General features: G+C 42.2%; 5 protein-coding genes across 8 annotated transcripts in view; 1 reads left to right on the forward strand and 4 right to left on the reverse strand.

The window, feature by feature from the left end:
* Positions 1–11,560: 11,560 nt before the first annotated feature.
* plpp2b (phospholipid phosphatase 2b) lies at positions 11,561–34,592 on the reverse strand. The gene is made up of 6 exons (XM_084065775.1): positions 34,031–34,592; positions 18,182–18,333; positions 17,481–17,743; positions 17,229–17,286; positions 15,691–15,867; positions 11,561–14,476 (listed from the first exon to the last, which is right to left on the reverse strand). Exons 1-6 carry the CDS (start codon positions 34,089–34,091, stop codon positions 14,318–14,320), a joined length of 870 nt encoding a protein of 289 aa, XP_083921901.1. The 5' UTR covers positions 34,092–34,592; the 3' UTR covers positions 11,561–14,317.
* Positions 34,593–42,047: 7,455 nt separating this feature from the next.
* On the reverse strand, positions 42,048–58,091 carry LOC311051526 (interleukin-31 receptor subunit alpha-like; the record flags this gene model as incomplete). The annotated part of the gene is made up of 10 exons (XM_084066103.1): positions 57,837–58,091; positions 57,237–57,354; positions 52,261–52,439; positions 51,593–51,753; positions 50,064–50,253; positions 48,532–48,614; positions 48,133–48,358; positions 45,751–45,894; positions 44,724–44,861; positions 42,048–42,052 (listed from the first exon to the last, which is right to left on the reverse strand). The coding sequence occupies exons 1-10, from the start codon at positions 57,898–57,900 to the stop codon at positions 42,048–42,050; spliced, it is 1,308 nt and encodes a 435-aa protein (XP_083922229.1). The 5' UTR covers positions 57,901–58,091.
* Positions 58,092–61,546: 3,455 nt separating this feature from the next.
* On the reverse strand, positions 61,547–73,342 carry mier2 (mesoderm induction early response 1, family member 2). 2 transcript variants are annotated; one of them, XM_084067206.1, is made up of 13 exons: positions 73,282–73,342; positions 70,800–70,997; positions 69,924–70,049; positions 68,272–68,383; positions 66,806–66,894; positions 66,146–66,215; positions 65,309–65,460; positions 64,218–64,299; positions 63,913–64,007; positions 63,603–63,736; positions 62,980–63,119; positions 62,436–62,529; positions 61,547–61,687 (listed from the first exon to the last, which is right to left on the reverse strand). In XM_084067206.1, the coding sequence occupies exons 2-12, from the start codon at positions 70,824–70,826 to the stop codon at positions 62,474–62,476; spliced, it is 1,083 nt and encodes a 360-aa protein (XP_083923332.1). In that variant the 5' UTR covers positions 70,827–70,997; positions 73,282–73,342; the 3' UTR covers positions 61,547–61,687; positions 62,436–62,473. The 2 variants fall into 2 exon arrangements, with proteins under 2 accessions (XP_083923332.1, XP_083923333.1); XM_084067207.1 differs by having other exon boundaries at positions 61,553–61,687; positions 62,432–62,529.
* Positions 73,343–103,396: 30,054 nt separating this feature from the next.
* Positions 103,397–106,736, forward strand: s1pr3a (sphingosine-1-phosphate receptor 3a). Its single transcript, XM_084066718.1, has 2 exons — positions 103,397–103,706; positions 104,463–106,736. The coding sequence occupies exon 2, from the start codon at positions 104,602–104,604 to the stop codon at positions 105,802–105,804; it is 1,203 nt and encodes a 400-aa protein (XP_083922844.1). The 5' UTR covers positions 103,397–103,706; positions 104,463–104,601; the 3' UTR covers positions 105,805–106,736.
* A 10,607-nt stretch (positions 106,737–117,343) lies between these two features.
* Positions 117,344–144,179, reverse strand: part of shdb (Src homology 2 domain containing transforming protein D, b) — a 31,049-nt gene continuing 4,213 nt past the window's right edge. The window contains exons 4-8 of one of the 3 annotated variants that reach the window (XM_084067625.1): positions 135,185–135,418; positions 124,812–124,889; positions 123,081–123,249; positions 121,546–121,665; positions 117,344–118,421 (exon numbers count right to left, since the gene is read on the reverse strand). In XM_084067625.1, the coding sequence (XP_083923751.1) occupies positions 118,235–118,421; positions 121,546–121,665; positions 123,081–123,249; positions 124,812–124,889; positions 135,185–135,418 (788 nt within the window). In that variant the 3' untranslated portion in view covers positions 117,344–118,234. Of the gene's footprint in view, positions 118,422–121,545; positions 121,666–123,076; positions 123,250–124,811; positions 124,890–135,184; positions 135,419–144,179 lie in introns of all 3 variants that reach the window. The other 2 variants (XR_014601526.1, XM_084067626.1) reach the window with 2 other exon arrangements.

The raw sequence follows: 144,179 nt of genomic DNA on the forward strand, positions 1-144,179 counted from the left end.
AAGTGAATATTTTCCATGAACTTTCATTTTTTCACATGGTGGAGCAATTATTTCTGAACATATGATTTAATCCGTTTTATTTTTTTTCATGAACATTACTACTGGACGGCCATGAGGGGATTTGCTCAAAGGGATTTTCTAAAATAATTATAATATTTCTATGATTACAGTAGCCAAAATAGAATTAAGCCAGGGCTTGCACCTTCACTGGAACTCTCTGTGCCTATCCTATGCCTGTGGATAAAATGTCAGACACAGAATTTAGACCATATTTTATGGAGATTTTAAATATCCAGCCCATTTAGTCTCACAACTTATGTAAAGACTAAGGTCTTCATGCGATGCGAGAGTTCCATCTCCAACTCGGTACTCCTAAATCGCTGCCCTCCACACCCTCTTGTCCAGCATCAGGCACTGTGTCTATGTAGGGCCTACATAGACATTGTAAGCGGTGCGCTTCTTTCCCTTCCTAGCTATACCTTGGGTTGGCTCCCACAGTGTCTGTTTGCTTGCCACCAGTTCCGGGTGCCAAGCCAGCCTCATCCTTCTCTCTCTGACCTTGTCTGTGACCCACCTGAGGCCCCCGTAGAGGTCCACGTTTCTGATCGGTCCACCCATGTGACACCAAGTGCCATTCGTAGCTGTGTAGACACCATCCAGCACCTTTTTCTGTACTGCTGTGAGTGTACATGTCCCCGAGACGGCCCCATACCACAGTACTGACTCCACTGTAGCTACGAACAGCCGCCTCTTAGAGGTCATCTCCCATGTCAGATTTTCACATTGTCCTCATCCCGTGCAGGGCATTCCAGGCAAGTTCTCTCCGGACCTTCAGATCCTGTTCCGTGGAAGCAGTCCAGGGCCAGGCACCGAGATATTTGTGCCAAGGTCTTCAAATAGGCCTACGGTTTTCAAAACTGGGACATTCTTCAATCCAGAATCAACAACAATGTGTTCCCATTGAACCTGCCTGTATTAATATTATCTTGCCGGAGATTGGAGAAGCTGAGGTTAATGCTCCAAACGTTTGCTTGTAATGGCCTTCAAACATTTGTCTATTTCTTACAAAAAAACAACATACAGTAACATTCTATCATAGAATGTTACTGTATGTTGTTTTTATCATCATAGGATGGAATCCCATGTTGAGGGGCCTCCATAGACCGCAACTTCAAAAGTGCTTTTACCTCTGCACATATTGGCCAGCCACAAACGTGAACAGTTGCACTGTCTGTCATATGTACTGTATTTCCCATCACAGCTTCCTTGTGACCTGATGGCTGCACCCACAAATGACACAGCCCTGGGTAGGCAACCCGGCCTGGCAGAGATCTGAGCTCACTATTCAACTTGAAAAAAACAACAACTATTAAACATATCAGACAGTCTATATATATATATATTTCCCATAATGAAAATGCATGCATTTAATTCAGTCTGACCAGAAGATAAAACATATCCATACTGGCAATAAAAATGAAGGGGGGAATAACAAAAGCATACGCAATTATTAGGCATGGACCCCCACTATCCCCTCTGCAAATCAAGCCCTGAATTTAATAAATAATCAGAGGAGAGAGAGGGAGAGGGAGAGGGATAGAGAGAGAGAGAGAGAGAGAGAGAGAGAGAGAGAGAGAGAGAGAGAGAGAGAGAGAGAGAGAGAGAGAGAGAGAGAGAGAAAACAAGACCGAGAGAGAGAGAGAGAGAGAGAGAGAGAGAGACTGACCTGTGGGTCTCTTCAATTTATAACTCATATTCCATTTGATCTGCCATGGTTTCTACACTGTAAAAACCTCAGTGTTAATTTATGATGGGCCCATTTGGTTCCATTAGGATTTTACTATATGCTCTACTGCTCTGCTCTGCTCCACTTCATCTCTCCAAGTATCCTAATCTGACGTTTTGGAGAAGACCCATTTCCTGTACAGAATCGGAATCATCTTTATTGTCATTTTTGTGTGCAAGCTCCATCGTTGGGGGGGAATCAAAAAAGAGTTAATTATTTTTGCTAAATAGTTACTGTATAGATTTTAAATCATTGAATCGTATTGTATCACCATGAATGAACCAATATCGTCCATGTATCGTATCGTCAACCATGTATCGTGATGTGTATCGTATCACTGTTAAAATGTATCGTTACACCCCTAATAACAACATAGCATATCCATCTAAACATTATGTAGGCCTACATGAGGTTTAGACATAAGGTACTGTACATGAGCATAGCAGCTGGTATATACTGTTCAATCATGACATAGACATTACCTGTATCTTTGAAACATAAGCCACAATGTGTGCTCCGTAGAGTTCTGTTTTATCACGGCCATTTTTCTGTAGGCCTACTATTATTCATCGTGATTTTTAATAAGGAACACCAGCCATGTGGTTTCTCTTAGCCTTAACCCCCTCCATTATCTGCTCACTGTATCTACGTTGAGGTCTCCTCTGTTACCTTGCCTTCAGTCTCCCTCTGGATGCACCGCTAAGAGGATCTTCTTGCCAACCTTCTCCTTTCTTCTCTGGAAGCTTGGATTTGGGTGAAATGAATTGCACTCCTCTCTCTGCTCCTTCTTGGCCAGCAGCATGCAATGCTCACATTTTCCCCTTTTCATTCATTTTTCCCTCTCTCTCTCCCCAGATTTCTGGCACACGAAGGGACCTTGTATTTTCCAGGGGAGCCCAGCTGGCTGTACAGCAGACCCAGGCCTCCCTTTTCCCCCTGTGGTCCTTCTCCCGCACTGCTGCAGTTACCGAACAGGGAAATATACACACAGAAGCACAAAAGTGGAATAGAATAGAGATGTCACCCCCCCCCCCCCCCCCCCAATTCATTTGAAAGAGAAGAAAAAAAGAATACTCATTTGAAAAAATAGAACTGTTAAGATCCCTGAAGTGCTAAAAGTCAATCTTTTGTCAATGGTAGATCTAATCCATCCACAAATCTAACTTTTATGTGAATTATATGCACTAGTTCTATAAAGGTGAGGTTGGTTGTGTTCAGTGAATAAAGCAGCATGCATGCACACACACACACACACACACACACACACACACACACACACACACACACACACACACACACACACACACACACACACACACACACACACACACACACACACACACACACACACACACATACACATTACAGATGTAATTTTGTACAATTGCTATTCATGTGCACAACACAAACATTTAATAAGTGCAATAATGTGTCACCATCATGATCAGAGCCTCACTCTAGCCTGTCATGATGACGTTGCTATGGATACTGTATATGCAGGGGCTTTGCATGACATGATTAGAATGACATACAACGCCTTCACAGTCCATTGGGATTGAGAGACTGTAAGCAATCCTAAGTGATTTAGTAGCTCGTCAGCCCACATACATTTGGCTCCAGAGAAACACTGTTAATGTGTCATTTATGAAAACATGTTGATCTTTAGGGAATTTCTATCACTACATTAAGCTAATATTGAGCAAGTGCTGAGTTAGTGGATTTAAATGATGGGTGCTGAACCAGCTGATGTTTTCAATCCACACATGCATGTTGTAATAGGCCTGCATGTTGTCTGCAACTCCATAAGATAATACATAACTTTCCCCCAGTCTAAATATAGCTACTTAAAGATAACATGGCAGTGTTATAAAATGTCCTGGCATAAATACTCTTACTCAGCTTAACTTGGCAGAAACACATATCAACCCTTGGTGATGAGATGGGTGGTCTCTCTCTCTGATGGGGATGGCGGTCTCTACAGAATGTCAAACTGTGTATGTTTGTGTAATTCTATCTCACATAAACACAGGGCATACAGACAAAACTAGACTTTTCCTCTTCATCATTGTAGCGCACTAATAACGGTGGCGTGCAGCCATCCACATAGCTTTTGAATCCATGTTACATTTTCAGGGCTAGAATGACATACTTTCACCCTGAAACAAGGCCACAGACTGTTTCCCAACAGAAGCCCTGTCAGCCCGGTCCCCTTGTGGCACACCTCAGGTACTGAAGGTTTGTTTACTTCTCCATGTAGCCATTATTCAACAGCTGGGACAAACTCTACCCTCGACCGTAAATCTATAAAGACTGGGATGACTTATGAGGTCGCAGGGAGCGACACGGTGCCAAAAGCGGTATGTGTGTGTGTAAATATATAAATATATAAATCCATCATCAGGGTCAGTGGTGGTGCTGGGGATGGCTGGTAGCCAGACACCAGGGGTGCTTCTCTCTCTCTCTCTCTCTCTCTCTCTCTCTCTCTCTCTCTCTCTCTCTCTCTCTCTCTCTCTCTCTCTCTCTCTCTCTCTCTCTCCCCCTTTCCCTCCCTCCCTCTCCCCCCCCCCTCCTCTCTCTCCAGGCTGCCTGGAAGAAGTGCAGCATTGTCCAGTCAGACCCCGACAGCCAGGCCTCTGAATACACTGCTACTGTCCAAGGTAACAGTCACATGCCCAGATAGCAGTCAGAGACAGCATGGATACCTCCTCATAATACTGTTTAGGGACCATCTCCAATAAAGCCATCAGGCTCTTAGGCGCCACAGCACGTTGTTACTAATGAGGAAGACTTCTAGAGGAAACCAACGAAAAACATCAACAAAATATCACAGAGGATAGAAACACAAAAAAGCCCTAAGGCTTATTTCCATTGTGGTCCTCTAAAAACACAGAGCTAGACTGTAGTATGGAGATGAGACTATGGAGGCTACACTGTAGATCACACAGTTTTATGCTGTGTTGATCCCAGCTAACAGTGTCCTCTACACTATAGTGTCCTCTACACCAGTGGTTCTCACAGTGGGCTCAAAGGACCCCCCCAGGGGTCCTTGAGGAGGTTCCAGGGGGTCCACAGCAAAATGAGGAACGGTTTAACAACTTAAGCCCTATTTCATACTTTCCAAAATGTTATTATTATTTATTTCCTTTTCGCCTATAATGACATGCCCAAAATATGGACACCAGGTTTAAAGTGGTGAATTTCACCACTTTAACTACCAGTTAGAAGTTAATTCAAATAGAGCAGTGGTTTTCAACCTTTTTCATATCAAGGTCCAACATTTATCCGGCATTCGAGCCACGTACGGACCACCATTTGATGAGATTTAGCCTCTCAGAACCAAAACTTGGAAGATTTTGTCAAAATAACAATTCTTCTACATTCTCTAATTGTGTACACTTCTTGTAAATTAAGTAATGCCAGGTGTTTAACAATAATTTAACTTTTGAGAGATGTTATAGAACCACTGCATTGGAGACTGGAGGTAAAGCAGCTCTCGTCATACACTTCACTGTAGCCAACAATTTCTTATACGCTATAACATATATTTTCTATTGAATTTGTGACTTCCTCCTCATCTCCCCCACTAAATGACTCTTTGCAAACAGCCCTGGAGACGTCATTGTAGAGCTGATTTGGTGGTTTTGAAGTGCGTTCTGTTAAAATGGGTGTTGTTGTGAAAACCTTACTGTACCGAAGAGACAGGATGTTGTTCCACAAGTATACATTCTCTGGTCCAATTGCAAAGTAAACAGTTGAAATGGCTGCTGTAACTATGGAAAATTTGGAGGCAGTCCATATAATGTCTATTTTGAAGGATGACACTCCCTCACAATAAACATGTATAATTGTATCTATAACTGCCTGGGTGGACACCTCCCACTGAGGTTTGGACATTTGGAGCCATCAGTTTTACAGTTTGACAGGCGAAGCTAAGGCAACCATCTTGACATTTTGTGGTCAAGATGGTTAAGTGAAATTTGTCAAACTGCTTGCAAAGGGTGACGTAAATGTTTTATACCAAATATACCGTACCTACATAATATCTCAAACACATCACACTCAATGCAACAGACCATCGGATTTGAGTCTTGCCGTTCTAAATGTGAAATATGAAATTCATGCAATTATTCCCAGTTAAAGAGTGCGGTACTCATTGTGTTAAGAATCTGCGTTAATGAGGGATGTTTCTCACTGCAGAAAGAGTAGTGTTGTCCATGTAGGCAGTCAGCAGGGAGACAAGAAGCCGTCTATAATAAGAGGAGAAAAACAACAGTGACTGGCGGCTCATTTTCTGCAGGCATTTTAATTGCTAGAATACATTGCCAAGCTAAAAATGTCTGCATTGGCCTTCAGCATGGGAGAGTACAAAATGACTCACTGTCTATGACACCTAGTACAGTCCTGACATTTATCATGAATCAAAAACATAATCTGCTTTTCGGCAGAAAATCAAGACTATATTGACATTTATGTTTAATGTTAAATGCCTTTAAGGCTTATACTCCTGATAACTGATACTCCTCTTCAGACAAACTTGGGAAATGGCAAGGGTATAAGCACGATCCATGAGCCAAAGACAGTTGTGATTAATGAAATGTGTTGTGTGGAGGGTCTCAAATTAAAAATAGAAACTCTTAGGGTACCTGGATACCCCAATTTCAACAAAGAAGAAACAAAAGAAGGTTTGCGGACATCTGCAAGTCTTGTGACTGTACAAAGTCTCGTCAATATACTGCTTCCTGTGCCTTTGGTTTATTGATCAAAATACTTCCTACTGTATGACCACAACTGGCAAGATACTCAGGCTCCAGTGTTGTTAGCGTGTGTTCACAGTAGCCTATATGTGTATGCGTGCGATTGAGTGGGTATGTAAGAAGGCCTATGTGGGTATGGGTGTAGCTCTCACGACTTTCTCTGAAGCAGTTTTCCTCTTTAAGCGGAGGAATCAGCGACGTAAGCCAAGATCCGGCCCTAAGGAAGCCGCAAAATAACAAGTTACACCAAGGCGAAGAGAAACAATGCGGGTCAGCCATCTATCTGACATTCATTCTCCTCCAGTGTTTTCGGTTCAGGCATTCCAGCCTGGGACCGCACAAACCATCACCTACTGGGGGGGACCGACCAAACTGGGTCATCCTGAACGGTCCCAGTGAACTGAATCTGTCTCTCACAGCATGAAAACACAGGCAAATGATTCTATTCTGTCTTGCTTTACTGCTTCCACTGCTGAGGTTTTCTGAAACCGCTCATTTCATTTCAGGGGCCACTTTTCACCAGGCTCGAGGTCATTCACAGAATTCCAACCTCTGTTCCAGAACCATTCATGATTTCTGATGGTTTCTAAGGAATGATGTATTTGCTGTTAGTGTAGTCGAGTGGTTAGCGTACTTGTCATCAGACTTACAAGATTTCACATTCTCAAGTTTATTTGAGAAATGCAATAGCCACACACCCTGTGTAAACTACAAAAGTCTGGAAGAGAACTTTATGAAGTACAAAAGAAAAGTATAAGTAAAAAAAACAAAACATTGCTCATCAGTCTAAAGTAAACCATTTTAAAACTGATACTGTATAACTATGAAATGTAATGTACAATCTAAATCATGTATATGTGATGCAAGCCTTAGTTGAGCAAATGGTGCAAAAATAACAGGGCATAGTGGCTACGGCAGTCACAATGAAATAAAGGAAGAAAGGAAGCGTAAACAGACTGGGCTCATGCTAACATAACGTGCCTGTTCACTTTGATTTGGCTCATAGTGCTCTAACAATGTTTTCCAGTGTGCCAGGTCATTTGCTTTACATATCGTTGCTGTCAGGTGGATCCCTTGTACGTCCATATTTAAACTTGTTATGTTTTTCTTTCAGAAATTAACTATTTTCACCATTTTAAAAAGGAACGGTTTGGGACAAACAAGGTTTCCACCCGACAGCAATGTGAAAGAAGTGTTATGGGACCTTGATGCGTGATGGTAAATTCACAATCCCAAGGTCACTCTATATATCCCACTGATGTCTTGCTAACCAAGTGGCAAGATGACATTTGGAATCAATGATTTTATCCATAGCTCATTATTCCCCAGCAGATGGCAGATATGCTCTGGATACACTGTAAAATCCTGGGTTTTAATTTAACTTATGAGTGTCACTGAACAAATGGGTCTCTCAGGATTTTACAGTGTATGAGATAAGAGTCCAGTCAAGCAGCATCTTTCCATTCTTTTCATAACCATAGGCAGGTATGTGCTCTGATAGGCTCAGAAATTATAGTTACTATAGGGACCACCTCTCATTTTCCACATTTGCAACAGATATTTAAAAGTAATGTATAGGATCATTTATGTCTCTTGCTAAATTAAAAAACATAGATGAAACTTTGTTTCTAGTGTACTCATTTACTGTCACTTTGGAGGAGTTTTAGTTCCTTTAAAAAAAAAACATTGAATAACATAATGTGTCCAATTTGGGTTGTTTTGACAATACAGATTGTAATAATAAAGAAAACGAGTTTAGCACATGTGCAGGACTCTTGCAAAAAATGACTAATATTGGTTTAAATGAAAGGTGACGTAGGTTTTCAATAGAGCTGCCAATGCCACGCCTACATGTCCCTACGGGTACAGTGTTTATTTCGATATAAATACATGTGTTTATTCTGGGGGAGAGGTCCATTCTCCGGGCTGTGCTGAGATGGCAGGGGGGGAGCCTTGCCTAACCTCTCCTAAATCCTTGCCACTTGGTTTTAATTAGCCCTGTTGAAACTATGGATAAGTGGAGGGTTTGGGAAGAATTTTTCAAGCAGAAAAGAGATGCATAATGAACGAGCAACTCCACAGTTTGTCTTCAGCGTTATAAATCATGGGGCATTATGAAGTGTAAATGCGCTCAGACGCATACCATGTACTTGCGACATCATTATTGTGAACCGGACACAGGGCCTTTGTTACATGTTGTATTTTCCTGTAGTCTGTGACTGTACACTAACAAGTAGCAGTAGGACATCCAGGTTTAAAATAGTGTAAATTATAACTCTAAAGCAGGGGTTTTCAACTGATTGCGAACCAGGGACCACCACCCTGATAAGAATCAATCAGGGGACCACTGTTGTGTTGGGTGGAGATCTGGGCTATGATTAGTGTTTTTGAAAACACTTGCTATGCATCCCATGTTTATAATGCATTATAATCAGCGTATTATAATATGATTATAGTTATAAGACCTAAAATATGCATTACCCTTTATAAGACTTTCTCAACCAATTGTCCATGTACACATGATCTTAAATAATGACTGAAATATTATTCTAGTGACCTATGAGTGAGCAGACACATGGTATTACATGGGCACATGGGTACACTTCCCCTTCTTGAGATTCTAACTCCCTTTTCTGTGGAAGTTCTTCACCCCCTGCTTCCCAGTAACTGCTGTCAACTACATTGACAACTTATTGTCATCTTATTGTTATTGTCATCTTAGGTCACCAGGTCATTGAGTGAACTGTTTCTCAACTAATGGTCTCATGTCATTTTCTGGCTCGAACCTTGCATGCCCTGTACATATTCTTCAGGTATGCCGGCATGAAAATACTACTGTCACAGAGATGCTTGGTTACAAAACGTAAAATACATTTTGCTTTGGGAATTCTGCCTGACAACTCATCCAGAACTTCACAAGGGACTGTGGTTCATAAATGTGCCTCTTGACTGAATATGAGGACATGGCAATGAGCTGATCCTATTTTATAGTTACGCTTGAAGTACTTATGGAATAAGCATGAGCCTCCTCAAAGGACCACTGATAATGATGATAATGTCTTTAATTCCTCTGTCCTCAAATACAAAGTTAGTCTGTACAAATCACATGTGAATCCAAAGTTACATTCAACTACAGCAGTCACTTGAGATGCATGCATGTCACTTTTGAGATGTATGCTGAAGTTTATGTAATAACTTGTAGCTATTACATAAAAACATCTTAAATGCATGTCTGAATATCGATGCAATAACTAGGCTACTCTCTCTTTATTTTTAAAGTTGGTTATCATGTGCATCTACTCAGACTCCACAAAATACTGTATAGTCTACAGCCCGTTGGGAGACAAGTTACTTTATGCAGTAGATATACTGTATTTACTGTAGCTTTGAAACATTAATGGACAGAAAGAACAATCATTACATTTGTTACCCATGATCTAAAACGTATTAATTTGACCTTTCACCACTTAATCCCAATGAATTTAGTTCATTTAGTATCATTGCTCACTTCACTGTTTCCACGTCGCCACATAATTTATTACACTCACCACATTTCGGACAAAACGGAAGGTGAATCACTTTCGTACCGTTTACCGTGCACACCACCGACACCGAACGGCGACGGCTTGAGCCGAACAGAGCCGAAACAACACGAGCGGCCGCCATTGAACTCTGCCCATCTCCTCCACAACAACACACACGCAGCTCTGGCTTCGCTTCAACCCCCCCCTTCTTACGTACCTCCTTTGTTCCACCCAGGCCGTTACTTTTACTTCACTCATGTCTCCATCACAATATGTCCGTCCTTCACGTGCCATGCACACCCTAGTCTCGCGTAGCCAGACCCCACAGAAAATGAAAAACAGCGACCTCTGCTTTTCTGATATTCTGTGGAGTCTGGCAGGAGTATAATGTTAGACTAGAGCGCAGGGAAACACCGGTTTCATGTCTGCCTATAGCGCATCACTTCCGGTTGGTGCGACCATGTTTTCATTCCCACTAACAATATTTCTACACGGAACACTAACACCACTTCTCCCAGAGAACATGGATGGTTTTGGTTATAAGCCCACTTGTTTCTATGATGAAAGAGTAATTTAAAATGTGAATATCTTTCCGTGGTTTTGTCCGCTCCGAGGACGCTATTGTTAAATTAGTTTCGGCTAGTTTCGAGGGGGGAGGGTGGATCATGGTGGATGGACACGTGAATCCCGCCCACTACATTTGATTGGGTAAAGCGCGGCCCACTTCCTGATCTGAAGGCACGCCCACTTTTAGCCAATGCGCACTGGTTAGGACGAACCGCTCCGACAGATTCCACCGCAGGTCGGAATCTGTTCTTGAGAGATTATGCACACCCCAAACACACAAACACACGGCGACGGCCACAGTACAGCACCATAGCACGCTGGCAAATCTGGTAAACAAACCAGCCGAGGTTCATGACACCAAAGGACTCGACAGTGATGTCATCATTATGCAACCCGGAAGTACAAATACCAAGGATACGTCAGTGATGTCAGTCGGGTTGCCACGTTCTGCCAGGTTTTCAAAAACAAGCGACAGAAACAAGCAAACCGTGCATGAAAAAAAAAAACAGCCGAAGGGGTCCGCCATGTTCCAGGGGGGTCCCCGGGGGTCCCAACACTCACAGGGGGTCCGCGGACCACCAAGTTAAAAATAAATATTAACATTTTTCCCCAAAATGTTTTATTTATTTTTTTCCTTTCGGACAGTTTTACTCCGGCGATTTCGGTACCCCAATATACACGCGCCCACGCTGGGCCCCGTGCGCAGCTGGGGTTGAGGGGGGCGTAGCCCCCCGAAACTCTAGTTATTTCAAATGGATTTTATGTTGTTATATGTTTATTTTATAGAAAACATTCTGTGCTGCTGTCTTGGCGACGACTGCCTTGTAAAAATAGATTTAGTATTGAGTGGTCAATGGGAATACTCCTGGTAAAATAAGAGTGGAATAAAATAAAATAAAACAAAAACTACAAAACTCCAATAAAATATGTACTGTAGATAGGTTCTTTATTTAAAATTCTCTGTTTTACAGACAGACAATCTACAGCTGAGTCAATGTACAAAAGTAAACACATGATTTATATTTGACACATACATAGAAGAATGGCCAGCAAAGACCAAAGGCACCGAAACACCAAGAGGAAAATGTAAAAAGATACAGAGCCACGTCACCCAGAGAAAGCCCAGCAGAGTCTAGTTACAACAAGGAGAAGCTGGAGCAAAATCAAAGACCATGACGTTTTTACATCACCATCCACTGTTGTGCTGTGTATCCTGGGCCGCTGGATGGATGGTGGTTGTAGTAATACACAGGTGAGAGGATAGGGGGGCTTGCACAACACTTTACTGAAATGCATTCCAGGTGGTTCTCATTCTCTGGAATTCAAAGCCAAAAGTCTTAACAAAATGGAGATGTCCCACGGGACCATGTCTCACCACAGGGGCCCCTCTCCAGTCTCCACCTCTATGGTCCCATGGCTTTCCACAGTCCCAGGTCATCTCTGGGGCCCTCACAATCACTACCAGGTGAGAATCCCTCTCACTCTTTCTTCCTCCATCTTGTTGGGGTTTTCCCTTTTTTAATCGGGTCTGTCTGAAATGTCATCAGTCCACTGTGGGCTGTACAACAACTGTACAGGAGCCCTTATTCACAAATTAACCCCATCCATGCACATGGAACAGTTGAATCTTTGAAGTGGGAAAGGAGCAGTGTTACCAGCTTGCAGCACAGAGTTTGGTGTTTGGTACCGAGCCTTTTATCATTACAACAGTCCTTAAAAAGCCCTGCCAAGGCATCTGGTTCATGTTTAGACCTGGAATTGGATCCTTTTGTGTGGCAACTCCAAAAAGGCACTAATCTGAGAAGGCACCGGTTTAGTAATGGGCCAGAGTGCTCTGTACATGTGAAATGAAAACATACCCTACATGTAGAGTAAAAACATACATGCATATATATGTACATATATAGACTTAATTGAACATGAAACACGTCTCATGGTATTAGCAGACAGATATGGTATTAGTGGCTCGTAGTGGCAAGCAGGCGGTGATTGCACAAAACCTAAACAGCGCTGGCATGGAGAATCTTTTTCCATTCTTCCACAAGTAAATAAAGCACTTCTTGTATTTCAAATAAATTAACGCCATTATCAAAATGGCCCTCTCAATGTAACAAAAAACTCAAAATAAAGCAAAAAAGATTGAAAGAAAAGGTAAGAATTAAAATCAAAATTTCCATGTGTTTTAAATGGCAGTGATTTTTTAACACTCTAGTAGTGGTATGTCACTGTTAAAAATCTAAGACAAGCTATCCACGTCAATGTATGATACCACTCTGCAGTCCATTTCACACAGGAGAAAAACGAATCAATCAATTATTCCGATTACTTTTGGAAAATAAGTAACCACAGTGGCCACAGACTAATGACTATACCGTTCTAAATATTCAGAGCGAATCCGTTCCTGTCTGGAGATATATTGGCACTGTTGGGCAGTAGAGGTCAGACCTGATGATCTGGTGGTGTGAACATGTTTACGACTCAATACCTTCATCGTCCGATAGCAGACTAGTCAGAGCTGCTCCCATTAGTGGTCACATTTAGAGACTAATGTGGACAGATCTCGAGGGACACCTGTAGAATGAGGTGAGCAATGACACAATGACTGGAATTATCAGTTGACAAAACATATGTCATAAACATTATGTCAAAATGATGACTAGTAGCATACACTGAGATTAAAATGATGTGATTTGCCTTGTCGGTCTGATACAAAAACTATGTAAGCCCGATATACACCTGAACAAACAAGTTAGCTAGCAGCTCAGCAAGTTGTCTGAAATGTCTACAAATGAGATATACTGTCAATACCATGACCATATGATTATTGGTGGCTATTGCTGGTACTAATTCAGTCTTCACTATTGGCTGCGTGGCTCAATGTTATTGGCTGTCTTTTTACAACTTATGACAGATCTGTGTGATTTGCAGCTCTGTGATCCTTTCATCAACTCAGAACTCAAGTAGAAACTTGAAGGTCATCTAGTATTGGAGGGATGTCCAATACTGAGTCTTCTAGCATGATGTGGCCACTGGCCAGGTTAAGGTGCGCTAAAATGGGATCAACCGAGGCATTATACCTTCAACAATATTGAACCCTCTTATCGTCCTTCTGTCCTTATTATAGTGCCTTCATCACTGCCAGCTAAGTTGATTCTGTACACAAAGGCCATTAAAAACGGAAACTCACGTAATAAGGATATACACTTCAGCATCAGCAATGATGCTTCAAAATCAATATACTCCTCTCTCCTTTGGGAGGAGAGGAGGTCATCATCTTTGAGAGGGAGCTCAGGCACCCGGGAATAGGGCGCAGTCCCCTCAGTCAATCCAGTGGTTTGAGGGGTAGGTGCAGTGTAAGTGGTTGACACATCTGGAGCTGCGGGCTTGGAGGCTGTAAGCTGTCGACTGGGGCCATTAGGTTGACCCCCGGGTCAAACAGCTACATATTGTACGCTGCAGAATGAAGAATCCATATTGAGACACTAGAACAGGGTCGTCTCACGGAAGATTGTAAGTCTGCATGCTGTGGAATACAGATGGCAGACTGGGGTCACAGGTCGACCCTCTCATATAGAGCTACATACTCTAGGAGTAACAAAATCAAGATTGAAGCCCTCTGGTTGGGCCCTCGTACATATGGTTGGGTAAGCAGCTTGCAGCCCAAGGACCCCAGCGTTAAGCCCTGTTCACACAGGCCCCGTGTTGTGATGGTGGTAGTTGTAATGGTTGTTTTGTTCTGCGTCCGCGATCTGCAGGCTGGGTTTCCTCTCCGGCTCGTCGCTCTCAGTCTCTGGGCTGGTGCAGCGAGGCGGACGTTTCTTAAAGAAGTCCGACACAAAGTGAACCTATGGAGAGATATGAAGGTTGGTGTTGTTCAGTTGGAGAATAATCTTTTCCCAGGGAGAAGTGCAAGGGATGTAAAGCATGCAAGGGGCTGGCGTGGAAAGTGTGATTGCACATGTCTGGAAGGACCTGTTCATTGCACAGCTGCTCCATGCACGCATACATGTGCACACTCACACAGGCACACATACATAGATATATCCGAGTGGAACACACAGGGAGACGCAAGGCCCCTCCAGCCCCGAGAAACCATAAAATATTGTGCCCAGGAGGGTCTCAAATTGCGCACAGCAGTCTGAATGCCCAGTCTCACTTTCCAATATGAATCTCACACACACACACACACACACACACACACACACACACACACACACACACACACACACACACACACACACACACACACACACACACACACACACACACACACACACACACACACACACACACACACACCTCGAGGAATTTCACAAGTAATTTCTGACAGCACTTCAATCAAAAAAGGGAAGTGGTCAAACAATAAAACACCCAGCTGCATGACGTGCTCCAGTGGGCCAAACAGCTGTTGCCTAGAGACCTGCCTGGTGTAGGAGGCTCCTAGTGAGCAGCAAATTACTTTGGTCTAAAATGTGGGTGTCTCAAATCTTTAGTTTTAACTTGGGGGCACACCGCACTTCTATAAAGAATGTTTTTCATAAAGTCATTAAACAGAGACAACTAAGACTCAAAGTTGTGGTCTGAAATTTGAATAAAATGTAACAAGATTGAAGCTAGCTCTGCAACGCACATCTCCGTTATGAATCAAACATGGACATAGAAAGCCTTCTTAGCAGGGATCATAAATGTGTCCGATGTACATGGACAGATGTGTCCGTGGCAAGACTTAGCCTTGTCCATGGCAAATGTTTGTAAGACCCAATTACTGACTGTCAGTCCCTGGGATTTCTTCAGAATATGTATGATTTACTATGATATTAAGGCACATTAGGAGTCCCCTAGGACAGTGGTTCTCTAACTTTTTATTTTCAACAACCCTCATAACTCTGAGAGTGCTCAAATGGAACCAAATGGACCCGTAATGTCCACCACAAGCTAGCATGGCGACGATCCCTGCTTCTTAGTTCTATGGTTTCTGTTGGCGAACTGAAAGCTCCATAACCATTGGACGAACATATACCGTAGGACTTCCCAGCTTCAAAGAGACAGCAGAACTCACGTTGAGGACAGCGATGAGTGCTCCCTGCAGCAGGCCCACCAGCACATCACTCCAGTGGTGCTTGTAATCAGAGACTCGGGTGTAACCCACGTACACCGCAAAGGCCACCAGGAAGAACTGGATTGTGGGTCGGAGGAGCCTTGCCCATTTGGCCACCAACCTTGCCTGGACGTACAGCTGGAGAGAGAGGGAGAGTAAGATGGATGGATGGTAGTGGTTTGTAGGGAGAGAGGGGGATGAAGGGCAAGAGAGACAGACCAGGGAAGGGAACGAGAGAGAGAGAGAGAGGGGAAGTCAAGGGCATAGCGAGAAAGAGCATGTTTATTTAAGCATTCCTTTCTGTTTTTCACAAAGTTGTTAACACATGTCCTAAGTGGTTCTTCTGGCCTTTGAAAATGTCCTCTGACCAAACAAGGTAACATAATTCGGAGAAGAGAAGCTATTATAACTGGCATGAGCAGCTATTTGCATTGGCATTTGCAGTCAAAATGTTGTCTGCTGACGAAGTGGTGAGGTAATGCAGCTTTAAAAATGTGCACTTTCAATATTTTCTAGGTAAACTATATAGCATACATTATCAGGCAGGCTCCGTTTGGGCTTCAGTCCAAAGTAACCCCAGCGATAAAAGAAGAGGCAACAACTTGCATGCACTGCCACTACGTCTAAGTAAAAAAGAAAAACAGTTGACTTACTGTAGGTACGTTTTAAAATTGCGCCTAACTGGGAAAATGTGTTGAATATAATTTCAAACACCCCCTACTATGAACTGAAACTCCTTTTTAAAAAGGAGGAAGAAGAGAAGTATGAAACTGGCAAAGGCACACAGATTCCTGGGGTTCCACAAGCTGGTTGTCAGAGGCGTGGTGGATGTTGGCACTACAGCAGAGCCCCCCTGCCATCCAGCCACTCAAACTCAGCTCTGAACACTGCAGGACGCTTGTACAGTAATACAGTAGACAGTACATAAGCTGGACATCTGTAAGCTTAGCTCCGTTTACTTCGAGCCAATAACCGAAACACAAACTACGTACAGCGCAGTATTTTACAGGCTTTTACATATTCTAGCTAGTAGTGACATTTCAGTCTCTTATTTCAACTGCTATTGCCAAACAAAGTTTAGAGGATGACAAATTGCCTTGCTTGGCCCCTTTGAAGCGCACCGTCTAGCAGCAGCGCCTGGCCCTTCATACAGCAGCTTCATACCCACGGCCAAGGGTAGTGAACTGGACAGACAAAGGGGGTCAGAGAACAGTCCTGGGGCTGCCTTCATCATCTCTGAGAAATTGCAGCATTTCCCTCCAGCTCATTTGTCTAAGTGTCTACATTCTTCCAACTGAACTCTTGCCTTGTCCTTATATGTCCACACAGGCACTGTGACTCTATGAAATCCCCCTCAACACAACACAACACAATCAGTCCTTTAATACTGATCTAAAAACAGAAACATGACATCAGATGATTCCGTCTGGGCTCTCATGAGACTGATTCATGATCGTGACATGTGTTCACACGGGATAGAAGGCTTTTGTTCTACTTACCGCTAGAAAGAGCATGCAGTACATTCCAAACGAAGAGTGACCGGAATAGAAGGATAACCTAGAGAACAACAATAATAAAAACATGAGTTACCCCACCTTTGTTACCTCATGTTAACGTGAGTTCAAATACTGCACCAGCATGACATTGTTAACATTAAGTCAAATTAAGGTGTTCCTTCACCCTCCCCCCTCCTTTAACATTCAAATACACAGTAAAAAAAGAACATTAATTAATTTCTTCACGTCTCCTACCTGGACTCTGTGACGTCTCGAGGCCTGCCAGTGCAATTAAGCTCAAGCACATAGCCCTTGCAGACCTTGGGGGCGCAAACGGCCATGAAATTGGGCCTCGGGCGGCCAATGGTAAACTTGGCGAGGTCAGTTAGCGACTGGCTGACGGCTGCCCCAAACAGGAAGGTGCCCAATACCTTGTAGAGAGCAGCTACATACTGGTTAAAGTCAGAGTTGGAGTAGATTCTCTTGCTGTAGACCAAATAGGCCTCTCCAGAGGAGACCTGAGGGAATAAAAGAGAGAAAGGAGAAGACAGAGATGATATTATTCAGACTTTCATTATTGCAGTTTGAGAAGATTAAATATCCTCAAGCTAAAACTCAAAGAGAGAGGGGAAACTTTAATATCCTGTGTGTCACTGGACTATTCCCTCCTAAGTAAGTTACTTTTTTTTGTTTTACTTTCAGTTATATAAAACTCTGTGACAGTAAACAAAGACCAGTCCACTACATTTTAGATGTTGATTTTAGAAAATAGGTTACAAGCGTGCTAACTTATTCACTCAATGGAAATAAGTCTCAGGACTTTCTTGTGTAATCCTCGAACTGCTGTAACCATGTGGTTTTGCTTTTCAAATAAATCAAATCAAATAAAAAAAAATCTATGACAAAGTAGCAGTAAGGATGAATATTTCTCCCAGGAGAGGAGAAATAGGACTTACAATGATGACAGTGCAGGAGATGGTGACAGCAGCCAGCAGGCCATGGGTGATGGTGTCTGATTTTAGGGGGTACATAATGCTCTCGTCATCACAGTACACCCCTCTCTGGTACGGCCTGTATATAATGTTCATGATGATGAAGGGCAGCGCCGCTACAGTGAGAATAAAAGCAAAACAAGTACAGCCTTGTTAGATGGGCTTAGATGATCCAAATGATTAGAGGGAAAAAATAGATTTAAAAATGTAAAGAATGGGTTCTGGAGGATCTTGTCCAGTCGATATGACAATACATTGATGCTTGATTGAGATGAACGATTAGTGTTTAACAAAAGTATGATTATAAGGATTTGGCTAATTCAGGAAAATGGAGTTGGACTGAAAAAACATTATTTTGCGAACGGAATGGAATCAATAAATAACAGGTCTGTTTTCTTTTCCCCTCTGCGTTTCAGACATGACATCAGTTCCTAATCTGGGAAGTCAAAATGTTTCTCCAAGGTTTGCTAAATTATCTTTCCTCTGCCTGCCCCTGAACACCTTTTATTTTGAAATGCACAATGATGAACAGCCTGGAGGACCTAAACAAGCAGGGCAAACACTTGCCTGGCAGGGGTTTGCAAAAACAAATGTTGAAATAGTATTTTTACACATGCAAGCTGGCAGTGGCACATGCACAAATCACTCTCACACACACACTATAACTCTTTAGGGATTTGGGGTATGGTTGTGTGCACACAAACAAGCACAAATATAGCTGCCCAACACTCCTGGACGAATAGAGAAATGTCCTTGAGTTATCCTGAGGCATTCATCCCAAAAACCCATACACACACACGCACACGCACACACACACACACACACACACACACACACACACACACACACACACACACACACACACACACACACACACACACACACACACACACACACATGTGAAGGAAGACCACAGATCAGCCATGAGGAAGACATTAAAGGAGCTACACCATGAATTTAAAAAATAATAATAATATTTGATATCATATTGTTTATGTCCCTCAAACGTTTTTCAAAAGGTTTGAGCCTAAATCAAGCCTCAGATATACTCATTCCAACTAACTTCTCTCTGGCTTATAAAGCACTTTCACCTGCAATACCACATTGTCCTGTTTGGCACGGGGCGCTACTGAGCCAGTTTGTATGCATGTCATGTCCTGGTTCTGTGTGGAAAAAGTAAAAAAAAAAAATAAGAAAAAATTTAAAAAAAAATAAAAATGGGGGAAAAAAGTTTTTTTTTTTTTGATTTTTTTTTTTTTGGTTAGAACTGAAAAACGGGAGGAATTGTTCCCAGACGTGACGTAGGGTGGGGGAACAAATCTGACGGACTGTTTTCAGACCAATTTACATGAAAACCACAGATAGCCTATGAAAGCCTGCATGCTCGAAGTCGGGTATTTGTTGGAACAGAAGAGAGGTGGGGGAGACCAAAAACACACAAAAATGAAGAAAAAGTTAAAATTCATGGTGTAGACCCTTTAAATGTTCTATGCTACAGTTCCTGTTGATTAAGCTAAACTAATGAACACATCTCTCTGCAGACGTTACCCTGCATCTGCTGTTTAAACATCTGCTGTTTAAACAGACAGAAAGTGTGAGAAAGACCTAATTTGCTGCTAAGGGTTGGGGTGTGCTTTACCAACAACCTGGGGCAAAGTTTCATGTAGAACCAGGAGTGGAGCAGGGACTCGGGGCATCTTCACCGTATATGTGAAGTGAATTCCTCTCCCTGAAAACTACATTGACTACACCACATGGCAGGCAGACAGCCAGCCTTGGGGCCAGTATGAAAATGCCATGTGGCCGCATACTAAATGCAAGAAAAACAGTCGTGAAAAAAATACTGCGCACACTTGAAAAGTGCAGTCTCCCAAAGTATTACGTTTCTGTGTAAATCAGTGGCACGAACCCCTCCCATTCTTCCAACAAATGTCTGCAGCTGACATAATCCAAGGCGGACTTCCAGGGAGACGTATTGATGAGAGGCCAGGAGTCCACTTCCATATACTGAGACTAAATAAAAATATACATGCAGATGTTGGGGTCGGGATTCAGTTGAGGTGAACATTCTCCAAGTCTAGAGCACCACCAGGGTTCTCACCCTTCTAAAATCCTGTGGCTTCCCCTGTATGAATGAAGTGGCTCTATAGATGAAATCAACAAAAGATCTTAAATTTCACCTGGATTCACCTGGCTGAACCGATCATGAATAGAAATGCCTTGCACAATTTGTGAGGTATAAGTTTTGCAACAAACCACTGGCTAGTTGAACCAGATCATCACTAATGGACATTACAACTCTAATTTTCCAGACTGGGGATACATCGTTTTTTTTTTAAAGGGAATGGGACAGTGATAGGACATCGTTTAACTTTCTCATACTAAATGCACTTCTTAGTCATCATAATATATGCACAACATGCATATAATATGTTGCATATTTGCTGTTGTCTGGCACAGTATGTTGACAAGGTGACATCAGATGAAGACTGACATTGTTTAGTGGCATACCAACTGCGCACATGTTCCCTCACAGACACCAGACAAAGAGCTGTATTGACTCATTGGAGCTGTCCAAGGACAGGAAAGAAGATGCTTTGTTTTAGGAAGAGAATAAACAATGGTCTTCAACAGGATAAGACACATATCATTGTACAGCGATTTCCAAGTAACCTAACCTTGGAGGAGTTGGACAACAGAAGAGACAAACAAGGAAGAGGAAAAACTAAAATAGAGTTGCTGGGTTCATTCAAGATAAGATGAGCCGCAACTCAACCTCAACTCAACATTGAATTTTGAGTTTTTATTTTGTATACATTTATATATTTTTTTAATTAAACAATATTTTTATAAAATGGATAGTCCCAATCCTTGATTGGCTGGTTTTCGTTTAGTAGACGTGATAAAACAAAGACACTATAATCTACTCCTTAGATCAGCTTAAATCAATCACAGGTGCGTTATTTAGTTTCTACAGTGATCCAGGGTATGTGTAGCTGAACGAGGGAAGGGGAGCGCTTGCTTTCTTTACAAGCCCCGGCCATGCAGGACGGCGAGTGACTGAGGGGCTTCGGGCGGGGCTTGTAAGGAAAACAAGCGCTCCCTATCCCTCGCAAACCATCTTTGCTGGATTCTCGGCTGCTGAACATTGATTGCAGAGGAGCAATCCAAATATTTGATTGTTCTTCATCCTATTTCATTAATTTGAATATGATGGAAAAGTATGTCCAACATGAGAAAGTAACAGGGTGATGTCCAATAAACATCACCCTGCTGAAGGCCCTGTGCCAAACAGCCAACGTTTTCAGTTCAGTTTGAGTTTAAGGAAGATTAAAATCAGGACAAGCAATTTGTCATCTCCCACAATCACAAAATTGAACACTATTTTGTACCATTTTATACCAATGTCAACTACATTAAAAAAAAGATTTCTCTCTACTTAAACAAGTTAATAGTTTATTAACTTGTTTAAGTTAATCTGAGGATGACCATGAGTGATGATAGAAACACATTTCATGCTTACGTCTGGAATTCTTTGTGTTATTTTATATATATATTTTTTTACCAACGAGAGGGTTTAGCCGCTACGGAATGTTTGTCTTGAGAATTCTAGTTGAATGATGATGCAGTTTGTCTTATGACACTGTTTTACCTTTTCTATCAATAGCCTACGTCGGAAATGAGTGTTTCCTGGCCATTGACGTTGATGCTTTCAGGTAACCTTGCCACACCTTAGCTTTTGCTGAATTGACGCCACTGGCCCAGTTCCTAAAGATGTCTGTCAGCTGGAGATTACAGGACAGTAAAATACAGTATATAAACCACTTTTTCCATCCCTAAAAAAAAGTCTGTGAATGAATAGATGCAACACAAATGTGTTGTCAGTAAAGGGAAGAAGATATGTTCTTGGATAATGTATTGTGTTCTACTTCTGTATTTGTATGTTTGTACATGTATTTGTATATCGTCTCTTGTAATGTTTCTGTGTCTGTTACTTGCCTAAGGACAACGGATGTCATTTAGAATTTTTGCTAAACATTGGCATGTTTACATCTTAAATGTTTATACTGATGTTCATGAACGTGCTCTATCCCTATCATACAAAAACAAATACATCCACATATGAACTAAAACATATCTGACATATACAGTATATTTGTCTTGTGCATTTAAAGGCCAGTTGATTATAGTTGCTATGTCCCTGTTGGCGCGAGGATCTGCAGACAGCGGACGCGACAACGTGGTTGTGATTATACTATAATTTGTGTCGCAGACACGCACATATTCAAGAGCAAGAGCAACACAGGCTGTACTCAATACGATATTATGCTGCTATGCGGATGCGGTTATGTGGACAAGTATAATTTGGTGGACAAGTATAATTTGGCCTTGACCCATCCTGCCTATTAGGAGCAGTGGGCAGCTACTGAACAGTACCTGGGGGGAGCAGTTAGGGGTTCAGTGTCTTGCGCAAGGACACTTCGTTGTGTCGGGAGAGGCCAGACCCTTCCGATTCCCTGGCAAACATGTACATTTACCTCCTAAGCCCCTGCTGCCTCATTAAGGAGAGTTGGAAAATGAAAATGTCTTAAAAAACTAATTGTTGAGACATTATGGGACCAATATACAACCGTATATTGGACCGTAAGACAAACGATAATTAATACTAACTCTGCAGCCTGTACATCATAGAAATAACTTCATAATCCACTTAATTTGGAGACATTTTAAGACATTTGTTAGCCAAAAATTCTGATTTCTTTGATGATGAAAGTGTGGCTGAATCGCAGAGGTGGGAATTATGAAAGACTGTTAGTTATCTCTGTGTGAACACCAGAAGCTGGGCGCCACCTGTTACATCGAAGGCAGGCAGTTTCCCACTGGCTGCCAGTGCCACCAAACACAGAAGCCTGCTAGAACATTGTTTACACAGCTACCTACTGGCCTTGACAGGCGGTGTTAAACTGGAAGAACAAAGCCTCCTATTCCAACCATTTCCCTTGGTGGCACCATGAGTGCCACCAAATCCTGTCCATGATGGGCCTTACGACAATACAGGGGTTCTCCAGCTCAGCTAACATCCTGTCCGTGGGGACTCCAGGGACTGTAAGGAGACAGCGGGACAGAGGTGGCTTGAGGTAGATCGCTGCATCCTGCCTCCAGCTGGAAAGGACACAGTCAAGAAACAACCATGTTCCTGTCCCATCCCCTGTAGCTGGACTTGAATAAAACAGCGACATCGGATATGCAAGGGTTTCTATTCTGGATTTATTGTGATTGCCGCTACTCCAGCATAAACTCAGATGTTCCATTACTGATAATGTCAGCTTAAGGATCCCCGTCAGTCCTTTCTTTGTTTCTAAAAATGTCTGACCACAGTGAAACAAACAATATTATCTCAGTGAAAAACAATATAGTAAAAGGGACAGATAAGACTACAATAATGAACTATTGAACTTTCAGTGAACGTGTTTATCCAGACCAGAGACTGTGCCATTGCCAAGTCTCTTCAAAAATTATTTCAATATGGAACGTGATTGAAATTTACACAAGCTGTCAAACACCCTGAAACATTATTTGAAAGCATAACATTATCAGGGAGTTTACATTGCTGGACATTTAAAATGAAAACAAACGGTGTCCTTGAAGGGCTACTGTGTTGATTGCCGTCATTACCGAGAGGGACATGGTGACATAAAGTGTATTACGTCACAAGCCTTACATGGAACGGAATGTTCACATTTAGTAAAATGTTGACAAAGCAAGCGAATGCATTGGAAATGCAGGCAAAACGTTTTGGTTTCAGCCCCTATAGTAGCTCAATGTATATCCGGTTTGTTTAGCAAATGCATATAACTACATAGGAATATATATAAATACAGCAATTATTTTCAGTTTCAGAGTTGGTCTGGTCAAAATCAAGGAAATGTTTATTTGCTTAATATGGCAAGTGTTGAAAGTCACTATAAAATGGCAGGAGTGTAATTAATTCCACATAGGAGTCACAGAGTAACTCCCAATATTTTATGAAGCATTTAACACTTGCCAGGGCTGGACCATTAATCACAGTGGACTGGTAGAAAACCGTAGGGCTTCAAAGAAGAGGGTTAGCACCTACCTACAGAGAAACTCAGCAGTGTTCATTTAACTACAAGATCGTGCAAACTGAGGTAAATCAACAGTGAAGATTATAATGAGTGATAAAAATGTGAATTTCTTTCAATAAAATCGCATAACTTAAACATTGGGGATACAGGAAAACAGTTTTTGTATATCCTTCATATACATTTATTTTTGACATTTCAGAAGTTAATTACATGACTGACTGCATTCATTACATTCATCCAGATTAAAAACGTACTACACCAATATTCCCCATACCAATTATACCTATTAGATTAGATTAGACCAAATGAGAATGTTATGCTTGGAGAGCTATGCCACAGTTCATCCTTCTATACATTTTCTAAATCTCTGTGTGAGAAACCTGTCTTTTGCGCATCTCAAGAACCGCCCAACCGATCGACTACAAACTTGTGTGTGCATATCGCCGAGGACCAGAGGAAGTGCGGTGCCCGGTGTGTCAAGTCAATTGGATCGGCGGTTGTCCAGATCTGACCGTATATACAGATTCCGTCTACCCATATGGGCATATACTTATGACATCAGGGATCCCTATACATGGGCATAAAAGGGTGCCCATACCGGGTAGGGCATGAATTCCCAACCCGCATCGTTCCCGACCTGCATCGTACTGGAGTAGGCTGGGTGGTGCACATTAGTTTACTAAAAATCACGGCACCTGGCCTCAAATAACCCCTTTCCTAGCTTGTAAAAGCTGTGCACATCCATAATGAAGCATTGACTCAACAAACACATGAGATGACCATGTCAAAACAAATCAAACAAGTTTGGATCAAAATAATATTGGTTCTCAGTTGAAGTTGCCCAAAAAGTCTGGGCTGCTGTCGTAGGCAGAATGAATAGTACGCCCTGAAGTGTGTTTGTGTGTGTGTCACGAACATTACCACTGCAAAAGAATATCTGAGAGACTAACCAGCATCTCTCTCTTGAAAAACAGACTGACTGACAGACAGACAGACACAAACACATGCACGTACTCCTTGCGGACAGAAATAGAACCATGGAGAGACAAAATAGGTCTTGAGGATACCGCGAGACAATCCCACAGCCCAAATTGAACCGGTTCCAAAACTGCCTCTGCTTAAAGACAGAGCCAAGTTCTTTGCCTTGAACTCCGAAAACCCCATGTCCTTGTGTATAGCTCTCTTGTGGAGAAAAAGCAAAGTATTACACAGGAAGGGAGGGCAGAGGGGGGGGGGGGGGTGTTGCCTGGCGGTTCTGGGCCCACCCGTCTTCCAGACACCTGCCTCTACAGCAGAAGGAAACACTGCCCCGTTTGGAATGCAGCCAGGAAGCAAATCTCCGACCGCCAGTCACAGATCTCCTGCCTGAGCCCCTAATGGGAGACCTGTTTGAAGTTGCAGGATGCAGATCTCATATTTCCTGTCTCAGATTAAAGAAGGCCGCATTTCAGAGGCTTTTTTCCCCCATTTTGGAACATTTAATGCCTCTTACTGTATGTGAGCTGCCCGCAAATTCACATCCATTCACTATGGCACCTGGGTGTCTACCTTCAGCTGAACGAGCATTAGAGTAGAGGTCAGTAGAGACAGAGAGGTAGGTAAATGATCATTACGTCAAAAGGGTGTCAGAATACTGAACAGAGTCAGTGCCAGTCAGAAGAGGACCATACGTGGTACATATCTATCAATTAATCTATACAACGCCTGCCAAAAATCTGTCTTCTGCAGGGATTGGGGAAAGAATGAGCTTCATCTCCTGTACAAAGTCATTCATTCCTCTTTCTCTGGCACTTCCCCTTCTGTCAAATCCTCCCACGCACGTCTTTGGCTGTTGTAAATATAGAGGCCTCAATTGAGACACTGCTTTATTTAGCAGCCAGGCAGATGCAGATTGCAGGTGCAGGTGCAATTACTGAATGATTTGGACCAAAGTCTCACTATCGGGCTGAGCCTCAAGCTTGTCTCGTCCTCTTTTCCTACAGCATGTCTCAGCTTTCCTTGTCTTGTTTTTGCTCATCTGGGTGGCTGGACTTCTTTAAATGGTCTCACAGTTACTTAGCTTAGTTCCAATGCCATAACCTAAAGCCACCCATGAAACCACCAAGACAGTTGACTACAATTCACAATTTTAAGAAATCATGCACCCTGGGATGATTTCATCATGCATATTCTTGGAGGTCGTCTGGTCTTGCAACGGGTATGCATGTGTATGTATTTGTGGTGCAAGATGTAGGTGAGAAGTGACCGACTAACTGTAATAGAGCGTGAGAGAGGAGCATATTCTCATGAATTGCTTGCTCTAGACAGCGAAAAATAATATTCTTGATATGTCTTGGCATCATTCTTTATTGAAGCTTCTCACCACCTCCTTACCCTTGCATTGTATCTCAGTGTGGATGAGGCAGGACTACAATCGCCCTCTATCTTTCTGACTGTACCTTAGGTCATTGGTTTTCAAAGTGGGGTCCCCAGCTAAATGTGTTAATATAGTGTCACAATCATTTTAACCACTTTAACCATGTGTTATACTTTAGCTATTCAAAAATAGCAGATACACAAGCTCATAGCGCGTCACTAAGCGATCTAAGCTCATGCCACGCTATGAGCTTAGATCTGCTATTTTTGAAGACTCTTGAAAATGTGTGCAAATCTTTGAATATTCATTTAAAAAAAGTTTATTTTAAACACAAATCTTTGCTTCTGGGTGTCCCTGGCACAAAACATTTTCAGATGGGGGTCCGCGGCCAAATACAGACCAAACTGGGGGTCCTTGACTCGAAAAAGTTTGAGAACCACTGCCTTAGGGTAATCCTTATGTCTCTCTAATGTTGGCATTGCGGCAGGAAGCCTGCAGTGCCCCAGCGACGTTATTACTGACATTAACAGATTGCATCAAGTGTTGTAAACACACAACTAAACCCTCTCATTCCTTCTCTGTCTCACCCCTGGACAAGCCGGACTGACTAATGTGGAAGGTATGTGCTGAGCCTACAACCTCAGTCAGCAGCGTTGGTCTCTGGAATTCTAATTCACATGAGGAACGCCCAACCTCCCCAGTCACACCAAATCCTGCCCTTGCTGCCTATTCTTGATGTTTAATCCCGCTGGCTCGCTCCCGCCGTCGTGTACGCATGCTGAGCACCAAGCAGGGTAGAAGTAAAGAGGGCGTGTGGGAGGGATGGAGGGTGGGCAGCTAAATCTGGTTGGGCAATCAAACAGTCTGGTTTTGGGGAGATCAAAGAAACGGGCCACACAGGTTTAGGGCCTAAAGGAAACACGTATATAGCAGGAGCAAAAAATAACCTGCTTGTATATGCAACAAATTACATTGGTTGGTTTCAAGGTTCTCTAAAACCCATTAAGATTTGGTAATTATAATAGCCTTAATACACGCGCACTGTAGTACTTGAAAGAGGGAAAAATATCCTCCGATACAGACAAACATGTTGGCCTTCACGTGTGCTCGTTGAAAGGGCTCCAGTTTCCATGACAGAGCTCTCTTGGGGAAAACAATTCCCATCAGTGTCATCAATGCATTTCTCTGAGAACCCAGCACAATCCGTCTTCCCAACACAGACACATGAGAGCTCTAACTCCCTGGAGACACTGAAGCATGTATTACTCGAATCTGTGGGCCAGATAAGGTCAAGGAAGTAACATGGTGATATTTTGATTAAGCCAAAATGCAACAAGATGAAAAAATTATATGCTGAAAGAGTGTGGGAGGGTATTGACCTCCATAGTCACACTAAAATCTATAAATTAGTAATGTGCCAAAAATGAAATACTGATTTATTTGTGGCAGTCATGAGTGAAAACCATGGAATTAGTCATAATACATTGCCAACAACAAAATCATGTGCAATATTTTATAATTTGGAGAACAGCTGCTGGGTCCTAGTGTTCTGCGAGTTCCCAGTGCTTGATGGGTAGCATGTTGTACAAAGTTACCCCCACAATCAGTGGTTGTAGAAGTACTCACATTTCAGTAAAAGTATCAATACGGCTATGTAGAAATACTCTGTTACAAGTAAAAGTATTTGTATCAAAATGTACTTAAAGTACCAAAAGTAGGAAGTACTCATTATGCAGAATGTCCCATTTCACAAGTTTTCAAATGTATAAAATGTATGGCTCACAATGCGTCACATCGCAACGCATTGTGATCTTGTAGATCGGCTATTTTCAAATGGCCAAAATGTATATAGGGCTGAAGTGGTTAATGTCTTGTAATAATAATCAAAATCTACAAAGTAACTAGTAACATACATTTTCAAATAATTGTAGTGGAGTGGTAAAAGTGCAATATTTGCCTCTGAGATGTAGTGGAGTAGAACAGAAAATAGAAAAAAAGTACTGAGAATTGGAAATACTCCAGTAAAGTTAAAACACCTGAAAATTGTCCTAAGTAAATGTACTTAATTACTTTACACCACTGCCCACAAGCAAGTGCGAGACGCGTACCCGCTTTTGCCACCAGGCTTGGGCAGACGGCTGTGTTGATGAAGGACAACGGACACACGCTTATGAGAAACTAGGAATACAACTTGGCGAAAACAGTTGCGTGCATTAGCGCTTATGAGGATAAAGGAATTCCCAGTCTAAATGTCTAGTTTGCTAATTCACAACTAATACTCAGGCATGCAAACAGCCCCGAGGTGAAAAGGTGACAACATGTTGTTTTCTTTCGGGTCAGGTGTCACACAATTGCCCTATTTGGGTTCAAAAAGGTGACTGTAGCTGAAAAGTGACACTTTTGCATGTCTGAATACTAAAAAAAAAAAATGTATATAAACTTTCACGACAGCCTAAGTACAAATATCATTTATGAAAGGGCTACTACAGTGAAGTCGGATTTCTTTATAATAATTTATTAGGCTACTTATGACTGAATCGGGTTTTTTTGTACTCTAGTGTTTTGTTGTATGTGGGGATTATCTTGCGCATGTATCTGTTATTGGTACCATTTGAGTGGGCAAAACCTTACCTATACTAAATTGTTTTTACTATAAACAACATAAACATTATAGGTCATTACAAGTACATTTATATATGATAGCCTGTCCATAGGAGTAGCTTTTTATATTTTGGGGCCATTTTGTTTTTTTCCTATATACGCAGATTTTAATTTTTTCCAAAAAGAACACAGACAGCCAATAGCATATTAAAAGTTATGTCATCTTGAACGACGCAGTGACTAGGGGCGTCGCCAAATTGAAGTTACTACGATCTGGTAGGAAAGCAGGGGTCCCGCAAGGAACAAACACTAGGTTATCAGTGATATCCCATGAAAAGTGACCAGGGGTTTGTACCCCCAAAAAAGCCCTGAGATCTGCCATTTTCAAAAGATATTTTCATACATTTTAGACAAAACTAACTTGTGAAACGAGACATTCTGCATAATGAGTACTTTTACTTCTGGTACTTTAAGTATATTTTGATGCCAACACTTTTGCACTTTTACTCAAGTAAATCTTTTTTTACCGGACTTTTACTTTTAACAGAGTGTTTCTACATTGCAGTATACTTAATTAAGAAATCTGAGTACTGTTTCCACCACTGCTGACTTCAGAATGAGTCACCTTCACTATCAGCTGTCGTCATCATCATGCACAAATGATTCCTGCACACGTGAGGTGTGGAAAATATCATACTTCTCTTTATGTTACACCTGTGCGTGTGTGCGTGTGTGCGCGCGCGTGTGTGTGTGTGTGTGTGTGCATAAAATTATGAAGTGCTTTTAACAAAACAGGTTTGTTACAAAGTAATTCACAGAGCAACAACTGACAACAACAACTGCGGTATCACACTGAGCCCATATCTGGGGGCTCGGGGCTATTTAGTCACATAATATTTTCTCCTGTGTATTCTCATAATCTGAACCACGCTCGTTACTTTTCACATCACCTGGGTTAGGTGACATGACAGTGACACTCAATACAGCAAGTCCTACTCCTTTGGCTTCCCTGTAGCCTACCTACTACTATACCTTCAAATATGCTGTAGACACAGGGAGAGGTTAACCTCAGTCCTTCCCATGTGCACTCGGCCAACACCCTCCATCTATTTGTGCTGAGTGTAGGCTTACATAGACAGAGAATGAGAAAGAGGAAGGGAGGGATACATGAAAGAAAGAAAGAAAGAAAGAAAGAAAAAAGAACGAAAAAAGAAAGAAAGATATTTTTTAAGAACCACAAACTCAAGTCTAAAACCTAGATCTGAGGAGCTTGAGAAAGACGGAGTATCCCCGATGATGTATTCCACAGGTTTCCCAGCTCCCAACAAGTAGGGTCATTAGAAATTCAAGATCTAGACCTTATGTTAAAGAAATTAGTGAACTACGCCCTGTCTAGGTCAACTGCTCTGTATTATATTTCTTAATTAAGTACACTGCAACACAGTGAGCGTCAGGGTATAAAAGAAAACATATAAGCCACAAGCCGTGTCAAGGTGTTCTGAATAATAATCAGGTGCTTGAGTTGTAGACTATACAATACAGCAAGGGTCAGCAATCCTAACTCCAAAACAAACCACACTTTAATATAGGCTGTCAGACTAATACATTAATGCTAAGTTATTATTATGGCTGAAGCAACCTCACATCAATCATTGACAAGAAAACCATTGGGTTCACTTGATTTTATTATTTGGGAGGCTGGAGTGGGGATTCAACTAGAAAGGGAGAGGAGAGTCAGTGGGTGGGATCGGGACGGCAAGATTGGACTGACCGCCCGGTGCCCGTACATACAATCTAACTAACTACTGGCCCCAAAACCCCAGACTTGTGACAGTAACATGGTTAAGCTTAAACCCATTCAATCCAGGAACACATCTTTTTAGATTTCTTTGGCTATTCAAAAATAGCAGATATACAAAAATATTTTGATGGGGGTCTGTGGCCAAATACATATCTAAAAAAGTTTTCTAAATCCTAACAGAATGTTGCTATATCAGTGGTGCTCCAACTTTTCCATGTCAAGGACCCACAAAATTATATGTATTTGGCCACGGACCCCCCATCTCAAAATACGTTGTTAGAGGAACCCCAGAAGCACAGATCGGAGTTAAAAATGTCCACGATTTAAAAAAAAATAGCAGATCTACAAGCTCATAGCGTGGCACTCAGTGTCACGCTATGAGCTTGTATATCTGCTATTTTTGAGTAGCCAAAGAAATCTTAAAATGACACAGATGCGTTCCCAATCTTAATGGATTAAGCTTAATATATTGTAAACTTCTATGAGTCGACAGAGTGTGTGGTAGTAGTAGTCTGCCCATGGACGCATGCAGTGCTCAACTGCCTGAATCCCCACAGATTTATGTAGCCATGGAGCAGATCCCAACAGGTGGCCTCTCTTCTCTCTCTCAACAGCCACCATCTCACCACGACAACACAAATACAAACATGACAGATGAACCTGCTGCTAAAGGCCATTATGCAATAAGTGTCTCTGGTATCACTCGCCGAAAGTGTAAATGATTTTCAAATTTTCACTTTGAAATGTGTTCATTTCAGCAAGCGACGTCATCATGTAATTAAGCATGAATTACACCAGTGGTTTTTAACCAGTGGTCCGGGGACCACCAGTGGTCCTAGTTGAGGGGGTTCCAGGGGGTCCCCAGACAAATTAATAGTTAGTAACCAAATTTAACCTTGTGTGTCTGTAACTCTGAGAGTGTACAAATGGAACCGGTTCCATTTGTACACTCTCAGAGTTAACATGCACACTGATTATGATGATACTGCTGTGTAGATTGGGACCCCCAAGGAATCAAAATGGTTGAGTCCCTGGCATATCTTTTCAAACAGGGGGTCCCTGGGCTAAAATGTGTCAATTTGGGGGTCCTTCACGCAAAAAAGGTTGAAAACCACTGAATTACACTATACTTTCAAAGCAAGCCCGGCTAGCCCGCACACAGACCCTGTTATACATGCATATCGCTATTTGCTTACTTACTACCCATTTACTGTACTTTGTGTAAAAAAAAATATTTATAGAATATATCAAATATGGAGACCAAGTAAAAGGCACAAAAGCCAGAGTTTTTTTTTTTTTTTTTTTTTTTTTACATCTTGAACAGCAAGCTCACAGCCACCATGTCAGACAAATTGACAAACATCTCTGAAGATGCTGCAGATTGAATTCTGGATGATGGAGGGAGAAAAAAAAACACAGTATCCAAGGTTTTCTCTTTATGTGGCACCTTATGATTGTGTTGGTTGCGATATATTGTAATAGAAATGTATTGCGTGAGTCAAACAGGAGAGGATTTGATCCTGACAATATTAACTCGGGTATGAATTATTCATTAACAAAATGACTTCCATGTGCCTATATAATCTAAAATAACCTAAGCAGTGATTACACATTCTAATTTCTAATACGGCCTACAGTACAGGAGGGTGTTCCTGATCCGTTACAGCCCAATAGAATAATGTATTAATTTACGATGAAATAAGTTAAAATAAAAATAAGGGTCTGCAAAGCAAAGAGACCTTAAACATGTCTATAGTGCCAGTAGAACATTCTTTGTGGGATTCTTGGCAGACAAAAATATTGAAGAATAAAGGGGACACAGACATGCATATCAAATTTCCATAAACAAACATTCAGCTTCCTGAAACTCTGTAAAATGCTGCAAAGTCATTCAGCACTGCAGAAAAGGGCGTATGATAGCAGGGTTTCAAATGGTTCGAAACCCTGCTTTGCATACATGTACAACACAATAAATGGACGACAGACTGCAGCTTCAAAGTATGACACTACAAACCACACAAGTAGATATGCAATTATATAAATGTGCTTTAAAATAAACAGTTTAGGGGCCATCACAATTAATGTCAGGTAAGAAAAAAATGTTGGAAAAAAAGTAATTTACAATGTTTATGGTATTTAATGATGCCGCTCAACACCCCTGGCCTCTTAAAAGGAGACAGATGGAGTTGCTGCAGTCTACAGTAACACTAGCACCTCAAAGGAAATAAAAACACAATCATAATTGGTGTAGTGTCACAAAAAAGTAATCCTGCCATGAGCTGATAAACTTCACAATGCGGTTTGACCAGGGTAAAGTAAAAACATCATGTCTTTAAGGGACTGGTAAAGCATGGGATGCACTGTTGTGATATCCTACCTAGGTAACCTATTCCTAGCCTCTATTACCAGTGGTGTAAAAAGTAACTAAGTACATGTACGTAAGAACAATTTTGAGGTATTTGTACTTTTTCCAGTACTTTTACTTCTACTCCACTACATTTCAGAGGCAAATAATATACTTTTACTCCACTACAATTATTTGACAACTTTAGTTACTAGTTACTTTGTAGATTTTGATTATCTTTACAAAGCATACAGTAACCACTTCAGCATTTGAAAATAGCTGATTTACAAGCTCACAATGCGTGGCATGAGCTTGTAGATCTGCTATTTTCAAAAGATTTTCATACATTTTATACACTTGAAAACTTGTGAAATGGGACATTCTGCATAATGAATACTTTCTACTTTTGGTACTTTAAGTACATTTTGATGCCAATACTTTTGTACTTTTACTCAAGTAAATATTGAATTCCGGGGGACTTTTACTTGTAACAAAGTACTTCTACATTGCAGTATTGATACTTTTACTCAAGTAAAAAACATGCGAGTACTTCCTCCAACCACTGCCTGAGCCTGTACAGAGTGTCCACATCAAGTCAACTCACCGACCACCACGCACAGCACGTCCATCAACACGTACAGCTTCTTCTTCCTCAGGTCTTTCATGTTTGTTCCCGATCAGTCTCTTCACGCCACGAAGGTTAAAAAAAGAAAAAGTCTAGCTAATAAATACAACTATTTATTTGATATGAATGATAGTCTACTTGCATGAAGTCCATTTGCGCTCTGCTGCTCGCCTTGTTGGAGTAAACAACTGCAGAGCAGACTAGTACTATGCAAATAAACAAAGCAACCTGTAATAATGACGACTCCTTCCGGTATCTTCCCTCTCCTACCTGTCTGTCCTCTTCCTCTACCTGTCTGTCCAGGCAGGGAGTGACAAGCATAGGTGTGTGCGTTTATTTTTTTTAAAGAGGAATAACACTCTTTTAAAGTCGACTCATGACCAGGGGAAGAGGCATTATTGGGCTCTTATGTATATATAGCGCCTCTTCAACGGCAGCGATCCTTCGGTTTCACACAGCGCTGAGTGCCTGAGAAACCAATAAGTCTTTACTCTACACTGCTCTGTACTGACACTCTGCACACACACAGCAGAGAGCAGAATGATCCCTCCTCCTCCCGACTGACTTCCTAGCCTGGCTCCCCTCTGTCTGTCTGTCTATATTGCTTCATTTGCACTCCGTCGTACTGTGTGTGTATGTGTGTGTGTGTGTGTGTGTGTGTGTGTGTGTGTGTGTGTGTGTGTGTGTGTGTGTGTGTGTGTGTGTGTGTGTGTGTGTGTGTGTGCGCGCGCGCGCGTGCGTGCGTGCGTGCATACATACGTGCGTGTGTGTCGCTTGATTGATTGAATACTTTATTAACAGTTTGACAAAAAAAATCTGTAGTTCTCAAACTTTTTCGTAATTCAAAAACACTTTCAAGATTTTTCAAAATGTACAAGCTTGTATATCTGCTATTTTTGAATAGCCAATGCTAAAATAAAAATGACACAGATGCTTTCCCAGTCTTAATGGGTTGCAAATGTACATGCTGTATTGATAGTTATTTCAAACAAGGATTACAATTTGTGTGTGTGTGTGTGTGTGTGTGTGTGTGTGTGTGTGTGTGTGTGTGTGTGTGTGTGTGTGTGTGTGTGTGTGTGTGTGTGTGTGTGTGTGTGTGTGTGTGTGTGTGTGCCGCTTGATTGATTGGATACTTAATACACAGTTTGTAAAAAAAAAAAAGCACAGAAAGTGCAGTTCTATACAAAAGGATGCTAATAAAGGATAAACCCAAGAAAGCACTATGGCTTGTTTCTGTGTATTCAATTCATCAAAACATTTAATGACAAACAATATTATACTATGGAATGATATAATCAATCATTAAATCAATCAAAACAGTTGTGGTGGGGGTGGGGGGTTATTTCTGGTGATAAGCTTGATTCTTCTTTACAGGGGCCAGTTCCAAATTGCAGCCACCTGTAAGTGCTCTTTTAGGGCGGTTTTGAAGGAGAGAACTATAAGGATTCACACTTTTTTTTATCACTGTTGGTAGGGCATTCCACATCTTGGTAGCATAGCAGTAGGACGAATTTAACCCCTTGTTTGAGCCAAATCTGGGTTGAGCGTGATTTGTGGAGCTCCCTCTGGTGTTGTGTTTGTGGACGCCATTGACGTTTTTGAAGTAGTTTGACAGGTATGTGGGTGTCTTTGTGGTGTGGTGTATCTTGCAGACCAGGCCCATTGCAAGTTGCTGTACTCTGTCCTCTACTCTGAGTCATCCCACCCTAGCAAAGTGAGCAGGGGTAAGATGAACCCCTCCCTCACCGAAAATAGCCGATCTACAAGCTCAAAGTGCGTTCCATGATCAGCAGAACTTACGGATCTCCATCTATGAGAGAAGTATCAGATTTCTAACTGTGAAGCCTGATTTTTAATCAGACTTTATCTTATCTGACCCTGCTTGGACCTTGTACACGCAACGATGATAAATAAAAGGACAAATCCATTTATAATTTAGGCCACTTTGTACTGCACCATTAGCTATATTAAAATGATAAAATATACGTTTTGAAATACAATTATTAAATAAAGTTATATTTGTGAAACGAGATAAAGTCATATAGCCTAAACAAGTAAAACAAAACAAGCAAAATAAACTTACAATTCTGAATTTCTGGCACTAAATAAGCTTTAAGCTATCTGCAGTGAGTCTGGCTACAAATTAAGGAATGACATTTAATTTTGTTTGCTTGGTTAACCGCCTGGACTTGTTCCTGTCATAAATACTGTGACTGTCATAGATATCCTCACTCTGGGCACTTCTTCTCTCCATGATTAAAGTCATAAAGGCTGAGCAGTTTATAACCTCTCTTGAAAACTGCTCTCCAATTTAGCCCTTGTCGAGACAGGATAAACCTAATTTATTCTTCATCCTCACATAGGATTCATTCAGTCCCAAAATGGGACCCCATTCTGACTGACAATCTGAGCCTTACTGATAGTCTGGGGCTCGACTAATAAAACTAAACAGGCTCTAAATGTACCATTACTGACATTAATCTGAACTCTGCAGTAGAGTGAGTGCACAAAGAGGTGGCACCACGCTGATCACCATGGGCCCAACTGTAGATACATTAAAACTACAGGGAGGACAAAACTTCTAGCCTTGCACAAGCAAAAAGACTTTTACAAGTCCTGCTGGGACTGTAGAATTAGCATGACTTAACACCAGCATGACTCCAAGCCAAAAGTGCATTGCCTCAGGCTGCCAGGATCCGGCTGTTTCAGCATCAGCATGATATAGATTATTTGGCTATCCCTTAACTCAATGTTATGTCTCTTAAGTGTGATTTGTCATTCTGCACAGATTTTGCCTACAAACATTGAAGAAAAAAAGTTACCTGATTGGATTATAGTTATACAAAAGGTCACAGCACGAATAAGGACACAGCAGGGAAGTGTAATCAACACAAACAACAGCTGCCCGAATACCTGGGCTATGCATATAGCACAGAAAATATAGCTACCTTATTATTAGCTAGTCTTATTATCTTAATATAATAGTTCATCAGTTGAGGACATTTCACTCCTGACACAGAATACATTTAAAAGTGAGAACTCATTGCCCCCTTCTGGTTGTTTATAGCAATAAAAAGCTTATTTCAGACTGGAATGATTTTTCTTCTCTCTCACTCTGTGTGTGTGTGTGTGTGTGTGTGTGTGTGTGTGTGTGTGTGTGTGTGTGTGTGTGTGTGTGTGTGTGTGTGTGTGTGTGTGTGTGTGTGTGTGTGTGTGTGTGTGTGTGTGTGTGTGTGTGTGTGTGTGTGTGTGTGTGCTATATAAGCAGGTAATCATAATACATTCTAAATGAAAATTGAAATCTGGTATGGTAATTGGGGGCCTGCATTGTTTTATTTCAACATCTTGTTATACTGGTGTTATAATAAATATATTATTGATCCTTCAGCAAATGAAATATCACACATGTATGCGGATGAAGCAGTACAGTTTCCATTGTGGCTAGTGAAGAATGTACAGCGCGCGTCTCCCTTGGGTTTTTTGTAAATTCAGATTTACTGACTTACAGATGTACCAAATAATATAATGAAGTTATTTACTTGAAACTTCTGCATTGGGAATGTTGGTGGTTTTGCCATCTGGAGAGAGCATTTACAGATTGTCGTCATTTCTACTGCAGGAACATCCAACATGCTGATTATGAGTAAAGCAGGGTGACTGGAAGTTAAGGCTACATACACAGATATACTGTAGATGATAGATCATAATTCTTGGGCAGAATATAAGGGGTGAAATATAACCTAATATGATCTATGATGGTTGGAGAATAGGATGATGTCGATAGAAAAGTTGCGCATGACCTGGGCATGCCAACAAACTATACTATAAAAACATATTTTTTGCCAAATTGTCAAATAATAAAAGAAAGAGGCAGAAATTGTTTGCAGATGTACAACACCTCTCAACGCGAGGTGTTGTGAGCTTGTAGATCGGCTATTTTCACAATATTTATCTATGGAACCGAGTCAAACTAAATGTAATCAGGGACGTGCACAGGTGGTGCTAGAGCACCTGCCCTTTGCCCTCTTGACCAGAAGTGCCCTTTCAGTTTACAGCAGGGGTCTTCAACAGGGGGTCTGGGACCCCAGGGGGTCCTCAGAGTTACTACAGGGGGTCCGCCAAATCTTTATGTGATATGATTTTTCTTTTTACCATAACCACTCGAAACCTAGCATCCCTTTTCTGAGGAGAACTTTAAGCCCACAACACCTCGCGCTGCGAGGCGTTGTGGGCTTGTAGATCGGCTATTTTTGGCAAGGTGCCCTTTTTTTTTCTTGAGCACCTGCCCCTCAAAATGTCTGTGCACGCCACTGAATGTAATGCCTCAACTCAAATATGATTATTTTGGGGGGTTGCGGCCTGAAAAAGTTGAGAACCACTGCTCTATGGCATGCCATATTTGGGCTATTTTATGTGGGTGTTGCATTTTAGGGGATGGGGGCTGGGTTTTGGCATGGACTTGGCGTGGTGTTTGGGGGTATTGCCTGGATTTTGGGCTAGCCATGACCTTGCCCAGATCCTAACACACAGCTATAGACAATTTCAGCCCAGTCTGACCTGGGGACGTGTGGGCTGTTTTAAAGGGGCATCCATAGTGTTTCAGTGGGGCATGCATAGGTTTTGACCTGCTTTTCACCTCACACCGCTAAGCAAAGTTTCAGTCCAGTCCGATCTGGGCTGTGGGCATGCTGTTTTAGAGGGGTGTGCATGATGTTTTAGGGGGGGCATGGCATTTATGCAGGCATGGTTTTGACCTGCCCATGAACTTCCCCTCATTTGCAAGTCACTATGCAAATTTTCAGTCCAATAGGAAGGGTGTGCATAAAAGATTAAAAAAAGACAGACATGCACAAAGACAACTTCAACTTTATTATAGATAAAGACTGCCTGCCATATTTCAAAATGTATGCATGGTATTTAGTCTGAAAATGCTAAAGCGTTCATAAACTTTCCAGCACCTCCAGCATAATAAAATACTGCACCCCACTACCCCGCCCAATGAGCTTACAACATTTCCATTAAAAACGTTTAATTTTGTATTTATGATCAATATCTTTATTGAACTTTCTGGTATACAAACAAATACAAAACAGACCAAGCAGTTTCAAAGGGGAAGGCTATGTTGTGCATTAAACAAACATAGCGGGATATCACATCCCCATCAAAGACAGCATCATCATACACACAGTTGAACCAACAAATCAAATAGTGACATAAAAAGGAAAGAAGAAAGGGGATGCCTACAAGATCATACAGATGAACAAGAGAGGGGGAATCACCCCCATCAGAGACAGCTTCCAAGTCTCATTCCAATACAATACAACAGTGGTTCTCATTTTCATGTCAAGGACCCCCAGATTGATATGTATTTGGTCGCATACGCCCATCTGAAAATATGTTGCACCCAGGGACCCTGGGAGAATATTTGTCAACATTCTTCAAACAAAGTGATCTGTTCACAACAGCCATGTGTTTTTGTGCGTTATAATTGACGAAAAAATAAATAGGGCATAAGTGTTTAAACTACTCGTCATTTTGCTGGTAACATCTACACTTTACTGGTGGGGTCCGGGGACCCCCAGGGGTCAGGACCACACTCTGAGAACCACTGCAATACAGCATCATTAATACCTAAAACACTTATATTGTAGTCCATGCAGCCCCATAGTAAACCAGTTACTTGTTAGCACGCCTATGATTTCCTAGCTGATCCAACAACCCCTTCAACACAATAGCTGCCAGTTTAGTACCAATATAGTCTAAGAATAGAGACCTAATCTTACAGAATACCTTAATCATACACTTATACCTGCATGTCATGGTTTTTCCAATATTTATCTATATATTTACAGGATTTACATATTTATATATTTACATGAATAAAGATCAGCATTACACTTCATACACATTTCAGACTTGTGATGCAATTTATGTACAAATCTGTATAATTTACGGTGTATTAAATTAATTTCCTTTGTCCTATTACAAATTGAAAAGTGGGAGAACAGTTGCTCCTCTAGTACTTCCATTTTTCTTATATCCCACGTTTATAATCATATTGTCAACAATAAAACAAAACATTTCAGCTTTCTTTTGTTCAGATGTAAACATGAATACTCTTAAAGATCCTAACCTGATTAACTTGACAGTATTCAAGCCAGTCAAGTCAAGCCACACAATGGTGCATACATCACATAATTATGTGTAGCCTACTGATCGATGTCTTCTACTTTAAAGCGAAAAAAATGAAATTGTGCCTCTGTTCAGAAAAAAAAACATGTCTAGAATCGAGGAACATTTTGAATGTATGTCCAACTGCCATGTACTGTATTTTCATCTCTTTCACAATAGTAAAAAAAAATATGCATGTGTTCAGTAATGGAACAACTGTGTAGTTTATGTTCAGATTATGAATTTGTCCTGCTACTGAAATGTGTGCTATCTATCAAGAAATCAGTGAACAAGCATTAACAATGGGCACCATTCAATGAAGAATTCACATATGACATTATTTTAGCCACGGACAGCTCATTACAGTATTTGTGAACATGACCAACTTCCTGCCAAAGCTAGAAAGCAATTAATATTGCAGTCAGTGATGCTGTAAAGCTGCATAACCTGGAGCCGCTCCATGGACAATGAATGGGACAGTCGTTGGATTCATATAATGTTTGTATAAGCATTACATTATGAACAATATGAGCTTTATTTCAAGCAGTGTTATGAATTCTGAACCAGGAACTGTGTCTTGATGCACAGAAAATCTCACTGTAAACTATGGAAACTGTCACAGCTTCCCTTTCCTTCCATCTATTCCAATTCCTTCTCTCTCTCTCTCTCTCTCTCGCTCTCTCTCTCTCTCTCTCTCTCTCTCTCTCTCTCTCTCTCTCTCTCTCTCTCTCTGGAGCTGTATATTGGTATGACATCATGGATTACTCACTGAGCAAGTCAAACACTGGCCTCTTGTACCTGGTTATATACAGGACAGTAGTGAAGGTTCACAAATACAAAATGAGCTGCCCTCGGGCAAAGGACTTTTCAAGTCATGTGGATTTACGAGCTCACATTTAGTTTCATTTTCATTTCTCAATAAACTCACAGAACCCAGAAGACTACTTGGTTAGATTCTAGCCCAAGGTAAATACCTGCTTTATGTTATTCTAACCATTAGAATAACATAATAATCAGGTACACTATTTACCATTGAGTGAGGACTACTGGTCACATAAACAAATGTTCGATGCGTTTCGCAGGGAGAGGAAAACGCTATACTCCTTAGCTCCTTAGTTCCCCACCCACTGAACAGGCACCCGGCGCCAGTGCAGCGACAGAGTTCTCCCACCCCAAACGGCTTCCTGCGAACATAGCCCGACACACTGCTGGGGATTTAAACCCTTCAGGCCCTATTTTCCGTTGGTATAGTGCCAATTACCCCTTGGCACTACCCGCTACCCGTGAATTACGCACACGGCAGCTGGCACTGTCCCTAATAAACGGTATCTTACGGCCGCACTACCCGCTATACATTATGCCGACTCCGTTATTTGCGCCTGGAGGTGTACCCGTTGGCCACACAAGTTTGGGAAAGCGCATAGCATATTCTAAAACTACCCACTATGCCAAATTCGTTTGGTAGAGCACGCGCCTGCAATGGACATGTCGGGAGTCGGGCTGGGCGCAGCAATGTGTGAGTGATAATTCTATGTATTCCAAGGCAACGTCGCTCTTCCATGGGCATTGAGGGAGAGAGCGTAAGATTGCACTGGGGGTAATGGCTTGCGCAGTTTTCTCTTAAAGGCAATGGCTTCCCCAAATAGTGGGTTTAGCCACTTTGGCCAAAGATAGAGCCCCTAGTCTCTGCAGTGGTGGGTCTGTAGGTAGTTTTAACAATCTCCATATTCCAGTCTTCTGAAATTGTGTTCTTTAATGTTGTTAGACATCCAGGTAGACAAGCTGCCTAATGCAGGGTCAGGGACAGTCGGCCAGATATTTTGTTTTATCCTGAGGACAGAGACACATTTTAGTTAATGGTTTTGCTTCACCAATGGTTTTGCTCTTTCTAGAGACATCTCTACTGTTCTTTAGGTACCCTAACAACTGTAAGCCATTTTAAACTTTGTTCTAACGTCTATCATACGTAATAACAGACTTCTAGTGTTGTTAGCATTCCTTGCGGCAAACAAAATATGCGGTTGCCTCCAACTAGATTTTCTGTTTTTTCTAAATATAAAGGCTTTTAATCATAGCAAAAAGTTCACAAAGCACACACATTCAAAATCCTGGACATAAGAACACATTTAATATCTGCACACTGGGTCATGCTCCCAATGTGTATTTAATTAGTTACCACCATGATTTTGGTGGAAACTAATTAAATACAGTTTGGGAGCATGATCCATTGTGCCGAGTGCAGACCCTATATTTCTACCAGTATTTACAGTCTGGTTTCAGCCCTTTGGTCTTGAACCCCTAAATATTTACATGGACAGTTAACAAAAAATATAAAGGTAAAGAAGATACTGTATGGCTGATATGGGAAAATGAATAATATTTGCAGTTGCTAAATTGTGTACACTGAGGGTAGTAGCATATACATTCAATATTGCACTTGTATCCGTCTGGTCCTAATCCTCCTGCAAAACCTGCCCTGCAGAGCAGGAGGCCAGATAAGATAGGAGGACATTAGCAGTTCAAACTGGCCTGGTCAAGTTCACACAGCCTGGACTCCTTTTCTCGATCAGTATACCATGTCACCCCATGTTATGAATTTTAGGACAATGGCATTAGAAAGAAATAGAGCTATATCAGGTAGAAGGTATGGAATACCTTCCACCCAAAAATAAGATTTTGCACAATATGACCATTTCCAACCACAGGAATGTAGGTTCTTCACCACCATTCATGTATCTCATGCATCTCATTCTCATTGTGTGTGGTATAACTTCCTCATATTAAATTGGAGTATTGCAGCGGTATGGATGGAACCATACTGTATGCCACACTGCTCAAATGACATACACTAGCTAAAAAAGAGGGAATCTTGAATGCTTATTTTGTAAGTGATAAACTCTATTGGCCATGGCACAATATAGCTTGTGCTGTGACTTTGCACTGTTCTATTGACCATAAACCCCACCCCTGAGTATGAAGTAAGAACAAAATGTCCACCGTGTGAATATGGTTTATTGTCCTTGTATCATGTGTGATATGAAACTGTGCATTATCAGTAGGGACTATGGTACAGCATGTAAAACACATAATCCTCAAGTCCTCCAGTCAACCTGCACAATGGCCAACAGCTTCCAGGTGTAAATTAGTGTTTAACTGTATTGATGAGAAGCAGGGCACTGCTGACGAATAATTTGAATGCCCAACAAACATTACTTGGTTGAACAGCAACAAATACAATAAAATACAATGTCTACAGCTCTGTACTGATATTACAGATCATGCTTGGTGTTATAGGGATGCAGACTCTCAAAATGCTGTAAATGACATTCTCTTACCTCTGTCTGAAACAAATTATGGTCAAGAGGCCCAACAGCGTGGGCACAACAGGGATGACACAAAATATGATGGTTCCGTCTGAATAATCATCTTCTGTCAAACAAACACACACACACACACACACAGACACACACACACACACGCACGCACGCACGCACGCACGCACGCACGCACGCACGCACGCACGCACGCACGCACGCACGCACGCACGCACGCACGCACGCACGCACGCACGCACGCACGCACGCACACACACACACACACACACACACACACACACACACACACACACACACACACACACACACACACACACACACACACACACACACACACATTGTAACCTTGTTTGAAATAAAAAGCTAACAATACAGCATGTATATTTGCAACCCATTAAGACCGGGAAAGCATCTGTGTCATTTAATTTAGCATTGGCTATTCAAAAATAGCAGATATACAAGCTCACAGCGCGTCACACGAGCTTGTGCTATTTTTTTATATTTTTGAAAAATTGTGAAAGTGTTTGAAAAATCTTGAATCATTTTGAATTACGAAAACGTTTGAGAACTACTAATCTCTCAAGAACAGATTCTGCTCTGCGTTTGAATCTGTGGGGGGGTTCGTCATATCGCGTACGCACTGGCCTACAAGTGGGCGTGCCTTCAGATCAGGAAGCAGGCCGCGCTTTACCCAATCAAATGTAGTGGCCGGGATTTACGTGTCCGCCGATCCGTCCCCACTCGAAACAAACCGAAACTCATTTAACAATAGCGTCCTCGGAGCAGACAAAACCACGGAAAGATATTCACATTTTAACTTGCTCTTTCATCAAGTGGGCGTATAACCAAAACGATCCATGTTCTCTGGGAGAAGTGGTGTTAGTGTTCTGTGTAGAAATATTGTTAGTGGGAAAGAAAACATAGTCGCACCACCGGAAGTGAAAGGCTGAAGGCAGACCAAAACCCCGGTTTCCTTGTGCACGGGTGCTACCTCGACTTCCTCCCAGACCCAACTGAGATAGTAAAAACAGCAGAGGGCGCTGTTTTTCCTTTTCATTTGGCGATGGGTTCCCAGATTGGAGAACTACTGATTTAGAAGGTATTTATAGAATCGGTCTCAGGTCTTAATGGGTTACGTTCAGATATATCGCTATGTTGCTACTTACCAACAGTGACCAAGAGTGACGGCCCGGCGTGTCCCTCTCCTGCCACGGTGTGAGCCGTCACATAGATCTTATGGACTCCAGACAGACCAGTCACACCACAGTGCAGCTTAATGGGTGGCACCGGAGTCCGCACCTCATCTGCACCCAACAGCAACACACATTATGGAGTTTTGAAACCTTCTAGGTTTCCTGCACACTTCAAGTGATGAACACAGCAGAACATTATGTCCACCTAATGTACCCATAGTTTTGAAATCCAGTGTGTGGAGAGATATGAGACATTCGTTACAGATTCTAGCTGAACTGGACTTAAATGTTCGGATGAAATAAATAGGGCTTATGTTTAAGCACATGAACCCTAGTATCCCTATCCTAGGAAAACATTCTGCAAAAATAGCATATTTATTAGCTTGTAGATTGACTACTTTCAGCGAAGAGATTTGGTGGAGGGGGAAAAAAAGGGGACCAAGTATAGAGCCTTGGGGGACACCGGTCAATTAAGTATATTATATAGTTTAAGTGGTTATAAGACTGTAAAGTTGTAAGCATGTTTTGTGAAATTGTATGGAATCTTTCATGAAAATGCCCTTCCACCTGCTTTGATGTCACTTCAATGTCACACAACACAGTATACACACCACTACCCTATTACTGTTATCTAGCCGCATTAATCTAATCAGAACATTTATTTTTCTTTCATCTGTTTTTAAAGCCAAATTGCAAAAGATAGCTGATACCAAAAGATGAACATGGGTAAAGAAACTTGAATGACCAATTGACCATACATTTGTCTGGTAAAAGAACAGTAAACATCATTCTAGATTCTGAAGAGGATTAACTTTGCACTCAGGTGGGGTACATACAAATACAGTTTCAACTACATATCAACCTCCCACACCAACTAAGGAAATAAAAGAAAGCAAATTCTTTGTAATAATCAATATGATAACAGTCACTTAGCACCACAGACACACGCACATGCATACGTGTGCTCCAGCGTGTTTTTGTTATGTTAGTCTATACTTACGTGTTGTGTTGTCCTCCTCCACACAGTAGACACTGTATTGGGTGATGAAGCCATGTTGCTCTTTTAGAGGTACAGGCTCCCACTCAAGGACAACTGCACTACTGCTCTGCTCCTTTACCCTCACCTTCGGGCCAGTAGAGGGCACTGGAGGGCCAGAAAGGGGGGAAAGGAGGAAGAGGGAAGGTGAGACAGAACAATAACCATGACAAAATAATGTAGCGTAAGTGAGATAGAAATAATATCGTTTCAGTATAAGCTCCTTAAGAATAACTGTTGATAGACTGTGTATATTCTTTCATATTGTCATTGTTGATAGAATTGTATTCATTCATATATTCATTGTTGATGTAGATGTCTTTTTACTATTAGGCCTACGTGTGCCTCTCTTGTGTTTCAACCTTGTTGTTTTAAAACATATATATTTTAGACATTTTAATATAATTTCTAATAGTTTTTTATTGTTTTATATATATTTTAAATATATGTCCTTTTATGTTTCTTTTACATTAATGTCTTATGCTTCATGTTTTGTGTAAAACAGTTTGAATTGCCTTGTTGTTGAATTGCACTACAAATAAACTTTGCCTGCCTTGCCTAGCTTGCAGTGGTGGAAAAAGTACTCAAAATCTTTACTTAAGTAAACGTACCAATACTGCAATATAAAAATACTCTGTTACAAGTAAAAGTCCAGAATTAAACATTTACTTGAGTAAAAGTACAAAAGTATTGGCATCAAAATGTACTTAAAGTACCAAAAGTAAAAGTACTAAATATTTGAAAATAGCCGATCTACAAGCTCACAACGCGTCGCGATGCGACGCGTTGTGAGCTTGTAGATCGGCTATTTTCAAATAGCCTGTGTATAAAATAGGGCTAAAGTGGTTAATGTATGTCTCATTATATCATAGTTTATATCTGAAAAGTAACTAGTAACTAAAGTTTTCAAGTGAATGTAGTGGAGTAAAAGTACAATATTTGCCTCTGAGATGTAGTGGAGTAGAAGTAAAAGTATTGGAAATTGGAAATACTCAAGTAAAGTACAAATACCTCAAAATTGTACTTAAGTACAGTACTTAAGTAAATGTACTTAGTTACTTTCCACCACTGCTAGCTTGTGTAGCATAAACATTTTATTATTTATAATTTCTGCACACTAAACCTTGAAGGACATTTTGGGGCCTATTGATCATAATTAGAAAAGTTACCTCCTTGTTTGGTGTATGCTTGTATAGTTCTGGCCTCACCACTTTCATTGCCAAATTCTGGCATTACATTCACATTATAGCACACTTCTGGCAGCACATCTGGAATGACAGTGAAAAGCATTTTATTTGTCAAGTGACATTCTAATAATTCCACTGTTGTTCTTATAGCCTACAGCCTCCAATCAGCAACATTTACAGTTCTCTCCCCACAAAAACATAGTCAAAACCCAGACACTAACATTTCTGACGCCAAGATGTTAAGCAGCCATTACATGCTCGACTGGAGTTAGGCCTTAGATAAACTTTGTCTGAACTTTTACGTCGAAAGGAGTACTATATTTTGTAAATGTTATAGGATCCAGTACAGAAAGTTTAGAAGAAGCCTTGCTGTTTTTATGTAATTAAACAAGGATCAGTGTATCAGTGTGGAGCCACAGATAAGAGGAAAGGGAAACTGATCTTTGTTGTTTCTGGCTGAGGCAATATTGAAAATGTTTCTCTCTATGAATATGAATAATTCATTTAGCCTATACATTATGGAAATGAATTGACATATGCCCCTTTAAGAAGTCACTTGTCATGGTTAATAAGCCCCTGGTGTCATCTGATAAAAAAATAGAAATAAGAAAAAGAGTAAACCGTATGCTTGCCATTAATGTTGATGCTCCTGGCCTCAGTGCTGAGTCTCTCCCATTGTATATTATTATCATCTGTTTCCAATGCTGACATCCACTCCACTAGGAAGCCGGTATTTGAGGGATATCGGTGTGCCGACCATCTAACTTCGAGGCAGGTGTCATTCAACGCTGTCACACTGACCTTTTGCACATTTCCCAACACTGAAAGAGAAAATAAAGGTAATACTATACAAATGACACACATAGCTGGTAAAACTATATTTTGACCTACTTTACTGAAACTGTACTTGGTGTCTTTAGACACTGTCCGATTTAAATCTGAATATGGAGTGAAAGAATACTGTCAGCCGAGCTAAGATGCAGCAACACTCTAACCCTGTGATTTTGGTTAGATGATCATCACTTAATTGCTAAATTAATTGTAAATAGAAAATATAAATAACATTAATACAAAATAAAATAAATGAAATATAAATAAGCTGTGATATTATGTTACATAGCGATTCAAAACTTCATCAGTGAGACCTCGCTGGGCAAACCTGTATCAGTGGGAGCTGGGAGCGTGAACCAGGCTGGGGGGGAGGAGCCAATTGAATTGGTCATGGTCAGGGAGCAGGAAGAGCGTTTCATAGGCAGAGTCAGATGACAGAAAGTTTCTGTCACATTCAGGCACTTTCCAGCATTCAATACATTGTTGGATCCCTCAGAGAAGCAAGACACATTAAACCACAGGCTTGTACAAGCTGCCTGACTCTTGAGGGGAGGCTAGATGGGAAATAACATCATTGAGGAAATTAACACAGAGATTAGACTTTGGTCACTTGGTATGATCAAAGAACTAGAATAAGAACTTAATAAAGGTAGCACACCCGCAAATGAGGCAAAATTGTTGTGTTTTGTCTAGTCAGCCAAGCAACATTTTCCAATATTTTTCTCACCTTCCACAGTAGAGTCACTTGTCTCTGGTGAGTGGCGTCTGTGGGTTGTATTGTTCGCCAGAGTTGTGGGGCAGTGGTGGGGGCTGGAGTCATATGAAATGATACACAAATACACTTTTCTTTTATTAATAGTCTCTCAAAAACAACATAACAACAAACATACAAGTCGCAGAAACACATCATTCAATATTCATACTCTTGATCCAATATGGAATCCAAACAGTTGTTTCGCTATAAGGTGGAAACCGTTGAGAATGTTAATACTTTTGCTAAGTGTATGACAGGGTGGATGATTCATGACCACAAGAAAGCATCCATAGTCCACGGTGATAGGCATAGCTACACTACAACAACTACAGGATTAATCAAGGAAATAATTGAGTGGAATGAAATCAGTTGCTAGTGAAAATCCAAAAAGCATTATTAATGTTTTTGGTCTACTTTTATTTATTTATATTTGTCTACTTGTGAAATATTTTAACATGGAAGTGACCGAAGTGAGATCTTACAATAGTCTGTAAATTTTGAGGACACTATTCAAGTCTGATGAACATTGTGTCCCACTAGTGACAGCATGTTCCTACAGTACAGTATGTCCCTCTCTGAATGCCACAAGGATCACTTTTATCTGCAAAACAGGAACTGATCTGTTCCAGGCCTTAATTTTCCTATGACCAGTGAGTCAGACAGTTAACTAATATCCTCTCTCTCTCTCTCTCTCTCTCTCTCTCTCTCTCTCTCTCTCTCTCTCTCTCTCTCTCTCTCTCTCTCTCTCTCTGCTGAAAGAAAAACAAAACGTTACTGCAACCTTTAACACCAATTAATTGGAATGAAGGTTGTTTAATGTCATGTTCTGTTATATATTTTGGAGAAGAAATCCAAAAGTAACTGAACAAACAACATTTGATAATGATTTTGAGAATTACAGCGAATTAAAGATGACTATTTTTAAATTATGTTTATTTTATTGTATTTATGACCTGTTTTTCTACGTGTTGATATCATGCAGATAATCTAAATAGACTAATTGATGGTTAGAATTTGGTCCAGCTGACCATGACAGGTTCAAGGGATCGTGACAAAGTGATATCACACAGCCAGCTCAGAGGAGTACTCAGAATCTCCCCACCTTCAGTGGAAGAATGTGCATAGGATGGTTTAGTGGCAAGTTCTGCAGATACTGTAGTAACAATTTTATAGTCAAAGTCATGCACCAAGAGGAAGTAACTGTAGAAAAAACACATCCTTTAAACACAACAGTCTGCACATAGCATTGCAATTCTTTTAGCCGAATGTGAACAATTATATCAGCATTGCAACAATATATACACACGCACGCGCACCGGCATGCAGACACACACACACACACACACACACACACACACACACACACACACACACACACACACACACACACACACACACACACACACACACACACACACACACACACACACACACACACACACACACACACACACACACACACACACACACACACACACACACACACACACAGTACCAGCACTCACCTGCAATCCCTGTGCAGCCCAACAGCTGGTGGCTCCAGTCGCTCCAGATACTGCTTTTGCAGCGCTGGCGCAGTCTGACTGTGTACTGAGTGAATGGACTGAGAGAACACAGAGCTTCGAGACGGAGAGGCTGAGTAACACTCACGGAACACTTCTGAGGCGGTTGACCAGACACTGTCTGGACCTCAGGCTAGGAGAAATAGAGTGAGGGCACACCGTCAAATCCTTACAGGTCAATCTTTACACTCCCAGAGAGTTAAATTAACACCCAGGTTTTTACAGCGTAAGTATCGAATGGGAAGGGATGGATGACCTTGCATGTAAAAATTTAGTTTTTACATTTAATTTCAACATTAGTGTTGTTAAGGGCCCTTATGGTACCATGTTGGATGCCTTTATATCAGGGGACCCACTCGCACATCTCTTAGAATTTTGGTGAGTGCCAGCATCAAGTGCCAGCATCAATAACAAAAACTAAATGAGAACACGAGATGCTGAATCTTAAGGGGTAATTGCCATCAGAATTCCTAATATTATTAGAGCCAGAATTGGGGATGTATGTTAGATATTCACTGAAGCATTAATACATATTGTAAACAATAGCAAAAGCTTGAATGGGAAATAAAGGGAAAGGCCTAAATCAGGTCACCTAGATCATTACAGTAGGACTGATACATCTGGGGTGGGGACATCTGAATTCAATGAATGGGACGCAGTCTCGCAGAACCAAGACTTTAGGGCAGTCCTTCACATTGGGACTGTATCAGGATTGTTTTTTAAGGTTTGTCAGACGCAGTTCTTGCCGATTTTCTAGCGGAGCCCATTCATTGAATTTAGATGTCACCAGACATATCAGTAGGTATAGATCTCTGATTGTCTGGCTATGTCTTCCAACTAGATTAAGATGTGGTAAAAGTTGACCTTTTGGCCTGAGGGTGGTGCTAGACGATAAGGCCATATGGTCAATCAAATAGTGTTCATCCTCCGGGGAGCATGGATACACTGAGCAAATCTCATGGCAATGTGTCCATTAGATAGATATACCTTGCATGCAAGTGGATATTTCGGCTTAAAGATTGCACTTAAGGCCATGGGGTTACCAGTCAGCAGTTTTCGAAATACCTTGTTTGGGACCAAGTGTTGGTTATGGATCAACAGACTGACTGACATTTTCATTCTTACAGCCTGAGCCCAGCGGGGCTAAAACTTGTATCAGTTATAAGAAAAAGTGAAGTCTGCTTAGATCATTTCAAATATAGCCTACAATATACTGCATATGTATACAACATTCTTACTTTTATGTGCATAGTGGAGTATACTCAAGTTAACTATCAGTTTACCATGGCCTTGGATTATATTGGTGGGACAATAGCATAGTTTAGTATACTCACAGTCACAACAACCTGGGCACAGATCCTCCACCTCCTCAACTATGCCTACATGCCTGTTCCAGCCAGGGTGAACACTATAACATATTTGTGGAGTGCATGATTTGTGAAAATACTATGAGTGTTAGTATGTTTCCACACCTGATCAGCTGTGCTATATTGTAGCTCATAGTTCAAAGAGCCAGAACAGATCATGTCATTGGATAAAGCAAAATGTTCAGGCTTGTGCCACTTCAACTCCAGACAACCGGGTTTGTCTTTAATTGGTCTCAGATCAGTCAGGACTGGCATACGCAGCTTCACTGTTGAAAGATGGGGAAGAAAGGTGAATATACTGTATGGATGACTATAAACAATAAGATTGTTTGTGAATGTCAGATATGAATAAATTACTAAGCTGCTGGAAATCAAAAAAGGGTTATCTGATATTAAGTGAACTGTAATGTAACTGTATCAGTATTTGTACCTGTTCAAATTAGATTCTATGTAATGAATTATAAATATGCATTTTTTGATTGTTCCCCCAAAATGTTGAAAAGGTACACTCATTATATATAGTCACCAGTTGACCCTTTTGTCAGAAACTGTGCATTAAGGGTATCTGTAAGTTGCTATAAGGATAGACACTAGCGCCAGCAAACAGTGAGTATTGCCCAAACTGGTACTCCAGTTCTGACTGGAGGCATTGGAATGTATCCAGTCAGGATATCAGAAGGCACTTTTACACTTTGGATAAATACGTGTCTACCGAATGGCATGTGAAATAAAACCCTTCATTCATTATTAAATCTGTGTTTTTAATGCCGTACCAGCATCCATTGCGTTGACAGAGAGGGTGAGTGGACTGGTTGTTCCTCCAGAGCTGTAGGCCACTACTGTGAAGGTGTACAGGCGGTAAGGACTTTGCATCTCCCCGGAGCAGTGTGTCTGAGCCACCTTTGTACAATTGAAGCCGCGATGGCAGGCAGGATTGGTGGAGAGCCCATACCTGAAACATTCAAATGGGTACATAAAGTAAGCAATGCTAAGCATGCATGTGTAACCACCTGGATGGGAACACAAACATCACTCAGTCAAAGACAAGGCAAGTGTATGTAATACAAATTTGTATAGCAGAAAGAACCAGGTGTAAGCTGAAATGTTTAAATAAAAGCAGTGGAGAACATAGACGAACATGGACTTAAAAGTAGTCAGAGTTGGTGCAAGCTTCAGATCATTATGTGTGACATGGGGCGGCAGTGGCTCAGGGGTAGAGTGGCCGCGGTTCCCAGTGCGATCCCGGGCTCCCCCAGAGTTAGTGTCGAAGTGTCCTTGAGCAAGACGCTGAACCCCTAATTGCTCCCGATGAGCAGGTTGGTGCCTTGAATAGTTTCCTCTGCCATCGGTGTATGAATGTGTGTGTGAATGGGTGAATGTAATGCACAATCTATGTAAAGCGCTTTGTATAAAAGTGCTATATAAATGCACCATTTACCATTTATAATAACTTAACACTGCCTCACAAGGGGATACACCACTGAGCCTATAAAGCCCTATTCACACTCGACGTAAGACCCTTAAGTAAGCATAAGGAACGGAGGGGGAGACCAAAAAGGGTAGGGGGGGTGGGGGGTTGTCCGTCGATTATGTCATCCGTCAGTTGGAGCTCTGAGCTCAACCTGACGTACGTTCTCTGCTTCCCTCTGGAGGATGAATAGCCTCTTGGCCCTAATCACACATAAGAAACCTGTCAAACTATGAATGCACTGAATGCACTGACGTAAAGAACGTACCAGTTCCTCACCCCCAACGTACGCCAATCCCCATCTCCATCTAGTATGTACGCCACTTTAGGGGAATTTCCCTTGGCTGGGAGAGATATTTGGCTTTTGGTCTTCAGGCAGAAGCTCTGAGCCAATATTGACTTCCCCGTACCAGGAAACCTGATCCCAGAAAATCACCAAATGGAACCACCTGGACTAAAATAAATATCTGCCTCTCAAGGGTAAGATTTGTTGATACAGTACATGGTGACAATTTGTTGAATTTAGAATATGTTCGATGACCACTTGAAAATATAGTCTATCATGCCTATTCAATAGCAGTTACACAGAATTGGGTTATGTTTGTTTTTTTCTTTTCTTTTCTTTCTTTATCATTGTTATTATTTTGTTTTAGTTTTCTACCTTATGTAGATACTGTATGTACTGTATGTGTATGCAAATTTCTTTCCTCTGTTTGTTTGCACTGTATGTGTATTTGCCCCCCAAAAATGGAAAAACCTAATAAAGATAACTGTAAAAAAGAAACATTAGGCGTCTGGACGTCTGTCACACAGGGCCACTCAATTCAATTCAATTCAAATTTATCGGCATGAGAAAACATACGTTTACATTGCGAAAGCTAGCGTCAAAATATAATAAAAACTGCTGAAAATGTGGAAAGTATATACAGTTGGAGGTGGTACAGTATTGTGTTAAACAGAGCTGTCACACTGCGTCGTTATATACATGTTATATATACAGGGTATAATGCTTTTTGAGAAAAATAGCAGCAATCCTTTGCGGTCACTTTGGGACAAATAGCAGCATTTCCTTAGGGTGGTTGTATTCCACTGGCTAACCTTCTTCTATCGCAACAGTTCACAAATCTTGCTGCTGTGTTCGCACATTATAGTGTTTCTCCCAGTAGGTATGGGAGTTTTTTGTCGTTTGTCATGTTTTCAAACTCACCTTGGGTGTATGGTAATCTGTGGAAAGTATGTGTCTGATGTCTTGCAAAGGTGCTATAGCAGGTGGTTAGAAAGTCTAGCTCTGTTTCCACCACACACACACACACACACACAACCACACACACACACAACCACCCACCCACCCACCCACCCACCCACACACACACACACACACACACACACACACACACACACACACACACACACACACACACACACACACACACACACACACACACACACACACACACACACACACACACACACACACACACACACACACACACCCACACACACACACACACACACACACACACACACACACACACACACACAGACACACACCTGTTTTTATACTCTTCACTCTGATCTCACTGATGTGTGAGTGATCAGATTACTGTTTATGTGCTTTTCTGTGCACAGATGGCCCAAGAATCAGCAGAGTGGATAACGAGTTAATAGAGTTAATAGTTAATAAACATGTGGAATATACTGTAAGGCTAGAAAGACTTAAACTCAAGTAAGAAAAATGATATCATGATATCACATTACTTACAAGAGCAGAATTTAGAATACACTAAACATGCACGTGAGTCTTGTCAGGTGCGATTTATGATATTAGACAGACAGCGCACATGTGATTTCTGAGAAATCATAACATCTGCTACCCCCTCCCACTTTCTCAGAAGTGAAGAAAACATCAGAAACATGTATTAAATACAATAATGATTTAAATCTTGTTGCTTTGAGTCAAACTGAAATAGCTGAGTTAAGGATAAAGGTTTTAAACCACACACTTTTCAACTCTAACTGAGGGTTTCAGACTAGACTGACCCCCCCCATGATTTCTTGTATAGCATAGTATGTCTTTATAAGTCTTGATGAATTGAATACATAGGACCACAATGGAAACAAGCCCTGAGGGCCTTTTGTGTTATCTTTTTAGCATTATTGTATAACTGTACTTTAAAGTGTTCAATCAATCAATCAATCAATCAATCAATCATTCAATCAATCAATCAATCAGCAAATGTTGACTTATTCAATGTCTCAGATATGCCTACTTTATAGGACAAAGTATTTATATATATTTTAACCCATTGAGACCTGGAACTGTCTCATTTTTAGATTTGAGCTAAAAAGCATTATTTCACACTTTGGGCTATTCAAAAATAGCAGATCTACAAGCTCGTAGCGCGGCACTCTCTGCTATTTTTGAAAATTCCTGAAAATGTGTGCAAATCTTTGAATATATATATTTTTAAAGCGAACATTTTTAACTCAAATTTTTGCTTCTGGGGGGTCCCTGGAACAAAATATTTTGATGGGGGTCCGCGGCCAAATACATATAATTTTGGGGGTCCTTGACATGAACAAGATTGAGCACCACTGATATAGAAACATACGTTTTTCAGAAAACTGTTGAGATTTATGAGACATGTAGATTCGGCTTCAGGTCTCAATGGGTTAAAAACATTTTCAGTATATTCAGTTCAGTTCGGTATCGGAATATATATTATGTGTGTGTGTGTGTGTGTGTGTGTGTGTGTGTGTGTGTGTGTGTGTGTGTGTGTGTGTGTGTGTGTGTGTGTGTGTGTGTGTGTGTGTGTGTGTGTGTGTGTGTGTGTGTGTGTGCGTGTGTGTGTGTGTGTGCGTACATGTGTTCTGAGGCTGTAAGAGGAGGAAGGGACATGGGGCGGAGGTGTGAACACACAATCTCCGCTTGTCCTCACTTCTGAGAAAGAGGGGAGGGGGGGTGGAGGATGTTAGACATCTCATCCAGTATATCACGTGTGGACTGTCTAATAACATAAATCACACCTGTTAATGAGACACATGCACAATGCACATGCATGTAGCGTGTAGTGCATTATAATAACTAGTGACAGGGTTTCCCTTTCCCTTTGATTGTAGGAGGCTTTCATTGGTTTGTGTACTTCTAAAGCTGCGTACACACCAACAAAAACTAAACATAAAAAAGCAGAAGTACAGTAGGAGTAGCTTTTTTAACCCATTAAGACCTGGAACTGTGTCATTTTTTGATTTGAGCTAAAAAGCATAATTTTACACTTTGGGCTATTCAAAAATAGCAGATATACAAGCTCATAGCGCGGCACCGAGTGCCGCGCTACGAGCTTGTAGATCTGCTATTTTTGAAAAATCCTGAAAATGTGTGTAAATCTTTGAATATATATATTTTTAAAGCGAACATTTTCAACTCAAATCTTTGCTTCCCTTGGTCCCTGGAACAAGATATTTTGATGGGGGTCCGCGGCCAAATACATATAATTTTGGGAGTCCTTGACATGAAAAAGGTTGAGCACCACTGATATAGAAACATACGTTTTTCAGAAAACTGTTGAGATTTAGGAGACATGTAGAATCGGCTTCAGGTCTCAATTGGTTAAATCAATAATTGGGCATGTCCAAGGTACCTGTCACTCAAGTCTCAGCTGGTGTGCCAGGCCGTTTGAACAGGAGTGCATTCTGAAATCTAAAATGTAAAATAGCAGCTGTAGATGCTGTAGAATAAGTCTACAAAGAACTATAGGAATAACTAACTAATAACTAATAACTATATACGAACTATAAGAACTAAGAAGGCTACAAATCATCTCGCAAACAAGTCAAGAAAGAAATCGTACTAATTTCTACAACAACAAATAACAGCACAGTTAAGGAAGGCAACGAAAGAGTCAAATGCACTACTGTAACTAACTTACATATTGATGAAGAATGCTCTTCAGTGCTCTTTATTATATGCAGATATCATATTGTATTGTGCGCAGCAGGTTTTAGTCCAAAATGAGAGCAGCAGTATAGAGATCAAAGACGATTTAATGCTTCATCACTGACTGTGTCACTGTCCCCCCCAAAAAAGTGCTACTTGGGATGTCATTTTGAGACAAACCATTTAACAAGGGAGGGACCACACTGTCGCTTGAAATGTCATTTTCTTAACATTATATTCAATAAGCTCAAAGTCTGACACACCAATGGGGCAAAATATTGGATTGTTTTTACAACATTATTTACTACATGGACCAAGAATATGGCAGGATTGATAATGCTTACATGCTTTCAAAAGTGTAGACAGTGTCAGGGGGAGAGTCTTTCCCGGGTGTCCAGTGACACGTCACGTTGGCATAAGCGATGAAGATACAGTTAAGTTGACTTGGACTCAGGAGCAACTCTGTAAAGGCCAGAGAGGAAAGAGAGAAAAAGGAAAAGTGATGTTACTGACACCAACAACATGGAAACAGCAGAATCACTATTAATATTGCAGCTGTTTGTTTGTTATGGTCGCCTTGGACCATAGTATAATCCATAACTTAAGCATGCATGTTCCATACTACAGCAGTAAATCAGTTATAGGCATTGAAAGGGTTTTTGATTACACTTAATGAGAAATCCGGTCTTCCTCTGATTCCTAATACATTTTTACCAAGGTGGAATATGTAGCATACAATACATTATTTTTATCAGTCCAACATACTAAAGAGTGAGTGCATTTTCATGACAGATTAAATAGCATATTTTCACATCCCCCAACAGATATAAAAGACTTTATTATCCAAACAAAGAGTGCTGCTGCAAATGCACTCAAAACAAAGACACAAGACATATGTTTGCTTGAGCATTTGCAAGTCACAGCAACAAAAGCATAGCCTTCACCTGTGGTAGCGGTCGAGCAGCAGACAATGTAGAGAGCCACTTGGATTAAAGAGTCTCTGCCCATTCTGAAGCTCCAGACTTTCAGGTGCAGGAAGGAAGAGGCCCAGGCTTTGGGGGACAGCTGGATGTGTAGAGACAACAACAATCAATGTGGCTCTGCGAGAGCGAAGAAGATCTTAAAAGTTACCCAGTAAACTATTGTTGAATAGCTCAGCCCGCATCGAACTGACCACCAACACAGTGCTATCAGAACACCCTGAGTTGCAGTACTGTTGTACCGCTGCAGTGATCTATTTGAACAGAGAGGGAGGAGTTAAATGTCAAGTCTCATTTCCTGATATAAATCATTAGAGCCTACCCATGTTGTTGTTATGTCACATCCAGCCAACCAGTATTGCCAGATCAACATTGCTTTTCTCTCAGTTAAACTGTATAATGATTCATAGAATACCAAATTCCTTGTGCAATGTTTTAAAACTCAGTGTTCTGTAAGCATAGCAAGGCAAGTTTAATTGCGTAGCACATTTCAACAAGGCAATTCAATGTGCTTTACATAAAACATTAAGCAAAGGAAACACATAATTAAAGGACACAAATCTCTGATTTAGAAAAGGGATACAGGGCATTTCTATTTTAAGTAAGTAGCTTTGGGAACCAACAGCTCCCAAGCCATGTGGCCCATAGGTCAGGAGCCTCACTTATCTTAGCATGAGGCAGTTTTATGCACAAGTAAACCCTCCAGGATGCTAGGATGTCGCCGGGACTTACCCCCAATCCAACTGTGATTCATATCAGTGCCTTTCACATCCTGCTGTATTACTTTTTCCTAAATGGGTCACATTGCATCTTTTGACATTATCAATAAAACGTTACCATTATAAACTTTCCTAACATAACTTTTACAATTTAATGTGGAATAACCATCATGAAAACTAAAGAGGTGAATATTAAAAGGGCTCTACTTACCGTGGTATTAAAGTTTAATCCTAGCAGAAATTCAACCACCACCGGTACCCACAAAGTACACTACAAACCACCTCATTAGACCAGCTACCAGTGGTTATAGTAAGTATATGGCTGTTTAAGCGTTTGCCAATAAGAGCAAATACCTTTCAATATTTCAATATTATTTTTTTCATTTCAATAAGTCTCTTTTTTATTTATTTTTTACAAAATATAACAATTATAAACCAACATAACAGAAGCAGTACAATATAGAAATTGCAAAATAAAAAAAGGCATTGTTCCCTCTCCTGCCCTGATGGTCATATCTGGAACCCCATAACGGTAAAACAAAAACACTGATCTGAATGTGGCTCTGGTCTAGGCAGGTCTGACATATTTACAGAAAACAAAACAAAAAAGTAAATAAATACAGAGATAGATGGACGTAAGCTGAGGAGGCTGGATTCAAATTTGCCCTCCCATATAACTTTTCCTTTCCCCTTAAAGCTACAATCCATACGTTTTAGGTACATTGTATCCCTTGCCCTACAGAGAGAGGTAGGCTAATTGCAATGATGTCCAAACTACAATAAGGATGGCGAGCATCTTGTCCAGTGCGCCATCAGTTTCAAAGAACTTTGACATTGCCAACGGTCCTCAACAGGGTCTAATTGTCTCAATGGAAGAGTAGGGAGACCACATACAACCACCGCAGATGTGTTAGTTATGTGTTAACACACACTGTTCATCAAAATAAATCCTTGATCGTAGCTTTAAAGAAAAACACTTTGCTTTTTTGATATATTTAAAACTGCCCTGTTTGAACATATACAGTAGTGTACGTGCATACAGTATATATTCTAACAGATTTGGACCATGTAATATTTGTATTTCTAAGAAAGTGTAAACCTGGGGCACAACCTTGGTCTACAACTCTATAACACTTGGACGGTGCTCCATTCCAAAGAGACAGTGCCTTCTTGTGAATCCTTCAACTGGAAGGCAATGTTCACTCCTTGTACCGGTAGTTTTGTTCATTTCCAAATTGTGCTACTTATCAAGACTTGGTTTTACAAAAGCAAATCAGCAGTATTGTTATTTTTCATCCAATACATTTGCAATACAACTGAAAACTGGAATGTTTTTGGAAACTTCGGCCACAAGAACATGCTTGTGGTGGGTGGTGAACAAGGGTATATTCTATGGCTTGATAGAGGCATCTTGCTTAGACTTCTCCATGAACCTGTGAAGGTGTGGATCACTACATCTCATTGCCTCAGAAATAAAATGTGCCTTTTCCTTAGGCAAATAAGCTATGGCATAATGCAATAAGTCTTGAATAACTAAAAACAAAGAGAAAGCACTTCTGTCTACTGTGCAAGTAAAGCAGGAGATTTATAGAACATATTGACCATATGGCCGTCATTTTGCTCCTACTAATAGAGTATTACGTACAATAAGAGCAAAATGGCTGCAATGTGAATATGATCAATGGATCTTACAAAATGTTTAACATGGTAATTGAGAAGGGACACAACACTACACTTTCTGACATGCCCCCCGAACCCCACACACATAATTAAAACCACAACCGCAAAGAGAAAATAAAAAAAGAAACGTTGTGCTCTAAAAGTACTGCCTCATGTTGCCCCGTCATTGAATTCATCTTTCAGATAAACTTTGTATACAAAACATCTTTAGTTTCAGTTTTCACTTGGATTCAAAGTATTTGAATCAGAATTTTCCAGAGTTTAGGTGGCAATACAGACGTAGTTTCAGACATACACAGGGACTTTTAGGAACAGACAGAGGAGATTCCCATAGATATTCAGTGGACAAACCCAGCTTGTGCTGATATGGCATGGGGTTTTGTGCAGATCACCAGCAGAAGCACCGCCAAGCTACAGTCTGATTTAAACTTTTACAAGTGGTAGTCTCAACAGGTGAAACGTTAAACAGAGCTAGTAGGTAACAGTGTCCTGGTGGCTGACGACCCCTAAAACAATTCAACTGCAGCCTTCCTTTTTGATGCTGATTAATCAACAAATGAGGCAACAGTGAATGAACACTGGCTGATGTTTCTCATGTCCTAGAAAATAAACAGAATTCCGGCGGCTGGTTTCTCAAGATGTTATTTTGGTGACTGCAAGGTGCTTCCAGATTCCAGTCTACTTTTAAAATGTCCAGTCGTGACTCTATGCCCATAGGGTCCATTAACTGCTTGTTTCCCGATCATCAGCACAAATATTTAACATTCCGGCATGTACAGGACGGCATGTATTCATCATTCTAGAGAGGATAATGTGCTTCTGATGTTAGAAGTTTCTTTCTTTCTACATTGTTTATACAGTACACACCCGCATAAAGACCAGGTCCAATCAAGATCTCTACAGACAAAACGGCAAACTGTGCAGCTCCATTTTAAATGGAATACAATTCCTCCCCCTGGTGTCCTCTTCACTGTGTGAGAGAGCGGGGGCGCTGGATGGGAGAGGAGCACAGAATGGCACCGTAGGCTCCAAAGTCTGAGGGCAGGATAGCGGATGAGGGAGGGGAGGCGGAGGGCAGGGAGAAGTCCATCTGCAACCCATGGGGGAGGAGGCCATTCCCGCTCCCCGCAGTACCACAGTCGGGACCCTCTGGGATGAAAGGCCCATATAACTGGAGCTGGTAGAAGCCAGAACCCAAGATGTGATGGTCCTCGGTGGGGGATGGAAGGCTACGGCAGGGCTGCAGGGAGCTGCAAGGAGAGGGCTGGGCCTGCAGCTGAGAGTTTGAGAGGGGACAACTGCCTGGCCCAGGCTCCTGGGGGTCGTCCACAGGCGAGAGAAGTGAGAAGGGGCACCTGAACAGCTGCTGTGGACACCCACCAGCATACAGCTCTGACATCTCCATCCCCTGCCCACCTGGACGGGTGGAAAAAAGTAAAAGAAAAATAAGAATAATGTAATTAATCTCTCCTCACTTTTTGCACACTTTGCATGTTAAAATTCAGATTTTTGAAGATGAAGAAATCTGCACAATGTTTTAAATGCAGCCTAACAGGGAATTTATTAGATAACGTTTCAACCTTTGTATATTATTGTTGATATGTCCTGACGGCACCAATGCCATTAAGATAAATTGTACGCTTCTGCTTGGCCAGTAAAGAGAAATAGTTTTTTTTTTTTTAAAGAACAACTCTTCTAACATTTTGAATTCAGTCCTAACAGATGGTGCCAAACACACCATAATTATTATTCCTATAGCAATTAACTGTATATCCACTGAAAGAAGGGGGAATAATTAATGATTTGATTAGTTCAAATGCCCTGCACAAACAAAATTGCTCAGATGCAGCTGAAACTCATCTGGAGACAAATCCCATCTCATGTCAAACGTTTAAAACAAAGTCTTGTCTATAATGATTTGTAAATACTGCTTCCCATGAATAAGCCAGATGAAAAATAATCAACAACACTCACTCATTACACATGGTTTGGGTGTTTCTTTTGTCTTCCCCTTAAATACATGATTTGTTAACCAGTCTTGTAGATATAGATTTATGGATTTCTTTGGAAGAGGAAAGTTAGTGAGTTTTGCTCTGAATCACATCATTACCCCTCCGCCCCCCACTCTCTTTCTCACTCTCATTCTCTCTGTCTGTTTACCTACAGGACATGCCTGCTTTCTGAGGCCTGTGCGGACCAAGTTCATGGCTTTAAGAGAAAGCGTGGTGTTCGTCTCCGCCGGGGACGGCCCTCCTCCTCTGGAGCGCCATGTCAATGTATACATACATGTGCATGTACACACACCCACACAGACACACACACACACACACACACACACACACACACACACACACACACACACACACACACACACACACACACACACACACACACACACACACACACACACACACACACACACACACACACACACACACACACACACACACACACACACACACACAAAGAAAACAGACAAACAAAAAATGATAGGCAAAGCAAATACAAACAGGTGGGGAGAAATCACATTCAAAATGCTTCAAATCATGATACAATGAGACCAAAATAAAAGTCAAACATAACAAGCACAACACCAACAAACAAAATAATGGAAATAATGTGGTCTGATATGAACTGTGAATGGTCTGAATAGAGGGCATAAGAAGAATCATATTTTAAAATGTTGTCCTTCAGGTGTGATCTGTTACCTTGTTTGTCAAGTTCCAAGCCAGGTGGTGGAAGGGAGGAAGACTCCAGCTGTGCTGCACCCAAGGTGCCCTGAGAAGAGTCCTGGGAGTTGCCGCCTCCAATCAGCTCCCCCACCTCTCCATCCTGATCTCCATCCTCCCTGCAAAACACAACATCATCATCAGCATAAAGCAGTTGTAAGCCACCAGAGTTGTGTTGCTGGCTGCAGCACATCAGATAAAACGTGAAGAGCACACCCTTTAGTGTCTTTAAGATCACCCGAGGGCCTTTTTGGTCAATTGCGGCGCGAATAACATCCATTCATATGGTCTTAAGGTCATTACAGATGGGAAGCGGCCGACGCGCCTATGCAATTCATTTTCAATGAGAGGCGGGCGATTATTTGGGGCGCGCGGAGAAGTTGAGGGGCGGTGAGGCGGAGCGGTCCCGTGAAAAGCGGGCGGCAAGAGCTGGATTGTGGTCAGCTTTTGTTTTCCCCGCACCGCGCAGGAGGACAAAACAACAATGATCTCGGCGCGATCCCCGCTGATCCGAGCGGTATCACCCACGTCCACCGCTCCCCGTCTGTCACGACCTTTATGGTAAAACCTCATTACTTGTGTCTACTCCCAGCCCTACTTACATATTCCCTGATTGCAGGTTGTACTTCCTTCGGCTCAGCCGTTGAGTGGCCTGTTGAGTGAAGTACTCGTGGCGATCTGACTTCTTCCACATATAGTAATACTCTACAACCTCCCCCACAGACCGTGTTCGTACCTGGGTAACGAAGGAAAAAGAAAGTCTTGTGTTTAAGATAACATCAAACACCCCTTTACAGAGAAAACATAAGCACACATGAGGGCAAACACATACACACCCAAAAGGTACACTAAATCCAGTAAAAAAAAAAGCAGTATGTTGTTGTAGTAAGATGATGATCTGAGGGCACCAACCTTATTAGCCTGAATGAGGTGAAAGTTCTTCCCATAAACTCGGTAGCCATGTTCAAAGTTCCTGCACTCCTGTTCGCTCCAGGCGCACAGCTCTTCTACAGAAAGAGAAGAGGATGTCAGTCAGGAAACCAGTCCAACAACTCAGTCAGTTCAATTCAAGAATAAACATTGCATTTGCAATGCCAAGACAATAGAGTCTATAAGAAATTGATTTTTGAACGTTTGTGAGGAACTTTTGTGCATCACTGTCAAAATCGTTTCACGATGTTGTGAATAGCAGACAGTGGGGTATAACAAGTTCTTACCACTGAACACTTTCACATTGAAGCGTATTCGTCTAAGTGCCTCCTCTGCATTGAAGTTGCATTTCACAAGCTCATACAGTGCCTGAGAGGAAAGACAGAAAGAGAAACGGAAACCGTTTGAGACATTTAGCTGATGCTCCTATCCAATCCCTCGACGATACAACATACAGCATTGACAGTAAAATCCTCAGAGTTAGTTTAACAGAATATTAAAAAAAATGGGTAAAACTTCCACTGTCAGAGATAAATATAGGATTTTGCTGTGTGGACATGCTATTGACAGACTGTTGCAAGGTGTTACAAGTGACAGCATCCAAATTCCATTTAACTACTATTCTGTTTTAACTACTAGATCACCATACTTCCTAGGATGGGAACTTAACCCAACCGTGCTGCTTGACAAAACGGACAATATGTTCAACTGACAAAAGTCGCAACACTTTTCAGCTGACCGACGGACATGTTGTACAGAGTCTAGTGTCAGTGTATGTGGGTTGAGACCAATCTCTTCATCTTTCTTTCTCTCCCTCTCATGGGGATTGTCATACTGTACATGCACACACAGGGCTCTTTCCTTTTCTTTTAAAAAATATGTATTTTATTAGGTTTTCTTTAAAAGACATTTGACATCCGTTTTCAGGTGCCCACATACACATTAGCCGAGAGAAATGTAATCCTTAGGAAGTATGAGCAATATGTCTTGATGAATCGAATACACAGGACCACAATGGAGCAAGCCCTCAGGTCTTTTGTGTTATCTTTTTAGCATTATTGTATAACTGTACCTCTGTACCTTTTGCAAACTGTTAATAAAGTAATCAATCAATCAATCAATGAGGATGGCGCATGGGAGGTGTACCTTATCAAGCATAGTCCTTAATATTTATGCATTGATAAGGGTCTCTTTCCTGAGACTACTTTTGTCATTACCCACAAAAAGAAAAAGAAAAACACAGCATTGTCTTCTGCCTTTCTTAAAGCTGTATAAATCTCATCCTACATGCTGACATCCACACATCTCCGCCATGGAACAAAGTTACGTGACATTCTGCCTCAGAATGGTCATGGAAAAGAGCCTTAAGGGACATCACCTGTTCGTTGTCTCGGATGGTGTCTCCTGGTAGACGTGTGCTCGCTGCCCCCTCCTGGCATCCTGGTATCTGTGCACACAGCAGGTACTCCTCCACCTTGTGCACTGGCAAGACCCCGGGACTCCACAGCAGCTGGTCCTCACTGTCATGGGCTAGAGACAGAGAGGATGAGGACAGAGTAAATAGGGAGGATAGGAGAGCTAGTCGACTAGTCAATTAAAACGGTACTGCCTCTCCTAATCATTTACTAAACATTAGTCACTAAACTATTAATCAAAATATATAAATTACTGACAGACAAATTACTGTCATCACATCTTAATAAAATATTGCTTTTAGCAAGCACAAATACACGTCACATCATTAGCGCAGTGCTGGTCAGCAGCCTGACATTGTGGCTCCACTTCCCAATGCAGTGAATGCACACTTCAGAAAGAGAGCAAAGTTTGGGAGTACTTTGACTTGAAAGAAGATGTGAGCATTGCATGTACTGTAGGTTGTGTCCAATGTAACGGACGTGAACCTCCAAGACAAGAGCAGCACTGGAGGTAAGCCTACCTAAAAGCAACCCCTTATTAACTTGTTTACTGCCCGCCACTGAGCGGTCAATCTCAAAAAACAACCCAGCTCATCACACAGATGAGCGCAATAGACATGCTGCCACTAAGATGTGTTGAAAGCAAAGGTTTAAAAAAACCCTGATGGATTACATCGAAACGGAACACACGGTGCTACCGTGAATGCTTTACGTGTCCGTTTCCTTCTGATCTGTGTCACATTGCATGCAACTGGCAGTATAAATTCATCCAGATGGGGAGAGAGAAACCAAGAACCTACCTCTATCCTGATAGGTGTAAGGACTGATGGGAGGGATTTTCGCTTGGTACATAGAGCCAACCATAATGTCCTGAGGACAAAACAAAGTAATTCACAAACCTATATGCTATTGGTAAATGTATGGATGTATAAATAAACGTGCTGCAGTGCACATATACAGTACTGTAATGGTCTTTTTTTGTTGAAACTAGGGCTGTCACGATTACAAAGTTAAGTCACAAAAATAGTTGCGATTAATGATTTTTGGCATTGAACATTGAAACATTTTGCCACGTTTGCCTTTTAGGCTTCATAATAAAGAATTGCACAGGGCAGATATGACAAATAACTTACATATACAAAGAAATTGCTGCCATATTTAACTTTCAAAAAATGAAAAAAATAGCAGAGATAGCAGATCAACAAGCTTACAACGTGTCACGAAGTGACGCGATGTAAGCTTGTTGATCTGCTATTTCTGCTATTTTTGGAAAATGTTTGAAAATGCATGACCATTTTTCAATATGGAAACGATTATGACGATCATGCAAAATAATTGCGATTTGGCGATTATGTAATAATTGTGACAGGCCTTGTGACTGCATGTCACAGAGTATCATTTAGTCATCATCAGTGGGTTTGGCTAGTTTAGAGTTCATAGAGCATCAGTCATTCACTTACCTTGCGTCCATCAGTGGAGGCATCGGAGGCATTGGAGTCATCGTCTGATTCTTCTTCTGAAGAACTGACTAACATGCCTTTGTCTCCACCTAAAACATGTGACAAACACACATATTACTAGGTGCCAATTTGGTCACTTTTCCAAAAGCAGACTTTGAATAAATCAATTCCGAGGAGAAATGTGTTATACTGCATAATGCATCTGAATATTAAATATACTGCAATATAAATATACTGATGTTGATAGAATGCCTACAGTGCAGTGCCTGCTACAATACTGGGCAGAGGCCATATGCAATCATAACACAACTTTTTGTTAATTAACAGCTTAATTAAAAGTTAATAAATGTTTAATTACAAACTAAAACTATACTGTTACCCGCTGAGTGATAATTTAACTCAGAGAATGTAATTATTAATGTAAATATGAACCTGTATGGTCGCTCTCTCACTGATGCTGCAGTTAACCCTTGTTTTGAGGCAAAAATGTTACATTAGAGAAACCCCCGAAATGATAGTGTGACCCGATATCATTATAATTTTAAATTGCCATTATTCTTATTTCCATGAAAGCCGTCTTTTGTATGTTTCAGTTTGGGGGGCATGTGTTATGAACAGGCCATTTGTTATGAGGAGATCAGATTAATCACAATCAAAATCACAGAGTAAAATCCTCAGGGTTAATCTATCTATTTGAGTGTAAAAATGCAACTAACACATTTTTGTACCAAGCCCCCAGAACCAAGACGGAGCAGTGAAGCTCATTGGACATGCAGCTTATTACGGCTGGGGCCAGACACATGAACGAGCGAAAACGGTTTCGACCAATGGGCTCGACTCATGAGCTTGCGCACAGGATTGCGCATGGAGGTGACGCAAAACGTGTCACATAGGCCCCAAATAGGCCCCGCCCGTCACATTTCCCAACCCGGAAGAAGGGGTGAAAAGAGAGTATGCACTGGGTAAGCAACTCCATACAAGTGAATGGCCTGGGATTTCCGGTGCCATCTCTTTATTTTTAACTCTATGATTTGTACACACTCAAAGTTAAATTAGTACTGAGAATTTTACTGTTTAGTTACTGTGTAACTAAACAAGCCTGTGGAGCATCACAGCATGGCAGGTTGAAATATGAACAGCAAGGAAAAACAGAAACTCATGCACATCGTGAGATGTAAGACACTCAGCTTCTTCGCCAGAACTCACATTCCCTAAACCATTCTACATAAAATGGGGTTATATTTAAATCATAACTCTGTGCAATTGTGCATATTATAAGGGATCCATGCACTGGTAATGGGTTATGTTTGGATGGTAATGGTCCTGTACTGGTAGGTTTGGGTTGTTTTGCTTGAGACGCTGGGGGATGCAATGCAGAGGTGCAGGGTACAGAGTGCGAATGAGTGCGAATGAGTGCGTGTGTGCGTGTGTGCGTGTGTGCGTGTGTGTGTGTGTGTGTGTGTGACCTTGCAGGCGTCGAAGCAGTTCAGAGGTATTTGAGGTGACAGAAGGGGTGAGGTCATCGGCAGATGATTCTTCTTCCTCCTCTCCAGGAAACAGATCCTTGGTTATCTGATCCTGACACAGAAGGAACAACAGAACGAGACAGAAAAGAATACAGTATTAAACAAACAAAATAGAAGTCGTAGGTCGATATGCATGTAAATTAAAACAAAATAAATAAAACAATGGCGATATGGTATAGAAGGAAAAAAGAAGGGGACCAAGTATAGTCCCCTAGGGGACCCCAGTCAACAAAGTACAGTATATAGGGTTTAAGTCAAACTCATTTAAGGTCGCAGACCAGAGGGGATAAAATGTGGCTTCATGCTGGCTGGACCAGTTGTGCTTGCACAAACATGCACACGTACGCATTTTTTGTTCTCATGTGTCTCAGTCGTTTCACTTCACAATCATTATACAACATTATTTTTTAAAGATTGCATAAGCATTACACTCTCTCTCTCTCTCTCTCTCTCTCTCTCACACGCGTCCGTCCTTTTTCGTGAGAAAATTGGCGAGATGCAAGTGGCAACAACAGATTTAACAGAACATTTGAGTCTGTATTTTGTTAAATACATGCATACGCAATCATTGTAAATATATCGTCTACCAACGTGTCATCTCATCGTATACTAACGCAGAGCAAAGTATGGAGGCAGTGCAGCTGTACAGCTGTATGTGTGTATTATGTTGCAGTGACAGGAACAGGAGAAAGAGAGAATTATATAATTATTTGAATGTTATGTTTGTTTTGTAACTTTAGAAATATATTCTAAAATCTTTGTGTCATAAACTGAGGGGATTACACAACTTTAGCGTGCTCTTCTTATTTGAAAAAGCTCGGCAAAGGAAAAGACAACTTTGAAATTCACACTTGAGTCATGATATTTGGTCCTGTACCTATACCTATGTTATTCCTATGAGTGACACGCACTGAAGAAGCTAAATTAACTGGCCGCTGGAATAATTGGTCAGACTGGGGGTTGAAAGGAGTTGTGCACAGCAGTTAACTAGTGTCTATCACCCTCTATTTTTTTCAGTACCAACCTACACACACACACAACACAAGCTGCTGGTGCAGCAGGCAGCAGCAGAATGGTGAGAGTGTGGCAAGAAGGCGGCTGTCATACAGACCCAGCAGATACAAAATAAATGGTTGTGGATTTTTCATCCCGCAAGCCGGATTGGACTCCTTTGCGGGCTGCATCTGACCACCGTCTGAACTAGGAAAAACTGCTTTCTGCTATGATGCTCCAATTTCATGGAACAATCTACAACTCACGCTAAAAATATATGCCCCAATATCTTATGGAAAATTTTATTTCATAACCTTCTACTACCTCACCATGTAACTGTTTTTAACTTACTAGTTTTCTGTTATGGTCTTATTTAGTTGTTTCTGTGTTTTATATCTGTATATACACATCTTAATTGTTGATTTTTGTGTGTGTTATCTCGACAGCATTGCAAATTAGGGTAAATCTCAATGCTCTTTGAGCATAAATAAAGGTTTCAAGTGGTTTACACTCAGGATTTTACAGTGTACTTACTGGGCCCAGAATGGTCTGCAACCCTAAAATACAGCTCTGGCTCAGTGTGGCAAGGAATGTCTCACCTTGTCCAGTGTCATGTCTGGCAGGCTGGCAGCTAACTGACAGGTGTCCTTGTCTGACTGCAGGAGAGGGTCTAACACCTCATAGCCGTACAGAGCCAGCAGCTCCTCCAGGGGCAGTTCACTGGCCTGACACAGAAAAGACATGGAGAGAAGGAGAGGGGGACAAACAGGGGTCGTTTCTCAATACCAAGAATGCAAAGAATGGACTTGTGTCCTTGGGTAGAATGTACTCCTCAAGTTAACTTTGGGGAGAACATTCTTTCAAGTACATAAGACCAGTGAATGTATCTTTCTAGTTTGTACTTGAAGTCACGTGATGATCGCCCACTGCACCTTGCCGCTCTAATGAGCTGTGTGTGTTTCAGGCAAAACAGCCACCTCACATCTTTGAAAACTTTGTGGAGCACATTTTCAAGTACGGTAGGCTTTATCTTTATAAATGAACCACACATTTTGAAGATTAAACAACAAAATTCTTGCCTAAAAAACTATTTTTTTCCTCCACCATTGCTGCAGATTAATGCGAAATGCTTTGTCTGTCCCAAGTCCACACAAGTCACCTCCGAGGCTCGCAATGTTTCCCGATAGACTGGGCGGATCAAGTTCACAGCTGGGCATTTGGACAGAACTTGGCTAGATGCAAACTTACAAATTGGGACAGTACTTGGGCTGCAACGATGTTTCACAAGTTCATGAGTAAACAAGTGCAGCTATTGAGAAACGTCCAGAGACAGGAGGCTGGATTTTTACATTATTATTGTTCTATGAAATACTCTCTGCTTTGCAATACAATACAAACAATATGTCTGAAAACAAAACTTTTTTTGGCCAATGTCATAGTAAAGTTTGAGCATGTCAATACAATTTTGAACTCACTGCGTGGGATCGAGCAGTCATCTTCATGGGGCGACTGTGTTTGGCCGTTGGGCTCTTCTTATCGAACTCTTCTAAGACCTAACTGGACTTCTGCTGGCGCTGCTGCTGTTGTTGAGGGACCTCATACTGTAGCTGTGCCTCAGGTTCTTCACTAGACCCCTGCTGCATTCAGCTCAGCTCTAGAACCCACCCAACCAACTAGAACACACAATTGCACATACAGACTATTATACACATGGCCACTTAAAATATACCAAACAACATGGTGGCAAAGTAAACCACACAGATCCACACACACACACACACACACACACACACACACACACACACACACACACACACACACACACACACACACACACACACACACACACACACACACGGTGGACCAGTGTGGCTGATCCCTGCTCATCTCATTACAGATCAGCTGACTCCTGACCTTTAAACCACCATTTTTCAATTGCTGACAGTCAACATAAATTAAACATTTTCAAGGACAATACATTTGCATCTTACATTTGAGGCTAAAATACTTCAGAAAATCGTCTTAAATCTTGCAACCAAACCCTAAAAGGTAAAACTTAAGACAGTAAAGTTGATTTCGAGGAAAGCAGGTTAATCCCACTAAGGGCCACACAGGGCATCAACGCCCACTAAGTTTGCTTAAATTTCTCTCAAAAGCTTGGATCTCGAACAACATACACTTTGACAACCACGTGATAAAAAGTCATGTTAAAATCAGTAGTGGAAAAAGTACTCACATTTTTTACTCAATTTAAAGTATCAATACTGCAATGTAGAAATACTCAAAATTGACTTGAGTAAAAGTACAAAAGTATTGGCATCAAAATATACTTAAAGCACCTAAAGTAAAAGTTCTCATTATGCAGAATGTCCCGTTCCACAAGGTATATTATATGTATAAAATGTATCAAAATCGTTTGAAAATAGCAGATCTACATTGCAGATCGGGTATTTTCAAACAGCCAAAGTTTAAACAGGGCTGAAGTGGTTAATGTATTTTGTAATAATAATTCAAATCTACAAAGTAACTAAAGTTTTCAAAGAATTATAGTTGAGTAAAAAGTACAATATTTGCCTCAGAGATGTGGTGGAGTAAAAGTATTGAAAATTGGAAATACTCAACGAAAGTAAAAATGTTACTTAAGTACAGTACTTGAGTACATGTACTTAGGTTACTTTACACCACTGGTTAAAATAACTGCCTGGTCTCCCACCCCCACCCACACCCCACCTCGGGCACTGTACTGTCTGACCAGTGTTGCTTTCCTGTGACTTGGTGCTGAACGCTGCTTCCTCCCTCTGACTCACAGCTAAGTCTTCGGAGAAGGAAATAGTTCTCAATGTTTCGAGCACATTTACAGAGAGATGGCCAGAGTAAACCGGCACAAAGTCGGACATCGCCCTCAACTTTTTCAGTCAGCCTACTTTAGTTAGCGGGGCACACACACCTGAAACAGTTCAGCACCACTAAGAAGAAGCCGACGGACTCCTATTGTTTTCTCCAGCTTTTACTATCAAGGCAGGGGAGGGGAATGGCTGAATACCAAAACGCTCGCCCCAAAACACTGTCGCCCCGGGGCAAACCCCGGCGACCTCGGAATGGTCGCCACCAGGTATTCCTGAACGTAGCCTCAGTGAAACTATGCCTGGCTAAAACTAACCTTATTCCTAAACGTAACCCCAGTAAAACCATGCATAAACCTCGCCTTATTCCTAAACGTAACCTCAGTGAAACTATGCATAAACCTCGCCTTATTCCTAAACGTAGTAACCTCAGTGAAACTATGCCTAAACCTAACCTTATTCCTAAACGTAAGTCAGTGAAACTATGCATAAACCTAACCTTATTCCTAAACCTAAGTCAGTGAAACTATGCCTAAAACGAACCTTATTCATAAACATAACCACAGTAAAACTATGCCTACAACTTCACTTATTCCTAAACGTAACCTCGCTAAAACCATGCCTATTCTAACCTTATTCCTAACGTAACTATGTCTAAACCTAGCCATAGGCCTATTACTAAATGTACCCTCAATAAAACTATGCCTAAACCTATCCTTAGTCCTAAACGTAACCTCAGTAAATCTATGCCTACACCTAAACTTATTCCTAACCTCAACCTCAATAAAAACGAACACAAGAGTACAAGAACCGCTGGTGGTGAGCGGTCCACGAAAAGAAAATGGGGACGACTGTGTTTTGGGGCGAGTCTTCCGGTCACCGAATGGGAGGCTCTTTAAAGCGGAGAACGAACGCGGACTGAGGCGATACGGTGGAGAGATTCTCCATTTTTCTTCGCTCGGTTAGATCCCCAATCGCCCCGGTTCACCCGTCGCTTACCGGCTGGCATAACCATCAACACACATGGGTACGGTCCGGGGTGACACGAGGTCTTAAAAGCGTTCGGTTTCTCTTATCATTTCGGTCATTTACATTCCTCATTTCGCTCACTTACCTCCGCCATTCCGCTTGTGCGCAGACTCCCCAGTGTAGCCCGGATGTTGTAGGTTCTTCTGTAGACTGTAGTGTAACAGAGCTAGAGCTCATGGATGGATTCAGCTCACTTTATTACCGCAACGTTTCACTAACTGATCATACAGTAACTGGATTACACGCGCAACCAGTGGTGTAAATTAACTAAGTACATTTATTCAAGTACTGTATTTAAATACACTTTTGAGGTGTTTTTTACTTTACTGGAGATTTCAAATGTTCAGTTATTTTACTTCTACTCCATTATATCTCAGAGGCAAATATTGTAATTTTACTCCACTACAATTATTTGACAACTTTAGTTACTAGTTCAGCCCTATTTACATTTCAGCCATTTGCAAATAGCAGGTATACAAGCTCACAATGCACTGCAATGCAACACATTGTGAGCTTGTAGATCTGCTATTTTCAAAAGATTTTTATACATTTGAAAACGTGTGAAATGGGACATTCTGCTTAATACTGTTACTTTGGGTACTTTAAGTATATTTTGACACCAATACTTTTGTACTTTAACTCAAGTACATTTTTAATTCCGGACTTTTACTTGTAACAGAGTCTACATTGCAGTATTGATACTTTTACTTAAGTAAAAAAAATGTAGTACTTTTTCCACCACTGCTGATCATACAGTAACTGGATTACATGATCAACTTAACTTAAATGTGGAAAAACATTGTGCTGCTCTGGCTGCCTCTCAACCTAATATAGGATATCGTGTCTATTAACATTGCCTTCTAATTCACAACACTGGATAATGTTTTATACTTTTCAAATAATTAATTCTTAACAAAAAATGTTTTTATTTCAGTAAAACTATAGCCTATTTATACACATTTTAATATGCGTTTTTGTATGCAGTAATCTTGTAGCCTAAAGCCAAATGATCTGTATTAAAAATACTCAACAGACCAATAGAATAACCCTAATTAAAGACAATTAGACTACTCTGATAAAACACATACTGCCTGGATAAACACAGTGAGAAGGACAGGCAGCATTAAATAAGTAATAGGTGGAACAAAATATAATATTTCAAAACATTCATAGCTGAAGACTGAAGCTTGAACATATGGCTCATGTAGGAATGAGGGAGGGGACAGGATATGGCCAAAGCAGATAAAGATAGTCTGCATGCGATGCTTGTAGCCAATAAAAGCTTCTTTGACTGTCAAGTACATCCAGATATATACAGTAGTAGCAGAAGGAAAGACAGTACACATGTTACCCATACATAGCCACATGATTCAATCAATTAAGTCACAAGAATGTTTCAATAACATAATATAGAGCTGAGGTCTATTTGATTAAATGTATATGATCATCAAAGTAAGACAAGTAAACAAGTGGAGCAGGGACATAACCTTACCAGACCAATATAGTAAAGGACACCTACAACTTTTACAGGACATAACATAAAATGTGAATTATACACAGGATTAAATTCATCAAATGCTAATACACACAATTAGACATTAGAATAGCCTTCTAGATATTGCATCTGTAACACTTAAATCATGAAGGAATATGTGGAAGTTATTATATATTTTTTAACTTTCAGAAAATTGCATCAATAGCAACAATTAACCCTTAAGATACTCTAGCAATGTTAGAAATGTTGTTCTTCAAGGCCCAGATTTAACCTTTTTGCTCTGAATTTGCCGTTCATAGATTAAAAACTGTGTGGAGACCATCTACCAGTAAATATTTGTACTCAATTCACTTTCCGACTGCTGATTAACCACGCAAATCCTAGCATCCCTATTCTAGACATGTCATAATAGGTGAAGATTCTGCAAAAAGTTCCAAACATTTTCTGAAAACAGCAGATCTACAAACTCACAATGCGTCGGAAAGGGCTTATACTCAGAAGAAGTGTAATAAATTAAAAGAGTAAATGACTTCATCTACATTCCCACTAACTTCCCCTCAGGATTACCTGACTGCACCATTCATAATATGGCACAAATGTTCATCAGAAAAGAAGGGTTGTGTCAAACACAGCCTGGGTAATCCAGACACAAGACATTGGCGAGAGAGAGGCTGTAGTTATAGTGGCTGGGTCTGGGGTCTTGTGTGAATGGGCATTTAGCATGAATGTCACTCTTGTGTGTGTAACCACCTGGATTCGAACCGGGAGAATCCCTCTGCCCAAAGCGCGCGTTCATGTGTGTGTTCATGTGTGTGTGTGTGTGTGTGTGTGTGTGTGTGTGTGTGTGTGTACAAACATATACAGTAGGTTATGTATGTGTACACACTACAGTACAATTATGTTTTTGTGTGCGTATGTATGTATGCAGGAATGAGAAGGACAGTGGTAGGTCAAACTCCATGTACAGCCAGCACACATCTTTTGTCTGCAGAACAACATGCTGGCATTAAGTTTAGAAAGGGTTAATATAGAATTGTTGTTCTGCTGCTATGAAACAAGGTCATACTGAGACAAACATAAGCGTGTTCACTCACAAACACACTCAATCACACAGGTTGACCTACAGCAGGCCCAATTAATTCAACACATACAGAGAGACATACACACACAATTAATAAAGAGAGAAAGGGGGCATATTTGCATATTTTTCATTCATTCCTTTGTTCTTAAAAGGACACATAGATTACAGTGCTTTGCCATATAGCTATATATCTGAATGTACATAAATCTCAACACATGGGAAGTCCCACCTCTTTCCCTTCCTTTCATTTTCTTTGCCCAAGACAATGAATTTCTTGACTAATGAACAAGCAGACTGATGGAGGCAAATGGGGTGGCACAGCCAAACAGCTAAGCATCTGGTATACCACAATGAATCTGCATAGCTAATACTCTGTGGTATTATATGACCTGCAAATTAAAAGAACCAGCCACTTCAGTTTCTATCAATGGGAGTGGGGTAGTGGGAGGAGATGGAACCACGGCAGGAGGAGCGATGTCGAGATTTATAGGCAGATCCTGTAAATGAGGGTTGTGTGAGTCTGGCTTATAATCAGGACAAGTTCGTAAAGTATTCATCACCAGCCGACCCCTCCCTCACCAAGTCACTCCACCTCTCTTTAATTGGCCCTAGTGAGAGAAGTTTAGCAGGGGGACACGGGGATGTGTCCTCTGTTTCTGCTGGGGCCTTTAATTTGACACGTGTGTGTGTGTGTGTGTGTGTGTGTGTGTGTGTGTGTGTGTGTGTGTGTGTGTGTGTGTGTGTGCGTGCGTGCGTGCGTGCGTGCGTGCGTGCGTGCGTGCGTGCGTGCGTGCGTGCGTGCGTGCGTGCGTGCGTGCGTGCGTGCGTGCGTGCGTGCGTGCGTGCGTGCGTGCGTGCGTGTGTGTGCGCGCGTGTGCGTGTGTGTGTGTGTATTTTGGCAATTTAATTTGTTTGGGGCCTGGGGGTGGGGAGGTACTGTATGTAACTTGATTCAACAGCGGCAGGAACATAGAGTTACTGCAAGTCCATTCGTACTAACCATGGAAGGAAGTTTATGGGGAGAGACAGGATTTCAGCAAGGACTGGACAAAGAGCAGTTCAATAACAATAGAAAGTAGCCTATGTATAGCCTACTATGCTGAAGAGAACAACATTATAGCCCTCTTGACTCCAACAAAAGGGTCCTGTGTGGCACTGAGGAGGATCAGTATCTGAGTGAGTGAGTGAGTGAGTGAGTGAGGGACAACTGCTGTATTGTTGGACTTATTAGCGAGGTGTTGTAGGACTACGAGCTTGGCGGTGGTGAGGCCCTGGACGTTGAGCTGGAGCAGTGACAGTGCCTGGCCCTCGGCGGTCGGGATGTCCTCCCGTGAAGGGGACGTTCCGTGCCCTGGTCTTGACCTTGGCCTTGGCCTGCCAGCTCGACGACTGTGCGGCGATATTAGTTTCACAAGATGGTCTTGCACCAACTCTTGCTATTGGTGGGGAAAGCTGTGTACTAATAGAGTCGTCTTCTTTCTCACACATTTAGGGGCCTCTAAACAACGCAAGCGATTTCACTTCAACCCTTGAATTAGCCACAAATGCTCTCGTGCATCATGTGACAATCAAATATGGTCTTCATACTCCATATCGTTTGCCGGTAATTTAAGATTCACTAAATTGTGGCCAGGGCCTGTTTCTTACAAAAATGGCATATATCTTCAACGTAATATCCAATCATCCCCAAATTAGAGGGGCCTTTAAAGAGCGCACCTCCAAAAGCGTGTTCACTTCTGCCCATAGGGGCAGTCACAAACAGGAAAAATTGCTCTGTCTGTCGTACAAACTCTATTTCCCCAGCTTCCTTGTGTCCTGGCAGCTGCACCCCACAATTAACACAGCCCTGGGTAGGCAACCTGGCTTATTTTATTTATTAATATCTATAGGTATCTTGGTTTGGTTATACTGACTTCTCATGTGTTTCACTCTTACTGCTGTTGCAGTTATGACACCTGAATTTCTCCCCTGGGATCAATAAAGTTTAACTTTTATCGTATCTTATCTACAGCTGAATGCTCTTACTGACAGATGCTATTGTATGTCTACTATTAATTAGTGAAATATTCATGTTCGGATTTAAATTCCTCCGTCCTCATGTCAGGAGAGACAAGGAGGTAAAATCAATCAACCAGGATCTTGTGGTTGAGCTTGATAGTCTACTTGTTACAAAGTTTTTGACAAATACTTTAGACAAAATAATAAGATGATTAAAAACCCTATGATATGGTGATGGGTCACACAGTAACATGTAGACAGTAAAATGTGATGAACGCATCAGTCAGTGGACGTGGCCTGTCTTTACAAGGAAGTCTATTATATTATATCATTATCTTATTGTACTGTATATTGTATTGCTGTTAGCACAGTATTGCGGAACATGCCACGCCAATTTCGCTACTTTTACCTGTACGAGTGAGTGACAAATAAACCCTCTTGATTCGTCATTTTTGAAGTGAACAAGAGGAAACAATAACGTTAAAGTTCTTGCTGTCTTTGACATCAATGCCCCCTTGTCTCCTCAGCTCTCTCCATCTGCCCCCAGCATCGTACCCTCCTCCTTGCAAATGCCATTGACAACTTGACAATAACATTGATGTCCAAAGGGGTGGGCTCCATGTGCGCGTATAAAAACAGGAGGATTCATCCTCAGCGTTCCTCATGCACAATCTACTGCACCACGTGCACTGATAAACCAGTGATAAAGGACAGCCCACACAGTCACTGGCAGACGGGATCCCACTCATTGACAACAGCTGATTTTGTCTCAGAAGCCCACAGCATGATGAGACCACAGCAGACACTGGACCAACATTTTCCAAGCACCTGTAAGTAGGAGCAAGTTTTTTTTTTCTGATTGAAGATTACACAGTCAATTCCTGAGTGTGGATTTAACTCTGAAAATGTGCAAATTTAACTCTCTATACTCTCTGAGAGTTACACAAGGTTAAAATAACACTGAGGATTTTACTGTGTGGATTTTGTGTAAGGGGTTAAAGTGGTTATAATAAATGTGTGGAGTGTTTTATTCAGTTTCAAAAATGTGTACCAGATGTTTACTTGATTCGTAGATATGTCATTATCAAAGTGTCATGCCATGGAAAACAGCTTTTAATCCAGCATCACATACCCTAGATGTAGCATGAGGCAAAGACAGACTACATCGTTATTAAAATAATGCAAAGCATCCAGTGAATTCTACATTTCCTGTAATTCTAGTGGTGTTAGAATGCAGTGACGTCTTTGGTCTACAGGGCGCAATATGGCCCTCTGTTGGATGTGGAGGCCCCTGTGGACACATGGTTCAACATCTGGGAAGTGATGAGCACGGGTACGCAGGAGGTCTGGACTGTGACCAATGGCACATTCCAATGGCACAGGGGTCTAGCAGTTCTTTCAGGTATGGACTGAGCAAGGTTATTATAGTTACACATTTTTCATTAGTTTGCATTGTCATTTTATTTTGAATGTTTGTTTTCATTTTAGTTTTGATTCAAGTTAAGTTTTCATTTTGTGAAAAGACTTTTTAAGTTTTTATCAGTTTAGTTTTTTTATTGAATTTATTATATTCAATATTAATATGGATTAGGCGAGATTCAACAAGCTCGGAAAAATAGCAAAAAAATAACAAAACAGATCTACAAGCTCACAACACATTGGATCATGAGGCATTGTGACCTTGTAGATCTTTTATTTTCACAATTTCTTTTTTAATATTTGACAACATGTTTTAAAACTTTCATATCCACCCAAAAACGTATACTTGTAGTACAAAATATTGACAGACCCCGATTTGATTTGACCCCAGTTATGATTTGGGTGTTTTATGCATTGTTCTCTGATCTGAATAATTGAGTCAATATTGGCTAAATCATTGTGCAGTTATCAAAGGCCAGTCGACACCTTGCAACTCCTTGCAACATGCAACTACTTGCAACTACTTGCAACCATCATCCCCAATGGCAGTTCCAATGAGTTGCATCGGTATGGACTGGCCTTAAAACCGTTTTGTTGCAAGGAGTTGCGACTAGTTGCTTAAGGTCTGGCCTTAAGCCATGGATGCAAATCAGTCTTTTCTCCAGGGACAGTTTTTGGCAAGACTTTTCAAATCAATCTGCGCTTAAAAATGCATTAAAATGCAATATGAAACTTTAATTAAAATAAATAACGACACAATGAAATCCAGTGCACTGGATTACTTATCCAATATCCACACAAGCAATTTTCAAGTCTTTGCTAGTTTAAACCAATGGCTTCCTCCAAATTCCTTCTACAGTGACTCAACTGGCGAAACATGCCAGACCATTGGTATGGTACTTGTCTTTTGTAATTGATCTAACATATTTGCTATTGTCCCATTGTGTACCTCTCTGCATTCTTCTCTGTCCCTCAATGCATCTCCTGGTATCTCTCTCTCTCTCTCTCTCTCTCTCTCTCTCTCTCTCTCTCTCTCTCTCTCTCTCTCTCTCTCTCTCTCTCTCTCTCTCTCTCTCTTGTGGTCCTTATCTGTGTATTTGCATGGTGTGTTGTGAAATAAAACAATATGCTGCACCCAATCTGTGCTAACAGTTTGATACAGGGGCCACAAGGAGCAGGCCAGCACACAACACCACAGCAACAAAGTCAAAAAGAGAACGCACTGCAGAGAACTCAAAGTAAGAACATTTGGACAGTGGTGGAAAGTAAGCATGTGTACTCAAGTGTTGTACTTAAGTCATCTTTTTTACTAGCATTTCCAATTTTGAATACTTTTACTTAAAATTACTCCACGATTTCTCAGAGGAAAATAACATACTTTAACTCCACTACAACTATTTGAAAACTTTAGTTACTAGTTACTTTAAAGATTTGTATTATTATTTTCAAAATATTTCTTATACATATTGAACTTGTGAAATGGGACATTCAACACAAAAATATAATTCTATTCATCAGAGTGTTGTGAAGTGTCACTTTATCTATGTAATATGTATTTGTATTATCTTTGTCATTTCATAGATGGTTCCGAAATGAGGCATAGAGGTAGAAGGGGTCTGTGGTCTGTCCGAAGCTATGGAAGAGCTCGAGCTCGTTCTGTTCTCACTGAGTCCCAGCTGCGAGTCTTGCTCACCTGTTACTCCAGGACGCCCCGACCGGACACTGCAGCCAAGCAACGCCTGGGGCTGATGACAGGCCTCAGCCCTCGGGTCATCAGAGTCTGGTTCCAGAACAAACGCTGCAAGGACAAGAACAGCCACGGCAAGAGAAGAGAGACATCGTTCAGTACTACTGTGAGTGTGTACGAGTGTGTTGGCGATGGCTAGCCTAGGTGGAGTGTGTGTGTGTGTGTGTGTGTGTGTGTGTGTGTGTGTGTGTGTGTGTGTGTGTGTGTGTGTGTGTGTGTGTGTGTGTGTGTCTGTGTGTGTGTGTGTGTGTGTGTGTGTGTGTGTGTGTGTGTGTGTGTGTGTGTGTGTGTGTGTGTGTGTGTGTGTGTGTGTGTGTGTGTGTGTGTGTGTGTGTGCGTGCGTGCGTGTGTGTTTCTTTCTCTCATCATCTTTGAGGCGTTTTTATCTATTTTATGTATTGTTGGATACAACAATGCCTCTGTGTCTGTGTCCCCCCCCCCCCCCCCTCTCTCTCTCTCTCTACTCAGCGTGAGCCAGCTGGGCCAATGGTGGTCCTATCCCCTGATCCCCCTGATTTCGCCCTGCAGATCTCTATCTTCGAGTCACCATGGCAACTGCAGTGCAGTCACAAGGACATGCCACTTCGTGACATGTCATTCGTAAGTCACAGGACAGTGTGATCCTATGCATCACCACGGCTTGCCACCATGTGCTTATACATCTTCCATGGATGGGATCTGAAGCATATTCCACGATTGTACTTTGCTCGGATGAGAGCATCAATTAAATGCCTAAATAAATATATATATTTATTATATATATTGGAAAGTATTGTCTGGGGTTACCATATAACAACTGGGGTTACCATATAGTCCATAATAGTAGTAGCTATAATATTGTGACACCATGCTGTGAGGTGTACAATGGTACAGATACTGTCTATGACACATTGCACATCTGGGCAATGACTAATGATAGGTATACAGTAGCTCTTCATGTCTCTAAGAAATACCAATAATTATTATTTAAATGAGCAACAATATAATATATTATAAACTCAGGTAGTATAGCACTGAAGAGACACTTGTTCACACAGGCTTTTGGCAAATAGTTTAGTTTTTGTTTTTTGTTGATGTGAAGCGACCTTGGGTTTTTGAAAGGCACTATATAAATTCAAGTTATAATTATTATTATTATAGGATGCAAAATCATTTTTCATGTTTGACTATGTTTCCTCTTCACAGAACACATGTGTATCAGGGGACTCACCACAACAACCCAGCCATGATGACTCTATCTCTCTCCTAACCATATAAAGACTTTCAAGTTCCTTATGAACATTGTAGTTCAACTCTAGAAGTACAATGTGCATAATAAAAAAGCATATAAACACAATTAATATTTTTTCTGTTAATATTTGTGGTAAAGTAATCTAACCAATATCTTGTCAAGGCAGCATCAGGCGACTCACAGTGGCTTATAATGACTGTATGCGGCTGCTGCTGAGAGCTCCAAGAAGCTCCAGTGCAAGCCAGATATTTGTTAGTGTTGGGGTACCTACGTACCTGCTCTGCTGTGCTATGCAATCTTATGTATAGATTTATGTGTAGGGCATCTGAGTCAGTAAATTACATCATTGCTGTCATAACTAACCCTACATAGTTCTGTCAGGTTCTCCTCTAGACTATGCAACCATTGGCACACTTGTCTGTATGTTCGAAACTGAACATGGTGGAAGTCTTTTTATTGTATTTCCTTTTATTGTGATATGGATCTCCCTTGGGTCTGAAATAAAGATTGAATTCAATTTATTTTTTGTTCATCATTTTATTTGGTTTTATTTTGGAGAAACTTAGTAATTTGGTATTTGTGTGATATGAGGACAGTGGAATTAAAAACATTATCAGTGGTCATTGGAGGAGGCTTGTGTTTCAATTCCAAAAGTACTTCAAGCTTTACTACAGAAGAGGATGAGCTCATTGTCCACAGACTCTTTCAAGAGACATGTACAAAACATAGTCCCTTGTGAAGTTCTGGGTGAGTTTTTAGACAGTAAAAGCTAAGTGTAATTTATCTTTTGTAACAATGTATCTCTGTGACAGTGGTATTGCCACACTGGCATACCTGAAGAATATTATTATTATATAACAGTATTATGTACAGCAGTGGTTCTCAAACCTTTTTCATGTCAAGGACCCTCAAAATGTGTTTGACCGCAGACCGCCATCTCAAACATATTTTGTGCCAGGGATTTTTCAAAAATAGCAGATCTACAAGCTCATAGCGTGGCACTCAGTGCCGTGCTATGGGCTTGTACATCTGCTATTTTTGAATAGCCAAAATATAAAATATGGTTAAAGTGGTTAATATGATTGTGACGCTATATTAACACATTTTGCTGGAGATCCCCTGGTACCCCCCAAGGACCCCTGGGGATCCCCGGACCCCACTTTGAGAACCAATTATGTACAGGGGAAGGTTGGAGCCAGAGAATGACCCTGACCACCACTATAGCCAAGAAAAGACAGACATGGACCACCTGTAATAATGCCGGTCCATGGACCACTACTTGAGACGCAGTGCACTAAATGACCTGGTGACCTAAGATGACGAGTCAATGAAGTCAGTTACTGGGAAGTCTGAGGTCAAGAAATTTGGCCATTTAATGGCATGTGTTTGCTCACTCATAAACATTACAAATCAGCATAGTATCAGCTAACATGAGTTTAATATGGAAGGTTGGATAAAGTAAGAGGAATAGATCAGTGGTTGGTTCTCAACTTTTTTTTTTTTTAGCTCTGGACCACTAGCCTATTTCAAGCAATCTTCAAGGGCCACCCCAACCTACCTTTAACTAAACTTAGCCCACATTTCCCCACCCAACACCACAGTGGTCCCCAGGTTGATCCTTAGTCAGGGTGGTGGTCTCTGGTTCACAATCAGTTGAAAACCCTTGCTGTAGATCCATTCAGAAGAGAAAAAGAAATACAGTAATGCAAAGCAAATGCATATACAGTACAGTCTGGACTACAAGTTTACATAGGCCACCTGTCATTACAAACAGCTTTATCTTGTAGATCGTGCGGTGGAATCTGTCAGGGTGTCATGTCAACACTCTGTGTTTGTACAGTCACAGTCTCTGAGTCTGTGGTTGTGACTGATTCAAAACTCCCCACAAAAAACAAACAGAAACCTCAGAACCAAGCCCGCAGATCTGTCATTGAGAATACCATTCCAGTGTAAATGTGAGCCCACAGCGGGAACTGCACATAATGATGGATATTCTCCCAAATCGTGTTAAAATACCTCAAACATGGGAAGTGTTTATTCGCTATGTTTCAACTTCCAGATCCTTTTTATTATTATATGTTGAAGGTCTGGTATGCAAGTTTCATTGGCCCTAAACTCGTATTGTTTTGCCTGACAAACTATTCATTTCCACTACTAGATGTGAACATTTTGATAAAGTTTCACATATTTTTCCACTTTATTGCCTGCACTTTGTCTTGAATTAGAGAATCCACTGCTATAGGTTGTCACACCATTCCACAAGGGGGCGATGCTGTACTGAGTAAGATACAGTAGAATCCAATGATAGAGTGCAGTGACAACTTTGTGGTTTGTATAACAGTACAGTATGCAAAGCATGTGAACAAGATTTTTAAATGAACAACACTGAGTTGAGTTTGCAACAGGCAAATCAGTATCAAATCAGCATTTCCTTGTAAGAAATACTCTGTCAACCTGTCTCTAGATGAGGAAGGAAATTGGGGAATGTGCCCACTGTATGTTCCCTCAGCCCTATAGGTTCCCTCAACCTCAACCATAAACCTAAACCAAAACCAAAATCCAAACCCCAAATTCAATCCCAACCCTAAAATGAGGGAACATAGGGCTGAGGGAACATAGGGCTGACCCCGGAAATTGCTTGATGTGGAGTGCGGTCATTAGTAGGCTAATTTTCAGCAAGCTTCATTTCACTTTGTTAACTCAGTCTCAAGTGCCTCTCCGAACTTCAAAGACACTGAAAAATAAAAATGTTTTCACAAAATGATTGATAAACAAATAAATGTGTGCCTGCCTTCATAACAATGCTTATGTTGCTTTATAGTTCCACATTTTTTTTGTGAATCTGCCTTTTTGGTCCTAATGACCTCTCTAGCTACTCTCCGTCTCTCTCTCTTTCACTGGCTCTCTCCCTCCCCCAGCATAAACAGGATGTTGTTGGTTCTGTGGGGCTGCCGGCAGCAGACCAGTACAACACTGATGATTGAAGAGATAGCATAGCTGTGGAGCACCCAGCTCTCCCAGTGCAGTGGCAGATTAACTGGGATTTAGAGCTTCCACTCGGCCTCACCACTGAACCAACACACAGAGCAAGGGACAACAAAACACAGGAGGTCATTCAGCCAGCCGCATGTAGCCCAGTGTTTCCCATAGTCCAGCTTTGATTGTCTTGATGATGGGCTCCTTCAGTGGCCGCTAAACCCCTGCTCACATCCTATAGTCTCATTCATACAGGTGCCATTCTATAACGATAATGAAGGTGATGCATTGACACAGATTGTCACTTGTCACAATAGAGCCATCAAGTATGTGACTATTGCACTTACAGCACTGTAGTCTTCTCATTGAAACTGCAATGATTGAATACTTTATTAACTGTTTGCAAAAAAAGCACAGAAAATACAGTTTAAAACTATACAATGCTAAAAGGATTGAACCCATGAAAGCACTATGGCGTGTTTCCATTGGGGTCATGTGTATTGTCTGCCACAATGCACCTCGTGCCCCTACAGATGCCTGTGGCTTTGTTTACAACAGGGTCTGAGTCATATGCACAAGCTTTTTCACACGATTTCACACAAGTTCCTGTCCACAGGTCAGTTGACCGAGAAAGGGAATGGCAGGATTGTTTCCGTGGTAACAGTCACGTCAGATCAACATGTCCTGTTCTGACATTTTACATTATTAATAGTCGGCATGACTTTCACCACAGAAGATGAAGCCCTCATGGAAAACGGTGGAGGGTATTTCCTGTGAGACGTAACGGTCTCAAATAAAAACAGAGTGGAAAGATGTGTGTGATTCTGCCCTGTCCTGTTTTGCTCTCCACCCTCCCCTCCCTTCCCGCTCTCCTCCCCTGTGAGTCTCTTGGCAAACCACTCCTTTTCCGTACATTTACCTTTTTTAGCCCTTGAATGCTCCTTCCAGAACGGGGTCTGAAATTAACCCGTTTCCAAACGTGTCACTTTGCACATTCCTGCTCTGAAATCAAACTGAATTACGTTGATCCCATAAAAGGATAAACAGAATTCTATTTGGTCCTATAATGAGGATCAAAGGAGCTCAAACATGGACCCCTAAATTCACCCACCTCCACTCTGACTGACACAACTGATTTTCTGTTGGTAGGGTTTCCATGCGTGTTATTTTTTCAAAACGAGAACTAGAAGCTGAGTGTGAATTAGGCCAGTAAGTAGTGTCATTAAGTCAGCTACGCCCCAGACACATAGCCCTTTCACGCACGAGGCTGACCGGTGTGTACACACATGTGCCATAGATACAGGACACAATTAGCCTTCTGTCTGAATCCATGGCTAATCTTCCATCAAGACCTGCCTCTCTCTTCCTCCATACAATCATATGAGCTGAGAGGAAACACTGGCCATGTACAATGTTGCATGCATCAGCCCTCAGTGGGCTCTGCTTTTAAAAGCTCTGGAAGAACATGTTGGATGTAAATCACATTATGTTAACAGTTAAACTCTGATATGTACTTTGCGATTGCTTGCTTTTCTTGTTAATGAGTCATATCCCATCTCATGTTGTACACGTGTGCACACGCACGCACGCACGCACGCACGCACGCACGCACGCACGCACGCACGCAGATATACACACACACACACACACACACACACACACACACACACACACACACACACACACACACACACTCAGTGACCACTTTATTAGGTACAACCATTCATTAATGCAAACCACCGATTCCTTCAAGTGATGTGGCTGCAACGCACTATATAAAGTTTGCATGTAGAAAAGGTCCAGGCGGTTCAGTTACAGTTCCACCAACATCAGAATGAGCAAGTCATGTGATCTAAGTGACTTTGAACATGATTGTTACTCGTGCCAGATGGGGTGGTACCAGCATCACAATTAGAAAAGAGCTACCCTCCTTTACAGCACTAGCTCTCGGGGGGTCCGGGGACCCCCAGTTATCCTTGAGGGGATTCCAGGGAATTCCTTACGGGTCCATTTGTTCCATTTGTACACACTCAGAGTTAAATTAACACTGTGGATTGTACAGCGTAGATTGGGGTCCCAGATATAAAAACAACAACACAGGTATGGGGGTCGGTGGCCATACCAACTGTAGGTCCTTGAAATTAAAATGTTTGTGAATCACTGCTGTACATAATGTGTAGAGTTTACTGAGAATATGCCTAAACCAACATTCAGTCACATTCTTAATGTGAGAGGAGAACGGTCTCTTGAAAGCTATAAAAGGAAGATCACAAGTAACACAAATAGTGGTGTGCATTCGGCGAAAAAAGCAGATCTACAGTACAAGCTACGCGTCACAAGATTAGTTTGTAGCATCTCTGAATGCGCAACTCATTTAACCTTGGGGTTGTACCTGCCTGGTAGTAGGTGTGTTACGTGTGTACCTAATAAATTGGCCACTGCGTCTATGTTTTGTGCACTCCACTTGGCTGTTAGAATGTATTCTGATATGCTAAGAGCCAAGAAACCTTTGAATATTATCTCTGACATATGCACAGTTACTCAAAGTAATAATGACAAATTAAAGTTTTCCATTAACCCATCAGGTTATGACATGATGTATCAAGTCCTAATCACTCATTTCCATGAGTGCAATAAAGAACAGGCTGCACCTCACATTGTTTTTTCAAAATGTCAACAATGTTAATAATGGCCTATTCAAGCAGCCTTCTTTTCCCTGCTAACATCCAGGGCTATTTTTGAGAAGAAATTTTCCAAGGCTGGAAGAATGCATGCGTGAGCGAGTGCCTCGCTGATGGCTGTCTGCTAGCGAGGCAGTCTGCTGAGAGAGAGATCACGTCTTCATCTTTTGGTCACCATCCATGGAAAACAATCCATTAGGGTCAAAGCGGCACAGAAAGCAGTTCAACAAGTTCAACAATTCCTCATGGAAAGACACATTTTCATTCTTTGTTGATAAAGCGTTGTTATGAAATCTATACCCTGACAATTTGATTAGAAAATACCCGGTTGATGAGGTGTGTAACCAAACAAGCCTGTGGAGCATCACAGCGTGGCAGGTTGAAATATGAACGTCAAGGAAAAACAGAAACTCATGCCCGTCCTGAGATAACAACACTCGGCTCCTTCGCCAGAACTCACATTCTGTAATACATTGATTCTAGATAATATATATAGAACCTGCATTATCTTAAAATCATAACTCTATGCCTATATGTGCATATTACAAGGGTTTCATGTGCTGGTAATGGGTTGTTAGGTTTGGATGGTAATGGTCCTGTGCTGGTTTGGGTTGTTTTGTTTAGGACTCTGGGGGATGCAGTGCAGAGGAGCAGGCCAGGGTCAGGGTAAGGGTGCACCACAGCCAGTGTGTGTGTGTGTGTGTGTGTGTGTGTGTGTGTGTGTGTGTGTGTGTGTGTGTGTGTGTGTGTGTGTGCGTGTGCGTGTGCGTGTGCGTGTGCGTGTGCGTGTGCGTGTGCGTGTGCGTGTGCACTTGCGTGCGTGTGTGTGCGCTTTTAGGGTGAAGTGTGTAAATGTGTGTCATTGTCAGCTGAGCTTTTGACCGAGTCAACTGTTGCCACAGACAGATGGACGCACGCAACTAAGCAACACTCGCCTGAGAGAGACACGGATAGAGCGTGTGTGTGTATGTGTGTGGAACTTGTGTGTGTGTCTGACAGTGATAGGTCAACTCAATGTAGAGGCAGCACATGATGTCTTTTGTAGTCCTCCAGACAAAACAAAACAGGGAAGTGTTTTGTTTTGTCTGTCACAGAACTGCCGTGGAGATGTTGGGTATCAGGTGGTCAACAACACAAAGGCCAAACCTCCTTGAAAGGATGATCTCAGACTAAAGAACCTGGGTGTTTACGCGGAGAATACACAAGGCCTGAGCAGACCTGGCTCTGACCCTGGCATTGTCGGCCTCACTGTCTACGCGGCGGCCCTCTCCGTTTATTTTCACATCGCATTCCCCTGAAGTAACCCTCATCCACCTCCTCCATCTCTCTCTTCTCCTTCGTTCCTTTCACCTTCGGTCAATAAACAGCCCAGTACGATGCTCACAGCCAACCCTTTCTCAACCGTCAGTGAAGCATGTTGGCGCTGCACCCCCCCAACACCTGGTCTGTACCCCCAGGAGCTGCACACCAGCAGCACATGGTCAGAGACGAGGGGACACATGTGGGCATGCTGGGTGGCGGAGACCGCTGTGATCTCAACAATGTGAACCTTCCATCCTGTTTCACACTCATAGGACTAATAAACATACTGTAAGGTCTGTGGGCAGCACTGAGGGGCAGGGGTCTACATGAATGTGTGTGTGTGTGTGTGTGTGTGTGTGTGTGTGTGTGTGTGTGTGTGTGTGTGTGTGTGTGTGTGTGTGTGTGTGTGTGTGTGTGTGTGTGTGTGTGTGTGTGTGTGTGTGTGTGTGTGTGTGTGTGTGTGTGTGAACCTATTGTATAAAAGGGGGTGGAAAGCTGGCTTGTTGAAACGCATGGGCCTGTTTTGTCAGCCCATTGTCAGCTATGATCCTTTATTTGTGTTTATTGGACAGCGCCACTGCGGTGTGTTTCATGACTTCAGGAAGGCTTAGCTTTAATCTGCGGTTATCGAACAAACCCATGTTGGATTAATTGCAATGTGTTTCCCTTTCCTTACCAACTTCAACTTCATTCCTAATAAGTTTTGTGTTAGACCCGTGATTCCCTGCCTGGAAAACAGTATCAATTCTGAGTGAAATGAAGTTCGACTGAACAACGTCCTGCTCAAGTAAAACATCTGGAGGTTCTTTCTAAAAAAGACACTGAAACACAGAAAGTCTGTAGTTTCTAATTCTCTATATTCATCATGCATCATTCCTTTATGGGGTCACTTACTGTACGACAATGACAAACAAAAGTCGTTTTGAGAGAGGAGCACATTAACTCTGGCTGTTGATGAGGTATATGTTTTGACCCTCAGTCAGCTCAGCTGATCACAGTAGTCGTGTCTAATGAGATGTGAAGTGTGTGTTTTTAGCCTTTAGTTCGACCGGCTTCTCTGTGGAGCCAGGGAGCTTTAGGACGACACAGTTCGACGGCCCGGCCTTCTCTTACCGTTGTTGCAGGGTCAGCGGTTACCATGGCGGCCCTTGCTACCTCTGCAGATCGTTATCGGGGCGTTCTTTATGTGAAGCATTGCTGCGTCACACACACTTTCCCCAGGAAGCCACTGTCCCCTCTGTCAATCACAGCCCTGGACATGACTGGCCCCCATTCACACAGCGATTCATTCACAGACACACACCATTCATTCTATAAAGACAGCACAGGGTCACACACTGGGAAAATACCACAGGACTCATTCAATGCCCAGTGAGAATGCACTCGTGCGCACGCTGCACACGACACGTCCTCGGGCCTATCTCAGTGTGTCAACAACACACAACATTACGTGAGTCCTCTGTCTTTTATCATGCCTGTCGACTGGGTATGACGTCAAAATGATGCTCCTTGGGATAAATAGAATTGTCTGAATCTGAATCTGGATACCGGTTTCACAGTTTATCACATTTAGATTTTGTTTAACACTATTAATAGCCCTTTTCAGATCGGTGCCATCTGCCTTCAACCCGTCACTGGGGGGTGCGGCTCAGGATGTAAAGCGGTCCGCGGGAACCGCGTGGTTCCTGGCTCAAGTCCCATCTTCCCCTGGCCTCCCTCCCAACCCGTGGAGGACACACCTCTAACTGCTCCCGTTGAGCAGGTGGTGCCCGATTGCATAGTTGCCTCCACCATCGGTGCGTTAAGGCCTACCACATACAGTATCATGTGTAACAGTGTTCTGTCTTTGTGGTATGTGTGAATGGTTGAATTTGAATCGTAATGTGCATTTGAGTGGTCAAAAGGCCTAGAAAAGGCGCTACATTAAGGAACAACTGATATTTCATTTCCTCCACCTCTGGAGGAAAAGCTAAACATGAGAAGGTGAAACAGTGGTAAAAGGTGGGTGCAAATGAAAAGGTAAGAGCAAGCGTGGTCAGAAACGTTTCCATGGAAGTTTTTTTTATGTATCTTCCCCGGCCTTTCTGCAGGTTTAAATAAAATCCAACAAAATCAGCAAATCAAATTTATCGAGCTAGGTACACAGCTAAATCCCGAGAATTCATTTAGTTCTGAGAATGTAAAAATGGACCCTATATAATAAGCCTTATTTGTATTCTGTAGTACAACCGTGATGCTTGTCGAGAACAACCGATGTTCAAGCTAACAATGCGCCGTGCCCGTGATGCAGCAAGCATGTGATGTCAGTATAAATTAAGCTGTAATGTATGTTGGGACTGTGCACCAGACATACAACACAGCTGGATTGGAACAGCTGGAACAGCAGTCCAGGGAGGTGGTGGGACTGCAATGGAGCTTGGTCTGTTTCTGCCAGTGGGTTAGCCCTTTCTCAGGCTCCATCTGCCTTCTCTGGGAGGTCTGGCTGGTCCAGCAAGGGTGAAGAAGTGGCTCTCTGGCCTCGGGTGAGTTTGTGTGTATGTGTGTGTGTGTGTGTGTGTGTGTGTGTGTGTGTGTGTGTGTGTGTGTGTGTGTGTGTGTGTGTGGGTGGGGGGGGGGTGGCGTGTGGTTGGCGGTCAGGGGAATGCGTCTGGACTCTGGAGCGACACACATATTGAAACACTTGAGCATTCCTCCGCCTCTCAAGGGAGTCGCAGCCTTTGACCGGCCCATATAGAACGGCTACAGACTACAGACACACTACAGACAGGCACTGCATAATTCCCTCAGATAGATTGCAAGTAGGCGCATTGGTGTGTGGACGTTTTACAGCCCTTGAAGTTTGTTTGTTTGTTGAGGAAGAAAGATTGGTCGTGCTGCTGTGAAATAGAGAAGGTTGTATAGTGTATAGTGTGTGCGTGTGGGTGTGCGTGTGCGCGTGCACGTGAGTGTGTGAGTGTACATGCACTCTCATGGTCATGGATGCACAAACAAATTGGACACACTGACAAACACTCTCACTTTCTTTCACATACCCAGCCACCATCCAACCCTCCCCATACACACACAGACACAGACAGACACACGCACGCACGCACGCACGCACGCACGCACGCACGCACGCACACACACACACACACACACACACACACACACACACACACACACACACACACACACACACACACACACACACACACACACACACACACACACACACACACACACACACACACACACACACACACACACACACACACACATCATAGACAAGCTTTCCCAGGCATCAGTTGAACTGTACTGAGAAAATCGGGCAGATTCAAAGGGCATGATTGTTTACATGACTGAGGTCCAAGTTATTTTTAACGTTTCTTTTGGCAAGGCAAAGGCTTGAACTTCGTTTAGTTTTTAAGACGGTCATCGTAAGGAAAAATAAATAATTCCCCTAAAAATCCACATGCTGTAAATGACTGTCTGATGGTGAGAAGTTGGTTGATGACATTTTGAAGATCATGGTGGCTACAGTATGCAAACATGTTTTGATATAGTGTCATGTTTACAAGCACTTCATGTGTTCTCATTGCTCTTGAAACCCTCAGGTCAGTCATTAACATCTGGATGTTTGAAAATCACCAGACTTTTCACCAAACTGTAAATTCAGACACATGATAGTTTTTATTTCATATGTTAATCTTTAATTGATCAATTGAAAGTAGCTACTCCATCACTTCCATGTCTCAATTTATTTTACTATTGGTCCCTTGATTATAGAAAATGTTTTTGGCCACCTAGGCTCTAACGCTCGACGATCTTTGCTGCATGTCTCTCTCCCCATCTCTCTCTCCCTGTTTCCAGTCCATCTCCACTATGAACTATAAATAAAGGCAGAAAAGCCCCCAAAAATATCTTAGAAAAAAAAGAAAAAGAAGCTGTTTTGGTTTAACAGGTTTTAATTATGACTGAGAAATACCGACTGATCTTTCCCCTTCTTTTCTGGAACGACTTTCTCTTTTTCTCTGCTGAGCAGATTACAATCTTAGGCAAAGTTACAACTAACAATGTTAAGAAAACCACTGAGTTACAACTGAACTGCAACATATTTCCATTATTCCAGTGTCAGGTCTGGAATTTCATCACTTTAAGGGCAAGGCACTGTGGCCTCAGGGTATATAATTTGAGGCCACACTGAGGGGCTACGGCGGCCATGACCTTCATGTCCTCCATGACATTCCTGCCCTTGTCAATACCCAATGGAATAATACAACAGTCCTCCATTAACCACGTAAACCCTATACTTTGTTATGTGTGCAAGGTATGTCAAATTGCTAAAGGAGCCGAATGTTCATCCATTTTTGCCAATGTTCACCTTATGCCATGCACAGAATAGGGATGCTACGTTAAAGGTGTTTTTGAATGTGATCTGATCAGAGCAAGTTGTTGCTCACTTATTAATCTCTCAAGGCAGATTCAGCAGCCAGCAGGAGAAAAATAAATTAGCTTTTTTTTGCCGATGGGTTCCAAGATTGCTCACTTATAGGTTCCCACCCCACCCTATCAATCCATCCATTCATACTGTACATCTTCCCATCTATCCATTTATCCAATCTTCCTTATAGATCCATCCATCCATCCATCCATCCATCCATCCATCCATCCATCCATCCATCCATCCATCCATCCATCCATCCATCTGTCATTCACCCACCTCTCTTACCCAGTACCCACTCATCCATCCTTTACTTAATTTGTTTATTTACAGGACAATGCACATTAAATAACATTCAATACATGTGCAAGAAATTAATCAATTGAACATGATGTCATGTAAACACGCTATACATAGCTAGAAGCTTATTTCCACCTGTAGTCCGACATACAACAAGACAAATACAGAAAAAATAACATAACATACAATAAACCTACAAAAAGCCTAAAAGAAAGAAGAAAAAAACCTAATTCAAGCCTAACTAACAACCTAAATACATACTATAACATCTAATACCTAAAAAAAATGTATCGATGGTCACATGTCCATCGTAGGCTTCCCTTGGTGGAGTGGACATTCTGTCCATAAGTGGCCTTCCTACGATAGACCTCACAGTCCCCTCTGGTGTCTGACCATAGTGCCATGTCCAGTGTCTCTCTTTCTTTGGATAAAATCACACACTGGACGGGGAGCCAGTTCATGTAGACACTTATAGACAAAGCAGAGACTTTTAAAAGCCCTAAAATTGTCAAAGCTTAAAAAGTGATTATTTTCTAAAATGCTGCAATGATGGTATGAGTTAGGTTTCTTGTCTAAGACCTTGATGGCTCTCTTGAAAAGTTGCTCAATTGGTTGCAGGACTGTGGCACCAGCAAACGACCAGTTTGTGAAACAATATTCAATATAAAATCATGCAGATGGAGATATGTTTTAGCAGCAGCGGTTGTCAAGAAGGGCCAAATCTGTGTTATGTACAGTATTTGTCACCTTCTTGACATGTATTTTGAAAGTCAGGTTTGGATCCAATATGACCCACCTATTGATGTTGCTATTTTTAAGCAGGGTCCCGCAGGGTCCCGTTAAAGCAGCTATCTGGAATAGCAGGACTGTTCCTCAGCCAGGTCACCTGAGGCTCTTGAGGACCTGCAGTCCACAGATAACCTTCTACCCCCCCCCACACACACACACACACACACACACACACACACACACACACACACACACACACACACACACACACACACACACACACACACACACACACCACACACACACACACACACACACACACACACACACACACACACACACACACACACACACACACACACACACACTAACAGATACACTATCAGCTCCCAGAGTTGCAGCATGCAGGACCTCCTGGAGAGAAATGCCTGCATACCACACAGAGACATGATGGAGGTACAGATATGGATTTCAAAGCAGCCTACACTAGACTGAATCTGATATGGTTGAGGTCTGTCTGTCTGTCTGTCTGTCTGTCTGTCTGTCTGTCTGTCTGTCTGTCTGTCTGTCTATACACCCGTCCGTCCGTCCGTCCGTCCATCCATCCATCCATCAATTCACCTAACTCTCTCTACCCATTCGTCCATCCACCTTTTGATATCTTTAAGCAGGGTCCAGTTAAAGCAGATATGGAATAGCAGGACTGTTCCTCAGACAGACTCTTGAGAACCCCCTCATTTTGTACATATCAAAATGTACTTAAAGTACCATAAGTAAAAGTACTCATTGTGCAGAATGTCCCATTTGTCCCGTTTTCAAATGTATAAAAATCTATTGAAATTAGCAGATCTACAAGCTCACAATGCGTTGCATCGCAACCCATTGTGAGCTGGTTGATCAAAGTAACTAGTAAGTAAAGTGTTCCAAGAATTGTAGTGGAGTAAAGGTACAATTTAAGGGAAGAAAAAAAAAAAACTAAAATTAGTCAGTTCTTTACAGACTTCCTAGAAATGTACTTGAGGGAAAGGGAAATATTTATCTTGGAAATGTAGTCAAGCAAGAGTAATAAGTATGAAAGTATCAAAAAAAATACTGAAGTAAAGTACACATCCTCAGAATCTGTACTTAAGTACAGTACTCAAGTACATTTACGTTTTGTGTATCTATCTGAGCTCATAGTGTACGTGATATACTGGATGAGATGTCTAACATCCTCCACCCCCCCCCCCTCTCCCCCTCTTTCTCAGAAGTGAGGACAAGTGGAGACTGTACTGTCTCGAGTACTACAACCCTATCACACACACACACACACACACACACACACACACACACACACACACACACACACACACACACACACACACACACACACACACACACACACACACACACACACACACACACACACACACACACACACACACACACACACACACACACGTAAAGTTATACAATAATGCTAAAAGGATAACACAAAAAGCCCTGAGGGCTTGTTTTCATTGTGGTCCTATGTATTCAATTCATCAAGACGTATAAAGACATACTATGCTATACAAAGAAATCATGGGGGGGATGTTGGATGCGCTGTGAGGCGCGTAAATTAATGGTAAGAGGAAAGGAAAAAAGAAAAAAAAGATATGTATGTATATGTGTATACATATTCTTTATTCATTTTTGTTATTTACTGTTAATTATTATTATTATTGTTGTTTTCTTTTCTTTTTTATGTTGAAAATATCACCAGGGGTGGGCCCGACAAGCTTAATGCTTCCCCCCTTACCCTTTTTCGGGGACTTGGACAATTAATATGATTGATTATTGTAATATTATTGTAAACATAAACCAAACGAATGAATTGTAAGTGCATGTACATATTGTTATATATGTTTATATATTGTAAACATATAAACCAAAACAATGAATGGTATGTACATATTTATATATATATATATATTTATGTACTTTCCCTTGTATACTTGTCTGAACTGAACATGTATGATAGAAAAGCGAATGAAACACTAAAAAGACTGGCTAAGGAGAGCAGGGCCAGCGATTTCTTAATAAAATGAGTAATGTTTTTTAATTTAGTGAGTGTTCTTAAAACTGTAAGACACCTCAGTCTCATAATTGTTTCAGCATGGAGGGCGGTGGTGGGGAGGGGCAATAGCCTGCAGGGGAGGGCCCAAGAGACCCTTCCCGCTCCACCACCACCACACACCCCTAGTTCCCACTGAACATTGCATTCCTACCAGCTAATTCACCATCGGAGCCTTCGCCAGATCATCAGACAGCCTTGACTCACGCTATTGCAGTGCATGTTTGCATGCATAGGAAAACGTTCTGTCTTTCTTTCTTTCTTTCTATCCCCTTGTCTTGTCTGGTGCATGTGTGCACATACACACATGCACAGATTGGCACAGCACCACCAGCATTATCTCAATTATATAACCACATTTATAAGGCCTTGTTCGCGGCCCATTTGCAAGGCTCTTTTGCATGTTTTCCTGACCCATAACTACATTTCCTCTTTCCCAACAGCACCAAACATCCAGGAAGTCTGTATCCTTGCAGCAACATGGAGCTGAGGCCTTCGTGTGTTTTGATATAGTTATAAATGGGCTGTCAGGGTGTCTGTACGTCGCCTGTTAGTCAGGGTAAAGTCAACAGCTCTGGGGAACATTCATTAATCTGCTAGCCCACGGCTGACATGTGCAAGAGGGCCAGAGGGCCTGTAACTCCTCACAATCACTGACACTAGAAACAGGGAGACGAGGCAGAGAGTAAGAGGCAGAGAGTTAGAGAGAGAGAGAGGGGGGGGGGGGCAGTCAACTCTTCTTCCTCAGGCTTTCTCTATTCCCCATCCATCTCACCTATTTCACATCATCATTTGCTACAATGCCAGTCCCTACAAAGTTCTAAAAACCTCTCTATGAGTTAAACTAACATGATTATACATGTTGCATACAGGAGGGTGGGCAACCTTTTTGGGCACAAGATCAACTATTTCCCAAGGCTGACCTGGCTGGTGGACTCTGCCACCCTCAGTCAGTGACAACTACCAACACCTTTACATTTTAATAGGCTGGTACAGTATTAAAATGCAGTTATGCACACATAATATGATTGAGATTTCAGTTCTTTTTTTCTCATTATTGTCTGGAAAAGTCTTGTTAAATGATATGTGGTTTGTCAAGCATCTTTCTATGTTCCCTTTCTTCACTAGTTCTTGCTGATGAGACAAATGTATTTCCCATTCAGCATGACAAAACATAATAATTTCCTTCCCATTCTGCATGGACATTGTAGGTCTTTTGACTCATGGGGCTCTATCTTCTGTCCGGCACAAGGCATCGCAAACGGGCAGTGCAATTGTCGTTGCTATCTTCCAGCCGACACAGTTGTAATTTTTACGCCTGGCGCCCCTGTTATCTACGTAACAAATGATCTTGCGCCTATTTAGTGCTCATGGGCATGTTCACGTGTCAGATTTTCCATATTCCATTCCGATTGGCTATAGTTGACTTCCAAAATGCGCGGGCCCTGGGTAGCAAACCCGGCCAGGTGGAGATCTACGCTCCTCCTTTACAGCAATGGTTCTCAAAGTGGGGTCCGGGGACCCCCAGGGGTCCTTGAGGGTGTTCCAGGGGGTCCCCAGCAAAATGTGTTAATACAGCATTACGATCATTTTAACCCCTTTATCCATATTTTATATGTTGGCAGATATACAAAATTATCAGATATACAAGCTCATTGAGCGTCACTTCAAGCCACGCTGCGAGCTTGTACATCTGCTATTTTTGAACATTTTTTAAAACTCTTGAAAGCGATTTTTTTTTGGCACAAAGAACTACTGCTCTCAGACGAGCCCTCCATCGTCGCTTCCAGTCATCCCGGTTCTCCATACATCTGGCCAGCTCGTTTTGCGCTCCTGCATCTTTCTTGAGTACAGTACGTCCACGTATGTTAATGTGGGACGGCCTTGTGACCGATGCCCCGGAGTTGGTTCCCACAGCACCAATTTGCTGGCTGGCAGCTCTTGATGTCTTTAGCAGTGTCCTGCTAGTCTCATTCTCTTGAGCACCGGGGTTAATGCCTCAGGGGATATTAATTTGATGAATGTAGTTAAAAGGTAAGTGTTTCTGCATTCCTGTGCTGTTAGCCGTGAAAGAGACAGACTGCCGGGTTGTCTGGTTCATGTAGAGGTTCAACACTCACAACACTGTGTAAAGGTGTAAAGACATGTGTCTATTGGCTGTGAAAGATTTGGGTGTAATGGTATGCTGCATGTGTTCATTAGGGATGGGCGGATTGATACTGAAATATCGGTACCTCCAATACTGACCTTTCCTTATAGAATCGATCCCCATATTAAAATATCGATACCATGTGTTTTCTTTGACTAATCATTTTAATATTTTTCTTATGTTAAAAGAGGGAGAAGTCCTGGACCCTGTCTTCACTTTCTTTTGATTGATTGATTGATTGATTGAATACTTTATTAGCAGTTTGCAAAAAAAAGCACAGGAAAGTACAGTTCAATACAAGGTCTGCCAAGAGGATTTTAAACCCAATTTCAAAATATTTGTATTAAATACAGAACAACGTTATAGTCCAACTGACCTTCGAGACCTCTCCCTCTTTTAATGTTGACTTTCCTCTCCTACGCACCTGTCCTTGAAAATAGGTGTGCAAGGGGACTTTTTCTATTACATTTTATGTTTTTTTCTTATGAAAATGAATTTGTATGCTGAAAAAGTGAAAGAATGATGTGTACCTCAGGATCAACATGGGAATAGCGTGGCTTATGTGATCTTGTATTTACTATATGTGTCCAGTCTGTGACATTAGTCATCTAAGACATTTAGTCATCTATGACATATCTATGGCATAAGACTCCAAATTTGAGGACGGTTTCAGTATGATCAGAGCCCTATTGACCTCCATTATAAAATGTATACATTTTGTTCATTTGGGGGCAATTTTAAGCCTTTATTTGATAGAGACAGTTGAGAGAGACGGGGGAAAACAGTAAGAGAGTAGAGGAGTCCACATACAACATATGGTCTGGCCTGGGGCTCGCTGTCAGGCATTAGAGCCCATGTGGTATATGCCCTCATCACTCGGCTATCGGGTCACCCACTCATTATAAAATTAAAGTTAAATATTTCAAAAAGTATAAAACATATGTGGAGGTACTTCTGTGGCCTACTGGCAGAGTGCACAAGACATTTGGCACTGTTCGGTTGGTAAGTAGTTGGAATATGGCATTTGTGCCAACATATCTCATCCGCCAGCCGGTGGAAGGGCCTTTATGGATCTGACTTTTTTCCAAAGCTAAGCTTAATTTCTCTCCCACTCTTTTTTCCATTCTCTGAAACTCTCTCCTTCGTCTTTCCCCTGTTACCTCCATCATCCTCCAGATTGCACCAATATCAGCAATGGTCCCAGTTTGGGAAAGAGAGAGCGAGAGAAGACTTTTTTGGAGGGGGTTATGTGGAAAGTGTTTTTGTTGTTGTTCAATGAAACTTCATTACAACATTAAAGTTACAGATCAATCTTCAAGTCATGGGTACCCACCACGGAGGAATGGTCTGTCGGACTAACGTATTCCCCCCGGTGTACAGTACCCAGTGATGCCTCCCCCACCAACACTGTCCTCGATTACAGCCTTCAGTCTCTTATCACATAAACATCCACACATTAAACAGTAAAAATAGATCATTTGATTGAGCAGACCAGACAACATAAAACAAGACTAGGTTGAAATCTAGAATAGGGCTGGACCGTGTATGACCGTGGTCCGTGTATTTGAAACGGCGGATACAGAAAATGAGAACACTTGCAATTTAGCGCCGCTAGAATAACTTAATCCTGTAAATCCATCAGTCAGTGGTAGTCAAACTCACTTTGGGTCACGGGTCTGATTGGGCAAAATTCAGAGAGTCAGGATTAAATTAACACTGAAGATTTCAGTGTGAGATTCAATCTACAGTGTATGAGATTTAAGTTTTTAATAGTGAAATAGTTACAGTGACAAAAAGTCAAATAATTAAATAACCCGGGACCCAAACCACCACAGACTGACTTTCCAAAGTCAAGCCTAATTTCTCTTCAACTTTTTTTCCACTCTCCTCCAACCTTCTCTCCCAACCTTTGTCAGTAACAGTAACTTTTCCCTGAATCACGAACCCTCACCACCCCAGGGTGTTTACGGTAACTATGCCACTGACCATAATGTGGGAATGCTATAACAAAATGCATGGCATGAACACAAATTAGAGGTAATTGCCTCCACCCCCTACCTTTTCCAACCACTCAGCGTGGTCAGAATGGATTGCACAATGTATCTTATGGGAATTTGATGGGGTTGTGTGTTCTGTTGTACAAACACAATATAAGGCCAGCTAATACTTGAAAGGAGAGGAGAGGAGAGGAGAGGAGAGAAGAAGGTTAGAGGGTCAGGCACACTGGCACAGTCCTCATGTCTTCATCAAGTCTCACAGTGTTTACATCCAAAAACTGTCATACAACAGAGAGGAGGACTTTGGTGTAGTACAAGAGTACTATGGACAATAGACTTCCGGGCCCGCCGCCACAGCAAAACAATCTGTGGAGTGTTCATGTGGGTTTCCCCTGTGTGCTCCTGTTTCCTCGTTTGAGACAATATACTCTTGCCAGTGTAAGCCGTTTGACAATTTCTCCTCTGGGATCAGTAAAGGCAACTTTGCAACTGTGTGTGTGTGTGTGTGTGTGTGTGTGTGTGTGTGTGTGTGTGTGTGTGTGTGTGTGTGTGTGTGTGTGTGTGTGTGTGTGTGTGTGTGTGTGTGTGTGTGTGTGTGTGTGTGTGTGTGTGTGTGTGTGTGTGTGTGTGTGTGTGTGTGTGTGTGTGTGTGTGTGTGTGTGAGTGTGCGCATGCGCGCGTGTGTGTGTCTCTGTCTGTCTGTCTGTTTGTACAGCAAATCTAAACATCTTTATATATTCTCCCCATAGCCCACATCTTACACATCCCTGTGTGGGCAACCCATCCTGGTGGAGATACAGTACGTGCTCCGCGGCACGCCCCTTTTTAGGTATCAATGTGCTACTTTACATAAAGTTCACCAAAATAACTATGTAAGTCAGACGTTGCCTTTACTCAAATGTCCCTGGACCTGAGGCAAAAAACAAAAGCTCTCTTTTTCCCCAATGTTTTCAGAAGGTTTTCTAAAACACTTTGAGAAACTATCATTACTATTATTCCAGTACTTTTCACTGACTCATTCCAGCAGTGGCCCTTTGAATTGCCACTTCCAGGAAGCACTCCTGTCAGCGTGTATGTGTTCAACTTTTGGACGTTCACAGTTTTCACACACAATCCTGTCCCTGTGGGACATATGGTTCAGGCCCTGACAGAAGACATTTCTATTCCTATCCATCTATGTCATCCTTATCTATGACTCGTTTCTTAATGAAGAGGATAAAGTGCATAAAAGGAGATGGACAGTGTGACTCTGTCATTCCTTCTCGTTCCACCACTCAGCTCCATTGAGAGAGGTCTGACCTATCTCACACAGTGGAGGGTACGAGGAAAATAGTCATCGTTGTTCCGGATCATGAAAAACAATACTATGATCAAAGCTAGGATGTAGGAGGGGTTGGGTATGTAATTCTCACCATATCAGTTTGCATACTATCATAAAACTCCCAACTTTTTAATTTATTTTTATAAAGGTTTTCAAGGGGAAGAGACATTACATTGTATTCAAATTCATTCATATATGCATAGACACACAGTTCACACACTCACACAAAGTCCCACAACAACTTACAGAAGTGTCTTTTCAGGGCATAGATTGTCAGTCAGTGGTCATTAATTTAATAATGTCATCTGTAGTTTCCCTTCTAGCAATAGTATCAGTCTCTTCCTCTGAACTGGCGGTCCTGTGGTTGCAAAACAACCCAGGCTGCTTCTTCTTAACCCCCTCACCAGACCCTGCTGCAGGGTTCACACAGACATTTTGCATTTACCCTCAGAAAAGAAAACCATGATGTATATACGTATATAACAGAATCGTTTTCAACAATAAAATAAAATTAACGTTTGTGTTCTTTTGTATATTATTTTCGGTAATAATTGGTCAAACCCTAAATGTAGGACAGAGCGGGCGACTAGAAAGGCAGAGACAAAGTTTCAGAGTGGTATAGTTTGTGATAGGCCTTAAGGCATGATATGCACAAACCCCTCCCTTCTCTGGTGCTGAGCCAAATGCCCCACAGGTAGGCCATGATGCCCATCAACGGGATAACAGTGACATCAATGTGACATGTAACTGTCTAAATAAATGTTTGATCATTAGAGTTGCCTTATAGCCTAACGTTTAATAAACATTGACTCAAAGGTGACACACATCTTCAAAGTTGCAAAATATGCCTGATGTGCCTATTAGCCTAAACATGTCAGGACATGGAGCTGACACTTGATGACACATTACAAATTAAATGCTTATGCTCTAAAACCAGTAAATGACACGATCATCTTATAATATCAAGAAGAACCAAAATAAACCATCTTGACTGTCAAGATGAGGCATCAACAGAAAAAAAAATATTGTGTGTGTCACATATTTATTTATTTTATGTATGTAGCCTACCAATCACAAGCATGTATAGTATGTCTAAAGTAAACAAAAAAAGTCCGTTAAAAAAGTTTCAGCATCTGGCATGACGACAAAGTCTGCTTTCTTTGACCTCTCTGTCCTGACTCATAATTGGTCTGAATGCTTAGTGGAGGGTTATACTGGAGGGATGGGACAGGGTAACGGGATGGGTCCGCCCTGCCTGTAAGCAGATGGGTGGCGTGAGAGTGAGAGCTACAGAGTTGGGATAATAAGTCACCGTGTGGAGAGAAAAGTCCGCCGAGAAAGTTAATCAAAAACAAACCCCTACAATCGACTCTACAGCTCGGAGAATGTTTTAACGACCTGTAGGAAAACGGCGTAAAAGCTGTTCGGCGTTCAAGGACGAGACATGGAATTGGGACTGTATGTTGGAGATGCATGGAGGACCAACAGATATTTTATGGAAACAAAGTTCCGATCCCTGCGTGCAGCTCCTGCTGGGATGTAAAGTGCAGCAAAGTACTCAAACAGGTAAGCCTGGGCCTGTCTCTCAGTCACATCTATAGCCTTTGGCAACAACGGACTCGTTTAAACAAGATCGTTGTAGATTATGTCATATCATATCACTCACGATTTCAAATGGGACAGAAAGCAGGCTACAAGACAACTTTCTCACACAGTAAGGAATTGATACTCAAACTTTGTTCGGTAGTGTCGTATTTATGTTGAATGAATGGGCTTTATGTGACTTAACGGCCAGGCAGTAGCCTGCATAGCCTACATATCAAGGAATTTGTTTTTTGTTTCAAAAGAAAGTTGATTAGTTAAATGAATAGGTTGTCGTTGTCAGCTGCGAGAAAGACACGAATCACTTTTAAACTGTTAAATGCTTTAATCAAACAGATCATAAATAACAATGAGTATTTATGGCGTTGCAATTAAAAACAGCAAACTAACTGAAGTCTAATGTTTGTTCAAAGTACTCTCATCATCAGTTGTTCTCAGTTAATTAATAGTCACTTTAGACTCTTCTATTAAATGTTATAAATGCCTCAAAATTAACAAATGAATAGGCTATTGATTTTTAAGTGATTTTTAATTGTTTTGTTTTTGTTACTTTAAGACCCTCCTTTTTTAGATTGTTTTATGCAAATGTTTTTATTCTGTACTGTAGAACTTTGAGGTTTGTTTCTTAACGTAAAGTGCAATACAAATACATGTATTATTATTATTAAACAATGAAAATATAACAGCCTGTTCTTTTTTTGTGCTGTGTTTCACTGACAGATCCTTGAAGGAGGCTGTGAGATGAGATGCAAGTGGCATCAGTGCCAGTTCAAGTAGCCTCGCTTCCCTCCGCCGTGTCCAGTGTTGTGGCGCCCTCTGCTGTGTAACCGAGGAAGGTCCAGGCAGGCAGGCAGGCAACATGGGCAACATAGTAGAGGAAGGGATGAACGCCATCATCGTCACCCACTACAACCACTCGGGGAAGTGGGACCGACCTCGGAAAAGCGAGGCCTGTAAGAAGGCCGTGCTGCTCCTCATCTGCGCGCTGATCGTGTTGGAGAACGTCACTGTTCTGCTGGCGCTCTGGAGGAACAAGCGCTTCCACAGCCGCATGTACTTCCTCATCGGCAACTTGGCGCTGTCTGACCTCCTGGCCGGCGTGGCCTATGTGGTCAACATTTTCACCTCGGGTCGTAACACCTTCTTCCTGACCCCATCCCAGTGGCTGGCCCGCGAGGGCAGCATGTTTGTGGCCCTCAGCGCATCTACGTTCAGCCTGCTGGCCATCGGGATCGAGAGACACATGACCATGGTGCGTCTGCGTCCGTGTGAGACCGCGGGTCGGGGGAGACTTCTCGGGCTGCTGGGGGCGTGCTGGGCCGTTTCGGTGTTGCTCAGCGCCCTGCCCAGTCTGGGCTGGAACTGCCGGGACGACCTGCCCTCCTGTTCCACCGTGCTGCCGCTCTACGCTAAGAGCTACGTGGCCTTTTGCATCAGTATCTTCAGTGCCCTGCTGGTGGCCATCGTGATCCTTTACATCAGGATCTACCGCTTGGTGACCTCCAGCGGCCGCAGGGTCAGCAGCAGGCCCTCGGAGCGCTCGCTGGCCCTCCTGCGGACGGTGGTGATCGTTCTGGGAGTGTTTGTCATGTGCTGGGCCCCTCTGTTCCTCCTCTTGCTGCTGGACGTGGGCTGCAGCCCCGACGACTGTCCCGTACTGTACCAGGTGGACTGGTTCATCGCCCTGGCCGTGCTCAACTCGGCCCTCAACCCCTTGATCTACACGCTGTCCAGCAGAGAGATGAGGGCCGCCTTCTTTCGGCTGCTCTGCTGCTGTCAGTCCAATTTGGAGTCGACGGGGACACCTGTGGCCGGCAACCCGCACCTGGGCACCATTATCCCCACGGCGGAGAACAGCAAGACCAGCCTGGGTGGAGGAGGGGTCAGCGGAGGTGCCAAGTCCACTTTAAACAGAGGGAAGGTGGTACCCACACCTTTGAACTCCGACAACAAGCACATGGACCAATCCACTCCCAATGTGACCCATTCCTCTGGGCCGGCTGACCTCCTGTCAGCCGTCTTGGTCAAGGCTGGGGCTCTGCCCTCCCTCAGCAAGTTCTGACTCAATACTGAGCTGTATAGAAGAGCTGATCTGAGGCTGTTCTCGTGTCAGACACTCTCTGAACTGTCGCCCCGCGTAGCAAAGAGTGAGTAACAGAGGCATTTGCTTTGAGCTAAGCAGGTCCACAAAGCTTTCTGCTTTAAAATGGAGGTTAATTTACGATGATCACATAAAGCCACTATGTAGAACTAACTCGACAATATTATTCACTGCTGCAGAATAATTGAAAAGAGTCTTACACATGAATTCCCATTTGTGTTCAAATTCATATGGAATGTGTTCAGCAAGTTTTGTTTGGGTGGAATAAGCCATGGCCAAAATTGACAGAAATAAAACACATTTCTCCATCTACTGTAGGTAGGACGTGGATTAATCTATGTCTGTGAAAATGACCCTCGATTGTGCTTCAAAGTAATAACAGACCATAATTTAATTGTATCAGTGTTGTGTCAATTAATCATGCTTTTCTTAAAAATGTGTTTTTACGTAGAAAAAACAGAAAACGAAATTATGGGCACTGTTTATTGCATGTGCTATGTATGTGTATTGTACAAATCAGCAGCTTTTCTTTCAATATATGTCTGTGTAAACTATTTATTTTTCCATGAAAACCATGGCCTTCTCAGTATTATGAACCATGTGGTATAATTTTTTGCCTTGTGTGCATAAAATCCTTCATGGTACAGGGAGTTCAATATTGATTTTGTTATGATTTGAGGTGTACTGTGAACGAAACTATGTCTCAAACCTCTCCACAGCACACTTAGATGCCACTCACACTTCCACTAACCACTAGTGAGTAGGAGTGTTGGATTTGAATTATTTAACCGCCAGTAGACTGTAAATGATATTTCAACCCTGGGCTGTGTAGTGCCCTAACACCATTACATATCAAACAAAATAAATAAAAAATATATACATTTTTCATGAGATGTTCATGTGTCTTAGTTTGCCTTTTTTCCCTTTAGATCATTGACCTATCTGCTCTCACCAACCCCCCCTGATCCAAGCCATGTTTATATGTTTCCACAAACCGTATAGGATAATTACATCTAATCCTGTGCATTTGTGCAGTACATTTCTAAGCTGTAACAGTTTACAAAAATATACATGATTTTAATCCATATTATTTGCTGTCTGTGTATGGAAGATGATATATGTCAGATGCTCATATGTCAGTCAGGTTAAGGATAATATTAAACCATAAATTGTGATCATGTGCATTAATATGGACAGGGTCTAATCTGTCACGCCATCACATGCTATCTAGACAATTAAAGAGAAATCATTATATTGAATCTGCTCCACTCATGGCAATTTAATATGGGGAGCTTGATGTTTTCCTATACCAGCTGTGTGGGGCTATTAATTATAATACCTCTTGGGAGGGGGAATTGACATTTTAAAAAGTCTAAATCCCAAAGGAAAATAAATGTATTTGCTAATACTTTCATTTTATGTAATATCTTAACTTTCTAGCACTCACAGTCACCGTGTTATCTCATGTTGCAAACCTCATTATGGCAGTATGTAAGCCAAAACAAACAGAAAATAATTCATTATAAATATTTGGTTCGGTTCATGACAGCTTATCGTGAGGTTTTCCTGTGAGAAAATAGCTTTGTGGCTTTTATCCTAGGTTTCATTGCAAATAGCAAGCGCAAGATGTCACTGGACTTTTAAACATGTCAAGTCCTTTCAAATGGTCTTTACATCAGGCTAAAAGATGTATTCAAACAATAGCAGCTTAAATTGATGAAATATATCTCAAGGGAAATTATGGAGAAAGAAAACCTTGTAATCTCTTATGGGTTGCCTGGGACAGATCTGTCTTGTAAGCGTGCAAACGTAACAAGACACTGGGGCTGAATTTGAGCTCAGTGAGGTCCCACACTGGGTTTACGACTGATTAAAAAACAATCAGTGCTTTCTCCATATTTGTACAGAGACCATATCATCTGCCACAATAGATCGTTTGTTTGAACTGCGACTGCAATGGGGTTTCATTTATACTACCTGATTGATGAATGACCTATCAGAGCTGGTGGTACCAGGGTACGTTGTCGTTCATGTGACATTTCACTGGCAGGATCAGATAAGGACTGACAGTCTGGCATTTCAGACTCACCTCAGTGAAAGGATGACGTCTCTCCTCCCCAGCAGCACCAATTCTGAGGAAAATGTCAGTAACTCGGTACCTGCTGAACCTCTGCAGCTTAACCCATTCAAACCGGGAACGCAACTGTGTCATTTTAGATTTCCTTAAGCTATTCAAACATAGCAGATACACAAGCTCATAGGGCCGCACTATGAGCTTGTAGATCAACTATTTTTGAAAAATCGTGAAAATGTGCGCGAATCTTTGAATATATATACATTAACTCAAATCTTTGCTTCTGGGGGGTCCCTGGAACAAAATATTTTGAGATGGGGGGGGGTCCGCGGACAAATACATATCATTTTGGGGGTCCTTGACATGAAAAATGTTTGAGAACCACTGATATAGCAACATCATTTTCTTTCTTTTTTTTAACTTAGGATTTAGAAGGCATTTGTAGAATCCCCACAGATGCAAAGAGTTGAGTTATTGATGTTAACTCAATAGATGTTTGGCTTAAAAAAAACATCTAGGCCTATATTAAAAGATTTACACAAATTTCCCCCCCAAAAAATAGCAGATCTACAAGCTCGTAGCGTGGCACTCGGTGCAGCGCTATGAGCTTGTATATCTGCTATTTTTGAATAGCCCAAAGTGTAAAATAATGGTTATAGCTAAAAATGACACAGTATGGGTTGCCGGATTGAACAGGTTAAAGGTCAATGTAGGCTTTGTATGAAACATTTCAGTGAGTGACGTCTGCTCTGCCCCAACTGATGGTGGTCTTATAAGACATCTGAGACATCCCTCGCACTACCTCATCTCCATGCTTCTACAGTACTTAACAACATCATCATCTTCTTCCTTCCTTCCAAGAAGATTGTACAAATGAGAGTTCATACTTGAGCAAACATGTCAACATACAGTATACAGTTGAAATACAATCTTCCCATAAACGGTATTCATATCCATCTAACTAACATCTATTCCTTTTCACCATTTGCCTCTACAAAGCCGTCATAAACCGTTGCATGCACTAACTGGGTCACACACCTTAATAAATCATGTTAACTAAATAGGCGTCACCGGTCTTCTTTGAGGATTTAGACATGGTGGATTTGTGTCATTCTCCCGGCACAATGTCTATTTGCATATGACTAATGTGAACACGACAGAGGACAAGAGAATCACAACACCCTATGTCACCATGATCCTGGCTTTATTCTGCTGTGGTGTGTTTGCGTGTGTGTGCTTGTGTGTGTGTGAGAGTGTGCATGCGAGAGTGCGTGCGCGTGTATTGAATTTGTGTAGGTGTTGCGTGTGGGTGTGCGTGCACGTCCCAGGGAACAAAGGCTCCATCTGGTCTGGGATTGTGAATGTGCCAGTATGAAGCTGTTCTGTGTTTTTGCTCTTTTGAAGCAGCTCTGAGGTGAAGAGGGGCCAGCCGGGCAGCGGGCGAGGGCTTCAGAAGTCCTGATGGAGGTTGGTGCTCCATCACAGCAGAGCCCCTGCTCATCCTGCTGAAGCCATTCTCTTCTCCACAGCTGAATCCTAACCCCATTCACCAGAGGAGACAGACACACATTCATCTGTCGTGTGGTGAATCCCCCCCACATCACTACCTCCTGCCTGCAGCTCTTCAAGCCAACACAGTGTAATTGCATTTGGAACAACAAAAGTGGAGACCCTGGCAGGCTTTCGGTGATGTAAGGAGGGGGGGGTGGGGGGATCAAAGGTCAGTCCGTGGCAGGATATTAAAAGACCTGGCTGTGATTTGGACTGGTGTGAACGCCAATCATGCGGATTTCGGGATCCACATTGTAACGGTGTGGTTCTTTTTGATGTGCACACTATATGATGTTATTGAGGTATCTAAAGAGCACAGTGGTAGGTTTCTGACCGAGCAGTGTGGGCTGTCATTGCGAGAATTGTTTAACAGGCTGTGACTAATTGACAGTCTGGCCATGACAGCCCATACTTACTGCACTGTCATAAACGTACTCTGCTCTTTAGATACCTCAATTGAATTATAGTGTGCACATCGAAAAACAAGACATACTGTAAGAAAACAACGTGTGATATGCCTTCTTTTGTTCTTGAACCGATACATATAAGGTCGCAATCATTCAAAAATAGTGTTTGTCCACCCGGCTCTCATTGACATCAACGCATTCCATAAAACAGGCTACAGTTTGCCTTCCAGTGCATTGAACCGGCCAGCTGGAATTGCCGGACCAAGAAATTGACAATTACGTAGTTTCCTTATTTACATAGCCTTGATGTGGCCAGCCTGTGACGGCAGTGGTCTATGATGTATATGACTCCAAATTTGGGCACGCTTTCAGTCCAATCCGAGCCCCACTGATTTCCATCATAAAAGTTACAAGTTAAATATTTCAAAACGTATAAAACATATGGCCAACTGGCAGTGTGGGAGATTAGCACCAAACAAACAACAGGAAAAAAAACTAAATGCAGAGGAAAGACGCACTGAAATAGATAACCGGCTTAAAAATGACATTCAATTACAGATAGGTGGCAGGAGTGGATAAGCAATCATTGTTCTACAGTCCCTCTCTTTGGCGCCCCCTGAAAACACACACACACACACACACACACACACACACACACACACACACACACACACACACACACACACACACACACACACACACACACACACACACACACACACACACACACACACACAGTGTACAAATGGAACCAAAGACAGTTAAATTAGAACTCAGGATTTTACTGTGCTCTAAGAAGTTCTTCACATTACTCTTCACTTCCAGACTTCCCCCCTGCAGCTGTTTCCTCCCCAGCCCATCTCTCATTGCAGTCTCTGGGGCCTGGCAGCGTGCTCACACCTGCTCACACTGGCAGGTTCAACCTATCGCATCCATGCCCGCCACAACTGCAGGGATTAGCATGTCTGGGACGGAGGGATATGTGAGAGGTGGAGTCGTGCGTCACACGTGCCCCCATGCACAGCTGGTTGTTTTTTTGTCCCCGACCCATGGGTTTACCAACCAGTGCTGATCCTCCTGTGTTCATTGAGTAATAATAGAGCTATGCGAGGTGGTGGTATACAAAGTAAAATCCTCAGTGTTCATCTAACTCTGAGAGGGTACAAATGTAACCAAATGGACCTAAAAGTTACAAATGGATACATTAAAACTGAGAACTGTGTGCCTTCATAAGCCTTGGGCATGTTTCTGTGTGTGTGTGTGTGTGTGTGTGTGTGTGTGTGTGTGTGTGTGTGTGTGTGTGTGTGTGTGTGTGTGTGTGCCGATACGTGCGTGAAAGAAAGTGTGTTAGGGTGCATATTAATGTGCTTTGACAGATACCGTACATTATAATTTATAACAGTACTATTCTAAGTGCAAGATGTGCCTGGATGCAACCAAATTATTTCCTAAAAACAAACACTTCAATTTTGTCCCATCCTTTAATAACTACTGTTATTTCCTCATCAATCATTCTGTTAGACAATTTCCAAATGGCACAGATCCCATTTTAGAGCCGACTTCAACGGGTTTCAGTAAGTGTGTATATAAATGTGCATAAATGTGTCAATACATAAATCTGTGTGTGTGTATGTGAGTGTGAGTGTGAGTGTGAGTGCGTGTGTGTGTGTGTGTGTATGTGTGCGTGCGGGACTGTGAAACAGTTCCTTTGGCTCAACAACAGTGATCACAGGTGTTTGTTCCTCCAAGCTCCTCTAACAGATTACCAGCTGCCGTCGCCGCATAATCATCGACACACACCACAGATCTCATATTACACACATTCTGATAAGGCAGCTGTACACATACAAACAGTGCCTGTCACACACACACACACACACACACACACACACACACACACACACACACACACACACACACACACACACACACACACACACACACACACACACACACACACACACACACACACACACACACACACACACACACACACACAAACTACACAACATATTTTACACACCAGTAGATACAATGTTGAGATGCTGGTGACATTTGTTCCAGCCTACAACCACGTGGCCGTATAGAAACAGCCTCATACTAGTGTACATCCTCCGTCAATAAGCTATCAAATGGAGACAAACATAACATCTTTTAGCTTACACCTTGCTGTTACTTCTGCCTATATTATACGCACAAGCATTATATACGCACAAGCAGCTCCAAAACAGCAGCCAGGCACTGGAGGCATTGTGTATACGATTTCTACATGTTGCGCTGCCAGTGTCATTATTATTCATGTCTGTCCCTAGGGAGCCTTGTCTGAGCAATGGGAGTACAGCCGGTCCCCTTCCTATCCAACTGCCTGTCTCTCACACACTCACACACCCACACATGCATTGCACTGGTTTCCACCATCCAGTTATATATAGTAAGATTTACAATCGAGGTTTGCCGCCTGAGCCTGTCTCACAGTAAAAAAACATCAGCTTTACTTTAACCCATTGTAGAAATGGAACAGTCCATGTTGGTTACATTTTGAAATTCTCAAAGTTACAATTCAATAATATAACATTGTACTGGATAGGATTTTACTGTGTAGGCGAGCAAAAGCAGTGACTTCTTTTAAATTTCATCTTAAAACATGCTTTTTTCAGCTCTGAAGCCCTTTATAACTTTGTTGAAAGGCCCTCTATAAATAAAAGATTAGTATTATATGATTTAACTCAATGGTTTCCACACACTGGTTTGAGGAGTATCCTGGGATCTCTTCCCTTCCACTCTCTGTCCTTCCTCCCTTTTCTACCTCTCTTCCTCCCATCCTTTCCCCTTTATTCACCACTTTATTTATTTCACCCAATTTTTCCCTTTCCTCTCCATTGCTCTTTGTCTCTGTCTCCTCTCTCTCCTTTCCACTCTTTCCAACTTGTCTCTCTCTTATCCTTAGAGAGTGCGATCCAGCTCGTCTCCTCTCTCCGTCACGCGGGTAATCAGCCGCCACTATTTCATTTGGCTCTGTAATGAAAGCAATCCCAGCGCTTTTCACTGCAGCGCACCCCAAATAATGAGGACCGCCTCCTCCCCCTCCTCCTCCTCTACCCCCACACCCCCCGCACCCCCACACCCCCCATCTCTCCCTCCCACTTCCCCTGCTGTTAATAGATGGATGAGAGCCTGTGTGTGAGCACGTGTGCACGTGTTGGAGTATATAAAGTATGCAGTCCCTCCAGGTCCTTTGTCTAACCACTCTGTTTGGCGCCAGGAACCCACACAATACAATATGGAGTGTTAATTTCACTTAGAACACTCCAGATTTTACAGTGCGGTGTCTACTCTATTAACCATGAGAAGCGACATACAAAAATAGCTTAAATAGCCAGCCTACAAGCCCACAATGCATCACATTGTGACTCGCTAGCTTGTCGATCTGCTATTTTTGCTATTCAATTTGTTTTTGTTTATTTTTGAATATTCTTTAAATGTTTTGAAACATTGCACCTACAATGTCATGGCCAAAACAGGGAGGCCAGGTTGAAATTGGTTAAAAGACAATAAAGATTGCATTGCGCAATGCAGTTCTGTTTAGAAACACTTTATTGTTTTGACCTTCGATGTGTGGCTTCAACACAGCAGGTAAAATCGGGCAACCAATCTTCTAGTGCTAGCGACAGAATAAGACCATGAATCCATGATACTCAATTAACACAACTCTGGACTTAAAGCACAGCTGATGTAGAAACTGTTACGCTCCATCACGGCAGAAAATGTGGTTGAATTGTGATTGTTTTTTTTTAACCACTTAAACTCTAGTGTTCCAATTCTGGGCACGTCATAATAGGTGAACATTAGGAGAAAACAGGCAAACACTGGAGTTTGCCAATGAAGTACCGTCTATAGGGTTTAAGTGGTTAATCTGCAATGCACTGCAACCAGGCAGTGACATTCAGAATCCATTATAGATGCTGCACATTACACTGACGCATGTAATCGACTGAGAAGGAGAGAATATACGATCAAAGACACCTTTGCAGGATTTGTGAGAAGATCCAACATTCGCAAAGTTTCTCAGACTGATCAATGATTTCTGGATTAGTATTCCTTTTAGTTTTGGATGTGGCTCATGGCCGACATACAGATCTTAGAAATAGGCTCATTGCAGCAAGATGACCTCAGTGCCAATTTGCCTGTTTTGAAACCTAATACGAGTCATATGCAACATACGCAGACAAAGGAGATGAAGACACAAGTCAACAAGGTCCACATATTGTAAAACACAACCTACATGTGACATGGTGATACATGGGACAATCAAGTCTTTAACATATAGCAGTAGGGCGGGCCATACTCAGGTGCTAAAATGAATATTAAGGAAATCCAAAAAAGAGGGGTGTCTATTTTATGTGTTTTTTGATGGAGAGTTCAAATATGACATTATTTTTTGGATAGGACAACTCTTACCTACATTTTTTTGCATTTTTATATCGCTAATTGTACCCGTTCTAATTAATTTATAAGATATTAAAATCCAAAGGAAATCCTAACATGTGGGGTGTCTAAATGATGTGTTTTCATATGGGGAATTCAAATGTGACATTATTTTTTAGGTGGAATAACTCTAACCTACATTATTTTGTACTTCAAAATGACTAATTTTGCCCTTTTTAGCCTCATTTTAGGATATTAAAAGACATAAGGAAAATACTTTATATTGACAAAGCCAAATCAAACTTACATATTTATTCACAATGGAAGTGCATGTATATCACTGGATACAATTATGAAGATCAATTATCACTTCCTGAACTTTGCTAGGTTGTACAAGTCCTGCTTTGACGCTTTGCCTTAGACATTAGTCTCCTGCTGGTCTCCTGAGTCCTGATCCCTCCATCCCTCTTTTCCTTAGAGAAGTATGTAGAAGAAGCCTCAGTCACCATTTTGACAACCCTCTCAATGCTCTGAGTGTGGCAGGGCCAGTTGGGCACCTCCATGGGATGACAATGAAGTTTTTCATCTCCGATGTGTTTAGTATGCAAGTGAGAGGTGGCTCTGACACACCTTCTGACCAGCTAATCAATCCACCAATGCTGGAAGCATCATAATTGATCTCAGTTGTCCCTATGGTTCTTACAGAGGAGTCCCCCAGCTGAGTGTCTGGGTCTCCTTCTCCCCTGATGGCCAGGATTCCCTCCACCCCCTCAATCCTCTCCTTCTGATCCTTAGCGCTCAGCAGTGTTTGGAGGGTGGATTCATTATGGGCATACCAAGCAGATCTTCTAACAGTTGGCATCACAATGTCCAGTACCTACTTCCTCTGGGACTTCAGGCAGTCCAGCTGAAACAGGATGTGCCTAGGCCCTTCAATCCAGGACTCCTTGATCTTCACATTGAACCAACATGGATAATACACTCCAATGATGTATTCCACAATGAACTGCAGAATTTTCTGATTCTTTCCTCTCAGTCCATGCTTTGACACCCAGAGCCTGAGAAGTCTGTTTGCTGTGGTGAGCCGGTGGCTGTGGTTTACTGGCCCATTGTGGCCCAATATCCAACAGATCCAGCCTTGTAGGAACCACTCTGTCTCCGAATGCACAAACAATTTGATAGCCATAGTGTTGATCAGTCGAGAAATCTTGAATGACCTTGTAAGGCAGCTTGATCAGTGAAGGGCCATCAGAGATCCTGGTAAATTTTGGATTGATATCCAACTCTGTAGCTGAATCAAGGAGCTTTAGTATTGGTCCAGATAATTTGTTGACAGAGTAGGACCTTCAAGTTCAACAATGAGCCAGCGGAGGGGCAGTTCACCAGTGTGTAAGTTGCACACCAACCAGACCAGGTGTCTTCCCATGTGCAGCTCCAGCTTCCTCACAATACTCCAGCTTTTACACCACTGTTGACATTTGTTGAGTCTCCTCCAATGGCCCACAAGGTCTTATGAAAACCTTTCTCTCTCAGCCAAGCAAAAAGGACCTTAGCAATCTGCACTGCATGTGACTCCTCTTTAGTTGCTGTTTCTGGGGTAAAATGGAACATATAGTTGCTGCCAGGCTCACTGACAACACTATGTTCTTCCCTCATCTTTGCAGGAAAAGATTGGTCACTGCCCTCAGCTTCCATCATTACATTGGTCAGGTCAATCCGTCCATCAAAGAGGATGCAGGACTCACACGCCCCCCCCCCCCCTCCTTCCTGCACTTCTCCTCAAATTCATCCCCCAGCTCTCTTATCAACTTCTCCTGTGCTATCTTGACCTTGTTTTTATCAATCACTTTTCATAGGGTGTCTTCTGTGATGATTCAATCAGAGCCGCAGTTGCTATTGCTGCAGTTGGCCTGAGCGAATTAATTACAAATTAATAAAACAATAATCAACTGCAAATGTATGTAGGTTAGGTTTATCAGAATTGAAACATTTCTTCAGATTTGTGTTTTACACACAAACATCTGTTATTTGAACAGGAATTCTTTATAAAAGCCTCCCATCTTAAGTTCTGTCTTCGAGAAGAAAATCGCTAATTAATCAAAGAAATGGACAATAATCAATTGCAAATTGATGTAGGTTAGGTTTATCAGAATTGGAAAATTTCTTCAGATTTGTGTTTTACATGCCAACATCTGTTATTTTGAACAGGAATTCTTTATAAAAGCCTCCCAAAATATTTTTTTCTTCTAGAAGAAAATCGCAAATTAATCAAAAAAATTACAATAATGAACTGCAAAAAAATGTAGGTTAGGTTTATCAGAATTGAAAAATTTCTTCAGATTTGTGTTCTACATGCCAAAATCTGTCATTTGAACACCCCTCTTTTTTGATTTTCAAAAAAAAAAAAGTATGGCCCGCCCTAATATAGCAGCGTGATGATGCAAAACACAGACTTGGATTCAGATCTACAGGAGATCCAAAGCTAAAGTGTGGTTTAGTGTAGAAAACTGAAGTTTTGAAAAAAAAACATCACTGGTCTTAAGGTGGTGCAAGTTTTTTGTTGTAGTTTTTGTTAAAGTAAGGGTTAAATAGCTCTATATTCCGATAGCAATAATTACAATAGAGCGTTTGTTTATTAACAGGGGCTCCCCGTCTCTTCAGCTCTTTAGTAAACAGAAAATAAATGTTCAGGTTTCAGGATACCAACCAATGTTATCCAGTCAGGAGGAAGAACTCAGGATACAGGATGAACAAGGATGAAACAAAAGAAACGAGCGGACAAAATGAGAACTGGAGCGCTATAAGAGTGAAGCTGATAAATGATCTTTGTGGGGGTCTCTCTCCTGATTAGTATACTGACCTGGAAATGTATTTTCTGTTCACTAAAGAGCTGGAGAGCTGAGGAGACCCCTGTTACTCAACAAACACAGTAGAGCTTTAATGCTTTAAGTTAACAAAACCAAAAACAAACAAAAGAAAAAAACACTCACACCACCTTGAAGTGAAAACCTTGTATTTTCAAAAAAAGACCAACCATTCAGGATTTCTTAAAATCATGACAGCCATGCATTTTCTTTTTTAATATACAAGGATCTGTATTGTTGTAAAATGTTCTCATCTCATAGAGGATAATGAGATAACAACACTGAAAACAACAAAGTTACAAGGCTTTCACCTGACAACATGTGACATGCTTCCAGTGTTCACCTGATGAGATTATCATTACCATGATTATATTGGAGCAGCACCGGACTTAACCACATGAACCCTACCATCCCTATTCTGGGTATGTCAAAATAGGCAAGACATTCAGCAAAATAGGTTAACATTTCCCGAAAATAGCCAATCTGACGCATAGCAACAACATGTGAGCTTGTAGATCAGCTATTTTCACTAAAGAGATTGGTGTGTAGAGGGGAAAAGGACGGGGGTATAAGTACAGACCCCTGGGGGACCCCGGTCAACGAAGTACCTGAACATAGGGTTTAACTGCTGTAGTTAAGTCTGGTTTCGGGCACAACCTTTGTCACAGCATACTCTTGATAGAGATGTGAAGAAGGAAAACAAATAAGGAATGGAAACGATTGCCTGACGACCTGAACTCAGTCCCGTGTGGTTCAGACAGAGAAGAGGCGAGAGAGAGAGACAAAGGTGGCCCTAAAGCTCCGGTATTGCATTTCATATGAATTGATTCCCCGTTATGTCATGAGACACTTGGCACAAGCACAACAGCAGTGGTGGGGGGGGGGGGGGGGGGGGGGGCTGGAAGCCAGCTGTCTACTGAATCATCAGAATAGTCCAGTCCAGTCCAATGAGTGCAGAGCACTGATGGTCCGCTGGGGAAATCCCCCTCAAAACATTCAAAGTCAACAAGAGTTTCAAGTGTCCAGCCTGGAGGTCCGGCTTAAAGAGTGTCTATATGGAACTATATTATTCACAGCGTCTGAACCATCACTGGATAGAGCAGCGAGAGGTGCTCGGCGCCCCGGATTGGCAGTTTGTGCGTGGTGTAGAAGTGGATGACCTCTGGGATGGTGTCAAACGGCAGGCTGTTCTGGCCCAACACGTATTTACCGTCTTTACACTGACTGAACTTCATGTGCATGAAGCCCTGACAGCTCCTGCAGAACCGGAAGGAATAAGAGGAGAGAAGAGAGAGAGAGGGGGGGGTGGATAGAGAGAGGGAGGGAGTGAAGCGGGTATAAAAACAGAGATAAAGAAAAGAGAAAACAGGGTACATATGAGAAATGATGAGGAAAATTTGATAGCGAGAGAGAGAGAACATGAAGAAGGTCATAAAGAGATGACGATGGTGATAAGAGAAAGAGAGACAGAGAAAAACACGAGAGAGAAGTGAGAGGGAAAGAAAAGGGAGAGAGAGAATATGAAATGTGGGGCAGAGAGGACCAATCATGCGGCAACACCGCACATCTCATCCCATAATGACACAGTGGAAATGACAAGTCTCTCTCAATATATATAGTCTACTTTCCCCCCACACTTTTATGGCACATATCTAACCAAGATTTAAAACCATGTCAAAATGTATGACACAAGAAAGGGGGAGCAGAGGAAGCGAAGGAAGGGGGGAGGGCAGAATATGGATGAGTGATGTTAGGGCGCAGGTGAGAGGAAAGACAAAAGCCAAGGATTACTGTACGAGGGAGAGAAAGAGGAATCATGCGAGACAATATGAGCGGCTGGGCAAAGCAGCAAGCCAGCAGGTTCCCTTTTAACACAATGAAACCGGCAACGCATGTGTGTGTAACCACTTTAACCATTATTTTATCCTTTGGCTATTCAAAAATAGCCAAAAATATGAACATTTTGAAATTTGTGCAAATCTTTGAACATACATATATTTTTTTTAAAAATATATTTAACTCAAATCTTTGCTTCTGGGGGTCCCTGGAACAACATATTTTGAGATGGAGGTCCGTGGCCAAATGCAAATCATTTTGGCGGCCCTTGACATGAAAAAGCTTGAGCACCACTAGATATACATGTAGCAACATATGTTTTTCAGAAACCTGTTAGGATTTAGAAGACATTTGTAGACACGTTCCCGGATTGAATGGGTTAAGAGTTAGGACGCCAGCACAGGACTTTCCCTTTAAGAGCCAGTCAGCCAGTCATGATGTATGTCTAATTATAGAAGCAGAGGGAAAGAGAAGTGCTCTAATTGGTCGTCTGCTGCCACTAGTCATTATTATAGTAAATCAAATCAAAGAGAAGAGCAGCAAAACATGAACCGACTACAAACAGCTAAAGAACAGAGAGTTAAGAGTCACGCCACTGTTTCCCCACAACATTGTGACTCAGATCATTGTGTCAGCATTTAAATTTATGGTATGTCTTCATCCAGCACCGCTTGCTTTTTCATAAATACTTTGAAGCTGGTGGGCTTGTCTGTTTCACAGCTGACTCACGCTGTGCTGTTACATTAATGTTTTAATGTTTTGTGTCCATTTGAAACCCAACAGCATGCCATTGCCTCACCATGGCAAAAAGCATTGTGGATACATACAACATATATTGTAAATATTGCATACTACTCTAAGATTTGAACATTTTTCACATATATAACCATAAAGACCCAAGTTACTAGCTGCTGTATAGACCAGAGGTGGGACAAAGTCCTTGTTTTGCAAGTCACGAGTAAGTCTCCAGTCTTTGTACTCAAGTCCAGAGACAAGACAGACAAGTCCTAAGTCAAGTCCAAAAAATGTATAAAATCATGAGCATTTTTCAAAATATTTTCATTTGTGTTTCACGAGTGCATCTCCATCTGTGATTTTCTACCCACGTTTTGTATATTGCAATACTTTTTTGGTTGACTACCTCGTAATTTTTATACGTGAGAGATCTTTGGTATAAGTTATACCGTATAACTAATTCGACCTGGCTTCCAGCGACCAAAATCACGAGGGAACACACATTTTTATTTTTTTCTCCAATAATCTCTCCTGCAAATTCACTCTATGCTGTCCTGTGGGATTATGACACGTGTTTCAACATGCTGGGAAAGGACTAAAGTGGGATAGGCTCTGCATCATAACACTAGATTTCTGGAGATTTCTGACAAATAGCATTAGTTGATGAAGTGACATGAGGGCTAATGAATTGAATTAAACGTTTTCTGAGCCGGTCCGGACAGTTGGCGTAACCGCCTGGGCACCTAGGCTGGTAATCCAGCCTGACAGCGTGTCACGGGTTCGACTCCCGATCCCGACGGCCTTTGCTGCATGTCACTCCCCCATCTCTCTCCCCTTTTCCTGTCAACCTACTGTCCTATCAATAAAGGCATAAAAGCCACAACAAACCTTTATTTTGATAGGTACAGTGAACAGAGAGATGTGAAACACAGAGAGAGAGCAGGGAAGTGAAATGCAGCATAATATGGTCCGGCCGGCAACCGAACCGGGCATCCGAGCCCACGTGGTACACGGCCCATCGCCCCAACCACTTGGCTATTGGGTCACCGCCCGGAAATAATTTTTTGGTCGCGGTGACGTCAACATGGTGAAGATTCTTTCCTCAATCCACCCTTCCTTTATCCCTCCCCTTGAGCCCTTCATGTGTGGTCCATTATATAAGGTGATTCATATTCATTAATGATTAGAGAACGGATGATGTGTGCACTGAAGTGTGCTCTACCTGCCTGATTACCACTTAGCCAGCCTATCGGGGCCAGGGGACACAGAAGAGAGGGGCCAAGGATGGGAGGCAAGTGGGGGAGAAATATAGAGAGATGCGGGTTATGGATTATGGTAGTAATTAGAGGAAAGACACTTGTCCAGATAAGTAGTATTGCAGCATGTGAATGGCTATCAGGAGAGGAATCAGCATGCTGATGATCTTAAGCAGGAGCGACGTACAAGGACGAGAGGAGGAGAGGAGAGACAGATGGGGAAGTGTGCTGAATGAAATATGAGATTTACGCATTTGGCGGCTTCAAAACACTCACACAAACAATTATTCCCACACAAAAACACATGCACGCGAGTGCACACACACACGCACACAAAAAGTACCTCCACACTCAAGAATATTCAATCAAACTGCTAAAGTAGTTTATCCGAGAATTAATTAAGAAGTGCTCTACCATTAAATTTCTGGTCATTGGAGTCAGTGTGTGTGTGTGTGTGTGTGTGTGTGTGTGTGTGTGTGTGTGTGTGTGTGTGTGTGTGTGTGTGTGTGTGTGTGTGCGCGTGTGTGTGTGCGCGTGTGTGTGGGGGCATGTACCGTAGTGAGAGAGAGTATTCCGAGCGGCTGGTCTGGCTGTTCCTCACCAGGTAGCTGCATTCTTTACACAGTGTCAGTAGGGACTCTGCCTCCGAACGTGACAGAGCACCGTGGTACCACCTGATAGACACAACACACACAAGACAAATGGCTCAATGGATTTTTCCATAAAGAAAGGGGGAGCCGACCATTTTTGGGGCGGAAATGTGACATGGTTCTTAAAGGAGATAGATCATGTGTCTCAGCAACATGGCTGCATTGCAAAAAAGGGACAAATGATGTGTCACTGCAAATCACATACAAATATATTTCCAAGACAATTGCTGTGGCAATTGAGCTATACGCCAATGAGATTTGTACTGTGTGCGTGTGCGTGTGCGTGCGTGTGTGTGTGTGTGTGTGTGTGTGATCCCCGGAGTAACACTAATAGGGCTTCTATTACAATGCAATTATAATACAGCTATAATAGCTCAATTACGCCACAATTATATCACTTACCATAATGAAAGTATATAATTGCAATGACTGTCACCATTGACAAAATATGTATGCTTAGCTGCCTTAATGATGTGCTCTCATTTAGGATGACTTGCAGCGAAGTGCAGGTTAAGGGCAATGGTCTGCGTCTCTATTTAAAAGGATCAAAATTCTTTCTCAAAACTTGTGTGAATTGCCTCTGCACATCTGCAGCTTCACGTCGCAGCCAGGCCCTACAGTCAAGCGTCGTGAATGCTACAGGTGGAGGTTGGCGTTGTTTCTGTTTAAAGCTGAGTGCTAAAAGGACCAGTGGGCCCGTAACAGCTCTTAAGAGACCATCAGGAGTAATGGTGCAGAATAATCTACCAACATCCTCATTGAGTGTCTGTGTGTGCTTTGTGTGTGCTATGCGTGCTATGTGTGCTATGTGTGCTGTGTGTGTGTGTGTGTGTGTGTGTGTGTGTGTGTGTGTGTGTGTGTGTGCGCACACGCATGCGTGTGTGCATGCTTCAAGGGCATGTACTTGCATTTCATTAGCAAAATAGCCCTTTATGTACACAGATGCAGCCCATCGATTACACCAATGATGTTTGAAATTCTGAGACCAAAGTAAATGTGTGCTTTAATGTTCTGACTTAATTAGTTCTTATACGCTGACCTTAGTTAATTCTGCCATTTCTGATGAAGGTCGCTCAGCAGAACGTATTTCAGTTTAGTTTTAAGTGCCCTATAGACTGTAGATAAAAGCGCAAGCAATTATAACACTGGGATTTTTTGGCAGGATGTGTGGGAGGAAACACTCACAACAACTTCAAATGTCAAGGACAGCAAACGTGGAAACATTATTCTTGATGTCAGTCATGCTTTAGACATCCTGACAACATACAGGGTTTCACAGCACGTACACAGTAAAACCCTCAGTGTTAATGTAACTCAGAGAGTGTACAAATGTAACCAAATTTGGTTACATGTGTATGCTCACAGAGTAAAATTAACAGGGTAGCACTAACGACACATGTTCAATTCCCAATGATCCGTTAGCAAACAGACATACATACACCTGCTTTTCCAGAGGCAGGGTGGGATCCACTCTTTCTCCGACCATGGTTTCCTGGGGCAAACGAAACTTCATGCCCCCTCCGGCCAGCGGACTAGACCTGGGCCCTGGAGGTCGCAGGCGCTCCGTGGGGGGAGAGGAGCGGTCCCACTCTGCCCCGTCAAACTGCACTGTAGCGAGAGAGGAAGGGAGACAGGAGGACAGTGGAGATGACAGAGAAAGACAGACAGAGACACATTATTCATACAATGTCATCATCAACAGGGCTTGATGCTCACAAACAGACAACAGATATCCTGCTACACCCCATTACAAAGCCACCCATATGGGTTAGAATATCACCATAATCACCAGCATAATAGGGTGGCGTCATAATAGGGTGGTGCAGGACAGATAATGTGGCGTGACCTCATGTCCTTATTTCCTATAGTCAACTGGCAATGTTAAACAGATGCCTATGGTGGCCAAGCTCACACTGAAAACCTGCTGAAACCTGCTTTTGCTAAAAAGTTCAAACGCTTCGAACTTCCAGGACTCAGCACATCATTGTAGTGAATACAAAACAGGGAGTGCTTTCTAATTGGGAAAAAAGACAAAAGAACATATGAAAAAGAAGCTACTGCTGTGAAGAGAGGTTCCCAGCGGACACACAGGCTAACACAGGAACTGGAAAAAGCATTCATGTAACACATGGCTAATTCATGTAACACATGGCTAGAACAGCTGAATCAAAATCAACAGAGGTAGAAGAGAGAATGCAAAAATAAACAGTAAAATCCTTAGTATTAAAATGAGTGTACGTGATTATTTTGTTACATGTGTACACTCTCAAATAGACAAATGAACACTGACTCCGTGTGACTCAGTGTATACGAGGCACCAGTATTAAAGTCTCACGTGGCCAGACAATCAGAGATCTCTGCTTGCCTATTCATAATAGTGACATATAAATTCAATGTAGTGACAAAACGCAGACAAACCTGCGCCTCTTGCTTTGAAAACAAATCATATAACCGTCCCAAAATTAAATATGAAGGACCGCCCTTAAGTCTTTGTAATTGTTCTGCAGTGCAGTGATTTCTCTAATCTCTGAATTGCTTCCTCACAGTTTTAGCCACAACATTGAATCTATATTTCACCGGACGTATCAGTAGGCAGTTTTTTTTTCTTCTTTTTTTTTAAAGATATGTTTCTGGGCTTTTATGCCTTTATTTTACAGGACAGTAGGCTGACAGGAAATGGGGAGAGTGATGGGGGGGGTGACACACAGCAAAGGTCGTCGGGATCGGGAGTCGAACCCGCGACACGCTGTCAAGCTGGATTACCAGCGTATGTGGTATGCGCCTGGACCACAAGGCAAGCGGGCACCCCAGGCAGTTTTTTTTGTTGATGGTCTGGCTACACGAGACCACTAGAATTATGTCCAACTATCTTTATTTATCTTTATATTTATCTAAGGCCATCCGGTCACTGTGCTGTGAGTGACAGGGAGGGCTGCGGTGATGGAGGACATCGTGACGACCTCGTGGTTTAACATCTAACCACCATCACCAGAGTCCATTCAGCCACGAGGACAAGGGAGGGGTCATGAAGGGCAGGTGCAGGCCACTGGGGACTTTAGGGGAGAGAGAGAGAGAGAGCAGAACAACACCTCTGACCATGGAGGTCAGTGTGAGTGAGAGGAGGGGGTCATTGTGTGTGTGTGGGGGGCTTATTGAGGGTGATAGGTCACCTTGCTCTCTGAGGGGTGCGTCCTCTTCCAGCTGGCCCACTGGGGCAGGCCAGGGCATCTCCGACAACTCCCTCATTTCTAACAACGGGTTGGGGGTGGGGGGTCGGGGAGGGAGTGGAAGAGAGTGAGAAAAAAGACCAGAGGTGTTAAATTACCTAAATGGAGAGAAGTGGTGAAGGAGATAACTGGTGATAGTAAGAAGTGTGGTTGAATGCACTCAAGGTTTGAAAGCGGAGGAGAGATCGAAAACGGAAAGAGAAGAGAAATGAGTCAACAGTGGAAGCAGTGTATAGGAGTGTGTGTGTGTGCGTGTGCGTGTGCGTGTGCGTGTGCGTGTGTGTGTGTGTGTGCGCTCGTGCGTGCGTGCGTGCCGTGCGTGTGGGGGTGACATTGTGGAGGTGTGCTGAAGTGACGTTTTCTCCTGTCATGAAACGTAGCGAAATACATCTGCTGACTCCTCTCTTCATCCTCCCTTCAACACTAGTTCAGAACATCACATATCTCAATCAATTTACAAAACAACAATTTTCTGAACTCATCAACCTTACAGATAGTCTTCTGCCTTGCACCCTCCCTGTGCATCAGGTCCTCTCCTCCTCCTCCTCTGTCTCTCCCTTTCTCTCTCTCTTCTTTCCCCCAACACGGTCGAGGCAGAAGGCCCCCGCCCTAGAGCCTAGGGTCTGCCTGACGTTTCTTCCTGTTGAATTAAGAGGGAGTTTTTCGTTGCCACTGTCGCAAAATTGCTTGCTCAGGGTGGGATGTTGGGTCTCTTCTCTACATGTAAAGTGTCTTGAGACAACTTGTTGTGATTTGACACTTTAATAAAATTGAATTGAATTGAATTGAATTGTTGTCTTGGTACCATACTTCATGCACTACAAGTACATTGAGGTACATTTCTGTTCCACAGCCGCCGAAACAAATCAAAATTCCGTACGACGACCTGGATTCTGATGAGACTTCTTTGTGCTGTCATCTGTCAGTGTCAGCTAACGCAACCCTTCTGTTCCCCAGAAGTCATGCTCAAAGACCTGTGTGCCCCGAGGGCAGAGAGAGTCTACTGAGACTGGCGGGCCGATCGACCTTCATACAGCTACTACCTAGACGGGACAGGAACGGAGGAACCACGCACTGTGAGACACCAACCCAAAATAGCTCTCATTAGCCGGCATAGCAGACAACCACCTCACACTCATTACTGCTGCCTCAGTGGCGACAAGCACGCACACACACACATACACATCCACGTTATGCTTCTCGCATCTGTTTCACGCCATGCATCCAGCACCCCCACCGATCCACCACCCACACACAGTGAAAGCAGATTACAAAACAAATAAAAGGAAAGGGGGGTGATATCTTAATGAGCCGACAGATCCAAAGCCCCCCCCAGGTCTTGAACATCAAAAGGCCGCCTGAATGGGCGTTTGGAGAGGGTCCCGAGCTGTACATACATGCCCCTCTCAGTCCTCGGTTAATTATTGAGCAGGCAGACACACTCCACCACTTTCTCGAGCTCTCTGTGAATTATTGATGCATGGCGCAGCACAATGGCCCCATCTGGAGCAGGCCGCACCTCCACCAAAAGTCAGGATTAAAAGGTGGCCTGGCACCCGTCTGCACAGGCACGCAAGCACACACACGCTCACGCTCACACTCACACACACAGACATGCACGCACGCACGCAATGATGTCCTCAACCTTCACACGAAGTCCACCACACCACAACACCCCCAAACACACATGTAGTGTGTGAGAAAAGAGAGAGTGGTGTAAATGATGAGAGATCAGACAGAAATTGTGTTCAGCAGCCATCTGAGAGAGAGACAAGATCAGATTTGAGTGGCTCAGCATGGAATCCAGATATGGATGCAGATAATTTACTTCTAAACTCCTATATAGTTCGGAATCCCCCAGGGGTATAGCCCCTCCTTTTTTCCCTGTACACCAAATCTAATTGCCAAAAATAGCAGTTGCGTTGTGAGCTCGTAGATCTACCATTTCGGTTGAATGTTCGACCCAGAATAAGGACGCTAGGGTCCATGTGGTTATATTCCAGGCGAAGGCATTCTGAGCTAGTTCAATGCTTGCCTGCAAGTCCATGACTTTCCCTCGGTTGTACTTGTATTGGCCATATTCACACAGCTGCCATTTTACATATACTTCATTCTCAGGGGACGGCTGAACGGGGCAGGGTTTCCTGCACACTGTATGATGTAAGAGTAGAGTGACCATATTTTAAAAAACCCAAACCGGTAGCCTACCGTAATGTTGAGAAAGGTTCATACATTTTGAAACATCTACCGAAATAGTGGAAATAGAAGATCTACAAGATGTAGATAGTCTATTTACACTATTTTGCCACAAATCTTTAGTATAAAATATTAAATATGCCGTATTTTGGCATTTATTTTGATTATTGGTATTGAACATTCTCAGATCACTTCTTTGCTTATTTTATTTTTTTGTCATATCTTCCCTGTGCAACTTTTGTTAAGGCCTGAAAGCCACACAATTAAATCGTTAATCGCAATTATTTGCATGACAATTAATCATCAAGTAAAACTTCATAATCGTGACAGCCCCACACACAGTATGATGTAAGAGCAAGATAGCCGCCGCGTGAATATGGTCAGCTGTGTCCTGATTCGGAACGGTGGTTCTCATCCCAACACATGCACACTCGAACCATGCTGTTTACTGCTATCAGCACCAAGATGCCATGTTCCACTGACCCAACAGACTTCTCTTATACACACACGCATGATTGACACACACACACACACACACACACACACACACACACACACACACACACACACACACACACACACACACACACACACACACACACACACACACACACACACACACACACACACACACACACACACACACACACACACACACACACACACACACACACACACACACACACACACACAGGAGTAAGCCAAGAGAATCCATTTCATGCTAGAAATGTATGCAGCCGTTTATATGTTTGATTCATGAGGAGCAGCCTTACCTGCTCTCTATGTTTGGGTCTGTGTGGATTCTCCAATTCATGCAATAAAAAGGATATTCTACACAGAAAGTGTGTGTGTGTGTGTGTGTGTGTGTGTGTGTGTGTGTGTGTGTGTGTGTGTGTGTGTGTGTACATACAGAATACTTAGGTGTACAGATGCAATACATCATAGGTTCGGTGTGACCTGATTGCGATGCCAGTGGAAAATTAACCCTGTGCAAACACAACGGCACCGGATTCTAGGTGAATACATGATTAAAACAACAATACAAATAAAATAAAATAAAAAAACAAAATAAAATCTGAATAATTAGCGCGCACACACACACACACACACACACACACACACACACACACACACACACACAGGAGCTGTCATTCATTCGCAAGGGGAACATCTGGCTTCCATTTATTTCTAATGGGAACCTGTGGCTCCCTCCTTTGTTCGTCAACATATTGTATACAGACAATGAGACACACTTCAAACCGTCTATTGAAAAAGAACCATGGTCTTCAAAAAACGTCTCTGGCTCCCATCTTAAGCCAATTGGCAAAATAGGTGAGAGCAATTCAGGCTAAATCGCATACATATCTAACGACTCTACCACCTGCCAGCAATTACCAGCAATTATTTGAGAGGGAGAATGAAGGACAAACAGGCGTTTCTATTCCTGTTGCAGAAAGAACACATCAACTTGATGGATGTATAACTGACTTCCCAGTTCTGCAAGCGTTTTTTCAGCATCTGAAACAAAGGCAGACCAAACAAAGACAATAAAACGGCTTCATTTGGCCCATTTATGACGACATCTGCTTTTCAGCAGACTCGCACAAAGGACTTCCACTGGAAAAAATGGACCCCATAATGACACAATTAACACCTCACGCCATTGTGAAATAAAAAGTAATTTCCATTAACACAGAAGTCCCACATAAGGCACCATGCCACAATGATCCCAGTGAAATGACTTTTGCATGCAGGTCCTGTAGAGATTTCAAGATTCTGCACTCGTTTATTCCTGTCTTTGCTACTGCAGATACATGTATTCTATTTTGGCTTGAACATGAAAAGAGTCCGATATACCGTGCCTATCTTTTTCGCTGTATCCATTTTCCAGGGATTCAATATCCCTATTCCCCTGTGGCTGCATCAGCACCCCCCCGCCCTCCCTCTCTCTTTATCTCCGTCTCTCCTTTACCCACACCCCCTCTGAGTGGGGCATTATCTCTCCTTTCATTCCCTCTATCCTTCCCCTCCTCTGCCCTCTCTCCCTATTCCCATCACCTCTCTCTACCCCTCTCGTCACCAAGAGAGAGAGGGAATCACAGAGGACAAGCCTTTTCATTAATGTCAGTAACGCTTCACTCTCCAGAAGAAGGAAAAGGGAAAAGAGAGAAAGGAACAGGAGGGGAAAAAGGGCGACAACGAGGGAAAGAGAGAGAGAGAGGGATGGATGGATGGATGGAGTGGGAGCGGAGAGAGAAAGAGCGAGATGAGAATCCTTCCGCCATGCCAGTAAATTGATGGAGGCGCCAGTTAGATGCCTCCAGGGTCTGCTTAGAACAGTGACATGACACTGATGGGTAGCATTTTGTTTCTCACTCCTTCACTCGCACGTTCACCCACACACACATGCAATGCATATTCATGCGCACACACACTCACAAACAAGCAAATTCATCTAATAATAATAAAGGCCAAGCTTAATAAAGCGAAAGCCACTGGCCTAGACATCATTTCTGCTGAGTTTCTGAGAGATGGAGAACAGGAAATAGGTCTCTCTAGTCTATGCCCATCTAATTAATCTCTCTGTGGAACAAGGCATTGTACAAAGAGACACAAAACATGCTACGGTTATTCACTTAGCCCACACATATGAGCAAAAGGGAACAGGTCTGACTGAGTCAGGGAACTACAGACCAGTATATATTTTTGAGTGTAACAGCTAAGATCTTAGGTATTGGGTGTTACACTGGTACATGAGCAGATATTGGAATATGCTGGCAAGGAAAATCTCCTATTCAAATTCCAATCTGGGTCTAGGAAGTAATAGTTCACAGTCTCATGCCTCCTTTAACAACATTTTTTAATTTGAAACGAGATGGATGAAGGGAAACTGTGAGGCATGGTCTGATTTGACCTACAAAAGGCATTTGACACAGTAAATTACAGTCTACTACCTCCTAACGAGTTGAGGGGCCTGGGACTCAGTGCTAAAGCTGTCAAGTGGATTGCCTCACATCTGACAGATAGAGAACAGAAAGTGGAGGTCAGTGGCTCCCTGTCCGATGCCAAGCCGACGGTCTGTGGGGTGCTGCAAGGAAGCATCTTAGGACCAGTGCTATTTTTTACTGTCCATAAACGATATGAGAGATGCATGTTCTTGTTTTGACAACCAAGCCATGCTCATCTCAAAATAAGGATGTGAAAATGCTCCAGAGATTGTTAGGAGAGGAGCTCTCTAAGCAATTGGCTGTCTGACAATAGGCTCCCTCTTCGCCTAGGCAAAACAGAGTCTATTTTCTTTGGATCTAAGCCCAGACTAAAGGCGGCTCCTGGAATCAAGGTGGAACTAGGCACTTAGGTCATACTGTAGCAGCAAAAACAGCAGTGAAATATGATCATGTTGGGAGGAGACATTTTCAGGAGCTCAAATGGCTGCCAGTTGAGGCCAAAGCAGTCCAGTTTATAAGCTCAATATGGCCGACAAAACGTTAAGTACTTGAACGACTACTTTCCTATAGGGGTATCACACAGTCTTTGTACCAGAGCTAGCATAGCTAAATCTGCATCTTTCGGAAGGTGTGAGAAGGACTATAGTCCTGCCCTTGTGGAATGGACTGTTATATAAGCACCATACACACCGAGCACAATAACTATGACAATATTATGTTGTTTCAAAAATCTGAAAAACTTTCAGCACGATTTTATGAACGATAGACACATTGACAGCCATTCAAAATCCATCGGACATCTGGTATGCAATCATTCTCACTCACCCTTGAAAATGTTGTTATTAATGGATATGAGGAGACGGTTATGAATAGCTAACGCTAGCTGGTAGACTAACTGACCTCAGTAATTATCTTAGCCTAATTAATGATCAGATTATCCATATATCACATCAATTGCATGCGTCGTTCAGCACCACTGACACAGAGATCTCTCTCTTGCTCTCCCCCCCTCCGTCTAGTGCCTCTGCCCTACTCCTCCAATTCATAACCCTCCTTTGAGAAGCGCCGTCTCAGCCTGTATGATCACTGAGTCACTGAGCTCAATGATCCAGTGATTTGCATCTTTGACCTGTTGGACACAGAGTCTACCTGGTCTTTATAACATTCAAACTATCACTGTCCATCACAGAGGGCAAGAAACCCTACGTTGATTTTGTAGCTCGTTTTGAGCAGGCACAGACAATAGTCATGTCAGTGTACATTAGCACACCTAAATCTAAATCTAATTATTATCAATTTGATCAGCTGCACCTACTTTGCTGACATCATGGTGGACTAAGGTCATCCTTTATGCAGCCTGCCATGTTTTTTTTTACCCTGCAGTAGTAGAAACACATCTGCTGTAACCACTTACCATTATTTTATACTTTGGCTATTCAAAAATAGCAGATCTACAAGCTCATAGCGAGTGCCGTGCTATGAGCTTGTAGATCCTCTATTTCTTTTAAATCGTGAAAATTGGTGCTAATCTTTGAATATATATATTTTTTAAAGCAAACATTTTTAACTCAAATCTTTGCTTCTGGTGGTCCCTGGAACAACATATTTTGAGATGGGGGTCCGCGGCCAAATACATATAATTTTGGAGTTCCTTGACATGAAATAGTCTGAGAGAGCCACTGACCTCAGAAAACTGATTTAGTTTAGAAGACATTTTGTAGAATCGGCCTCAGGTCTTAATGCGTTGATGAGATGATGCATTTCATTAGCTCATTAATGAATGGCTGCAGTGCCATTCATTCATTGCTGTACCAAGCCTCTTGACTTCCAACAAATCAATGACGGCTGTAATTAGACCTGGACAGTGGTGACACGGTGACAGCTTCCTAGTGTTTACATTTAAATCTGTTGGACTGAATGAAGGCTGTCACAACTAACTAACTGTCCTCCCCCCCAGGCTCCCTAGTCTGCACTGTCAACACAACTGACCGCGACGCACGTCCAACAGGAAATACTGCTAATCCTTGGCTTGAACACATGCTTGAGTATCATTTGATAACATACAGTACACCCCGGGGAAGGACAGAAGCTGATTACTGTATACCCCATACAGCAGGGTTGGATGCTGTAAAATGTTTATTTTTAGATTTTGTTCATAAAGCGCTAGAGGATAAATATAATATAAACAGACATACATGACACACACAGACACACACACACACACACACACACACACACACACACACACACACACACACACACACACACACACACACACACACACACACACACACACACACACACACACACACACACACACACACACAAAGGCTAACAGCAAACACCCCCTCAGTTGTATTAACACATGCACTTTCTTGCCTGCGCCTTGATATAAATGACTGGTATGCTGCAAAGACCATCTGTGTAGAGGCGTTTGTGATTTTCCGTGTGTGTGTGTGTGTGTGTGCGCGTGTGCGTGTGTGCTTATCCATGCGCGCACAAGTGTGTGTGTGTGTAGAGGTGATGATGAGGTGAGCCCCCTACAGCGGGTTATCTGCGTGAGTGTGTCATATCGGCAGGGAGGGAGAACCATGGGGACAGCCCAGTCACTGAAGCTTTGTGTGTGTGTGTGTGTGTGTGTGTGTGTGTGTGTGTGTGTGTGTGTGTGTGTGTGTGTGTGTGTGTGTGTGTGTGTGTGTGTGTGTGTGTGTGTGTGTGTGTGTGTGTGTGTGTGTGTGTGTGTGTGTCGCCTCGCCAGGTGACTGATTGCACCCTGCCACAAATGGCCGTGACTCTACACCCTCCCCTCAGCCTCTCCAGAGACCCCCAACCATTAATTCTCCTCAAGGCCCCTCCCCTCTGAGGTGCTGGGCGTCCACAAGCATCAAATCTACCATAACCTTGGATGTCCCTCCCTCTCTCTCTCCCTCTCTCTCTCTCTCTCTCCATTTTGCTCTTGCATGCTCTCTCTCTCTTCATCTAGCTCTCTCGCAAGCTTCTTCTCTCACTGTCCATTCCTCTTTCCATCTATCTCTCTCTCTCTCTCTCCCCCCTCCCCCTCTTGTAGATCCCGAGCTCAGTGGGGTGGGGAATATGGATTAAATGTGAGAATGGAAAACAGTGTTTGTGTGTTTACAATGTACAGTGCTATGGTCTGTCCAGACAAGAGAGACTGACTGACTGACAGACACTGCTGACTCCAAGTGGAAAAGAAAACAAGGGGGGAGGGGGTTGACTCCAAGTTACAGGAACGTTTTCACTCTGCTGCTTGCTCTAATGGTTGCTGTACATGCTCATTTTCAAGAGTGCATTTTTGGCACAGAGACCAAGAGATGAATATGGGGGGAGAGAGAGAGGGGGGGAGAGAGCTCAGTAGGCGAGAGGTGACTTTGGCTTTTAGATTAAGTCACATACATGCACGTCCTGCTGAAATCATCTCGCTTTTCACAACTTGAGTTATGGCACTACTTCCGTTGTTTGGTCAGCAAGTTATTGGACAAGAGAAAAAGGTGTGTGTTTTATATGTGTGATATTGTGCACTCAGGCAAGCTTCCTCATAGCGAAATCCAGAGTGCTAATTTAACCCATGAAGACCTGAGATACGATTCTACAAATGTCTTCTAAATCCTAACAGCTTTCTGAAAAAAAACATGTTTCTATATCAGTGGTTCTCAGACTATTTCATGTCAAGGAACCCCAAAATTATATGTACTTGGCCGCGGACCCCAATCTCAAAATGTGTTGTTCCAGGGACCCCCAGAAGCAAAGATTTGAGTCAAAAATGTATATATTCAAATATTTGCACAAATGTTTGAGATTTTTCAAAAATAGCAGAACTACAAGTTCATAGCGCGGCATGAGCTTGTATATCTGCTATTTTTGAATAGCCAAAGTATAAAATAATGGTTTAAGTGGTCACACAGATGCGTTCCCGATTTTAATGGGTTAACTCTGGATGTAAAAATGGAACCCACACAAGGTTCATAATTAACACTCCAAGATTTACTGTGTATGTAGTCGTGTGCCGTTCTGCTGACCATGTTATTAGCACTGGATCAGTCACGCACATGTAAGCATGTAATTAACAGAGAGGGGGAGGAGCGGGGGGGTGGAGACAGGAGGAGGGGAAATGAGGGAGAGCACGGGGAAAAAAGGAGGTGAGCGTGCATGTTGCGAGGCAGCTTGATTTATTATCCCATCACCTTGACCTCCGTGACTGCGAGATGCAGCTCAATTAAGCCGGCTTGGCCTGCTGTACTGTGTTCTGATCTACTCCACGCTTCCCCCGTCACTCACGCTCTTCCTCCGCCTTCTCTTTATTCACTGTAATATATCCTCCTGTGTTCATTTTAACCCGTTCAATCCGGGAACGCATCTGTGTCATTTTAGATTTTAGCTTTAATACTTTGGCGATTTTTCAAAAATAGCAGATCTACAAGCTCACCGAGCGCCGCGATATGAGCTTGTAGATCTGCTATTTTTGAAAAATCATGGAAATTTGTGCAACATTTGTAACTCAAATATTTGCCTCTGGGGGTCCCTGGAATAAAATATTTTGAGATGGGGGTCCGCGACCAAATACATATCATTTTGGGTGGTATCTTGACATGAAAAGGTTTGAGAACCACTGATATTATTACAGCAACATACGGTTTTCAGAAAACTGTTAGGATTTAGAGGACATTTGTAGATGCGTTCCCGGATTGAATGGGTTAACTCGTACAAATGTAATTAAATGCAACTAAATACATTAGTTACATTCTGTGTAATAATAAATTAACACTGAAGATTCTACTGGGTTCCTTTATGGAGTATTATTCTGCCTCTCTCCATCCACCCTTCTAGGTGTGTGGCAGTTTACATGCGTTGTTAGCAAACAACAGAACTGTTGTCAACACATGTAACTCGCACGTTTAAGAACAATGACTATGAAAGAAAATGCTCATACAATAATATTAAAGTCTCTGAAAAAAAGGAAGAAAAAGAGATATATTCTTCAGGTTGCTGTGAGTGAGTGTGCGGTGAGGTGAAGAAAATCAATAGCCACCCTACAGTAGGTGGTTGTACACGATGAGGCAACAGTGGATGTGTGACAGACGGATGATTGTTTATCAACCTGGTACACTGCAAGTGCTTTGGACATCATTTACCGCCCTTATTCCCTCAAGTCACCTGCAAAGGCTTTGGAGATGTTGTCCTTCTTCCACTCCCAGGGCTGGTCGTACTCGTCGGCCGGCCTCTCGTCGTCCTGGGGCAGCCTGCTGCTCTCCTTGCCCTCCTCCTGGGCCTCGCCGTACCCCAGTCCCCCCCGCCCGGGCCCGCGGCTCCGTTGGTCCTCGTAGGGGGTGTCATACAGCTGGACCTCCCCCCGTGGCCACCCTCCTCCTCCAGGACCACGCTGCAGCTCTGTCAGGTGAAGACCACACAGGTGAGTAAATTAACATGTGTACTGTATATGGACATGCATTATGCACAATCATATGCTCATAAGCAGTGGTGGAAAAAGCACTCAAATTGTTTACTTAAGTAAAAGTATCAATACTGCAATGCAGAAATACTCTGTTACAAGTAAAAGTCAAATAATAAAAGTTTACTTGAGTAAAAGTACAAATGTATTGGCATCAAAATATACTTAAAGTACCAAAAGTAAATAGAGAAATTGAAATACTCCAGTAAATGTAAAAAGATCCTCAAATTTGAACTTAAGTACAGTACTTGAGTACATGTACTTAGTTACTTTCCACCACTGCTCGTAAGCATGCAGACTCACACTTTGAATTCCAAGTATTGCCTGACACATTGGGCGTAGGAATCTCTAAGCAATAGCACGCACGCAGGGAATCCAAAATGCTGTCAGAAAGCGGCGAGGTTCCACTAAACTAGAGTGAAATGATCAGTACCACGGGACGCGTACAACAAAATGCCTATTGATTGTCGACCTGACTAGGACTGGCGTAGAGAGACAAATTGTGTTTGCACAGCTTGCCGTAGGCTCGGCAGCTCATATGTGTGGGCTTAAATTGGCCTTGGGCTAGACGCTGAGCAGCAAGGCAGTACACAGACTCAAATCACCCCCCCCCCCTTCAACACCCACAGCTCTTCAACATCACACATCAATCATTGCTCAAAGCTGAATTCTAAAAATCATAATAATCCCAAGAATGTATTTCTCAACTACTGGCAGCCTCATAAATCCACCTCCAAAAAGCTATTCATCACACCTCAACATCAAAATGTGAAGAGTTGGCAGAATTTTTCAAAGACAAGATAAGAAATATTATGTTGAATCTAAACCATACAGAATGTGTGTGAGCGAGCCCCTGGCTTTGTACACCTGTTTTTGCTATTATTGATCAAAACAATGCTCAGTAGTCAAGTAAAGGGGCGTGTCCACACACAGAGAGCATCGTTTGAGTGAGTTGCATTGATGCACTGAGCGAGACCCGTCTTTTCAGGGATTGCGGGCAAATCACTCCAAAGGAAAGTGGTCGATTAGTAGCGCTCCTCTCCCAAAAAGTGGAACTATTTTCTGCTTGAAGCACCCAGAGTGCCACGCAAAAAAAATGCTGGACGACGAGAGCACTGAAACACGATAACTCGGCACTAGGAAGAGCAGTGCTCCAGCGCATCTTTACCATAGAAATGCAAGACAGAAAAGCGCTGCCAGCTCAAAAAATGCTATATGTGGACTGGACACAGCCACTAATGCAACTAAAGCCCTCCGGCTGTTCACTTGAACCTATCCACACCACCTTTTTTAGGACTGTTTAACTGTCTACAGCAGTGGCTCCCAAACCGTTTCAGCTCGAGACCCTAAAAGAGAAATTTGGTGTCTATCTCCCCAGGACCCAAACTAAAAAAAATATACACACATATCTGAAACATTTAATAACACATTAATATTTTGTTGTCCAGATTTCACTGAACATATGCGTCACAATCTGCCCCTGCACTGCCTGCCTCTGCCCTTGCCCTGTGGTGACTTTACCCAGTGTGTCTTCCTCCTGGGCTCCCCAGCCCCCCCCCCTCTCCTCTTTGGACTCTGATTGCCTAGAGTGGACTCGGTGTCAGCCGTGCCTAGTTGGCTTACGAGCCCCAGAGACTATTTAATACCGTCTGTGACTGCTCTCTGTGCTGGTTCATTGTATTATTGTTTGACTCTTACTGTGTTTCAGTGTGTGCTTGTGTTTAACTGTGTTTCGTTAAGTAAAGTCATCGTAAACTGTCCTCCTTGGTTTCCTGCGTGTACTTAGAGTTCTGAGTTTCCTGCATATGGGTCCTAAAACACCCGGGTTCCTGATAATGTTGATCTATCATCTTTTCTTTGTTTTTTTACCAGTCAAAAGTCTGTGTCAAACATGGTTACATGCATTCAAACAACACCTAATCCGTTCTTTTCCAACACAAATTCCACACCATCAGTTCAATTTTCAAAGGTTATATGAATAAAAAAAAGGAGAAATTGCGATTCCCAAATAGTTCATTCCAGTTCCATAATAATTCAACTCAGTTTATCAATGCAGTTCAGTTCCTTCAACAAACAAAGTCCACTTCAGGAATTCCATTGTTCAACAGAACACAAAATAAGGAAGCAACCAGTCTATGGAAGCAACATTATTCCCAAATACCGTTCCACTTCAGGATTATACATTTTGATATTTACTCTGCCATTTGGCAACCCAATAAAATCGTCATACACTCCTGAATCCTAATAGCTTGACGTGCCTGCAAAAAACATGTAAAAAAAAACAAGGCAGGCGCACCGTCAGAAGCTGAATTAAGCCCTGTGAGGCACCCCCGAGCGAGCCATATAAGCGAGCGAGTGGCCGTGCCGAGTGGTGCGAAGTTCGCTTCTGACTCAGTGCTGTTTACGTTGCATGCAGAGAATCATAAATCATCACATCCTCATCAACATGCAACGCGACAGGGAGTCCCATTGCGTCAGATGGTTGCCGCATGGTCAAATCTGTCCCATCTCATCACCCGTTTGACGCAACGGCTGTGAGAATGCTTTGCCCTTTCAATTCCACTGTCATGCAGTTCACATTTACATGTGCAAGAGATTTGTACCAAGCTAGATTGTAATGTGGTTCTGTTACACTGTTCTTCCTCCCCTCCCTGGCTGACCTGGACAGCTCCCGTTGTCTCAGGAAGGCCCATGGTATCCTAAAGGATCCATCCCACCCCGGGCACTGCCACTTGAAGCTGCTGCCTTCGGGCAGACGATATAGATCGCTGAGGGCAGGAACAAATAGACTTAAGAACAGTTTCTACCCAAGAGCAGCAGTGGCTCTCACTGTGGAACTAAATGAGAACTAACATATGCACTTTATTGCGATATAGGACACTTTTTAAAAAATCGACTGGTCTAGTTTTCTGTATTTTAATATATATAGTTGTTGTATAATGCACTTTTAAGGGGTTTGCTACAATTTTGTTGTTCTTAACTGTAACAATGACAAATAAAGTTCATTCATTCATTAATTCATTCTTCATGCTATTATACAGTAATTCAGTGTCAGAAGTTATGCTGTATTCAGGACAGCTTCTACTAAATATGGTAATGCAGTACCTTGTCAGTTTTAGAATACAAATGTTCCAAACAGTTTTAGTATTAGTCTTCCAAAAGGTAGCTGTACAAATTACTCATAACTATGTTTTATACTTTTTGGTGGGGATTTATAGGAATTACCTGCAAAAGAAGCTGATTTTATTACCCTTTGAAAATAAACATGTTGGCATATACTGTACAAATACCATAAAACTCAGTTTTCTGTCCAATACGGTAATGTACTCTTAAGTAAAATTCTATAGTAAGTAAACCCCAAAGTAATGATGTTCACCGTACATTCTCATTTGTGAAGGGTGAAGACATTGGAAACGACTTTGCTAGCTTAGTTAATGTTAGTTAAGTTTATGTCGGAAGAGGCAGAGGTAGTACAGGCAGTATACAATAGAAAGATAGGGACAGTGCAGATGGGTGCCAGACAGATGATCTCCACAGTGTTTAAGGAAGATGGGAGACAGCATCTGGCCCTGGAGCCTTCTGGGTTTTCTGTCTGTATCTTTTGAACCTCCTCAGTTTTGATTGTTAGTGGTGGAGGAGTAGAGAATCTGGTGTCGGGCTATGAAAGAGATGTGAAGGTGTGTGCGTGTGTGCATGTGCATGGTGCGTGCGTGCGTGCGTGCGCGTGCGTGTGTGTGCATGCATGCGTGCAGTTGGGTTGCATAGGGAGCAGAGAAATTGGCTGTCTTGATTGCAGTTTAACAACAGGTTGAGTGGCCTCTCTCTGGTGGAGCACATTATATGCGCCGCCTGTATTTTGGTACCTCACAGCTGAGGCTAGCCTTGTTAGAATCTCCCCATGAGCCATGACAATGACCACAAGGTCCCTCTCTACTCTGTGAGGAAGAGGAAGGACACACCTGGCCTGGCCTGAGTCAAACTATTTAAGACGCTAGGCTGGGTGTGACACACCTGTTTTGCATCAAGCTAATCGATGCGCGGTATAAATCAGCCATCCACACACACATACTCAACGAGAGCCTAAATGGTCGTTCACAACAAGCTCTCTAACAACTCTAACTCCAGTGGATGGCAGAGACCACAACTATAACAAAGATGATGGTGAACTATATAGTTATAGTTACAGTGCACACACGTAGCATAACATTGCCAGCTGTAGGGGTGGAATCAAAGATAATAGCTCCTCATAGCTCCTCAGTAATGCCTCCTATTCCTTATTCCTAGCTCCTTTGAGCAGGAATGATAGACTTGGCATGGTCTGCGAAATAGCGGACCGACTTGTACTTCCAGTTCGAGTGAGGATAGAGGAGCTAGGACAGAGCAGGACCCCAACTGACCTTTAATTATAGGGCCCTCATCATGCCAGGGTCATATTTCTATTGTGCTCAACTTCCAATCATTGGAGAAAATGTAATGTCTCTACCATCTTGGAAATGTGCAAAACCGCAGCAAGAGAAAAATAAGCACAAAAACAGCCCTTCATGCTTGAACCCCTAATGAATGCTGCATCAAGGATCAAACAAAATGGCTTACATTATGAATGTTTAAGCTACTAAAAGGTGGCAAGCCTTTGTAAGTCCCTTGATACTCGGCCAAGATAAATAGTAGAGTTTACAAACAAAAAACGGTCAGAAAATGCATCAGCAATGTTGTAATTATCTCAATCTCATCTTCAGACAAGCTTGAAAAAGCCAGACAGTGCAAAACCCAAGAAAGAGACATTGCTCAGAGTTCGAGTCAAAAATCAAGAAATGCAAACTCATGAGGCTCTATTTGATGATGAGACAGAGGGACCATTACCAACTAAGCGTCTTCGTTCATCTAATTTATAAGGTGGGCATCTTCACAGCAAAACCGTGTATTGCATGCACTGAGATTGTGCATGCAGGGTGTGGAGAAGCACCAGAATAGAGTGTGGGGGGTAACAACACCAACTGCCTGACGTGCCAAGCACTCAGAAGAGACTGCATACGTCATCATACCTCTTTGTGTGATCATTGACAGCGACCACACCTCAGGGTTCTATGGGCACGGAAACGAAGGTGATGGAGAAGGTGATAACTGATCCTGAGGCAGGAGAGCTCCTGGGAGGAGTGGCTGAGAGTCTGACGTTAGAAGACGGTAAGTCAGAGCTGATATGAAGGTAGTGCCAAGTGGCACAAACTGAAGAAGAAATTTACAATCCTTCTTCCGTCTGACTCATAAACTACATAAATAAATAAAAATTGGGTCACAGGCCCATTTTTACAAATTTGTTTTTTATTATTATTTCAAAAGACCCCTACAAAAAAAAAAGAAATCTGAAATTCTAAATAATTTTATACATTAAAATAAAATAAAAAAATCCACTCCTTTCTGGTCTACCTAAGAAAGCTATAAATAAGCTACAGATCATTCAGCAGTACGTGTAGCCTACTGACCAAGACCAGGAGGAGAGCACACAACCTGGCCTGAAGTCATTTCAGAATAGATTTTATGACGCGATGGACACTAGTGCCTTAATACAGACATTTAATGTATGCTCCCCTGCCTTAGATCACTCAGGTCTCCTGGCACTGTCCTTTTATTTGTTCCCTGGGCGAGGACAAAGAACTACGGAGAGGCAGTATGTAGTTATGGTTCTCGCCTCTGAACGGCCTGCCAGAGGAGCTGAGGACATTACACTCTGCAAACACCTGTAAAATCTATCATAAATCATCAGGTATTAGGACATACCTTTTTACTTTAGCATTGTCTTAATCCATTTTATTTAAATATTTTTACACTCTTCTACTACTGTGCTACACTGGTCTCTCTGTTCTGCCACGTCCTCTTATTTCCTATATTATAGGTATTATCATTTCCTTCCTTACGATTAATCTTCACTGTATTGTTGTATCTTCATTGTATTGTTAAACCCCTTGTATTGCAATTGTGCACAAAAAGGTGCTATACAAATAGAAATAACGCTTGATTAACTGATTAACTGATGCCCTTGTGAGCTAGCACAGCTCACAAGGGCATTCGCATTCCCTCGTTAACACCTTCTCAGCGTGTACCAAAACGAGACATGGATCCCAACAGAGTCTATTCTGTGGAGTCAATTGCGACCTTCAGATAAGAAGCTCACAAATTATTGACACGAGCCTGTAGATAAGATTCAGATAATGTTTCTGAAAACAACAGGCGCATCGATAGCTGGGAGCCAAGCAGCTGCAGCGGGAGCAATAAGTAAAACATTTTTTTAAGTGGGTGAGTTTCCCAAAAAAAAAGCAAACATGGGACATATTGAATATCAGAAGAAAGGAGGGGAAGAAAATGAAATAGTAGGCATGTTTTTTTGTCCACAGCCTGCAGCAGCCCTGCTGAGGAGGTGCACTCATGTGAGAGGGAAAGAGCGCTAATGCAAAATGGGAGGGTTCAACAGTGAGAGGCAGAGCCAAACTTTAACCTTCAGACGCTATTGGATGGCACTGTTGTCACCATGGAGACTGAGAGGAAGCCCTGGAGGAAAGGCCCCGGGGTTATGGAAGGAGGGATGGGAGGGGGGGAAAAGGAGAAATGGGGAGGAGGAGGAGCTGTGGAAGAGGGGGAAAAACGGTGGAACGAGTAGGAGGAGAGATTCGGAAACAGGTAGAGGATAATGAGGGAGGAGGAGGTAAGGAATGAGGGAAGGAGAGGACAGAGGGGAGGACAGAGGGGAGGAGTAATGAGAGAACAGGACAAGGGAAGAGATGCGGGTGGGAGGTGGGAGGTTGGTAGGGTATGGTGGTGGGGTTGCTGTCAGCGTTTGATGTTAAGTCATGGAGACAGAGAAGCAGTGTGGCTGAACGCTGCTCTACCTGCGCTGGGAGCCCACAGTGTCAACGACAACGAGGAGGTGGAACAGATGAAGGAAGAGAAATGAAACTAGACAGACAGCAGCTGACAAATGGATGGGAAGCCTGATGGAGGAAAACAGGGAGACGGAGTTGACAGAAGTGTGCGTGTGTGTGTGTGTGTGTGTGTGTGTGTGTGTGTGTGTGTGTGTGTGTGTGTGTGTGTGTGTGTGTGTGTGTGTGTGTGTGTGTGTGCGCACACACAGGGTTCTACTATTTCGGAATTCAGATCACAGTTGCGGCAAGAAACAGAACTTCAGCCACGCTTTCAATCTACATTAACCAAACATAACAATCACAGTCACACAGCGATTTTAGAAGCAGGGAGTCAGCGCAAATGTTTCAACAGGTTTTTTTTTGCTTTTTGTTTCTGTTTTTAAGGATTCATTACCACCACTGCAAAGCCACCTCTAGGTTTGCCATTCCACAGCAACCACAGACAGACAAGCACAGACAAACAGACAGGTAGACAGACAGACAGACAGACAGACAGACAGACAGACAGACAGACAGACAGACAGACAGACAGACAGACATATCTAGCGAGACCCGTCTACCTTCAAAGCCTTGTCTTTCAAAGAGATGTGACAAAAGGTCAGTTATCACTGCTGTGAAAACATAGATGCTGGGGTTTCGGAGACTACTGTCGATCTGTCTGGCTCAGGAAGGGAAATGAGGATGTGCCGATCCAACCTTCAGTTCAGCCTGTGCCTGTTAACTTAGTTTGACCATAATGAAGGCAACAGCACTGACAACAGGGCAGGGCAACACTTGTCCCAGAGAGGCCGATTATAGGGCTGTCTAGACTCCCTCGGGGCAGGCAGGAGTTCTCGAGATGGAGAGTAAATGGTGAGAGGAGGAGGGGGGGGGGTTCCACTACATGACTGGGACAGACGGGGGGACTGGGGGGGCGGTGCAGAGGGGAGATAGAGATGTTATAACAGAAATGACAAATGGAAATGGATGGGTCTGAGCTAGAGGATTGGAGACAATGACATGGGAAGAAGGGGGTGAGAGGGGATGCTGGATAGAGACATTCCTAAAGGGCAGAGCTGTGAGACTAACGTCTAAAGCTTACAAATCCGTCAAATCCGCACACCATTGTGCCACTTTAATTAGGCTGAAAGGATAGGTCGGAGTTATATTATTTTTTCTTATCAACATAACCTACAAAAAGTCAGAGACTGAAAAAGGCTTTCATCTACTTACAAGGAATCATGAACATAACAGTCGGAGCTTTCAGAATGTGAAACATGGAAATGAGCATGTGTGGGGATGGAGGTCAAAATACAGTACTTTTCGCTCTCGCTTCATAAATGCCCTGATTACATTGATTGATTGATTACAACAGTAGCCTACGGCTCTAAGACTTCTTTTAACAGATTGTTGGACAAAAATGAACTTCTACTACTTTTTGAATAAGAGATACATTATACGGTATTGTTTTGGCAAGGCTGACAATACTTGTAAGTAAGTGAAATGCATTTTACAGTCTTGGAATTTTCTGTAAACAACTAAAAGCCCACTAAAGTGACCTGTAGACCAGGCTGCACTATTACAACAAAAGTGTTGATTCTGATTAGGACAATCAGAATAATGAGTTATGATGATACGGAAATATTTCAGTATGAATGAATAGTAGGCTAGTAAAATAAGAAGGGATAATGAAGGGAGCCATAATGAGGAATTCTTGAATAACTCTACAAACAGCATTGAATGCATAAATATACACTTACATTTCTTTTCTTTGACAATACTTTTATGTGATTTGGTGGATCTGGAA

The sequence above is a fragment of the Gymnoscopelus microlampas genome, assembly GCF_963454915.1.
Source record: "Gymnoscopelus microlampas genome assembly, chromosome: 9".
Taxonomy (NCBI): Eukaryota; Metazoa; Chordata; class Actinopteri; order Myctophiformes; family Myctophidae; genus Gymnoscopelus; species Gymnoscopelus microlampas.

What these genes read in the sequence shown, in the direction of transcription:
- plpp2b (XM_084065775.1), bottom strand. Translation starts at nt 34,091, where the DNA reads ATGAAAGACCTGAGGAAGAAGAAGCTGTACGTGTTGATGGACGTGCTG. An exon ending in CGAGACGTCACAGAGTCCAG is followed by an intron (nt 17,287 to 17,480) that starts GTAGGAGACGTG and finishes GTTGTTCTCTAG; the next exon opens with GTTATCCTTCTATTCCGGTC. An exon ending in CACTCATCGCTGTCCTCAAC is followed by an intron (nt 14,477 to 15,690) that starts GTGAGTTCTGCT and finishes ATCTCTCCATAG; the next exon opens with GTTCACTTTGTGTCGGACTT.
- mier2 (XM_084067206.1), bottom strand. Translation starts at nt 70,826, where the DNA reads ATGAAGATGACTGCTCGATCCCACGCA. An exon ending in ACCTCATTCAGGCTAATAAG is followed by an intron (nt 63,737 to 63,912) that starts GTTGGTGCCCTC and finishes TTCGTTACCCAG; the next exon opens with GTACGAACACGGTCTGTGGG. An exon ending in CTTGGAACTTGACAAACAAG is followed by an intron (nt 62,530 to 62,979) that starts GTAACAGATCAC and finishes ATGGCGCTCCAG; the next exon opens with AGGAGGAGGGCCGTCCCCGG.
- s1pr3a (XM_084066718.1), top strand. Translation starts at nt 104,602, where the DNA reads ATGGGCAACATAGTAGAGGAAGGGATGAACGCCATCATCGTCACCCAC.